This window comes from Thermobia domestica, chromosome 5 (assembly GCF_964235325.1).
Source record: "Thermobia domestica chromosome 5, izTheDome1.hap1.1, whole genome shotgun sequence".
Lineage (NCBI taxonomy): Eukaryota > Metazoa > Arthropoda > Insecta > Zygentoma > Lepismatidae > Thermobia > Thermobia domestica.
This window is the reverse complement of record NC_137458.1, coordinates 42,608,169-42,752,347: the sequence shown is the minus strand read 5'-3', so window position 1 is coordinate 42,752,347 and position 144,179 is coordinate 42,608,169. Positions and strand designations below refer to the sequence as shown.

General features: G+C 35.9%; 2 protein-coding genes across 7 annotated transcripts in view; both read left to right on the top strand.

Moving 5' to 3' along the window:
* LOC145685892 (nuclear exosome regulator NRDE2) overlaps nt 1–7,888 on the top strand; it is a 72,728-nt gene extending 64,840 nt beyond the window's left edge. The window contains exons 9-10 of the mRNA XM_081758632.1: nt 1,527–1,720; nt 7,292–7,888. Of these exons, the coding sequence (XP_081614758.1) occupies nt 1,527–1,720; nt 7,292–7,468 (371 nt within the window). The 3' untranslated portion in view covers nt 7,469–7,888. The remainder of the gene's footprint in view (nt 1–1,526; nt 1,721–7,291) is intronic.
* Nucleotides 7,889–32,663: 24,775 nt separating this feature from the next.
* Nucleotides 32,664–118,282, top strand: LOC145684641 (uncharacterized). Of its 6 annotated transcripts, none has more exons than XM_081757031.1 (5): nt 32,664–33,079; nt 83,516–83,714; nt 93,016–93,170; nt 104,664–104,741; nt 118,130–118,282. In XM_081757031.1, the coding sequence occupies exons 2-5, from the start codon at nt 83,522–83,524 to the stop codon at nt 118,181–118,183; spliced, it is 480 nt and encodes a 159-aa protein (XP_081613157.1). In that variant the 5' UTR covers nt 32,664–33,079; nt 83,516–83,521; the 3' UTR covers nt 118,184–118,282. The 6 variants fall into 6 exon arrangements, with proteins under 6 accessions (XP_081613157.1, XP_081613163.1, XP_081613160.1 ...); XM_081757037.1 differs by having other exon boundaries at nt 93,016–93,175; nt 118,130–118,263; XM_081757034.1 differs by lacking the exon at nt 32,664–33,079 and adding an exon at nt 45,872–46,294.
* The last annotated feature ends 25,897 nt before the right edge of the window (nt 118,283–144,179 follow it).

The window sequence follows — 144,179 nt, the reverse complement described above, 5'->3', positions numbered from 1 at the left end:
GTGCGAATACTTTATGGAATCATCAGCTTATTAGTCGTATATATGCATACATGTGTGCAAAAGTAAAACACAGTTAAACCTTGATTTCCGAACCAGTGAGGCTACCCATGTCGTATCACTTATTTTCTATTGTTATGAGTTTGCACATGAACAGGACGCGAACTCTGAACCAATTGTTATCAACTGTTTCTTTAGGGACTATTCTAGGAGCCAGTACCCAGTGGAGACGGTAGGTAGCGAACGTTTTGAAACTGAACTCTGTTGTTCGAAATTGAACTGAAACTTATAGAGAAAGTATAAGCACATCAGAGCAGTTTTAGATGAAAGGTGTAAGTGCTGGATTATTTTTTTCAAATTAAACCAGTTGTGAGTACAAATGCAGGGTTCGAATCAATAAAGAAATGAGGAGGATTTCTCCGCTCTCGTCAAGTAACTTCCACGGCTCGTCAAAGAAGAATTTCTTCTTTGCCAAGTAAATTTTTTCCTCATTTCATCATCACTGTGTAAAAGAAAAGTTAAACATTTTTTATATAACTGCTAGAAACACAATAACTCGATTTAATATGATTGTACCAAATAAATAAGTAAAGTTGTTTGTTAAAATACAAAGAATACCAGTACCTTTCGCAGAGTGTGGAAAAGGTTTTAGTATAACGAATAACACCTTTACTAAACTTCGAAATCGAATGCAAACAAGAGTACCAGCGTTTGTGATGTTTTTGTGGTTATTAATGGACAATATTTAAAAGACTCTCCTGCCAAACATTTTTCAGCTAAGTGGACAAAGACTCGAATCACTCTGCAACAGACACCCCTCGCAGGGAAGAGTACAGAAGATTCGTCACATTACCCTATACTCTTCATGTTAATTTGTTAGCATGTTAGCATGTTAGCATTATTTTTACATCTGTTAATAGGATAGTTTTACATTGTTGCTAGCGAGCAAACGTATTTGAACTTTTATATCTTTTCCATATGTTGCATGAAATTAAATATGTCATCAGTATAATGTACCTGAACACACACACACGTATATATATATCTACAGTGTGTTTCAAAACAACACCGACAATGTTTTGAAGGTGATTCCTTACACCAAGATAAAACAAAAAATATAGACCAATCTGGGTGCCCAAATGCGTTGTTTCGGAGTTATAGGCTACCGAAGACATGAAAAAATGAACTTTAAAGGTCCATAGCTCCAAATCTATGGGACTATGGGACCTGCCGTAGTCGGATCAAGACTTCACTTAGGAACTAGTATGAGCACCTCCCAAACGTTGTCAGTGTTGTTTTGAAACACCCTATATATATATATATATATATATATATATATATATATATATATATATATATATATATATATGTGTGTGTGTGTGTGTGTGTGGATATATATCCATATCTCTCGTAAGAAAGCCTGATTGAAACCCTGACACGAATATTCACTTGACTAGATGATTTGTGAAATTTATGCAGTATAATAATATATGTATTTCTCTTAACATTGGTTGTCCTATTTTTCACAGCTGGTCCAGTTATACAAAGTCAGGCACCGTTAAATCAGCTATATGGTGTATTCAAAAGATCTATACAGAATAAATATTCAAGGCAGTGCCCTTTGATTTGGAGATTGTACATGCATTGCGTTCATGAGCAACATGATATGAAGAAATGTCACAGGGTTTTCTATTGGTCTCTGGAACAGTGTCCATGGGTAAAGGTTAGTCAGTGCTTTCTCTATACTAAAAGCACGAACGAGCTGTAAAATCTGGAACTAATATTACAGTCTTTTTATTCGGAAATAGTACGCAAATGATTGGTTGACATGTCTTCTAGATGCTAGATTGGGAGGAGTTCTGTGAATTAAGCACCACGATCATTTGGCCTTGTCCCCATAGACCAGTGCTTCTCAACCTAATCCCTATCACGACCCCCATTGTATCATATCCTCTTGCCAGCGATCCCCTTATAATTTCTGGTTTGTAATAAGCTTGTGCGGGATTTTTAATATACCTATTGCGGATATCTCACGATATCCATCTATTTCTATAGTAGTGGAATCCATTTCTTGTATATAGTTGATACAGTAACTTCCCTAAAAGCGAATGGATTAAAACCAAATTTGATCATTTCATTCACATTACAAATATCGAATCCGATCAGTCGTACTGTTTTCAAAATGGAGGCCGTTTGAAAATTGTAAAACTTTATAACTCCCTTAATTTTGAGTTATATGATAAAAAATAAAGTAATTTCTAATTTTGTTTTAAAAAACTTAGACAGTTGTTAAAAAAAAATATTGAGTATTTTAAATGACTTGATAATGTGCGTCATGGAGATTGAACCGGACATTGCCGCACTAGTGAAATCACACCATGCTCAGATATCTTATTAGCTTTCAATTTTAATTGTATTTCAATATGCAGGTTTTGTTTCATTTTTATTTTTCTGGTATTATATGCAGTTCTCATTAGTTTCATATCGTACCTCTTTCATTTAAATTGATTTTTAAACAACTCAGCACCTGTTGAAAATGTTTAGTAGATCTACTTTTTATTGTTCTTTAACAGTATTTACAAAAATTAAATGTGCCTATCAGCTCAAAATTCAAAATAATATTTAAAAATATTTCCCAGTATTAGATTCTAAGTATGTTTATCTCTTCCACATATCTTCGCGACCCCCAGGTTGAGAAACCCAGCCATAGACTTTGCCAAGTTAGGAATTTTGATTTCTACTGTTATATGTTCACCAATACTGAAGAAAGAAAAGTAAAATACGTACCCTTTGAAAGAATAAAACTTGTTGTAGGTGGTTGTGGAACTTTTAATAAACTCAGAGTTGTTTAATTTGCACCCCAAATGTCCAGACGGTACTCCAAGTCGTACCAAACCTTCTGCAGCATGTTTCGATTGAAGTTGTGGATAGATTTTTTGATCCGTCTTGGTGATTTCGGCAGTGTCTGTAGAATTGAAATGATTTAAAGATTGCCCTTTACGAACAACGAGAGTGTATCTGTCATCAAGGAAAATGTCGCGAGAAGGCCAAATGTTTCCGAAGAGATGGTTGAAACAAGAAACAAGATACGTAGGACACATACTCGGAGCTAAAAGTCTGTTCGGAAAGCCAGTCGGGAATTGTTACTAGACAAATTGTAAATGGTACAAAAAATAACGCTTGATGATCTCACTAAGCGCCTGACGTTCTAAGATAACTTCCTGATTAATTTTGAAGATGACAAAGGTTGGTGGGGACGGATTATCTCGCGTAGTCTTTCGCTTGATGATAAGATAGATTCATCTTCCTCGTTCATAAAGGACAATATGTACTTATCTTTCACTACCGGAATTACGAAGGCAGATCAAAACCGTCATCCACAATCTCACTCAAGATATACTGCAGAACGTTTGTCCAGAATGGATGTATCGAGAGGACATCTGTAGGGTAATACATATAGCACGCATTGAATACCTTTGAGTTCGTTATACACTTTACAAACATCAAATACAAACTCCATCTTTTCAAAGGATGTGTATTTTATCTGTTCATCTTCATTGTTGATGCAGATATAATTTTAAATCGATCAATAATTTATACGCATCCTGTATTTGGAAAGATCTTAAATACGGATATTTCCCTTGAAAATACCTACAGTAACAGCTACTTTGAATCTTTATTTATTGAACACAATTCAAAGCAACATGGTGAAACGTGGACGAAGTCCTTTTGAGAATGGTGTCAGACATGTGAACCATCTTTCGAATCAAGATAATTATTTGTTCGTCATTTTTCACATTGGTTCCGGAGTTTATAGCCACTCGATAGTATTGTATATACGTAGTTTGTATTAGTACTTTTAATCCAAAAATTGTAGTAGTTAGAATTCGAAGTTTCAGATATATATATATATATATATATATATATATATAGTGAATATTTGTTACTCTATTCAGTATTTGTTACTCTCAAATATTGAAAATGTATTCAAGTATGCATCTGGCGCATTACAGATCTAACGAAAAAATATTAATATTCACAACAATTGTTTATTTTGATCATGATTTTCAATTCCTTCTGTGGTTTTCAGCAGGTGCAAAGTAACACAAAACTAGTATTGTATTTCACCTTACATGTTATTTGAAAAGAAGTTCGTGTCCATTTTTTAAATTATTATCTTATTTCAGTTAATAAATTTCAATGTAGCATTGGAATTGTATTTATATTGGAACTCGCTGATTAAAATAAGGTTGTAATTACGGGGGCTCTCCAGAAAGTAACAGAGTTTTGAAATAAAAAGTAACAGAATAAACAAACCAAATTGTATTATATACATTTGAAAGGTACATTCTTAAGATATTTTCCCACATAATCGCCATCAATGTTGAATTCAGGCATTTTCACCCCCCGGGGAGGGGGGGGGGGAGAGTTTTTCTGTATTTTTTTGCAGGAAAGCAGCATATTTCACAATTCCATTCATATGTACATATTACCTAATATTGAGATTAATTGCGGATAAATATTCAACGTAAGATTGTAATTAAAAAAAAAAACAACCGTTTAATTTTATCTAAAACATTAAATAATTATAAAGACTGGCAAAAAGACTAAACTTCAGTTGCTTTTTACAGTAGTTATTTTTGTTACTATTTTCTATTTACAGTAGTTACTGTTTGTTATTAGTGTAGAAGTTTGGTAAAAGAAGACAAAATAACTCAAATATTTTAATTTTCCTAAAACAAACATACATAGAAATATTTTAACAAAAAATTATCATTCTTTCTCACACTTCTGATTCTAAATCAGTCATATTTACCTTGGCTTCTTCGCTGCATACACATCGGTAAATCTTCAGTAGGACCTTCGTCACCTTGAATAGCAATCTTTCACTGATATACTACTATTCTATTGATAATTCTATATAAATCTCAAACTCAGGGGTGGGGACAACTGTTCCTCCCTGATCGCTCTAAATTACGCCTTCTGAATCTTACCCTCTAACTGACTTCAGTTTAGTTCAAGAAAGGTGTGTTTACTTTAATAAACGTAAAACACACGTCTGTTACTTCCGATGCAAAAAAACGGATTTAGGTCGCTCCTCTATTTCAAATAATGCAAGAACTGTTAACTTTCAAGTCTGCTGACGTCAGAGATCATAATGATCGAAGGATCTTCCCTATCTTTCCTTTCCTATCTCAAGCTGTGTTAATGCTACCTACTAATCAGGGCTAAAAGTGGATCTGAAAAGGTGGGGGGACGGTAGGTAGTGGCATGACGCCACGCCGTTTCCCCTGCCCATCTTTGCCCATTGTGATGTTTTTAGGAACTGGGGGGATGGCGTACATATTGTTTCGAGGTGGGGGAACGGCGTCCCCCGCGTTCTCCCGCACTTTTACCCCTGCTACTAATACATAATATAGGACAAAAGTATACTACCTACTAAAATACAAACCTGTCATCAACAGTTGGCAATTTTGCCAAACTCGCTCATAGTGTTAAGAAATACGAGTTCTATTGAATATTTGGTATTCTATCTTATATGTTACATGCTTAATATTTATATAGAATTGGTCTACGTCATTTATATGTATATCGAGAGATCGGATTTCGTCTGCACGTGGACGGAAAGAAAAACAGGTAATTGGGTGAAGGAATTTCTACCTTTTGTGAGTGAAATTTTGAGAGTTTCTCCGGGGGAAATGAATTTTCTTCGCAGGAGAGATTTTCTCCTGTGCTACCCCCTGAATTCATCCCTGATCGCCATGCAAATTAAAGCACTTATCATAACGTGGCACAAGCTTTTCAATACCGCCACGGTAGAAATATGCCGCCTGCGATTTCAACCAGTGGCATGCAATTCGGCGTTAGTATCAAAGCGTTGTGTAGCGAGCCATGTCTTCATCGCTGGGAAGAGGTGATAGTCGTTCGGCACCAAATCCGGGCCTCCCATCACCTCCCATCCAAAAGAAGCATTCAAGAGCTTTGGGTACGCTTGGCCGTATGTGGACGTGCGTACCTTGCTCGTCCTTCACTCATTATTCCATGTCCATATGCTTCATACAGTTTGCGATGGATTCCAATTGGCTTTTTTTTTTTTTTTTTTTCAACAAACACCTAATCTCAAAATGCACCTCACAAGAGACACGATTTTCTGTTGCAGTGCACATTGTAACACGTCACAGAAAGCACAGTAAGAGCGTCATTTTTCCCACGCTACCACAGCTCGATGCGTACTAAGTCTGGCAACGTTCTGACTCCAAGATGGCGACTCTAGCCCCGCCCACTGTGGCGATAGGCCAAAACGTCTGGTATTTTCTGACAGCCTACTTTAAAGCAGGAGATAGAACAGAAGAGCAGGAGATAAACCAGAAGACATAAAATGACAAGAGATTAAAATCAGAGGCAAGATAAACAATCACAACAACGTACTTCGTCTTTCAGTTAGAAAAATAGGAAATATGATGTTTTTCATGAAAAATGATTAATTAATTCACCACTGTGGCATGATTGTTTGTCTTGCCTCTATAAAATTGGAAGAGAAATATTTACACCAAAATTAAGCTCGAAAATCTGATTCCGTATTTAGTATATTGATTTAAAAGAAACTTCCAGAAATTTCAATTCAGTGATAAAAAATAAATAATGAAAATATAAATGAAATGTAAACGAAAGCATAAATATGCTGCAGTGTGATAAATAAATAATTTAACGGGTAACGGTGACTTATGTCCATTCTTTACTCCACACAAAAACTCTTGAACGAAAGCAGATTTTTGAATTCAGGTTCGTACAATAGATAGCTAGAGTCATTACCTTGGACGAATTCGTTCATGGAGTCAGTCCTGTAACATTTCACTTCCAACAGTGACTTTAACGGTGCCTATCCATATCCCATTTTGTACTATTGAAACGAAGGTGTATAATTCTAGCATGCAAGAAGTTACATATCTCACCGTTAGATGGCAGCATTCTTCAACGGTTGACATCTAGCGGACCAAATCGAAATTTCTAGAAATACGTCACGGTTGATCCTCTTTATTGTCTTTTAGCAGAGTTTATTTTTCTTTCTTCCTATTTCTTCCCCGACATAAATATGACTAATTAAAACATCTGATGCAAGATTTAGCGAAAGTTCTTTTAGTGTAACTTTTTTTTTTTGTCATGTTAATTATTTTTTTGATAACTAAATCAGTTTCTATGTTGATTCGAGGATTCTTTACTTCAACTATTTATTTGTTAATCTTCTACACCGGACTTTATTCCATTATATGATCATAATGTATTTCTTTTTCAGTCCTTATACTTCGATGGAGCATGCTTGTTGCCTAAAGAATTGGAACAAATCCAGGATCTTCTGATTGAGAAAGATCTACGTATTCATGTGACATTGGAAGAGTTAGAAATTCTTCGCGGAGATGAGGAGACGAATGAAAATAATCAGCAGATTGAAATAAACGAAGAAAATCAGTGAGATTGTTTAAAATGTTGAGAAGTAATTGTAGGAGTTGTGATAGTTTTGTGCTTAATTTTCGTAAATGAAGCAAAAATGGTGTTGATGCTACACAAAGTCATTGTAAATAATAGTACAGTATTAAATGCAACAGAACACTTGTAACTTGAAAAAAAAAAAAAAATAAAATAGTATTGATTTCACAACTTCGAAAGACTAAATGTTGAAAAAATAAGGGACTCAGGAGTCACTTGTATTTTATTCGAATGAAAACGAATGTATTTAAGTTATTGTACGATTTAATTACTGACTGAATTGCAATTGTACAGTGTTTGTATCATACTTTTTTGTAAATAATAACAGAAATAATAATTTAATTGTTAGTAAATATACACTCCTGAACGTTAAAAATGCATCATAAAGAAATAGAAGTAGCAGTCTGCTATGTGGCAGACAAATAGCGTGAAGTACGAATATAAAATAATTACATTTGCAGTTTAGTACAATGTGTGCGCGAGAGCCTAGAGGAAAATCGAAAAAACTAGAAAGTCCAGAAAGCCTAGGAGAAAGTCCACAAAATTCGATAAAAGTGGCTAGATCAACCATGGACGTTCAAAACGGCTGCGACACGATGAGGCATAGGGAAGATAAAGCCGTTGATGTCCTTCTGCGGTTTGGCAAGCCATTCGTCTGCAGCACGTTGCCAGATCTTATCAACTGTAGCTGGGAGAGGTCTCCTATGTGCGAGATACTTTTCAATCATGAACCAAATGTGTTCAGTTGGCGAGAAATGAGGTAAATACGCCAAGAAAGCAATGGACCGTTGTTTACATCCAGGAAGTGTAGGACTTCGGATTCCACATGCAGTTGGAAACTGTTCTTTTGGAAAATGAAGCCATGCAGAACCTGCAGTAAAAACACCACAACAGGGTCCAACAGCTAATGGATATGCTGTTGGCTGACCAAAGACCTGTCATTGCTTATTAAACGCGATTGAGCGTGGAATCCAATGATACTTCATACCATAACACTCTATGCTGATACAGAATGCAGGCGTCGCTCAGCCTTGCCACGGTGTAGTCATCGTGATGGTGCATGGAAACACAAGCATGCTTCGTCTGAAAAGAAAATTTCGTACAACTTGATTCTTCATACCTGCGTTTGCGGCACCCATTGTAGTCGCAAGCGCCTATCTATGCACTGAAAGTGAGTCTTAGCAAGTGTACGATACATATATATCCCTTCCCACCAGATGACGTATAAGTGGTCGTTGAGACATAGGTCGCTGCGCAACAATCCCGAATTCATGCACCAGGATTCGGTATATGTGTATCCTGTCTTCCATAGATATGCACAAAAAGTCCTTGGTATAATATGGCTGTTGGTATCCTACAGGCCATTGTGTGTGTGTGTGGCCTGCTTGGAGCCATCAGTTCCATATTCATATCACTACGGCTGCATTTTGTGTAACATGGATATCAGTGTTTCGGAAGAATATTCCTCTGTCGTGATATGCCACAACTCTTTAGAGAACAAAGGTGGAAACCTGATGGAATTGGTGCCACCTTCGAGAACGAGACATTCATACAAGAGCATTCACACACACCAACACTTGACCACTACTTAACTTTGGCTCTGGCTTTTCTCCCAGTTTCGTTTCTGTGGGTTGTGGCCGGCGCATATGATACATCGCGGAGCTACAGAGATATTGTACTGCCTTTGCACATTCTGTAAATGTGGGATGGATCCGATGCTTCATTCTTGGTTTTGCGTGTTTAATGTCCAGCATTGTATTTGAGTTATTTTATTTTCATTGGTTATAAACATACAGAAACCTGATTGCTTGTACCGGCAAAGAATCTAAGTCCAGCTTTTTTCTTACCAGTAATATTTGTTACGTCTTATCAAACAGGCAGAGATGAATGATTACCAGTTCTTGTCTTGTATGCAGAAGTTCGAGGTTTGAAGGCCGTAATCGACCACTCTGACAGGTTTTTCTCAGTTTTACCTTCAGTCTCGTCAGGTGAATGTTGGTAATTTTTGATAGTTTGAAGTTTTATTTTCCTTTCAGCACTGAGGCTATGCAGTGCATGGGATTTGAATCACATAAGCTCTCATCGAGAATTGAACCTGAGTCTGCTACGCGAGAGGCCCAGATGCTGACCATATTAGTCACTAAGGAGCTCTGGTCAGTGTTAAGTTGGTATCTTTAGTTATATGATGGTAACGTTATACAATAGGGATGGTCAACATTTTGAGGTTTGAGGGTTACTTTTCCTTCCAGCCACCACAGGTGGGCTACTTATATGTTCACTATGCGCTAGAAAGAATCATAAAACAATGAGAGTGATCGGTACAGACAGTAGGATGCAAACTACTACTGGCTGCAGCCCTCACGGCTTGCTTGTCGACGTGTTAGCCACCCCTTTATACAGTATATACGGTTCTGGTGGACATCTTTCCAACTTTCTTCTCATTTTTAAGTCGTAATGTTTGCATTTAAAAGTAGTATTAGTAACTTACATGCGGAATATCTAATTCTTCAATATGATCAGTATTTAGCGGGAAAATATTGTGTTCCCCTAAAACATGTTTCGACAGGAAAAAGAATCCTTAGAAGATGATTCAAGGCCTGGATGGAGTGTGGATATTATTACCGACTGGCTGAAATACCCATTCTTCGCATGGGCGCTGTATTTGGAAGTCGACTCCTGTGGGAGAATCACCATTGATCTCAGGGACCGCGAAAACTATGGATTTGACACTAATATCGATCATTTTGGATTATTTTTAGATGTCTCGATACCCCCCCCCCACAAGTGGCCCCCGGCCCGCAGCCTATTGGGATGAATTTGAAAGTTAATGCGATCGGAGCTTCACCATTGATCTCAGCGACCGCGGAAACTATGAATTTGATACTAATATTGGTCATTCTCTACTACTTTTACATGTCCCGGTAAACGCGCCTCCCTGAGGTCCCCTGGTTCGAATTTAGAAAAAAAAAAAGCCGTGTCTTTGTCTGGGATCTGAACCAAGGTACCCATGACCGAAATTTGATAACTTGACCCACTCGTCTGGTCCCCAGGCCGCACAGACACACTCTTTATTTTATTTATATTAGATTAGATGATGTATGTACAAAAGTAGAGCAATATGTAATAACATAAGAACTTTTTATTGTCACAACTTACCCTACAAAGGTCACCACCATAGGGCAAGCGTGACGACACTTTCATATTTTCTATACCTACTGTCCCTGCAGTGTAAAATAATTTTAAATCATACGAGCTGAACTGCGCTCTCTACACAGCGCATCACTCTCATATGAGAATAAATCTTGTCATTCCTCACATTTGTACACGTCCCTTTACTGACACAAGTGAAGGACGTCTTGATAAAAATCGGCAAGGGGTATTATAAAGGGGAGGTATTTTCGATTTTTTTCAATATCTCGCACTGTTTGCAATATTTGATCCTACTTCCGGTTGGAGTTTCTCATTCATGTATGATCAGTGTTTTCTTTCTTCTTGCATGCAGTATGTAATAAGCAAATACATTATATACACAATAAATTATGTCAGTTATATATGGTGTTCTTGGTCAAAACACAGTAAACAATCAAGATCAACTTAGACTGGAGAAATGGTTCTTTCTAGTTTTTTCATTATAATTTGCCCATGAAACAAATGCCTGAGAGATATACAACTCCTGTATACGAGGGCTATCCAGAAAGTAGATTACGTTTTGGAATAAAAAATCAACAAAGTATAGGAAACAAATTTTATTATATACAGATGAAAGCCACACACAAATACTACTTTTCGACATAGTCACCATTCAAATTAAGGCATTTATCGTAGCGATGTACGAGCTTGGAAATTCCTTCGTCGAAAAATTCGGCCGCCTGCGACTTCAACCACTTCGTTACCTCTTCTTGCAGCTGTTCGTCGTCATCAAAACGCTGCATAGCCAGCCACTTCTTCATTGCTGGGAATAGGTGGAAGTCGCTCGGTGCCAGGTCGGGACTGTACGGCGGATGAGGAAACAACTCCCACTGAAAAGATTCAAGAACTTCACGCGTGACATTTGCCGTGTGGGGCCGGGCGTTGTCGTGAATCAACAAGATCTTAGAGCTCAACATTCCTCTGCGCTTGTTTTGAATTGCTCTTCTGAGGTTTTGCAGAGTTTGGCAATACCTTTGAGCGTTTATTGTAGTGCCTCTTTCCAGGAAGTCCACCAAAATCACACCTTTTCTGTCCCAAAAAACAGTCGCCATCATCTTCCTTGCCGACATTGTTTGCATGCATTTCTTGGGTTTTTGGGGAGAACCTGTGTGCCCCCACTGCATTGATTGCAATTTCGTTTCACAGTTCACGTGTTTCACCCATGTTTCGTCACCAGTAACGATGCGATCGAGTAAAGAGTCACCATCCTTATTGTAGGCGTCCAAAAAGTGCAACGCTGCAGCCATTCGCTGATTTTTGTGGTCCTCTGTCAAGATTTTTGGAATCCATCTTGCACAAAACTTGTGGTAACCAAGCTTTTCGCTGATGATTTCGTGCAACAAACTTCGCGAAATTTGTGGAAAACTCAAAGAAGTTCCGTTATTGTGAACTTTCGATTTTCACGGACTTTAACATCGACTTTTTCGACAAGTTCGGCAGTCACTTTGCTGGGTCTCCCACTTCGATCTTCGTCGTGAACATTGGTTCGGCCATTTTTAAATCTTATGACCCACTGTCGCACTCCACCTTCAGTGATAATGTTGTCCCCATACACTTCACACAGCTGCCGATAGATTTCTATCGGTTTACAGTTTTTTGCTGTCAGAAACCTTATTACTGCACGCACCTCGCAGCTCGCGGGATTTTCAATTAACGCAGACATTTCAAACCGTCACAGTATCTTAACGGAACACAGCACGAACCTCTCACTAGCACGGCTAGATGCCGACTGAGCTGCGCAACGCTCTGACCCCAAGATGGCCGCGCTAGCACCGCCCCTAGCGGACACAGACGAAAACGTAATCTACTTTCTGGATAGCCCTCGTACAACTATGTAGTGTTGGAATGTATAACTAATGATATGGTGCTTTACTTTTTTTTTTTAATTTCAACATTTCCAGTGTACCCTTAAAAATGTAATAAGGAAATAACGGCCATGTTTTTAAATATTCAATTAGAACTGTACAATCTACACAAAATTTGGAATTGACCAGTGAAAACGGTACGTTTCTAGCACTTGTGGTTTTCAAGGTTTTATTGTCAAAAGGATTGGAGAAGAGACAAACATATAAACCTAACATTTTAATATATAGACTAGCTTAACCAGCGCTCTCTACACAGCTCTTCATTCACATATGAGCATGAATCTCCTTGTTATTCCTCACATCTGTACATGTCCCTTTACAGACACAAATGAAAGACGTCTTGATAAAAAATCGGCAAGGAGTACCATAAAGAAGAGGTTTTTCGATCTGCAAGATTAAGCCTATTTCTGATTGGGGTTTCTAATTAGTGTTGTAAAAAAACGTTTTTTTTTTCTGTTTTTTTTTTTCAATAAAAAAACCGTTCTTTTTCATGTTCTTTTTCAAATGTCTGTTTTTTTTTTCTGGCAACTATTATCTGTTGATTTATATTGCAGATTATTGAAATAATCAACAGAACTTGAGTTGAAGCCCTCGTAACTTACAGATCGTTTGTTTCTTTGTACCTATACGAGCAAAATTGTGTGATTATTCCTTTCGGACCCAGGTCATTTTTGGCGTTTTCCTACATTTTCAGTTTGTGACGTATTGCTCAAAAACCATTTATTCGATTGATATGGTTAAGGCCTTGTTTCCTAGAAAATGGATGTGGCTATTTTTTGGTGTAAATCATATTGCATTGTTGCTAACGAATGGGAAATTACTAAGGGAAATGTAGGGGTGAAAATTTACAAAAAAAAAAAAAAAAAATCCCTAACCGAATTTCAAAATTTTTTGTATCTAGCACCACTGCTGCCATATGGTTCAACTCACCTAAAAAAAATCTTTGGTGTGTTGACAACGTAAAGTGAAATCCTGAAGTGGCTGGCTTCCATTCAAAGAGGGAAAGAAATAATTCTCTGTCATCATATAGATGAAATTTCGACACTTTTTACGCCTCAGAAGTAAAAATCAACAGATGCCAAGGCTACAGCTTCTCTAATTATCCTATTGAAACTTTTTATGGTGTGTTCTGTAGGCCAAAAAGGAAGCTTTCCGGTAGTGGTACTTTTGTTTCAATGTAGCCAGCAAGAGGGAAATAATAGAGGGGAAAAGGGAAATTTTCCGAATTTTTCTCCTAAAATTGGGAATTAATTGATTTGGCTGAAAACAGTCATTAGACAGACGAAAAATATCTAAAAATAAATCTTGGTACCCCAAAAATATATCCTACAAGTATCATGGCGATATCTAACAAAGTAAGCATGAAATTTTTAAAAAATATCTCATTCTACCTCAGAAATTCACAATTTTCTCACCATTTACAGAACATGGTTTATCATAAACCTCAACTGTACTTCCCCTAATTATTCTAGTGCGCTGTGTAGGCTAAGGACGAGGCTTTTAGACACTGGTACGTTTGTTCGAGTGTAGCCAACAAGAGGGAAATAATAGAGACAAAAAAGGGAATTTTTCGAAAATTTTCCCTAAAATCTGAAATTAAAATTTTCTGTAGCCGGCAACACTGTTATCAGACACACACACACAAACTAGAGGGATCTTTGGTATCCCTCTAATATATCCTACAATACAATATTAGATACACAATATTAGAATCACAATACAATATTAGATATAAGTATTGTGACGATATCTAATAAAATAAACATGTCAATAAAAAATATCTCATTCTACCTAAAAAAAAAAAAAAATCATAGTTATCTTTCCACTTAAAGAACAAGTCTGCTGTAAACCTAAACTGTACTTCCTCTAATTATCCTATTGAAACTTTCTATAGTACGTTGTGTAGGGCAAAGACGAGGCTTTCAGATACTGGTACGTTTGTTCCGATGTAGCCAACAAGAGGGAAATAATAGAGACAAAACATAATTTTCCCAAAATTTCCCCCTAAAATCTGGAATTAAAATTTTCTTTAGCTGGCATCACTGCTATTAGACAGACTCAAAGTATCTTAAATTAAAAATTGGAACACCACTAATATATCCTACAAGTATCATGGCGATATTTAAGGAACAAAGCTTCTAATTACCTAAAATATATTACGGTAAACAGGAAGGTAAGGAAAAACTAGAAAAATCAAGGGTCAGAACCTAAATACGAATTTTTCGTGCGCTCTCTAATTACTCCATTGTAACGATCTGTACCCGTGTTTGTTCAGTAAGGACAAACGTTCGACTGGCGTAAGTTGACTTGCACTCGGACGTATAGGTACGGATATATAAACAAAAATTTCGAATTTTTGCCCAAATTTAGGAACATTTTAATTTCCCTTATTGGCAACACTGCGCGCAGGCCCGTCCAATTGATGTCAACAATTATGTATCCATCCGAGGTATCTACCGGGCAAGTATTAAGGAGGTCTCCCTTCAACGAAAGAAGCTACAGAGAAAAAGAAGTAAAGGAAATTCGAAAATTCTCGACTTTTTGACTGGGGTGAAATTTGAGAAGGAAATTCGATACTCAGAAGAGAAAGAAATTAATACCGTATTATAAACTATGGTCCAACCATATTTGGCAAAAATAATGTCCCGATAGCTTAATTAGTGTCCACACAGGAGCGGATTAAAAAAGTGACGCTTCCGTGTGTGTCACTTTGTCCACCTGCGTCCGAAAGTGTTACGAGTGTACATTTGATTACATTTTCTTACTACTAACTCGTGTTGTTGTAGTAGTTATAGTCTCGACTAATAATAATATCGTTGTTGTAAACAATAACTTTATAAAGAAAATTTTATCCCCTTTTTACATCTTAGTTCCAATACTGTTGGTGAGAAATGCAGGGTGTTTCAAAATGAATATCGAGGTTTTAGTCTTGGTAGTACTTATTACATGTAACGTACAATTATAAACAATACACCAATTACAAGAACGCCTCAAACAGTTCTTCCTACAAGTGTTCGATGTGAGCTTCATTCGTCACACGGCACACATCTAGTCGATAGGCGAGAAAGGTCCATAAATTTTCCGCCATATGGCACAAAGCAGGTTCAATTTAGGGGAGTCTGGTTTCACCTGTACCATCTCCTGAGGATTTGCTGACGGCCAGATGCAAACATTATGAGTGTTCATATTAGCTATTAGGTGAAATGTAGATTTATCACTGAAGACGACACAATCCAGAAAATCTTCATTTGCGAAATTGACATGCAAGCCGTAGTCTGTAGGCTTTAGACCTGTAGCAACTGCAAACGATAAGGACATAGTTGCAAGCGTCTCCTTAATATTCTTCACACAGACGGTTGCATTGTAACTACAGATTCAGTCTTTATTAAAACACAAAAAGCTTTCTGTTCTCTAGTCTCCGTCTTTGCTACTACTAACTCTTTCTAACAGCAGACAGAGGAAACAATGCATGTGCATGTGTGCGTACAGAACTGTTTGAGTTGCTCTTTCATTTGATATTTATAATTGTAAGTTAATTGTAATAGATACTCCGAAGTTTCAAAACCGTAATATTCATTTTGAAACACCCTGCATTGCTTCAAATTTTGTCATCCTATATTCATGTCTTGTATGTACATATCAGGGCTGGCACTAGGGCATTTGCCGCCCAGTGCAATAGCATCATTTGCGGCCTTCCCCTTTCTCCAGAAAGAACAATTCTCAAAACTCACGATTTTAAGTATGCTATTCCAGCAAGAACAACAAAGGGAGGAAGAAAAATACACTCGCACTCAAAAAGGCTTAAATACTACAAATACAAATCTCGTTGTGTGTTTTTTTCTTTAAATAATAATCTATTGTTAGTGAAGATAAAGCAAACACACCTAAAAAAATGGTAACCCTTTTTTATAGAATTTAATATCGAGCTTCAATCTCAATATATCACTTTGCAATTAAATGCAAGTAGCTTTTTTATCTATATTTCTTGATTTTACTTCTACATCTGTTATTTTTTTTTTAAAAAAAAAAACTTGATCCTGCCTTCAGTGATAAGGAACTTGTTTGTGACAAAGAAAAGACTAGCTATCATATCAGAACTGTGATAACTAACTAAATGGAAGAGGTGTTCGAGATTGAGTTCTTGAATTTGGCAACAATCAAGCAATTTGTGCTGGGATTTATTTAACCATTTGCTTTAGCATTGTCCATGTGACCTTAAACTAATGCGACCAAACATAAATTTATGAATGTAGTATTCAAATAGAAGATCAGCTTAGTATGTGTAACTACCATCACCATGAAGTCTGTTTCCAACAAGAAATATTTAATTTAAATAATATACTTATGACATATTTTGTTCAACCCTCCAAACTTGCCGCTCCATGCAAATGCACGTGTTGCACATATGGTAGAGCCGGCTCTGCATGTCATACATATATAGTCGACAAATTATTTATATATGATATTTAGAAAAATACTAGTAGGGAAATTAGTATTAGTTTTTACATTTAGACAAGGTATTTGAATTTTATACTGTTCGTGACATTATTTTCGTACTTATTAAAGGCTTGCTTTCACGAAAAAAACAAAATTTCATTTTAACTTTTATTTCTTAGTTGATATTGATGAAAACTGCTGAAACCCGAACTGTTAATAGGTATGCTACTCATATAAATTGTAGGGGGCCGCGGTGGCTCAGTGGTAGAGCGTTCACCTCTGGTGCTTGGGGTCCCGGGTTCGATCCCAGCCCCCGCCAAGTGAACCTTGTGGTGGACAAACACTGTGTGCGTGGGTTTTCTCGGGGTTCTCCCACTTTCTTCATTCTACCATTTCATTCTTTACTCATCATCACCGTCTCCTTTAGCCTAACCGGCATAACCGTGGGACGTAAAACTCAAAGATTTCATTTCATTTTTTTCATATAAATTGTAAAATATTTGTAGCGTATCAGTATCTAGCGTTTAATTTATGTTGCATTTTACGGTAATTATACCTACATAAAAATATTTTATATTTAAATAGACGTAAGATGCGTTACAAATGATTATTTGAAAAAAAAAAACGAAATTTAGAAAAACAACGAGAGGCAATGATTTTTTTCTAAAAGAAACGTATATTTCTGAAAAAATACGAACGTTTTTTTTCTCTATTTACAACACTATTTGTAATTCATGTATGATCAGTGTTTTCTTTCTTCTTGCGTGCAGTATGTAATAAGCAAATACATTACACACACAATTAATTATAATGTCAGTGATATATGGTGTGCATTGGGCAAAACACTCCAAACAATAAAGTTTCATCGTAGCCTGGAGTCCTTCGTTTTTCATTATCATTTGCCCATGAAACAAACTCCTGAGAGATATACAGCCCATATATACAACTATGTTGTTTGGAATGTATAACTCATAAGAGATGCCTGCGATGTCCGTCAACCCGCCATAAGTAACTTTTCTCCTGGTTGCCTAATACCGTAATTTCGGTTTGCAACAATGTTAATCTTATGAGTTAAAATGGCCCCTAAAATGTTGAATAGAACAATAACGACACGGTTTTTGAAAATTTGAATGAGAACCGAACAATTACACAAAATTTGGAATCGACCAGTGAAAACGGCACGTTTCTAGCAAGTGTGGTTTTCGAGATCTCATTGTCAAAAGGATTGGAGACAAACATATATACCTAGCATTTTAATATATAGACTAGCTGAACCTGAGCTCTCTACACAGTGCATCATTCGCATATGAGCATAAATATCCTTGTCATTCCACACAACATCTGTACATGTCCCTTTACAGACACAAGTGAAAGACATCTTGATAAAAAAAATCGGCAAGGCGTATCATAAAAGGGAGATTTTATCGATTATTTTTTCTCAATAACTTGCAACGTTTGCAAGATTTGAGCCTACTTCCGGTTAGAGCTTCTAATTCATGCATGACCAATGTTTTCTTCTTGCATGCAGTATGTAATAAGCAAATAAATTACATACACAATCAATTATAATGGCAGTTATATATGGTGTTCGTTGGGCAAAACACTCCAAAAATAAACATTCATCTTACACTGGAGAAATGGTTATCCTTCCTTTTTCATTATTATTTGGCCATGAAACAAACGCTTGAGACATATGCAATCCCTATATACAACAATGTGGTGTTGGACTGTATGATGCGTAGGATATGATGCTTTATTTTTTTTTTAATTTCAACGCTTCCAGTGTACCCTTAAAAATGTGTAATATAGAAATAATGGCCATGTTTTTTTTTTAAATATTCAATTAGAAGTGGACAATCTACGCCAAATTTCCTATCAATCAGTGAAAACGTCATCTTTCTAGAGCCTGTAGATTCCCCTATCTCATTGTCGATTGGATTGACCACAAACATATAAACATCCACAACATATAGTTTAAAAGAACTCGGAAGATGGAAGCACAATTCACTTGCATTAATTTTAGAGAAGACATTAAAATACAAAGGTTTTGAACAATAATTAAAAACAAACTTTATGAAAAAAGATCTAGTTAACTAATTTATTTAAAGTAAATATACTCAAAATGTTTGTCTCTGTTAAACGTGAAATCACACATAACCGTAAATGAAAAATTTGAAAGCCGCATTTTAATAGATAGATATCTAAATTAGTAAAGATACTATTAAAACAAACAAAAGGAATCTAAATTTAATATAAAATAAAAGTATACGGAAAAAATATTTTGCTGATTTTGTCATAACTAACCCTGGTCTTATCTGCCTATTCTTAAAACGATAGATTTCAAATCAGTATCTCTTTATCGTTTTTGTTCGACATAGGTCAAAATTGAAACCGCAAGTGGTAGCGGATTTTTATTACTTCCTTTTTAAATAGATTTAAGATGAAGTGTGATCATCTTAAATCTATTAAGGTAATCAACGTTAAAACCGGAAATGGTTTATTTTTTAGCACTTCCGGTTTAAATATAACCTCCATGAACGGGCTCGTTTCCTAACTTTTGATCCTCTAGATACTATCTAAAATTAATGGTGATTCATCAATTAATTCTTGAGTTGTTTCCCCAGCGGGCGAACAGACTGAAGATATTGAGTAAATATATAAAGAAATTGTATTTGCGCAATGTACTATCTTCGGTATTTTCATTATTATTTCTGTTCTAATGTAATTACAAAAAAAAAAAAAAATCATTTGTTGTGCAAACAGAAGGGACCTTAAAATATGTTATGAAATTTTGAACGTCATAAGTCACAAAATAATCATGCATGTTGTTGTGTACGGTTGCGAAATATGGTTTTGTAACCGTCAGGGTGTCAAGTCGCTGTTCGGGCGGCTTTTTATTTGTAACCACTCCGTATAATCTGGTCGCTGTCCGTGGCTCGTGGTACTACCAATAAGTATACTCCTGATACTTTAACTTACCTGGACAGGACGATGAAGGACCTCTCCGAGAAAAGGTTACAAACTGTTTCCAAATCGCTCGTCGGTCTCCATAATGAGATGAGCATTAGGCGCCGAGAGGTTCGGGTGTCTCGTCTCGAAAACCTCACGGACGATCAGACGGTCATCCGGACCATACCGCACACAAACATCACTCATACAAACAACGAAAACACACTAGATTAAATGACACTATACTTATTTATTAGAGCACTATTATATAAAAAAAATAACGAAAAGAAATGAACACAACACTGGACACTAATAAATTTTGTCGCTGAAATTACGCTTTGCCCTTTTCGGACAATATAGCCCTTTATATATATATATATGATTATGATTCAGATATCACTACAAATGCTTCTCACACACCATTGACACACTTGGGGGGTTAGCACTGGGGAAAAGTTGTCTGGATCGTCCCACGATGAATCCAATTGATGTGCCGACAATCCTGCGGCGTAAAGATTAATCTTCAGCAAATAAACAAAAAGAAGGTCTCCGCAGTGAAATACTGATATTGGAGGGCGCGTATATAACTTTTTAGCGCACTAGGTTTATGAACTTGGGACTTCACTAGTTGGGGCTAGCCGTAAGAAATCGTCCTTCACCGGCTAAATAGCTTGTGCCCCTTTACAATAAGTCGTATCTGAAGCTCGACACGACATGCGTGGTTACGGCTTCCAGACCTGGAGTCGAACTCCCTGAGCATCCAACCTCAAGGAACGGGTTGCAATGGTTAACTGAAAGTGTTGGCAGTTCATTTCAAAAATCACTCCGTTAACTCACCTGTATGCACATACAAACAGAATACGGAAAATAATATATGTTAATTTTGGTCAACTGCCTATAATGCACTAGACACGGCGATAACTTTGGCGTGAGAAAGTACAGATAACGGACTGCAGAACAACGCAGTTGGTGCCACTTTGGTTGCTGGAACATCTGGTCAGCCCGTATTTCTCTAATCTATTATGTTTCCATAAGCGATTAAAGAAAGCACTTAATTCAGTTCCCAATAACTATAGAATATACACTGTGCATATAATAAGTCAGGGAGAAACACTGAAATGGTTAGTCACTAGCTGAAATGTTCTCAGCAAAAGCAATGTTTTAAATATATATATGAAAAAATGATTAAAGACTTCTTTGTCCAATTGTGTGGGAAAGAAGCAATTCCCACCGAAGAAAGAACTTATGTGCGTTGCAGAATAAAGTATAAATCGAAAATAATGATCACAGTCTTTACGAAATATACAGAGTGTCCACAAAAAATCCTTCTATAACCTGGTAGCGGTTATATATGGCGTCTGAAACGTGGAACGATCTGTCAAGTGCACACGTAGACAGGTTGAGAACCCTTGGCCGTATGATGAAGTATGAACAAAATTAGGTTTTTCACCAAAAATTTAAAATAAGTTAGTTGGCAACACTGTGATATGGTGTGAGACTTACGTGCATAAACGATGAATGGTTTTTCACCTGAAAAAGGGCTATTTAAAATAGTTAAAGAACTAGTTCACTCACTACAACATGATGAAGTTCCTGCATGAGCAATGTCCAATCCAAGTGTTCCATAAGGTAATAAGATCCTCTTGAACAATTGGTGCAGTTGGGTTTCCTTATCTTCCGTTTCTTCACATGTTGAAACCATGTTGTCTTCCTGTGTGAGTATCCTCCAATCCTCCATGATTCTCCAACGATGAGTTGATGAGGGGAGAAGGGGAGATTTTTTTTAACACTGGTGTGAGAAACGAGGTATGGTTGAAGCACCTGTATGATAACTTTTTTTTTTTTTTTAAGTTCGCAGAAAGCGTTTATAGGGCTATTAAAATTCTTACTTAAAAAAAATACTTTTCGTAAAATGTTTGAGTGTTCCGTTTCGATCACTTTATTTTGTATAATATGAAATAAATATACACACTCAATAACTATTCATGAAAACATCGACTTAAAGAATTATCAAATATCTCAATAAAAATTAGTAAATATACTGATATCTGTATTTAAAATATCAAAATATGAATGAATATGCAAATAGCAAACGTGTTAAAGGTACTAAAATATTAAAATTATTGTTAAAGTTTCGATATCACTATAATATATTTGAAAGATATGAAAATCATTGAAAAAGTAAAATGAATGGAGATGTAAACACATGATAAACTGACAATATGTAAACAAAATAAGATTTTCACCTGTATGTTCTTTTTTTTTAACTGTGCCTCGTGTTGTTTGGCAGAAAGAACGAAAAATCGTTTTTCCAAAATAAAAAATAAACTTAAGTGTCAAAATTGATGTTCATAGTAATTCCAAGAAATAAGCATGATTCTGTATATCAAAGAAAAGATCGTGATTTCGCTGACATGTATGAAGAAAATTCGGCACGCCATAAGATCAAATGCCATCTGCTCGTCGTGAAAATCGAGACTTTAATTCAATAATGCTCAATACAACAAATGGTTTCGTTCTGAAACAGTCATTATTAGCTTAGGCCTAGAATAATGGTCGCTGTTCACTTCCAAAAAGGTAAACATTGTAGGGTTACCAGAACATGTGGGTATTATCTGCAAGAAATTTATTAATAAAGCGTTGAAAACTATACAATATTGATCCAAGTTTTTCAAAGGTCTGAATCAAGGAAGTTGACTCACTAGTCCAAACATTCCTGAAAATAAATGGTCATTACACCATGAATTGACCAAAACCATAGGTGGGAAAAATGTGTAATACTACACGTACTTACACACACAATATGCCATCGACACCTGCGAGGCAAAACTAGAAACGAGGAAAGGCCTGCAACCATAGGCACTTACAAAATGTTTCTATACATAACTGAAATATCAACACTAATATTCAGTAAAATACACGTATGTTCCCTGGAACATAACGTACATCATCCACCTGGAAAAGTTGTGTAAACACACAAAATACAAATGCTCTCGTAGCACCGTAAAGATATGTCTCTATAAGACAAAATGCATGAGACCTGTTAAAAGAAAAACATGAGATACAAACAAGAATATAGTCAACGACATTACAACTCTCTGGTCGGTCTGAAACATCAAGATAGAATTCCCTACAAAACAGCTGTAACAAGCTTCCTTAGGCATCTTCGCTACAAATATTCAAAATGGTCTTATTAACGCATTAAAATTCAGTCATCGAGCATACGAAATAATCGACAAAGTAATTTTCATAAAACATTATGGCTTCATGCTGTTGGAAAGAAAGAAAATAAGTTTATTTTTCGGGATCTATATCCAATTGGAATAGTTTCTAGGACATACTGGAACTAAAATACAATTTTCTCAAAATTAACATGAAAAATAAACATTACAACACATTAGCATACAAGTACACAATATAGTTACGATTCATAAACGTTAAAATATTCACTGAAATGTTACTAGACAATGACATACACTAAAAAAAATCTAACCTAAGAATACACATGGTTAGTTACGGGTACCATAAAGAAGAAGAGAAATGAAAAACTATATTTTGCGATTGATGGCGAAAATACAGTTAGCTATGGAATATCCAATGGATTAGCCACATCCATTTTTGCAACGGATTTGCAATTCCAGGAAATATTGCCTCCCTGAAAAAATATTTATCCCCATAAAATATCCTACCCGAAGAAGTTTCCCTACGGTCGTTCAGTGGTCTAGAGAAGACAAAAAAAATGTTAATTAGAAATTACAAGAAAATATAGAAGTTAAACATATTTCCGCATACATATCAATATGGGAGAAGAACGACCGTTTACCATCACATTATCTGTTCATATAGTTCCTTCTTGAATAAAAAGATTACTACTTTCGTTCGGAGAATATACTATTCACATGACATTCCTACACACACTATTAGCTAACAAGGAAATGCCTGTTTTCACTTGTTTAAGGCTTAGCCTACTTTCCGTTCTAAACTTTTCTCTTCGAACAAAATATATCATGTCACATCCTGGAAATTCAAATAAGTCAAAATCGGGTAAATGACGTAAATGAGGTTCAATAAAATTACAGTAAACACTTCAAAATGAAAACGAAAATCTAAGATTTACACTGAAAAAGAAATTTAATATTGATTATAAGTGTAAAGTTTCATATTCTATGCATGAGATTACATACTAAGTTTCATTTACAAATACAGAAATATATACATAACTAACAACTAAAAATTTTCTCATCTATATATTCTACTTTTCTTAAAAGGAAATCAAACTAATTGTGAGTCATACGTATGATAACATGTTTAAGAGTTTGGAAAGTGGGAAGGGATCCTAAAAGAATCTTTTGAAATTTAAAACATTTAATAAAAATATAAGGCCAAACATCTTCCCACTGGCTGAGATACGGAACTGCGCTACTAGTTCAAATTGCTTTTGGATAATGCAATTTCTCTACGTATGTGATACGTTAATTATTTACTAAAAAATCTAAATTCAAACATCTGAAATGAAAACAAGAAAAAATTAATGACATTAAACTAATAGTAAGTCAGTGATAAGGTTTGCAACACAAATGCACAGCTGACTGAGGTATGAAGTGCTACACGGAGCAAAGACAAAAAGAGGAAAAGAATTAATCAGCTGTGTATCACCCGTTATTCGTAACCATAAAGACAGGTGGTCGAAAATGCAGTGACTATCTTATCAAAATAAAGAAAGAAAAACGTGTTATCTGCTCTTTGCTGAACAGTTAAAAGCTAGAAGCAAAAATGAGTTTAAAAGAAATGCGTAGTTCTTCTTGTCGTATCCAGGTATTATGATCAAAAGCTGAAAGCAAAAAGGAAGAAAAAATGAATGAATGTTTATCACCTAACAGTTAAAAGAAAGATTAAAAGAAATGCGTTGCTTTCCTGAAAGAAAAATTTGTATCAACATACAGAATCTTGGTTGCCTTTTTTTTCTTTTCCTATGATTACTATTTCTACTTTGATAATTACGGTTTGTTCGTCTATTCCTACAGCGGTTACCTCTATGTACAAATCTATGCTTAATGTCACACAAATTGCGGTTCCTGTCTAGTTTGTGATAATTCAGGTTACGTGGCCGTGATTTACGACTCTTTCTGTTTCTGTTACTGCCTTTTCGAGTGCGGTCTTGGTCCTGATTCCCTTTAAATTTCGTATTGTTTACGCTCCGGTTTGCGTATCTTTGCCTATTGCTACAACTGTAACCTCGTTTGTGCTTTTTTACTCTGTGGTTTGTGACAGCTGTTGTTGTGCGCTTACGACCTCTGTCGTCTACAATCATATGTTCGTGATTTTCACTACTACTGTTACTACAAGTGGTGTTGCTAGATTCTGAATGAATAAAATCATTATCGGATTTGTTACGAGGTTGGTTGAGAATACCTGTCTCTGGTTGGAATTCAGATTTCTGCGTTTCCTTTTCATTAGGAGTGTTAGTTTCTAGCTCAGGTTCCAATTCCAATGTTTTATTTACACTAGGAATTTCAGTCACTAACTAAGGCTCAAATTCCGGTGTTTCGTTTCCAGTAGGAACATCTGACTGTAACTGGGGTTCACATTCCGGTATTTTGTTTTCGGCATTTACTATTTCCTGGTCGTTTTCACAACATTCTTTCGGTACGGTGTCTAAACTCTGACCTGATTCATTATTAGGCTCGACAAAATTCTCTTTATTTTCATTCCTAACTTCTATCAACTGATTATGGTTCTTTCTCCCTTCTTCTACTAATTTATTAATATCCTCATTAGTTAAACCCATTTTTTGTAAGAGTAAATATAGTTTCTCATTAAATAAAGCTAGTTCTTCTTGTGTGCATGGCATCTTGAACAAGAATAAACTTAAAACGTACCGTAAAATATACTATCACTAAAGAATATGATTAAAATCACCTGAAAGAGATTTTTTTAAAATTACTGGTTCTAGGCTGAAAAAGAAACGATATATTAAAATATTTATCTTATGAGTATTCGAGCACCAACGGTCTCGATTCGGGTCGGTAGTTCGGGCGTCATTTATTTGTAACCGCCAGGTGTTCGTGGTCCCTGTTCGGGCGCCATTTATTTGTAACCGTCAGGGTGTCAAGTCGCTGTTCGGGCGGCTTTTTATTTGTAACCACTCCGTATAATCTGGTCGCTGTCCGTGGCTCGTGGTACTACCAATAAGTATACTCCTGATACTTTAACTTACCTGGACAGGACGATGAAGGACCTCTCCAAGAAAAGGTTACAAACTGTTTCCAAATCGCTCGTTGGTCTCCATAATGAGATGAGCATTAGGCGTCGAGAGGTTCGGGTGTCTCGTCTCGAAAACCTCACGGACGATCAGACGGTCATCCGGACCATACCGCACACAAACATCACTCATACAAACAACGAAAACACACTAGATTAAATGACACTATACTTATTTATTAGAGCACTATTATATAAAAAAATAACGAAAAGAAATGAACACAACACTGGACACTAATAAATTTTGTCGCTGAAATTACGCTTTGCCCTTTTCGGACAATATAGCCCTTTATATATATATATGATTATGATTCAGATATCACTACAAATGCTTCTCACACACCATTGACACACTTGGGGGGTTAGCACTGGGGAAAAGTTGTCTGGATCGTCCCACGATGAATCCAATTGATGTGCCGACAATCCTGCGGCGTAAAGATTAATCTTCAGCAAATAAACAAAAAGAAGGTCTCCGCAGTGAAATACTGATATTGGAGGGCGCGTATATAACTTTTTAGCGCACTAGGTTTATGAACCTGGGACTTCACTAGTTGGGGCTAGCCGTAAGAAATCTTCCTTCACCCTCTAAATAGCTTGTGCCCCTTCACAATAAGTCGTATCTGAAGCTCGACACGACATGCGTGGTTACGGCTTCCAGACCTGGAGTCGAACTCCCTGAGCATCCAACCTCAAGGAACGGGTTGCAATGGTTAACTGAAAGTGTTGGCAGTTCATTTCAAAAATCACTCCGTTAACTCACCTGTATGCACATACAAACAGAATACGGAAAATAATATATGTTAATTTTGGTCAACTGCCTATAATGCACTAGACACGGCGATAACTTTGGCGTGAGAAAGTACAGATAACGGACTGCAGAACAACGCAGTTGGTGCCACTTTGGTTGCTGGAACATCTGGTCAGCCCGTATTTCTCTAATCTATTATGTTTCCATAAGTGATTAAAGAAAGCACTTAATTCAGTTCCCAATAACTATAGAATATACACTGTGCATATAATAAGTCAGGGAGAAACACTGAAATGGTTAGTCACTAGCTGAAATGTTCTCAGCAAAAGCAATGTTTTAAATATATATATGAAAAAATGATTAAAGACTTCTTTGTCCAATTGTGTGGGAAAGAAGCAATTCTCACCGAAGAAAGAACTTATGTGCGTTGCAGAATAAAGTATAAATCGAAAATAATGATCACAGTCTTTACGAAATATACAGAGTGTCCACAAAAAATCCTTCTATAACCTGGTAGCGGTTATAGTTTCTTACTCTGGGAGAAGAACGTACACTGAAAGTATTTTGAGAACAAGATCCTGAGACGAATATTCGGACCCAAGAGGAACGGGAATGGGGAATAGCGGAAAGTTCATAACGAGGAGCTACATAATTCATACGGTTTACCATTGTTAGGGTCATCAAGTCTAGGAGGCTTAGGTGGGCAGAGGTCATGTAGCTAGAATGGAAGAAAGTAGAAACGCTATCAAAGTCTTGACTGGAAGACCAATCGGAAAACGACCATTAGGAAGATCTAGGTGCAGATGGCAGGACAATATTAAGATGGATCTCGCAGAAATAGGAATACAAAATAGAAACTGGATCCAGTTGATTAAGGATAGAAGTCAGTGGAAAGTTTTTTTTTTTTTTTTTTTGAACGCGGCATTGAACCTTCTGGTTCCGTAGGCCTTAGAATTAGTTAGTTTTAGTGTTTCATATATACTTTTAGATTCTTAAGAAATCCATCGATCTATGAAATATATAATTTAATTTAAGAACATTACCTTCGTCAAGCGCATCAGGAAACTGGGTTTTTTAAATCAGACTTTCCTTATGTAGGGGCGGCTTCGAAGATGACCATATTTAAAATCTGAACTCCAGCTTTCAATTGATTCATTTATTTAGTTGAGTTTTACATTCCAGAGCTACGTCTCACACGCAGAAGATGATGTTTTAGTCTGCATGGGTTTTCTAGGGTTCTCCCGTTTCCTCCCACTTTTTTCATTCCGCCATTTCCTTCGTTTCTTATTATCACCGACTCCTTGAGTCTAGCCGGCAATATTGTCTGACGTAAAACTTACAGAATCCATTTCATTTCATTTTTTCATATATATACATATATTTCCTAGTAAAATTATCTTGGAAGTTGAAAAGAAAGTGCGAAAGAATTTTAGATTATATATATATGATGAGTTGTATTGGGCCAAAAATATCATTAACAGGTACTGAAAACATGGTGTTCAAGGAGTTCATAAATCAGGATGAAGCAGGGTTGTGTGGCCGGAGTGATTGTAATGTGCAGGAAGAGCTTGAATGCCTTCTCTTTAAATGAAATATATACACATTAAATCTTATTTACGACGACTGCTCAATATCGATGTTTTTAGAAGAATGGTTTTCTTAAAGAAGGTTAAGTGACTTCCAAATTAGACAGACAACTCAAATAAGGGAGGGGGAGCTGTAACTTAAGTATAGGGTAGATAGTAACGTTAACAGTTGTTATTGGTCCTTCCCGCTGGTGTAGTGGCTAGTGCATGTGCCTTTAGTTCTATTTCCGGTGGGACAGCATTAAAAAAGTGGACACGTTATGGTAGTTCGGCTTCCGCCTTAAATTGTAGGCCATCTCTCAAGCTCGGCATTTCACACACTCCATCACAAGCAGAAAAATTAAAGGAAGAAAAACGTTGAAAAAGAATTGGACCTGCTTCTATTTACAGGATGATGTCAAAATTTCACGAGAACTCTCTACGTGATATTTGTTCATTTCAGACATCAGCATCTTGCGCACACCTTTCACAACACCAGCTTTCATGCAGAATTTTTTACTTGACCGATCCTTATATCCATTCCGTAACGCTCAGACATCAATTTTTCATTAGCTAAAAATCACGTTAAAAGGAAGTTTTTGTTTAAAATTGTTACCAATACTTAAAAACACATTTCTAAGGTCTTCTCCATTGTAAAAAGCTACATTTGCATCATTTTCGTAATTATTGTTCAAGTAGAACTTAATATGTTTTACATTACTTTCTTTACAAACGTCATCCACTCGTTCCTTGGAGTGAAAAGACTCGATTCACTTTTCTCAGGATTTGGAATTAGAAAACGGTTCTGTACACACAATACAAATAACTATCAGAATCTTCGTGTTCCCTACTATCGAGTTTGAGTGTTTGTATTTAAATACTTTGCGTTCTTATACAACATCGACATAGGCGGAGTTACGGGGGAACATTGCCTCCAACTGTTTGGAAAAAAATATAGAAGTTCCACCCATAAGATAATAAAAATAAAAGTGTTACGGTTGTTTTGAGCGTTTTCCCCCTCCTCCCCCAGCAGCCAATTTCTAACTCTGCTTACGAACACCGAAGTATGAAAGACATGACCTACCACAAATTTAATCTGTGAACCACTACCGGGGGGCTTGAATCTGGTCCAATGTTGGTGGCAGCACATATCACTATGCAGAGCCAATGTTTACAGTATAGGCCGTGGGGCCGCGCTCGCTCAGTCGTAAAGCATTCACCTCTGGTACATGGGGTCCTTGGTCCGATCCTAGTTCGCTCTAAGTGAACTTTGTGATGGTCAAACATCGTGTGAGGGAGTTTTCTCGGAATTTTCCTGTTTCCTCCCACTTTCTTCATTCCACCATTTTAATTATTTCTTATCACGCCGTCTCCTTTAGTCAGCATATTCGTGCGACGTAAAAAATTAAAGATTTCATTTCAGTATAGGCTGTTCCCTACCACCTAAAGGATAAAGGGCGTTAAGCCGAAGGTGTTTAGGGCTATTGCTGTTTTCTAGACAATGGAGAAAAGGCTTGTTTTGTATAAACGCGGACTGCAGTTGAATAAAATATTATTAGGCCTAACACTAGGTATATTTAACAACTAATATTCTTCTGGGCTTTTAAATCTGTAATTCCTGATTTGTCTGATTGGCCTCCATTTCTGAGAGAGGAGGGACTTTATTATCGTGAGACATGTTAGTGCGGATGTTACTTCATTTTGGTTCCTAGGGTTTGTTGGTGTTGAATGTGCTTCAACTGATGGCGACCCGAATCTTTTAGCATATTGGAATAATTCCGTTTAGATAAAGAAGGGTGTGGTTTTACCGAAGTACCTCCTGTAGTAACTCGCTTGATATGATCATGATCAATAGCAGAAATTATTTTATAAAAATGTATCTGAGAGCTCCTTCGTGAGTAAACGCTTAGCATACGTGCCTTTTGCGTGGGGGACCTGAGTTCGATTCCCGGCGGAGCTCATGTAGTTCGGATTCCACGTTAATAAACAGATCCACGTCTCATATGGCCTCGATATTGAACGGGACGTTAAACTCAAAATCAACTCAACTCCAAAAAGTATCTGATAAAGGGATAAATTCAATTCAATCCTACAAGCCTTCACAAAAATTGCGGAGCGTCACGCAATACAAAAACCAATTATATCTGCTATGCCTATTATTAATGATGTCAGCCGGCTCGGCTCAGCTTGAGCTTCGGTTCGATTTAACTGAACTAACAGCTTGAGCCGGCTCGATTGGAATGAGCCGCCGGCTCGGTTCGGCTCAGCTCAAGTGCGCTATCGGCTCGAGCCGGCTTGGTTTCGATGAGCCACCGATTCGGTCCAGGTGAGCCTTCGGCTCAAGCTCGGTTCGGCTCAGTTCAGGTGAGAAAATGAAATGAAATCTTTGAGTTTTTACGTCCCACGGTTATGCTGGTTAGGCTAAAGGAGACTGTGATGATGAGTAATGAATGAAATGGTGGAATGAAGAAAGTGGGAGGAAACGGGAGAACCCCGAGAAAACCCACGCACACGGTGTTTGTCCACAACAAAGTTCACTTGGCGGGGGCTGGGATCGAACTCGGGACCCCAAGCATTAGAGGTGAACGGTCTACCACTGAGCCACCGCGGACCCTGGCTCAGGTGAGCTATCGGCTCGAGCCAGCTCAATTGGGGTGAGTCAGCGGCTCCGGCCCAGCTGAGCCGAGGGCTCGAGTTGGGTGAGCTGTGGATTCTGCTCATTCTCGGGTCGGCTCTGAGGTGACTGAGCCGGAGCCGAGCTGCTCGAGCCGTTTCTTATCTGTATTTATATATATGTAAAATGTATGTATGTATGTGTGTTTCAGCATGAGTCTGAAACACTTGGAGGAATTTTAACCAAATGTCTTACACATATTACTTACAGTTTGGAAAAGAGTACTGTTGGCAAAAGTCCTCTTAGCTGGTGATGTCGAAAGGCTTGGTTCGATTGGTGTGAACTATTGGCTCGGCTCAGATGAACCATCGATTCGAGCCGGATCGATTGGAATGAGCCATCGATTCGAGCCGGCTCGATTGGGATGAGCCACCGGCTCGGTTCGGCTCAGCTCAAGTGAGCCATCGATTCGAGCAGGCTCGAGTGTGATGAGCCACCGGCTCGGTTCGGCTCAGCTCAAGTGAGCCAACGGCTCGAGCCGGCTCGGTTGCGATGAGCCACCGGCTCGGCTCAGGTGAGTCATTGGCTCGACTCACGTGAGCCATCGTCTCGAGCCGGCTCGGTTGAAATGAGCTGTTGGCTCGGTGGTGACTGAGCCATGAGCCAAGCCATTGACAATACTATTATAATAAAGTAAGATATGGAATTTGCTTTGCGTTGACACAAACCGTTACTTAATGTGGAGTTATGTTGTCACCTGTAGATTCGAAATAGGGACTGCTTTTACATTTGACATTCTTTCTGGAGTTATGTGATCTTTCATTTCGTCGTTTCGACCAATTTTCAGCAGACAAGCTCCGAAGTAACCTGAAGCTCGGCACCTTATGCACCCATGTTGTTTCATCTTTTCGTATGAGGTTTGATTCCTCAGTTTTTGGAGTTGTTTCCTTACACCTTGTATATTTAGAAACTTGCGGATACATTCCGTAACGGTTTTTGTCAACGCATGCAAAAATTGGTATTTAGTTTGCGATGTTCTGCATAGCAGTTATCATGGTGTCTTGTATTTTTTGCGTTGCGTTGTTGTACGCAGAATTTTGCGAAAACGGGTACGGAATGAATCCTGTGTAGTGCACATCTACGCATTTACGAATGTATTTACAAAACATATTTATGAGTTTTCAAGTTGCAATTGATAGTTGCTTGGATCCCCAGAACAGAATGTTTCCCCCATTTTGGTAAAAACCTGGACCTTAGGTCCCGAAAAATGAAGGCTTGTCTAGGTAACAGAGAACGTTTGGTAATTCTATATTCACACATAACTGTGAAAGTTTGCTATACGTGAGCGTAAATGTTAATCATTATTGTTCTTCTCTTGCAAGGTAATCAATGCTGTAATAGCTCAATATATTGATATTCTGAACATAATATGAAGAGGCTGGTAGCCTTTGACAACTATCTCATACGTGGGAGTTACAATGCTGGTATAGAACGCCTGCGCAGAGTCCGGGGTAAACAATAAATAGCTTTCAGTGTGAAATGTATAACAACGCTAACTCATGTTTACGCGGTTACACCTCAGATTAGGAAAACAGAAAAGTAGAACTTTTTACAGTACGATAACACCTTAGTAATAAACTACAAAATATATTATTCAAATCGTTCATTATGTTTCTCGGCACCTTTTCCTTATAGCTATGTCTGTGTGAAAAGTTCGTTGAAGAAAAACATTATGACAGGTTGTAAATGAGAAGTCTATACAAAATGAGCGAATGTATTTGAAACATGCATCGACCCGTTACAGAGAAAACACTCGAGAACGCAATCGAACGAAACGAAGCACAACAGGTAGGTGCGCGACACAAGCGACGCCTGCGTCTTTTCTCGACATACCAAACAGCAGAAGAACATGAGTGAATAACGTTTTTGAACTAAGTGACAAAACGACCTTAAACAGAGGTCATAGCAGGTTAGTGGCATTTGTATTATTTTAAATAGAATTTAAACTGTATTTACTATACCAGTTCCACTAGTTCTTTGTTAATAGATGATACGTCATTGTTGTCTTCGGGTGTACATCCCATTGTTAACTTTCTACAGGGTATTCACAAAAGAATGACAATAGTTTTTGATAGCAAAATAGAAAATGCCATATAATTTGTATTACATGTGAAAAAACATGTAATTATTAGATATTATTATTTGCTAAATTGTACGGTCTTTTCGCTTGGTACATGTTTTACTATATTCGCAAAATATTTTATTAAGTATATAATAATATATTAGAAATTCAAAGAAAGCAAGAAGAATTTATCTTATATTCGTTTTCACACCATTGCTAAAGAGATAGCAAAGAGATTATAAGACCTGCCATACACAATAGATCCTAGGAAATCTCTTACGATTTGTCCTAGAGTCAAAATCTCAACGTGTATGGCATCAGATCGCATGTCATTTCCTGTGTTCTGAACGATTCTATAAGGTTTCTCTTGTTTAGAGCACGCTCTATTTCGGAAAGAGAATTCGTAAGAATTCGATTTAAGTGACATCAGGTGAGAGAAAGTGAAAACGAATTTGTTTTCTCCCCGCCAGCCGTATATGAGAGAAAGAGTAAAAATACTTGGCAAAATGAAGAGTGGGGGCACGGACTGATGAGATATGTTTTGCTAATTTATCTTCTGATTTTATACTTTTTTTTTTTTTTTTTTTTTTTTTTTTTAGAAGTGTGCAATTTAACAATATAGCGTCCGGTGCCATTATCAGTAGGATGTGCAGTGTAGTTACATATATGTAAGAGTAGGATTTCCTACGAGATATGTCTAACATTTTTCCTCAGATAAATCCTAAAAAAAAATTCCTAGGACTTATCTCATAATGTCTAACTGGCCTAATTATCTTCATAGATTTTAAAGTATTATTATTATTATTATTATTATTATTATTATTATTATTATTATTATTATTATTATTATTATTATTATTAGTTTTGCAATATTGACCAAAAAAGACAGAGAAAATTAAAATAATAATAATCAAACCTCTTAATATTTTAGAATAATTTGAGTGAAAACTGAAAACGACTCAACTATGTTTTTTGTGTAAACTCAATTTATATAAATACTTTTGACCTATATTAGAAATACAAAATAATGGCATCAAATTCCAAGTGATTTGAAATAAGTGTACAAAATCACTCTCAGTTGTGAATATGAATTATGTATTGTTGTATAATGTTATATCGCTGAATCCTTGATATGCCGTATACCTAAGGAGACTATAAGTTATATTGATAAACAATTATTCAACGTATAAGCATCCACCTATAAAATCAAACATGCGGTCATATGCACTAAGTTCTTGTCAATGTCATGAAATTGTTATTTCAATATTACTTTTATAAGCACATGTTAAAAATTTCCAACGGATGCTTGAGCCTCAGAGGCAAGGCCATACCCATGTAGTCGGCACCTATGGTGTACGGAATTAACGATGTTCAATACTACATTTCTCTTTAGTTTTGGAAGAACACCACTAATATGCTTTGAAATGAAATGAAGTATCTAGTTTAACGTCCCACGATTATTACACCGAGACTAAGGGAGACGGTGATGATGAGAAATGGTGGAATGAAGAAAGTACGAGGAAACGGGAAAACCACGCACAGGGTGTTTGTCCACCAAAAAAGCTCACATAGCGCAAGCTGCGATCGAACCAGGGACCCCATGTCCTAGAGGTGAATGCTCTGCCACTGAGCCATCGTGGACATAACATATTCTAGTTTACTTTTGCTTATCCGCTTCTTATGGACACAAATATTCTTCGAATAATTTCCCAAAATCCAATCATTGGCAGTTGTAAATGATCAAATGATGACCAAAGGAAATCAGACACTGAAGTTCTCAGACCTTGTAACAATTCATAGAATTATGCTGTCGGTTGTCTCGTGAACAACCGATTCAAAGAACTGCATACTGTAGCTATATGTTACAGGGGCAGATCGACTCACATTTATTGCATAAACTACTGCAAACACATTCACTCCAGCGGTATTTTTACTGGAGTCAAGAAGTTCACGTGAAAGATGTAATGATTTTCCCCCTTCCTGTTTACATTCTATGAAAAATCAGGTAGTGCCATACTTGTGGAAGACTTGCGCAAGAGTCTTGGTCTTGGTCTTGGTCTTACATTGGGATTCCTGGTCTATGTTTTTCTATGCTTTTTATGCTTTTGGGTTGCCCTACTTATGTCCAAGAATATCACCGCACCGGAATCAGTGGAAGATTTACGGAGTTTGGGACTTTCATGCTGAAGCCCACCCAAATTACATGATTTCTTTTTTTAAAATCTAATGTTAGTCATTCCTATGCATATAACCTGCAAGCCTCACCTAAAGTAGTGATTTCTAAAAAACGAAGCCTTTGTGAGTGAATCCTATCTCAAACTACTTTTCTGTATCCGCCACTGTTCATAATTTATATTCCAACAAGAAATTCATTCTGGCATCTACCTAAATAGAAAATTTACCCAAAATTACAAGAAAGGATATCCCGATAGTAATAATTTCCTATCTAAGGGGCATTTTGAACCTGTGCAAAAATAAGCTCGAGTTAGGCTGAAACCGCCATCTCCTAGTTTTACTTTTTTTATGACTAAAAGTTTCACATTTCAATTTCAACTATTGCATCAAAGTCCCATTGTACAAAGTAGTATTCCACAAGACTAACTGAACTTTGACGGAAATTCTTGTAGGTGATATTTTTTTTTAAAATTTTGATATCCTTTACAGTGACTGCTTTCCATACCATTACAACAACGAACCTTCCCGGTAATTAGAACTGATGTTAACCGCCAACATTATAGCCAAAATACAGTTAGATGTTCTATCTTACAGTGGTAGTTAAAACTTCCTCTTTACTGTTCATGGTTTTGCTGACAGAGGACTGTGAAACTCTGTCCATATTTTGTGCAAAGGAACCCCGGATGTTCAAAGTAACCCCATCTTACGGTATCTTAAGTATGACTCAAAAGAGGCCCAACCTGCAGCAGTTTGCTACGTTCACAAAACAATGTTAGACAAAGTTGATCGGAAAACAAGTAGCACAAAAGTTTGTTTCTAACTAACAAAAAAAAGGAAGGAAGTTTCTGCCCTATGAAGGTGGAGTAAACTGATTTTGTTTAAATAGCGAGCAGCAAGTTTAATTTAGCTAAAGAAAAAAATAATTTTCAACTAATTGTTAACTAGTAGGCCTATACATTGTTGAGCCTGTGGCCCCGTGTAGCGTAGTCGCTAACGTTCCCGCCTTCGGTGCGAGCGGTCCCGGGTTCGATTCCCGGTGGGGTCACTCGGACGAAAAAGTGTAACACGCTTTTTCAGGTCAGCCACCCTAAATGAGGTTTTCCTGGGTTTTCCTCATTCAAACCAGGCAAATGCCGGGGTGGTACCTAACTTATAGGTCCCAGGCCGTTTCCTTCCTTCCCCAATCCTTTCTTCCTACTCTTTTCCCAAATTGTGTGCTCGTTATCCCTCAAATCGTGAAGGGCTAAATGGCCTTAGATGCCGAAAGCCCAGAAATCTAAATCCTAAAATCACTACATTGTTGAGCCTCATATTTACATTAGTTGTAGTCTTGTAGGCCTAAAACTTGTTTTCAAAACTTAGAGTATTCACTTCCTTTTATTTATCATAATACCACAGGGAATATTCATATATACACCAATTACGTTTAGGATAGAATTATTGCTTATACAGTACATTTTTTATCAGAAAACTATAATCTTAAATTTGTTCGAATACGTTTAGATAAAATTTCAGCTTTTATACACTTTATTATGCTTGATATTGAACCATATGACATTTTACTATTAACTTAAACAAAAATATAGTTTGAAGGGTATTTATGAACTTACTGTCCATGACTATATTCTATAGATTAAGAGAGAGACGAATGAGTAATGCAAGTGATCGTTGACGAAAGAAATGTAGGAAAGAGAAGGAAATTAATCTTTCATGGAAAACTATATTGACGCGATGTTATACAACACAAAATATTTTACCTATGATCAGGGGCGCCGGAACCGGGGGGGCAAGGGGGGCAGTTGCCCCTCCTGAAATTTTCAAAGGGGGCAAGATACCCTTTTTGCCCCCTCACTTTCAGACTGTAGAAACATCACACAACACTGATTATATGAACTAAAGTTTGCTTTTTATAGTAATGTGAAAAAAAATCTCTATTCCAGATTCATCTTTCTCTTTGAAACAAGAGACCGGGCGCTTTTTCTGCCCCCATGTTAGACAGAAAGAGTTAGGAAAAAGAATTGAATATTCTCTTTATTTCCATTGGTATACAATCTCAAAACACTGTAAATTCTTTTTAAAATGTTGTTTAAGTAATCGTAAGTCTGCAATATTAAACGAGTCGTCGAGCGAGATTTTAAAGTTTCAAAAATATAACAGTTTAAATGAGCAACAGGACATTTAGGAACTAAATACATTTTCCATAAAGTTAATGTTCTTACAAACAATATGCAGAGTGCAATAAGTTTTATAGTGAGGAGGAAAATGTATAAGGTAGGATTAATAATTCAGAGCATATGAAAAATGCGAACTCTATTGTCGTTCCGTTCGTTTAATCCTTTCACTACATTTTTTTCGGTGTAAGAAACATTAATATATGGCTATTTTAAGTTGTTTTCAAACGTATAAATATATATAAAAAAACATTTTCCACCGTTTCGTTTTTCGATTTGGGAAGGGTGGGACATTATGTATTTCTCTGATATTTTTACGTGGAACCTATATGTCCCAGTGGTATTGACATGAATGATCATCTTGTATTTTCAACTATGAAATGGATATTGTCAGAAAAACAATTGGGTCGTATTTATGATTACATATATTTTACATTTCGGAATCCTTCATAGCAATAAAATGTGGTAAATTACCAGGGTTATCTGAGAATGTATCGTGGGACACATATATCCCAGTGGTAGTGAAAGGGTTAAGATATGAGTGCAGAAACAGAACATCTATTTCAGCTTTCCTTTCAGACCAAGTTTGTAAAGAATAAGGAAGACAGTCACTGCTTATAATAACTAGTAGTGTTAGATATTTAGCTCGCTGTGGTCAAGCAATTAGTGGACATTTGCATAGTACGGGTAATTTGATGTCACTTCTGGCTGGATGAAAGAAAACTGGGTGTGCCTGTTCTCAACCAATGGATTAATCGACAGGATAACTGGCTTAGTGGTGATTGAAAAAATGAAATTTTAAAGATTATGGGACATGCAATATAGAGAGACTTGGTAGCAGAAGTTAGTTTCTCCATTTTATGCAATCATAGCCGACTCCACGACTGATATTTCACAGAAAGAACAGTTGTCTCTGTATGCGCTGTATTGACTCTGATTCATCAAACCCAACAAAATATTTATGGAAATGATCACCCCACATGGCACAAAATCGGAAACAGAATTCACGATCAAAGATATTCTAACGAAACCTAACCTGAATGCAGAAAATATACACGAACAGTGTCATGATTGTGCAGCTATCATGTCAGGACGAGTGAATGATGTGCAGAAGGAACTTCGACTCAGCATCCGAAAGCTGTATACATTCATTGCAGTAATCATGCATTAGATCTTCCATTGCAGGAAGTAGCACGAAAATACGAATCTGTGTGAGGTGCGGGCCATAGTGAAAGACGTTTGAAACATCAACCTGGATTCTGCAAAACGATAGACAATATACGCACGCCGACATTGTTCTTGAACCCTGTAAAACTATCAACGAAAGTAATCCTAAACATTTGTTGCATGTTTGTCCTACTCGCTGGTGTGTTAGGCGAAAATCTCTAATCAGATTTCAGTCTACTACAAACGAATTCAAATCACGTTCGAAAAGAATCATCAATAATACAAGTGGTCCAAACGATAATCAAAAAGTAATTCTAAAAGGGCATTTGAAAAGAATGAACAAATTCGGAATGACATTTTTTCTGATAGGCAGTATACGTGCTTTTGTACCTTGCGGACAACTGGCGAAAGTGCTTCAAAATTCTGAAGCTTCTGCTTCTGGAGCTAAAAGAGCAGCAACACACTGAGAAACCTACGGACGGACAGTGCATTTGAAAACATCTATAAGGAAGCAAAGGAAAATGCAGACATACTACACTTAAAATTGCCCACTTCATGAAGATTAAAGAGAACACCAATAGGTTGGAGGAGACTGATAATCCTTCTATAGCAGCTACCCTAGAACCTGTATCAGATCTTCGAAAAATGTACTTCGAAATCATTGACTATTTGTTGAATGAAGTGCAACGTCGTTTCAATCAGCCAGGCCTCAAGCAACTCATAAAACTCTAGAAGATACTTTCTGAAGGAGTTATATGTGCTGGTGGGCCTCTCTCAAGAGAATATTTGAATCAGAAATTGGGAGTTCACTCGTCGGATTTTAACCTGGATAGATTATGAGCTCAGCTCAGGCTGCTTCCACCTACTTTGATGACCACTAAGTCGCTGACGACCATCAGAATATTAAAAACTATTAGTGCTGAAACTCCAACTGTTCGCAGTCTTCTCGACCAAATTGTTTGTCTAGGGACTTTCGTTCTCACTATACCAGCTTCTTGAGCATTTGCGAAAGATCATTCAGCAATTTGAGTTAGTCTAAAGACATATTTGAGGACGTCCATTGTATTGCTCCCTTTTGTTCACGCAACAGTTGTAATTGAATTTGTAATGCCACGCTATCGATAGTGATCATTATGACCGGCGATAGGTGACACTTATTAAAGCCCTTGAGTCGCCACTAGAAACATTATTCTAGAAAGATATACTTCAACGCATCCAGATTCGTTGAACGAGTTGACCTTACCCCAGAGAGTCGACGTAACCTAAGATTTTCCAGACCTTTGCATATGAAGGTAATGGATTTAAAATTGTAGTATAAGAAAACATCTATTTCTGCACAAACACTACTTAAACATGTAAACAACAACTGGATTCTAATTTTTATGGTTTATATTTTGTTCAAAATAGAAGTGTCAAATAATCAATAACAACAAACAAATTATTCTTTGCGTTAACGAAGATTTTACATGTGATCGTATACTTAATTGCATTATCATAATCGATCTTCAATTTGCTAAGATGCTGGTCTTGACAATAGTTTATTTTATTTTATTGGACTTCTCTCGTTAATTACGACTGTTTAGGTAGTAACATACTCCAGGAGAATCCGGCTGTATTATACAGTGGATGGCTTTAAGACCATAATATATATATTGTAGGAATCATATAATAGAAACAGTGGATTATTCAGCTAGTCTTTGTAATTAATTATGAATTATAATTGCGCTGGTTAGATTGTAGCCTAATATATATTATTTAGATTATTTATTTACTCACTTCTATGATTCTCTTATTTATGTATTCATTTCTTCATACGTAGCTCCATTATTTATTTATTTATTTATTCCATATCAAATATTTATTATTTTATTTTATACTTATTCAAAAACCGTCGCCTTTCATACCTCATTTATGGCTATAAAATCGCACCAAGCAATTAAACTCATCCTCATTTCTTCAAAAAATTCATTAAAATCCACATTAAAGTCGTACCATCGATCCACAATATTGGCTGTTGATTCTCCTGTTATCAATTACCTTAACGATCATTACACATAAACTATGAGTAACGCCGGACACAAACATCTACGTATTTAATGAAGTAATCATCGAAATTTTAATATTTGGATTACTAAAACACAATTAAAAGTTCCAGATTTGATAACTGATTTTACACAAGAATTTAGACTTGGCTTCAACATGATTTAACACATTATGCAGAACATTTGGGAGAATTTAGCTGTGGCAGGATAATCCTGCCGGAGATGCTTAGTTACTCATGCATCATTATCACTTCTATTTATATCAACAAATACTAAAGTAATTTTACTTTAATTATTCACAGTTTTGTTCGTTTTCTGTCTGCAAGAAACTTCTCAAAATCCAGGAAATTTGATTGAAAATTGAGTTGTTAAATTTCTTTTCTTGTCGGAGATTTCACATATATTATCGTAATAATTACAATTTCTTCTTCTTTTAGCAAATGTACATTGGCACCAAAATTATTTCACATTGCCATCACTATCATTGACAGAGCCCATAAACAAAATTTCCAGTAATGTACAGATCAACAAAAGTAATACGATAAGTAAGATGTTTCTCAGTAATTCTTATTTTACTAGTGGTGGTATTAAATTTATAGGTAAATAGATATATGTCGCTAGTCTGAAACAATTCTAACTGAGCTGTTTAGTTTCGATTGTAATGGTATATTTAAAAATTGGTTGTTGACAGTTTGTAATGCTCATCTTGTAATTATTAGGGAATAGTGCTGATTAGTATGTCGCTTAGTTAACATTATTGCTTATACATTATATTTGCTTTCATATACTTTTATCATTATTCCCATTGTTTCATTATTGTATATCTATATAATTATTATTTATTATTATCATACAACATTCATTACTTTTTTTTAACAATCTTCGTAACATAAATATTTTTCATGTTTCTCGATTCTTTTTTTTTTTTTACACATAAACAAACATACCTCAAGCTTCACCTCAATCAATTATAAGACAGCTTCAACACAAGATTCCCAAGATGGCACTACATAAGAAACCTGTGTATCTTCTAGCCGACTTCACATCTTCACCACCATTATTAATCTTATCAGCAACATCTTACGTAGAAAAGTTGGTGAGACTTGCAATACCATCTGCTAATTTTGAGACAGATAATGGGTCATCATTTACTTAAATTTAGATAAAGTACCAACCAGAATTTAGATCATATTACAAGACATCTGATTTTATTAGTGAGAACCCGGAGTGGGTTCAACTATTAGCACCTCATTTTTACAATTTCCATCTCACTTAGATAAGATTACAAATAAACTTTAGGTATAATTTGAGGTAATTTTACGTTTCACTTCAAATCGCAACCAAACTTTTCCTTCCTTTTCTTTTTACGAACAAAAATTTAGAGGTGCAGAAATTGTACCATTTAGCCACCATATGCTTTGCGTTGAGATGCAAAATAAAATTAATGACAAAATATTGAATAATTAATTGAATGAATAAAAACAACAAAATCATAATACTGAATAAATAAACGATCAGAGTTTGGAATGCCATCACATAACGTGTGGGGCATTACAATTTGCCAGTGGTGGCTAAAAAATTTTATCATGAGATAAAATTTTTAAACAACAAATATTTGTACCCTATGTGTAACATAATTTCTTCAGATTTTCATAATTATATAGAGCCCTAATTTCAAATGCTTTCGTATAAATATAATAAAGACATTGAACAATTAAACTAAAATTATTAAACTCCAACATCAACAGAAAGATAATAATGATCAAATACAAACATAGAATTAAGTCAAAAGATGTTTCCAATTCTTTATCCTGTGTCCCTAAAATATTCCTTCTTGATTAGCTTTTTCTTTTTGTTTTTCCTGCTTCTGACCAACTTGATATAAAGACATTTCATTGATCCCATGATCATCCAGTCCTGTTTTCTTCTTTTAGATTTCCGATGATCTCGATATTTCTTTAAAAAGTCTATCCTAACTCGACATTTCACTCGTTTCGGAAGGTTCATATGCTCGTTCATATGTTTCTTCTTCACTTCTTTCCAATACTGATAAAGTCGTCTCATCTTAGGTGTCGATCGTCTTATCCTGATGGAACATTTTTCATTGGACAGTTCCACATTATATTTCTTTTTCCTTCTATTCCAACCAAACCAAATCTTAACATTTCTCGTTAGTTTGAGCTTGGGAAAGACATCTGTACATTTCATTTCTGCAGTTCCAGTGTCGCGATCTCTCTGTTCCAGTTCATTATTTGACGTATTATTTTCTTGACCTGTTTCTTCCATTTTACATTCCTTTTCCTTCACGTGACATCTTTCCTTCATTACCAATTTAGTTTCAGTCACAGATGTGGTATCATTGCAATCTTCTGGTTCGTCTTCTTTGCCACATTCTTCGATTTCCACTTCTTTGGCTTCTAGTTCACTTTTATATTTTTTACTACGATCTTCGATGTCTTCTTTGACTTTCAGTTCTTTCATTCCAGTTTGGATTTCTTCTTCTTTATTTACTTTCCCGATGTCAAACTCATCATATTTCAGAACAACTATTTCTTGTTTTTCTGGACATTCTTTAGGAATTTTTCCCTCTAACCTTGCGATCGATTGGCTAGTAATTTCTCTAAATTCTTTTAGAGTCTCGGCATTTTCTCTTTTAAAATCTTGTGCAAAATTCTGAACGTCACCTCTCAATTGGAACAGTTCTCTCAAAATTAAGTCAAATTTATCTTCTATTTTTAAATTCGGTTTTGTATTTTTCGTCACCGACATTTCTCCATCTTCTTCATTCGAATTTCTCACAAATAGATTCTTTTTATACTGACATTGTTCAACATCGCTATCACTAACAGAGTCCTTTCTCTTATTCACTATAAGCGGCATTATTTTATTTCATCAACTACCCCATTTGGGTTCCCACTAACAATAAGATCCGATGACTCAAGGTTAAAATATAACTTGCTATCTTGCAGAACACTGATTATTATTTAATTTTCAATTTATCTATCCTATCAACGTCAATTCCCCAGTCTAGGACTCTCCGCATTCTGATATTGAATCCTTCCTTCTTTAGGTAGTATCTTCCAAACATTTAAAACTTCAGCTGTTACGAGATCGCTTGTAAATATTCACTATTTGCGCGCCGAATGGAGAATATCCAAGTCTAATTATCAGTACCATCATCACCAGGTGTTGAGTTACACTTCCTAAAATTATGGTACTAAGTTGGTAGTCTTCACGGAAATCATCTGGATTCAACTTCTTTCTTGAAGGCTGGATTCAACTTCATATCCTGGATTTGGGTCGACAAACTTAGTACCATAATTTTAGGAAGTGTAACTCAACACCTGGTGATGATGGTACTGATAATTAGACTTGGATATTCTCCATTCGGCGCGCAAATAGTGAATATTTACAAGCGATCTCGTAACAGCTGAAGTTTTAAATGTTTGGAAGATACTACCTAAAGAAGGAAGGATTCAATATCAGAATGCGGAGAGTCCTAGACTGGGGAATTGACGTTGATAGGATAGATAAATTGAAAATTAAATAATAATCAGTGTTCTGCAAGATAGCAAGTTATATTTTAACCTTGAGTCATCGGATCTTATTGTTAGTGGGAACCCAAATGGGGTAGTTGATGAAATAAAATAATGCCGCTTATAGTGAATAAGAGAAAGGACTCTGTTAGTGATAGCGATGTTGAACAATGTCAGTATAAAAAGAATCTATTTGTGAGAAATTCGAATGAAGAAGATGGAGAAATGTCGGTGACGAAAAATACAAAACCGAATTTAAAAATAGAAGATAAATTTGACTTAATTTTGAGAGAACTGTTCCAATTGAGAGGTGACGTTCAGAATTTTGCACAAGATTTTAAAAGAGAAAATGCCGAGACTCTAAAAGAATTTAGAGAAATTACTAGCCAATCGATCGCAAGGTTAGAGGGAAAAATTCCTAAAGAATGTCCAGAAAAACAAGAAATAGTTGTTCTGAAATATGATGAGTTTGACATCGGGAAAGTAAATAAAGAAGAAGAAATCCAAACTGGAATGAAAGAACTGAAAGTCAAAGAAGACATCGAAGATCGTAGTAAAAAATATAAAAGTGAACTAGAAGCCAAAGAAGTGGAAATCGAAGAATGTGGCAAAGAAGACGAACCAGAAGATTGCAATGATACCACATCTGTGACTGAAACTAAATTGGTAATGAAGGAAAGATGTCACGTGAAGGAAAAGGAATGTAAAATGGAAGAAACAGGTCAAGAAAATAATACGTCAAATAATGAACTGGAACAGAGAGATCGCGACACTGGAACTGCAGAAATGAAATGTACAGATGTCTTTCCCAAGCTCAAACTAACGAGAAATGTTAAGATTTGGTTTGGTTGGAATAGAAGGAAAAAGAAATATAATGTGGAACTGTCCAATGAAAAATGTTCCATCAGGATAAGACGATCGACACCTAAGATGAGACGACTTTATCAGTATTGGAAAGAAGTGAAGAAGAAACATATGAACGAGCATATGAACCTTCCGAAACGAGTGAAATGTCGAGTTAGGATAGACTTTTTAAAGAAATATCGAGATCATCGGAAATCTAAAAGAAGAAAACAGGACTGGATGATCATGGGATCAATGAAATGTCTTTATATCAAGTTGGTCAGAAGCAGGAAAAACAAAAAGAAAAAGCTAATCAAGAAGGAATATTTTAGGGACACAGGATAAAGAATTGGAAACATCTTTTGACTTAATTCTATGTTTGTATTTGATCATTATTATCTTTCTGTTGATGTTGGAGTTTAATAATTTTAGTTTAATTGTTCAATGTCTTTATTATATTTATACGAAAGCATTTGAAATTAGGGCTCTATATAATTATGAAAATCTGAAGAAATTATGTTACACATAGGGTACAAATATTTGTTGTTTAAAAATTTTATCTCATGATAAAATTTTTTAGCCACCACTGGCAAATTGTAATGCCCCACACGTTATGTGATGGCATTCCAAACTCTGATCGTTTATTTATTCAGTATTATGATTTTGTTGTTTTTATTCATTCAATTAATTATTCAATATTTTGTCATTAATTTTATTTTGCATCTCAACGCAAAGCATATGGTGGCTAAATGGTACAATTTCTGCACCTCTAAATTTTTGTTCGTAAAAAGAAAAGGAAGTTATCTGATATATTAAAAAATTGGTTGCTAAGTGAGAAGATAAGTTTAAAAAAATGGAAGTTAAATGGTATTTTTTAGAGTGTTAATTATGAGAAATATGGAATTTAAAACTATGCATTTCTAATTAGTAAACCTACTCCGGGTTCTCACACGCAATTCCCGATGACCATCTTTATGTACTAAAACTGTAGAAGCCTCATCAAAATTCTCAGTGAAAATAACATGTTATCTGTTCTTTTGGTATCTGATGGCTGTTATACGTTTGGGATTATTCGGACTGCTGATGTTATGGACGTTCATAAGCATTTTACCAGGATATGCTACGTAGGTAAGTCTGCTGCTGATAACAACATTTCAGAGATTGATATCCGTTGAATGCGTTGATTTATAAGATTGATTACAATATGTTACTAGGCGTAATTCAGGTATGTTCTACATATGAAGAATCAGGAAAACGTCGAGAAAATGAATAAATGAAAAGATAATAAGAAATAAGTGTGAAAAATGTAACTATTATTGATAAAATAGTAAAAGGTATATGACATTTTATTAAAGATAAAATATGAAATACAAGTATAAAAAAATAAGTTTATAAAACAAAGGAAGATTGAAATACGCCTAAGAAATAATACTGCTTATAAACTAACAGCTATTATGAAATACCCTTAAGCATAGTCAACGAAACTAATAACTTATAAACAAATCTATTAACTACAGAATATACAAAGAATGATATATAGAAAATCTAACCTAACTACTAAATGATGCTAGCATATACCTAGATTTGATTGATTGAAAATATCTACAAGCATAATACCTATAATTACAATCTGTATTGGTAAGTGATGCAGACTATCGTCCTAGTTTCATGATGAATTGGATGAATCACTGCAAAACAGCCACAACCAGGAGAAAGAAATAATTTCTATATGTAAACCCAGATAATATGTGTCTTGATAATATCTTTGCATGTGATTTTCTGTATGTATTATTTATATGAATGTTCTGTACTCATTTGTTTTGTTTCAGATTATTGTTTTGTAATAATAATTTGAATTGTGAGCTGTTTGCTGGTCATTGCAATATTATTATTGTATCAAGATCTTTTTCAGCCTATTCTGATTACTCCTTGTTCGATTCCTTGGGTACAGACTCTCCCCATTCCGCATCTGGAAGCGTCTGTTTGTGTTTTCTTGCTTGGGATGTCATCCTAAGCTGGCGACTCGGGCCGTTCACATCGCCTTCGTGAATGCTTAAACGTTCACGCAGTGTGACGTGTTCTATTTCTTCCGTTGCGTATTACATACTTACCCTACTCTTCGTCTTCTGCTGCTTTGAACAAAGTCCACTGATAATGATTATAGAAGATGCATCGAAAGAAGATCACGTGACTACATAGCAGTGGTGGTGACGAAGGAGAGGAGCGTGTCACCATGACGCAAGAAAGATTGGCTCATCTGCTGTTGTTGTATATGTGTAGCGACCAGACTTAAACACCATTGCAAGAGAATTCATATCAAAGACAAGCGAAAGAAAAGATACTGTTGGTCAGTTTTGAATAGAAATAAATGTAGAATTACGTAAGTGAAAATATTATGCGTATTGTAACCAATTATTTAAATTACAAAATAGCACTTAAAATTCAATTTAAACTTGAATTATTTCTTATTAACTGTGTCGTGCTTTATTAGTGTGAAGTGAAGTGAATATAGTGAGATTAGGAAGAGAGGTGAATGTAATAACAAACTGGATATACTGAAGTAAGTGTAGTAAAAAATACAAATAACTCTGGATAATTAGTGCAATTGAATTTTCTATATAAATTTTATGAAGTCTTTAGTGAAAATTCCATTTTTCCATTTCTGGTACGAAGTCAAGTAGGTAGAAAAAAATATTTTTTTTCTTATTTTTTACTTAATTATGTAGCCTGTTTTATAATGTACATGTTACTTTCTACTACAAAGTGCTACAAAGTTTGTAGTTCTAAATAGCAATTTCTAATATTACAGTGTACTGCAACACCAGAACTGGATTTTTAAAAATATTAATTTCCTCATGTTCAAGTGATTTAAGTAGCTATAAGATTCTTTAATAGTGTCCGTGTGACCATGTCCAATACAGTTAAAAATATGTACCAGTATATAAAATGGTAAAATTTGTACTTACAAACAGTAATTGTGAGCAGTACAAAATTTACAATTTTATAAGTTTTTAATTCTGATTTCAGTGGTTGAAAATTTCTGCACCAGACGAAAATCCAGCACAAAACTGATACGGGATTAATTAATCTAAAGATGTAAACTAAGATGCCTTTAATAGATGGAAATTTCACTCTCACGAAACTGTTTACAGCTTCATTATATTATTATTATTATTATTATTATTATTATTATTATTATTATTATTATTATTATTATTATTATTATTATTATTATTATTATTATTATTGTTATTAACCAATCAAATCAAATTATTGTTACATTACAAATATATATCCGTATTATCTTACCTATGTTACATTCCCGTGTCTATTTTCTAGACAGCAGTTTGCCCCCCAGCTGAAAAATACTTCCGACGCCTCTGCCTATGATATTGAATTAAGGACCTTGTTCACTAAAACTAACCGATCATACCATTATTTTATTGTTGTTAGTATCTATCAACTTAAGCAATTAAAATTGATTAAACAGACACAACATACTTTTGGACAAAGATATTGATACATTTTTTAAGTATGGATATTGCTGTTATTATGTTTTAATGGTATACACACTAACTACGACATGATGATGCAGCTTTAAGTTTTTTTCTGAAATGAATTTTTACATGATTGGATTGAAACAAGGAGTTGAGTTCTTACCATTATTATTGAACCTTGTTTGGAATATACTATAAGGAAAATTAAAAACAATAACCAGAGTTTAGAGCTGAAGGGTATTTATGAAGTTATGATGTATACTGTCCTTCTAAATACATTACGTGATGATAAGAATATAATAGATACATTCGCAGAGAACATTAATTGCTGCACGAACGTAGGTCTAGAAGTAAATGCAGTGAAAACTAAATATATAGAAGTCCGTTGGGATTGAAATACTGTAAATTATGATAATGCATTAAAATATCAAATAATACTTTCGAGAAAGGGATAGTTCAAATATCATTTGCCAATATTAACAGACCAAAAAGCATATTCGTGCGGAAATTAAATGTAGACTAAAACTACGGAATTTGTGATACTATTCATTTCAGAATATGTTGTTGTGAATTTTCAAGAGGAATTTTGAAGCTTAAAATATATGTATCGATAATCATTATTATTGTCTTGTATGCTTGGGAAACAAAGGCACTTACTTTGAGGAATGAACATAGACTGAAAGTATTTAAGAACAAGATCTTAAGACGAATATTTGAATGCAAGACGAATGGGAAATGAGGAAGGATGGAAATTTCATAATGATGAACTGCAGAATTTACATCGTTTACCGAAACAGCGTTAGGATTACCAAACTAGGAAACTCAGATGGTCAGATCATGTATTCAGAGTGCAAGAAAGATGAACGCTTTTCAAAGTTCTAACTGAAAATTTAATTGGAAAAACGACCATTAGGAAGACCAGGGAGCAGGTGGGAGGACTACATTAAGATGGATCCCATAGAAATAGGAAAACAAAGTATAAAATGAATTTATATGGCTCTGGCTCTGGAATTTATATGGCTCTGGCACACAAAATGACAGAGAGACAGAGAGTTTTTTTTTGTGCGTGTGAACACGGCACTGAACCTTGGGGTTTTTACACACCATAGACTTAGTTAGTTAATACGGTAAACTACTATAAACTAAACACTATTCAGATACAATTAGAAATACACTTTGTTAGTGTTGACACAACGATTAGAACTTATAGGAAAGAAAGTCTGAACTTTATGAAACGATGAAGACAATATTTTATATATCTAAGCAACATGGAACGTTTTTTATGTAGACGCGTCAGAGATGAAGAGTAACGTATACTTGTTGTAGGGAGAAGCATCTAAAGAATAGAGTACATATGAAAATATTTTATATATATTGTAATGGGATGTTTGAAATTAATTTAACATTATTCAGAGAATTCAACAGAAAGCAAAAACATTGATTTTAAGGGTGCTAGATTTGTAGTATATGATGACTGCATTAAACCATGTAATACTAGGTTATCCATTTTCTGACAATTGTTTATGTTTCGTTGCTTATACTGATGATACTGATGTCATTATATCATACACTATTTCTTTGGTCTGTACCATCCATTTCTTTGATTTGCTAGAGGCATGCAGATTATTTATCAACACTGGTGCTAGATCTGTATCATTTAGTCGCAGGCTAGTAGCAGAAGATTTCATAATTTATCCATCACCATCAAAAAACATAAGTTTACCAGCATTACTTAGAGCATATTATTATAAAGTTATGAAATCAAATACTTTTTTTTTAATATGCACAATTCTAAGAGTTAATGCGCTAATATTTGACTGCATGAATTCAATAAACACGATCAGCAGGCTAAGTTTAATGTCTAAGGACATTTACATTAGTCAAATATTTCTCTTAATACATTGCATTGTATTTTGGATTATTCTTTATCATTTGTACATATTATTGATTTCACTTAAGAACCTTAGGCATTTATTCCAAAGTTGGGCGTCCGCTTTCGCCACGTTTTTTCGCTGTTATCTCCTTTCGACACTTTCTGCAATTTGTTATGAGGTTCATTAATCCGTGCTCTTCACAATCTTTTAAAAGATTTTGCTCGTAATCAACGTATTCCTTCACAAATGTTAAAACTAGTAGTTCATTGCCCTTGTACATTCGCCATGTTGATAACATAAATGCTCGTTTCTTTCCCACAATGCATCTGTTCAGTTACCTTGCGCCAAGTAGTTCCCTCCGCTCGCCGTATAGTCTCATGTTTGTAACCGCTTATATATAACAAATAAACATATTTTTTGAGACTCTTATATATTATCAAGCACACAAACGATCAAATTATCCATATTTTTCCTGTAAATTTTAAAAATTTTGCTGGAAACGGACGCCCAACTTTGGAATTTAACCCGAACCTTATACTACTAACAGATTAAAATTTGGAAAAACACTGACCAAAGGAAATACCTATTTATAATTAATGAACGAAATGTAATAATAATGTTGTTTTCACTTTGTTGTAGAGATCAATCCCGATCAACCTAGATTCTTCTGAATATTTGACACTATCTATTATTCGTGAACAGATCCTGTAACGTTACACCATGATTCATAGATTAAGGCTCATCAGATGATACTTTTGAACTCTAATTTCGTGTCGAATTTAGAGAGAACACAGAGTATCATCTGATGAACCTTAATCTATGAATCATGGTGTAACGTTACAATAATGATATAAAGATAGATTAATAATATAGATTAAAATACAAAAACACGATTAGAACAGCAAACAGAATGTACTGCCGTAGCACATAAAGCACAATTTGATGAATTCATTTTTCTTTCTATATGAGAAGATCTAAAAGCAATAGTAAGAGTGGTAATAATCATAAATGTCTAATAAACTAGTTGTTGGCATCATTTTATCAAATTTATTCAAATGTTACAAAACAATTAAACATTTGTCACTATATTGATCAGATAGGGTCAACAGATGTAGCATAAAACATATCTTGTAGAAAAATAAAACAAATCATCATAAAGAAAAACAGTTCTGAGCAATTGTTAATGCTAATATACTCTCAAAACTGTCATGTAAAGTGCGGTTATAGTCTTCTAATAATTGCTTAATTCTTTGTACTTGTTGAAACCATAAACAAATTCTACATTGTGTTGATACTTTTAATTAAAATACGTTTATCAAAATGTTTATAAAAATAATTAAAACATTCACCCATTCACGAACATTGTCTTGGTAGGTTTTCAAACCTTCAGACCAAGTAATACTGTAAATATCCATAATATATATTATAACTAAATCAGCATGTAATTCGTCAGTACTGAAAATATTCTATAGTTTTTTGTCTGTAATCAATCTGAAATAAAATGCTTAATGTCTTATAGCGTAATCGTTGATCCCTAGTTCAAATAAGTGAGTTACACACGTATTAAATTAATACAAAAACTGCGAATGTGGCTTATTCGAATGTATTTATTGTATAGTTATATCTAGGCTGTTTACAGCTATCTTACCACAATATATTATGGATATCCACAATATATTATGGATATATATTATATTATTACTATAGATACACAATCAACATTCTAAGATACAAAACATTTTTTTATATTTAAAGTATATATCTTCTTCTTCTTCTGACCTATATAAAATAATTAAATAGATGGCTAGTTTATAACACCTTTGATTAAATGGTGCAGGTTAAGAATAATACATGCTGTCGAATAATACACGCTGTCGTTCTATCTTTAATGGCTCCCGACAGGACTTCTTGAAGTGATTTAGCACTTCTAGAAAGAATCCTGGATTGCATGAGAACTTTACAAAGTATACATTAATTATTGAAGAGCCCTCGTATATACAAAATTCACAATATATATAAATACATATTTTATATTCCTTTTTATTTATTCTTTATATCAATAATATTCTTTTATAATTAATTATACTTCAAATTCTTTACAACACTGTAGAGGAGGATCTATTCCAAAAAATATGAACAATTAAAAGTTTTTTTTTGAAAGTAAAATGGTCGAGGCTCTTTGATTATTTAAACTCATTATAAATAGGAATGTTACAGCATATATTTCCTGCATTTGATAATTATGTGTCACATATATTCATTACATAGGCAAAATACAACATAGATAATATAGAATTCAGAAGAAGAAAAATAAGATGAACTTTTGATTAAAAAAAAGAAAAATAAGATGAAATTATGATAGGAAAAATCAACAAAATCGATGTTAATTAAATTATAAGATAACGTGGTTTAATATTGGATCACAACAGATTAAAATGAAATATCAGTTAACATACAAATATTAAATTAACATATAAGGATAACATAAACATTAACAAAATTTTAAGTACAATCTAAAATATCAAATCGATAGCTTCTATCATAATAGGTCGACCGCCAAGAATAAAATTCCTCTGTTATGTGTTTCTTATATTAACTTTTGCTATAATCTCAGGAGGAATTAAAGCTTTAACTAAGTCCATCCATCGTTTTTTAGTATTTTCCGTTGGTTGCCAAAGTTTTAGTTCCTCAACATTTCGTAATCCTAAGATTTTCTCCGTTTTTATATCCATTAACTCAAATACTTTCCTGTTTATTTGTTTCATACACAAATAAGGACCGGCGTATATGTCACAGAATTTATAGATCCGTTTTAATGAGGCGTCACTTTGAGGATGTAGTCTTACAAATACTAAATCATTGGATTTAATTTTCACTTTACCTACTTGTTGCTCTTCAATTTTCTTATTACGATATTTGAATTTCTGCGTTCTCCGAAGGTGTATCATACTTATGAGATGGGAAAAATCTATTTCGCCATTGTCGTCAACTTGAATTCCAAAATGTTCTTTAATTGGAGAAACAAAATCAGTCCCGTTATGAATATTAGCAGGTGCCACTCCCAAAGTATCAGACACTGAATAATTCAGAAAATATGTAATCTTCGTAACATATTTGATCCAATCGGTGTGTTTATTACGACAATAATGTCGAAACAACATCCCAAGATTTCGGTGGACATTCTCAACTATCGAGCTACTGGGTTGATAAGGTGTTACAAAGTGTACCTTAATGTTGGCATTATTCTTGGCACTAAGAAAAACGTCACTCCGGAATTGACCTCCATTATCACACATGATATGCTTGACAGGTCCACAGTGAGGTATGTATACATTTAAAATGCGATGAACGATTGCCGACGAAGTAGCTTTACGTAGGGGATAAGCTACTATATATCTCGTAAAACTGTCCAAAACAGTGAAAAGAAAAGTTTCACCAGAAGACGCTCTCGGAAGAGGCCCATACAAGTCAATAGAAATGAAAGAATGAGAACGATCGGGTATTACAGAAAACATTGGTTTATATATAGATCGATAATTATGTTTGATTTTCATACACTCCTCACAATGCTTGACATAGTTCTTAACTTGAGATCTTAGCGATTTCCAATAAAAGGATTTACTAATTAGAGAATATACTTTTGAATAACCGAAGTGTCCAAAATTATCATGATATGCTTTCAGTATTTGAGGACCAGTCGAGGTGGTATACAAATCTTGTTCCGATGTTCATACTTGAAGTCTTTAATTACTAATACATTATTGGACATTTTATACAGAGTGTTCCACGAACGAGGACAATCACATCCTTTCCCACACAAAGTTAAATGTTCTATGATCCTTGCATAAGGCTCGTAGTTCCTTTGAGATTTTTGTAACTCATCCAAAGAAATGTTAGAAATATCTTCCTGTAAGACCTGAAAAACATTTATCGATAATACAGGATGATTTTCACTGGGAAATAGTCTAAACAAGATATCCACCGGTACATTTTCAATCCCTTTGATATGTTTGACTTCAAAATCGAAGGATTGTAATTCTAACGACCATCTTAATAACCGACTATTGTAGCCTTGTATTTTCTTTAGGTGAGACAATGAGCTATGATCAGTAATAATTGTAAAGTGACATCCACATACTGAGATAAGGTGCAAATTTTTGTAATGAAAAACGCACTGCAAGTAGTTCAATTTCTGTAATAGTATACCCTTTTTCAGCATTCCTGAAGGTCCGACTGACACAGTGAATTACCAAGGGTTCGTTAGAATCAACATCCGGTTGCCAAAGTATTCCTGAAATTCCAGAGAGTGCCCCATCACATTGCACGAAGAACGGACGATCGTAATTCGGATGATTCAAGCGTATGTTCTTCATAATACACCTCTTCAAACATTGAAAACTTTGCTCTTGTGATTCTTCCCATTGCCATAAAGTTCCTTTCCTTGTTATAGAAAATAAAGGTTCGGCTATTTCGGCGAATTTTGGTATTGATCTTCTAAACCAGTTGAAAAGACCGAGTACTTGTCTAGTTTCCTTAAGATTAGTGGGAACTGGTAAATCTCGAATAGCTTGAACTTTTGAGTCTCTGTAACACATACCATTTGCGTCAATAGAATATCCCAAGAATTCAATTGATTTTTTGAAAAATTTGGGTTTTTCAATATTTACTGTAAGACCTGAATTTTCTAAACGTTCAAGAACAATGTCTAAATTTCTCAAGTAATCCTCAGGAGTTTTTCCCATTATTAAAATGTCGTCAGCATAATAAATTACATTGTTACGTAAATCTTGACCCAATACTTGATTCAAACATGTAGCTAAGGCGGCACTACCATTAATTAACCCAAAAACTACTCGATTGTATTCGTACAATTGTTCTTCAAATAAGAAGGCGGTGAAAGGTTTGGAGTTTTCGTCCAACATTACTTGGTTGTACGCCATTATTAAATCTAGATTCCCAAATATCGTATTACCTTGTAATGTTCCAAGAATTTCATCTATAGGGGAATAACGTACTTGTTGTAATTTGATATGCGAGTTTAACTTTCTGAGATCCATTACCACACGTAGATGTTTGCCGTCTTTCTTGGGAACTACATGCAATGGATTTAAGTGAATACTTTGTGAAGGTCGAATAATCCCATGAGTTAACATATCGGCTATTTGTTTACATACGTTTTCTCGGAATCGATAAGGAATAATGTACGGTTTAGTCACTATCGGATCTTTGGTATCTACTTCAATGGTATATACAAAATCTTTACAACATCCGGGTGTGGATGAAAAAACCTTTTTATATCTATACATTATATCCTTAAATGATAATTTCACCTCTGTATCCATAAAATCCAATGAATCTATGATAGGATCTACGTGTTTAGACAATGAAAATTCCTCATCTATAGTGAAAATAGATTTCTCTCTCATTTCGACATCTTGTATGTTTTTAGATTTGGAAGGGTCAATTTCTGACACATTGTTCACGAAAGGTTGACATTGACTAGCTATATCATCTTTCGCTGGAATTAATTTTTGAACTATTACGTCATCAAGGGTCTTTATAGTAAACGTTTTATTTTCAAAGTCTAGAATAGTACGCAACTGTGTTAGGAAATCCAAACCAATTAATACTTTTTCATTCAGTTCATTTATGATCAAAATAGGAATGTTAATTTTGTAACCCTGTATATCAATTTCAACTTGAGTCTTGCCCATTACTCTCTTTTTATGCTTGCCGGTATAATCAATTAGTATTAAATTTGCAACCTGGGATTGGAATAATTCTTGGTAATTTCACGCCAAAAAGCGTAAGATAAAAGTGAGACTATAGCTCCTGTATCAATTAATGCATGCACAGGTATTTCATTAATTTTTAACATAATCCGCGCTGTGGAAAAGGTTTTTAGAAAAACAAAATCATTTTCAGTGGAATCTATATCTAATTCTATATCATCATAGAATCTCCAAAAGCAATTGACGATCGGTAGGTATTGATACATTGCATTAGTGTGCACAACTTTTAATTTAGTTTCATCCTCAATTGATTGATTAGATACACTTAACGCTGATGTGGTTTCAATCCAAGCCACATCAGCACCATCTGGTTTAAATTAAAAGGATTAGTAGACTCTAATAAAGTACATTGTATTCCGCACTCTTGAGTATGTTCCGATCGATTACATAAAGATCCCGAATTTGAGTTTCTGTTACTGCAAACTTGTCCATCTAGGAATCTATTTTGTGACAAAGTACACTGATTCGTATTGCGATTTCTACTAGGATTCCTATTATAATTCCGGTAACTTCTGTTACCGTTACCATATCTATAATTAGGTTGAGTTGAATTACCGGTACTATTTTGATTATTTGTTCTAGTACCAAAATAATGGACACTATTTCCTGGAGAATTAACACTATCTTTATTTTGAATACTTAAATTTCGAATGTGCGCATAATTAATATTATTACGACTAGAAGTAACCTGACTTTTATCTGGATTTCTGCTATTTCTTTGTGCTAGAAATTGGCTTTCGTAACTCTGAATTAACATAATCAAATGGTTAAAATTGACACATTGAGCGGTCATCAACATTTGTTGTAATCTAAATGGTAATAAAATAGGACAGAAGCTATTATACGTGATTCTGGTTGGTTTGGGTTAAGTGCTCTTAATTCATTATATGTGGCCACTACAAATTCGGTAACATTTTTATGTATCTTAGGGTTAAATGATTTCGTTCTTAGTAATGCGTCCCTATTTGCTAACATGAAATCGTTCTCATAGTTTGCCAATAACGCCTCTTTAAAATCAGAATACCCTTTAATGTTATCTCGGATTGCTTTGAACCAAGTCAAACATGGGGGTAATAAGACATGAGGAAGAAGTTTCATGAATTTTGACTCTTTAATTCCCATTAATGCACACTTGTCCTCGAATTTTTCTATAAATACCCTAGCTGGGATGTCCTCAGGCACACCGCTGAATTTTGTTAAGGATTTTATTTCACTGAATCGCAAAGGCGTATCAGTACTATAAGGTTTAGAACACTTACAGTTACCGTGAGAGTTCTTACTCTTCCGTGTAGGATGCTTCGTTCTTCTTCCTGATTCGGTGCTCTCTTCACTACCATCCGATGATCCGCTATCTTCAAAAATTGCTTGGGAATGAGGTGTTGGATCTGTCCCATTATCAGGAGGTCGATTGATATTCCTAGGTCCATCATCGCGCTCCATCTCCTTAGCAAAAATATACTTTTCCTTGAAAGTATGAAACTCCTCTTGAAGTCCTTTAATTCTATTAGAATGTTCGTTTACAACTGATTCTGTAACTTCGACGGCATTTTGTACTCCGGTATAGGTTTCAGCTACCTGTTCCATTTTTTGTTCGCATTTCTCAAATCTGGCATTAATTTGTACATTCATTTGGTTTTGCTGCTGATGTAACTGTTCCCATTTATGATCGTTTCTTTGCTGTAACTGTTCCAGCCGTTGATATATATTATCTTCTAGTTTGCGTTGGAATCGGTTCATTTTGTCATCAAATTGTTCTTTCATTTTATGTTGCAGATCATTCAGTTTGTCATTAAATTGCTGTTATGATACATCCATTCTATGTTGCAAATTGTTCATTTTATCCTCAAATTGCTCTTCAATTTTATGCTGCAAAGCATCCATTTTGTCATCCAACTGCTGTTGAGACTTGTTCATTTTATCCTCAAATTGCTCTTCAATTTTATGCTGCAAAGCATTCATTTTGTCATCCAACTGTTGCTGAGACACATCAATTTTTCGTTGCAAGTCGTTCATTTGACGAGATATTTGTTTGAGTACATCTGCCAAATTCTCAGATGCACCAGTTTCACTTTGATTAGTCCTAATGTCGTTAACTTCGCTATCTGATAAATCCATCTTAGTGTTTCTATATATTAACTTTCCACTCCTCAAGATGGTATAATTATTAATCGACTCAATGATGTATGTATTTAACTATACTTTCAAACAGTACACAATGAATAAAACAACTTCGTAGCACTCACTTGTGTTCTCTGCTAAACTTGGTTTACTAAACTTCTTACCAGTATTTAGCTATTCCCGGGTTTTGGTCAACATTATATAACGTAATCGTTGATCCCTAGTTCAAATAAGTGAGTTACACACGTATTAAATTAATACAAAAACTGCGAATGTGGCTTATTCGAATGTATTTATTGTATAGTTATATCTAGGCTATTTACAGCTATCTTACCACAATATATTATATTATTACTATAGATAAACAATCAACATTCTAAGATACAAAACATTTTTTATATTTAAAGTATATATCTTCTTCTTCTTCTGACCTATATAAAATAATTAAATAGTTGGCCAGTTTATAACACCTTTGATTAAATGGTGCAGGTAAAGAATAATACATGCTGTCGAATAATACATGCTGTCGTTCTAGTCTCTATTAAACAAAATACATAAAGAATCTTCATAAGTAAAAGTATCAAGATATTTATCATCTATCGTATTCTCCTGATATATCTCCACATCATAAACTCTAGTCTGATCAATATAGTATTAACAGTTAGTTGTAAGTAATCCTTATGATTCATGAAACTTCCTGTATTTGAAAAAATCTTCTGTCTATAAAAATATATTGTTCTTCAGTACAAGAAAATTAGTGTATATTCCTAAAAGTTATTCTTAATGTTATGCTTACTGATATAAAAATATAATATTCACAGTGTGTTTGTTCAACTCATCACCATCAACTCATGAATCAAACCAGTACTTATTCAATATGTAAGCTACAAATATATAATTTCAATTTAGCTTCATTTATACAATTATATTTACATTATCAGATTTCTTTAACAAGAAAAATGTTTATAATAACAAGCTGATATGAACAATAAAATAAATGAAAGTTAAAGTTATGTAAAATAAACATACAATGGATTAACACGGTTATCGTTTGTCATTTTACGCTTGACGTGTGGTTCCTTTAGAGTTCTACTACTTGTGATAATACCAGTGGTAATCCTCGGCTTTTTTGGGCCTTGTTTCATTTTTTTTTTACAGAGTCCCGCGGAGCTCCGCGCGCGGAGTCCCGAGTGGCAAGATTGTTCTATTGTTTCTTATGGGTGCATACATAGTCACGCAGAGGCATCTGCGCGCGGAGCAGCCTCCGCGTGGCCCTATCTGCGCTCCGTCCTCCGCGAGGCGGATACGGCCATTGAGCAAATGTGTGCTTACATAGTCAAGCGGAACTCCGCGCGCGGATCAGCCGCTTCCCTTTAAAATGTAAAGAGCGAGGTGCATACTAGCAAAATCAAAATGGAGATTGATTCAGAAAGAATTATTACAGAAGTTGAATTAAGACCATGGTTATGGGATCCCGCTTGCGTAGAATACAAAAATCGTGAGATTCGCAATTTTTTCAATTAATTCATCGAACGACCGGACTGACATGCAAAAATAATTGAAGAACTTTTTCTCATCTTCTCGCAACCTACATACAGACTCACAAAAACTCTCTTCAAACTACTTTGAGTAACTAAGGGGTGACTTTGGAATCGCCTATTTTTCTGTTCTTCGTTTTCTCTTCTTACAGAGATAATAAGAAGCCACTATTGTCATTTCGATATTACTCATGTTAACTCGCAACACTGACTGAGGAGAATTGTGTATGTAATCACGTGACACGTAGCTACGGATGACTGTGTAAGCACACACGCGTAGAGCGAAGGGCTGAAGACGGAGCGCGGAGCTCCGCTTGACTGTGTAACGGACCTTAAGGGAATGAAGATTCAAACATCAATTTAAACTTTGAAATTAATGTATTATACTTTTCATCAACTGCATAAATGCTAGATTCAGTAAAAGACCAATCTTCTTCACACAACAATTGAAGAAAATTATTTAAATTGTTTTCACTGAAGTCTCGTTTGTTGATTAAAATGTACGATCTCTTAGAAGGTTTGTTGCGTTTTCCAATCTCTTCCCTATCAATGTGGAGGAATACCGCGTCATGATCTGAATAACCGAGGCTTGAAACTTGGGTGGAATATTTCCAATTTTCTACAGTAATAATAAACTAGTCTAAAGCTGTTTTATCTTGCCGAGTGGGAGTATTTATGATCGCAGTCAGGTTGAAAGTGTTTAAAATCAATTCAAGCTCAGTTTTCTCTTTTGAAGTTCTTAGCCAGTCTACATTCAAATCACTGCATAGTATGATGTTATACGTTTTCTTTAGAAAAGTAAGTAATGCATCTAACTGGGTGTAAAAAATGTTTATATCTTCAGATGTGGATCTATATAACCCAACTACACAAATTCTAAATACATGTAAAAATACTGCTACCGCTTCTAAGTGTATTTCCGATACAAACTTTGTTATGTTTATTTCCTTAACCTGGACATCTTTGCGTGTTAGTATGCACACACCGCCACACTTTGCAAATGACCGCGAAAAATTACTCACTATACTAAAGTCTTTCACGTTGACAGAATTTATGCCATTATTGTCTAACAAGTGCTCAGTTAGACAAAGTAGTTGAACCGACTGCAATTCTCCAAGCAAAAGAACTCTAAGGAAATCTATTTTATTTCCTAAACCTTGTACGTTATGATACAGTATAGTTAATTTGTTATCGTTGCTTACATTTCTAGTGGCTCTTTGGGAAGTATCAAATAACAAATGAAGTGATAAAATGAGTGAGTTAGTTAAGTTGAAGCCAATGACAGAAATTTGTATCTTTCGTAATTCTCTTTTTTTTTCTGCCAGCTAGCCGACGCTAGCTACTACCCGAAGAGGGTTACGCCCTCTGTAGGGGAAGAGATTTTTAAATAGATTGTGCTGTTCAGGAAGCCGTGGTTGGGATATGGGTTGATATGTAATTCTCTAATAGATCAAAATATATAAATAAGAAATCCTATAAACTGAATGTGTGTTAGTAGTAAATAAATACTATTTTATGTGCATATTCAAATAAAAACGAGTTACGTGCATTAGGGTGGAACGAAAAAACAAGTTTTGATTTTTAATTTGTAATAGCGCGCAAAAGCTGCCTTTTCGTGTAGATAAGATAAAAATAAAATATGAAAAATATTGGTGCACGTCTTGAGGTGCCGCAAGGACGATAAAGTTTCATAAAATTGCAATTTTCACTACATTTTAAAATTTTTTAAAGAAATTGTCAAATATTTTTTATTTAAAATACTGTCAAATAAGCAATTTTGTCAAAAAGACACACACACACACACACACACACACACACACATATATATATATATATATATATATATATATATATATATATATATATATATATATATATATATATATATATATATATATATATATATATATAATTATCTTTCTGGATTAAGTCTTGAGGTGACGCAAGAGCGATAAAATTTTTGTAAAAATAATAAATAAAAGACTTTAGGAGCTAAATTTAGCGACATTTTCCCAATTAGAGTGGACAACAGCGTTTTCGTGTGGTGACAAGCTCAGATCAGGTGTCAGTCTCTTTGCCGAGTTCAGTTGAGTTGGCGTCTATTATGTAACAGAGAGCAACGTAATATTTTGTTAGTTTGTGTGCTACTCTATTGTTCTGAGTTAAAATGGCTCGGTCTAAATCTGTGAATACAAATGTCGGAATGTCCTATTTTTGGAAGATTTAGTAAATTGTATGAAGTTGTACTGCCTATTTACGAAGAGATAATGAAGTGCTACTGTTTTATTAGACAACCTGTAAGTGAGATATGTGAAACTTTAGTTCCTAAAATAGAAAAATTTGGTCAAGAGCTTCTATTCCTACTGTTTTAACCTTAGAATTTCACAAATGATAAAAAAATTATCATGCTAAATATGGAATTTAAGGGTCAGATAAGTTCGACTCGAATCTCGCAAAATTCAGAGAAGCTAAACTTTTATCTTATGTTGCTGCCTGCAAGTGTCAAAACTTTGATACTTGTAGTTGTATAAAAGAAAGAAAAGCAGCCATTTTAGAACAAGAGTTTTTAAAAGATCAATGCTCTACCAGGAAAATGGTTATGAGTAATGTTGGTAGAGCTACCACAAGCGCTTTGAAGAAGAAAGAAGCAAGAAAAAGTAAAGAACTACAGAGAAAAGTTAAGTTTAATCAAGAACGGACACAAAGTACTTGTGTAACAGAAACGGTTACTGGCGACATTGATAGCACTGAAGAGCAAATAGAAGATCAAAAAGCGACTTTTGAAAAACAGCTACCAGTCTCTTTAAAACTGAAAAAAAGAGAAAAAGATAAGCAATCAAATTCGTATGAAATTGCCAGGTGTAGCTTCCATTTGTGACCGTCCCGGAATATCAGATAGAGCTGCTGCAGCTATAGCTAGTCCTGCTTTACACGACATGGGTTTGGTTTTGCCTAATTAAACCCAAGGTAATAAACAGCATGAAAATTAGACGAGCAAGATCAAAAAATCGAGAAAGTGTCATTAGTGATAGTCTTTGTTATCAGATAATCGAAGCTAGAGGATTTTTTTTTTTGATGGACGAAAAGAGAAAACAATTGTTCAAGAAAAGAAAGGAATTAAGGTACACAAAGAAGTTATTTTGGAAAAGCACGTTTCACTAAATAGAGGAACCAAACTCAAAGATTTTAGGCAACGTAACACCTAAATCTGGCACTGGAAAGGACATAGCCGACAGTATACTGCAGTTTTTTGAAGATAGAGAACACAACGAACAACTTTTGAACTTTACTGCTATTGGGTTGGATGGAACCGTTGTAAATACTGGACATAATAATGGTGTGATTTCTTCGATGGAAAATAAAATACGAAGACCTTTACAATGGTTAATTTGTTTGTTCCATGGAAATGGGCTATCTTTGCGACATCTTTTTTTTATCATTTAGATGGTATAACGAAGGGACCCAATGAATTTAAAGGCGAAATTGTTTAGCAGCTGGAAAACTATACTAATCTTTCTGTGGTCACTTTCTTGCCAATTTAAATTACCTTCCTCTTTTGGAGAACATAAATAATTTAAGTACAGATCAGAGTGTATCGCTGTATCAAGTACGAAGCACTTTTTCATATTTGTTTAAGCTTTCTCACTATATTTCCGTAATTATAAAGTATTTCTTAATTTCTATCATCTTCTTTTCTTCTTCTTTTATATTCTTCTGTATTAACCATAGACTATCCAACATACCATCTCTGCAGCGTTCCCTTCTGGTCTCTCCCGACATCCAACATAATATCTTTCTTTAGGAACCTTTCCAACTCTCTTTCTTCCCTCTATGCTTCTTCTTCTCCTTCTCCCTCTTCTACCTCTGTAACCATATGGTTTAGCTAACCAAATATTAATGAAGAAAAATTTAACTTCTTAAGTGAACCTCGTATAAAAGCACTCTTAATTATTTTTCTTTCAGCAAACAAAGGAATATGCATATATATATATGTGTGTGTGCGTCGCGTCTGCGACAGAAATCTTGGTGATCCTCTCGTCTCTCCAAATAAGGTGCTAAAATTCGTTGCAGGGAGCAAACTTCGTCTCCAAAAATTCCTGCATATGGGTTGTCATAGTTATTTTTAGCTTGGACATCACCAGGCTGCATTGAGAGCCTGTCCGCTGCGTAGAAACGCGAGGAGACGGAGAGAAAAATTAAGTTAGTCTGACAATTGTTCCTGGTGTGACAACAGCATGTTACCAAGGAGTCAGTTCTGGAAGAGCAGACGAACAACACTGCGCGTATTATGATACATTTGTTATGCAGTTAAGTACAGTGCTTAACACATTAAAAGTGCGTTGACGATAATCAAAATGTTGCCTTAGAAAGAAAAATTGAAATCTTAAAACATTTGTTCGTGATAGTTATTTTTTAAAATCGTCTTAACGACAAGAAGCAGCACCGCAATGCAAAAATTTCAACACCACTCGAAAGAAGATAAACGGAAAGTAAGGGACTTCACCCCAACCTGAAGGACATCCCCCTGGAGCCGCTAGAAATAATTTTCCTCCGGCATTAAAGTGAATGAAAAGTGACGGTGCAAAATAATAACAAACACACGGTAAAATGTAACCGGTAACCCGCGACTCTCGCGTTTTCCGCGCTCATAGTGAAGATAATTGGGCCAAAGTGCCAAAATGTAATGTAATATGTGTTTGTGCAGTTTCAGTGTTCTTTATTAAAGTAAAAAGTGAAATTTTGCATATCCTTTACCAAAATAATTATCATGGTATAAATTTATATTTTCTAGTTTAAGAGATAACCCAATTTACTTTCCTTTCCAGCATAAATAACTAATATCTAATGCCTATGCAACATAAAAACTTTCACGTTATTAAATTGTAACAGCATTGCGAATACGATTAGAATCAGCTTTTATGTCAGTTTCCCAGAATGTTCTGACCCAAACTCTGAACCGTGTTGTCCAGTGGTTATATGATCGGCTTTGGTAGAAAGTCCAAACTGCTATTAAAGTCTAAAGGAGACGTCCAAAACATGGAAGATCGAATCCCGGACTGTCGTAAATGTCAAAGCTCTCCTAGGGAACTGCAGGACACGAATCACATACTGTAATACCTCGCTCTGGACTTCACATATCTCTTTCTCACTCTTTCCTACTCTTAAATAAAACTGAAAGGAAGTCGTGACTGTTCGTTGTCGCCATAGGCACGGTCAATCAATTCAATTAGATCTCTCTTCGGAAGTTCGATATTAAATGACTAATAATGAAACAGACATAGAACAGGAAAAACGAAAATTATTTTAGTTTATTTATTGAATTAACAAATCAAAGTTCAAGTTATCGACAACTCGAAGGGTCTTCCCCAATCACGGCGTTTCACAGTTTTATTCACATCTATTTCAGCAAAAATGAATGTGATTTTTTTTTAATGCATCCTCTTGCATTGTTTATTTATTATATGGCCAAATTTGTCTTGAGGATGTGAACTGTTGTACCTTTTACGTACTGCGCCACTTAGCATGTTAGAGATGAATTGTACCGTAAATTTTCCATAGTTCTCAAACCTGTATCCACGGTTTTATAAATTCCTTGCTTACACTTTGGTTTTCCACAAATTCACTTTTCTTCTTCTGCAAGCAAGCGAGTTTTCATAAAATTGTGCTGTAAATGTTCAATAGTTTCTAACGCTGTACCCACAATTTCATATAAATTCGGCATTGGAAAAAGCACGTAAACTTTTATTTCTGTCAAAACGTAATCTGAATTCGGTACGTGTTTGTTTCGAAACGTGTTTATGTATATTTTATCATCTCTTTGTGAGTCATTTGTTGATTGTCAACTTATTTCTGATATATATTTACAGTAAACCCCGTTTAACCCCGTTCAGCATATACTTATTTGAGCGATATAACTTTGTGTGTTCATAATAAAGATACTTCTAGTGAAATTTAAAACTCATATTTTTGGGAACATAACATTCTCATAGAGGTCTGTTATGGCGATGAATTGTATATTTTAATGAAGTCTCCCACCAGAGATATCTACTTGTGAAATGTGTATCTTTATTTATTTATTTATTTCTGAATTTTCACAGAATCTTTCAAAACAAAAGAGGACGCTAAGGGACTGAAATTTGGTTCATTAGTACATCTACGTAAGAGGTCTTAATGCGGAAAAGCTCAGCTTCCGATCATTTTCCTTACTGCAAAAATTGTCTTCTAAAATCGGATCATTTTCGTCACTAATGTATTTTTTCAAAGCTCAATTTCGTCCTTTTTATACTTATTGGATAACAATGGCTAATCTTGTAGCTTACAGTTTTCTTAACATTGTTTTCTTACAACTTCGATCGGATAATTAGAGCTTGAGAAACTTCAGCTTCGGTAACCTTTTCCGACACTACAAAATGGCACAATTTCGAAAATAAATATGACTGTGACTCGAAACTTAAGTCACTACAATGATTGTTTTGAATTAACAACATAGTAAAGCATCTTCACAGAAAATAATACAGTAAAACCTGTCTTAAGCGGAATCGAGCGGGACGCAAAAATTTCCGTTAAAGTCAGGTTTCCGCTTAATGGAGGTAAACGTTGCCTTTTAAAAAATACATGCTTATAATGGACATACTGAGAAAATATTGTACGTACGTTGAACGTACCTTTTTTTAATTACAGTACCTCTTTCTTCTACGAATTAATACACAAAAAGTTTAAAATTAATACAAAATATGCTATGCATATGCTTTCTTTATTTTTCCCAGTAGTCAAGCAGAGTTTTCTTTATACATTGCTGCTTGGCTGCTCGACTTTCCGCACACACTTTAGCCTGAGAAACTACACTAAGTAAATCAGAGTAATTTTTTTCGTAAGGCAAATTGTTGCAGTTGCTTTCAACTTCTGAGAGCATCTTGATACGTCTTTATTCTACACTCTTTTTCGAATTCGGTACCGTATTCGTCGTCTTCTTTCATCTCGTCTTCTCCTTTCCGACTTTCCGTATGATTCTTGATAAAGGTGAGAAGATTAAGGACAAATTGTCGGGGGTGAATATGAATAGTGTTTGGGAAAGGTCAACGATGCCCAAAAAGATTTAACAAAAGAACGAAGAATTTATCGCAGACATGTAATGTAGGTATATATTTACCCTCTTATAGAATGTAATGTATATATTTACCCTCTTACAAAGTTCTAAAGGCTGCAGTCTGGAACTCAGAATTTTCCGTTAAAGGTTTATTTTGCTTTCCGTTCTCCGCATAACACAGTTTCCGCTTAATGAAGGGACTTTTACGTTATCTTTGACGTTTTGCACTCCAAAATTCATGGGGCCATGAAATATTTCCGTTTAAGACAGTTTTCCGTTTAATAAAGGGTCCGTTGAAGGCAGGTTTTACTGTATATGTTTTTAAATGAAATTATCGAGAAACATGATTACACTACTTGACATGCACTTACGCAGCTAGATTTGCATTCTCCTAATTACAATTTGCATTAATCTTTCGCAAGATTCCATGAATAATTTCAGATATTAGGCAGATTGAAAACCGATAATTCGGTTTTAAAGTTCTACTATATAGTAATTTTAACAGGGTTACAATACGTATTTTGCAATGATACACAAGCACTTTGCGTCATAATATTCCTCTTCTTGGCACCCCTAGCAACAGCTGGTTTGCTTCTTTACGTGCTGAAGAGAATGGAAAAGAAATGTGGTGGTAGATTCAAGGAAAAGTATGGACAATTTAGGACATTCAAGTACGATTTGTATATACAAATTGTCCCATTGCTTCCCGATGTTATAGGCCACTCTGTACGTGTTAGTCAAAATTAGGAACTCGTTAATAATTCTTCATAGTTATGAGGGTAATCTATTACCGGTATGATTTTGAAAGACATTTTATCTATAAACGTAATGGAAGTATATTGATTGATGGGAAGCAGTTAGCTTGTGACTCATCCTACTTGTAATGAGTCATACGTAGTACGGAGAATTACTCTGGGTGTGTGAGCATGTGTGTGTCTGACAAGTAAACCTTACGATTGGGTGAATCGAGTTGCTGACTGAGACACATATGAGAAAGTAGTACTAATTGTGGTCAGTATTTCAGTGAAGTTATAGGTGCGAAGCTCCAGAGGTTTAGGAGATATAGCTACCAGAACATCACATGGAAGTACAGAATAGTCTTCATACAGTTGGAGGTAAAAGCTCTGTAAGACCTCTTGTAATGACAAAAGATGAATAAAAAATATATGGGTACATATTAGGACTAGGGAGAAGTCATATAGTAAGTGTATACCTGACGGCGGCCATCTTGAAATCCGCCATTTTGAATTAAGTTTAAGTTTTTAAAATAGGAATAGGGTCATGTGATACATGATTTAAGACGCAAATTTAATCAGAAGAACAACGGTGACGTTAATTTTGATTTACGTGCAATTGGTAAAAAGTTACAGGGAAATTAAATACTGTTGGAGCATATGTATTAGTCCTTTACCCCACCTTGTAAATTTTGTGTTAATGATAATAATTAAATAAAAAGCAGGTGGATAAATATTAGGTCTATGGTAAGAGTTGCCTTGATGGCGGCCATGTTCAAATCCGCCATTTTGAATCAGACAAAAGTTTTAAACAAAACGCATAACAGTGACACCTTATTAGTAGCAAATTTTACCATAAATCCAACGGTATAACAATTTTTGCTTTATCATTAACCAGCATTTGTTATCGCATAAACAAGTTGCTAATTTAAGGAAAAATGACCAAAGTGGAATTGAGTGATAATTGAACTTGGGTCTTTCTTCCAGAAAAATCCTCAATTAGTACAATTAATATGTAGTTCAGAAAAGAGTGCATGACTTGCACAATTGCTCTGCTCACAGTGAGCACACCTGACAAAGGCAATCGAGTTACACTTGACACATTTGTCGTTAACATTTCCGTCAAAGCAGTAGTCGTAAGTAGCGATCCATTTAATTTTGTGCTGGTTAATGATAAAGCAAAAATGGTTATACCGTTGGAGTTATGGTAAAAATTGCTATTAATAAGGTGTCACTGTTATGCGTTTTGTTTAAAACTTTTGTCTGATTCAAAATGGCGGATTTGAACACGGCCGCCATCAAGGCAACTCTTACCATAGACCTAATATTTGTCCACCTGCTTTTTATTTAATTATTATCATTAACACAAAATTTACAAAATGGGGTAAAGGACTAATACATATGCAGCAACAATATTTAACTTCCCTGTAACTTTTTACCAATTGCGCGTAAATCAAAATTAATGTCTCTATTGTTCTTCTGATTAAATTTGCGCCTTAAATCATGTATCACATGACCCTATTCCTATTTTAAAAACTTAACCTTAATTCAAAATGGCGGATTTCAAGATGGCTGCCGTCAAGTATACCCTTACTATATGACTTCCCCTAGTCCTAATATGTACCCATATATTTTTATTCACCTTTTGTTGTTACAAGAGGTCTTACAGAGCTTTTACCTCCAACTGTATGAAGACTATTCTGTACTTCCATGTGATGTTCTGGTAGCTGTATCTCCTAAACCCCTGGAGCTTCGCACCTATAACTTTACTCAAATACTGACCACATTTAGTACTACTTTCGCATATGTGTCTCAGTCAGCAACTCGATTCACCCAAACGTAAGGTTTACTTGTGAGTATTTCACAGAGAAATGCACGATCAATATATCATTGAAGCGTTATCTTTGATCATAATTGACATTAGTAACTGACATTCATAGTGTTAAATATGCGTAGAAAACGATAAATAATAACGCATAATAATGTGGAAATAAACACACACGATAACATTCTTTTTTCTTCCTGATTGCACCAGTTTACTATAGGGGGACAAAACAATAAAGCCTTCGCCTAATGGCCTAGTGGTACCCGGTGGATGTAATCGAGCGGTCTAATAGTGAGCTGTTAGGCTTGTAATCTTGAACCAAGAGTCATTGAGATCCAATTGCTTAAGTGGGTTTGAACTGTGCGTCCCTTTTCAGCAGTGAGGCTATATGGGACGTGGACTTACAGCTTAACGTGAGATTCGAATCACATGAACTCCCACCGGGAATCGATTCTGGATCTACACTTATGATATGCCATTGATGATTCGAGTCCCTCTGTAGTAGCATGGGTGGAATTCTAACTGTCCTCGATGTTTCTGTCTAAGAAACCAAACGAATGTTCACCAATGGTTGATTTTTTTGGTAGAATGACTATTTCTGAATGGTTGCTAATATGTTGATGATGCCCGCTTTGGCGCAATAGTTTTCAACCAATTAATTTTTAACCAAATTGACGACCACTTTTCAACATAAACTTGGTCATATGATGGATATTGGTTTGTTGAGCGCAACGAAATTAGCAACCATAAAATGTAGTTGAATTAAATGAGAAAATTTGTTGATTGAAATCAACAGTTTTGATTACCAAAAAATGCTTGCGTCCCAAAAATTAACTCAACCGTAAAACAACATTGGGCCGACCATTTTGGTTACTTGGGTATGGTTAATTCCAGTAGAGTCCTGAACAATTTAAAAAAATAAACTGAAAATAAGCCAGGAAATTTTTTTAAACTACTGAGGTTCCACGTAGAGAGTACAGCCTACTGATGTTCCATAAATGTTAATTTTTTTGCGCGTCTAGCAACGCTGTCGATACGAATTTTGCTATTCTGTTGTCTTGAATATTTTGTTTTACTTCTGCCACAAGCTGTAGCATCTGAAGTAGTCAGATGGCTGTGTTATAAGAGTAATGAAAGATCACTCCGAATAACATGGAGAATGTTCCAGAAAGATCAAAAGAGAAAATTTATTTCAAGACTACTTATAAACAATTGGTTTTAACAATTCCTCTTGTGCATGTTCCGTTTATTAATTTTAATTCTAGGTGATTATTTTCTTTTCAATTTGCGTTTCGTGTAATTTACGGTAGAATTTCTGCTAATGTCAAAACCTTTTTATATCGGACTTTAATTCACTAGGGAAATGTTCTGTTTCAATTGTATATCCAAATGATATCGAAGCAAGTACAACTTGATATAAATGAAATTGACAAATTTCATTAAGTGTTAATGATTTAATGTTAAGAATTTAATATTATTAAACAATTTATTATAATTTTATATAAAATTAGCACCACACTGCGATATTTTCTGTGTGACAAATTTGTAAGTTTTGGATCAAAAACAACTTGCATATTTAGGATACATATTTTGCTGTACTCACTCTCTGGAACAATATTCTGTCGTATTCACTCTCTTTTCAAATTTATCTTTGTGGTGATCTTTCAATAGAAAGGAATTTCGAACTATCAAGATTCTTATTGGTGTCTGCAATTCCGACACCCGTTTATATTGAGACATGACTGGAAAATTTAGCATGGAAGACCCGGGTTCAATTCCCGGCGGGAGCTCATGTGGTTCGGATTCCATGTTAATCAGTAGGTTCCGTCTCATATAGCCCCGCTGCTGAAAGGACTTTCAACTCAAAATCAACTCAACATGACTAAAAAATGTCAAATCTGTTAATGAAGGAAGATAGTAGAGGGGGTCTGCAACTTGAAGGGTACATAGTGATCATAGTCCTCATCTTAAATAGAAGTTCAAAATATGAAACGGTAAAGTGGGCATGTTGCATGCCATGTAACACCAGTTTAAGCTCAGAAATCCAAGGAAGTAGTGATTTCTTTCATATCTTGTATGGTTTACACGTTAAGAATACACGCAGGTTATTTAAAATGCCTCTAACAAATAGAAGATATAAAATCATCCTAATATCCAAGGAACGCAGTTCAAGAGATATTACCGAGGACAACAACAGACGGACTCATATAGACACCCAGTATCACACAGCATAGTCGCTTACGCTATTGCCGAATTCTGATAAACTGGCACGTAGCGGAAGATAGGCTACGTAATGGACGATCGAAAACTGCTACCAATGAGGAGGCGGCGACGACAATTCTAGCATATTTTGTGAAAAGCTCCAAATATAGAACTGTAAATTGGTATTAGGAAATCCTCCATTGTCCTGATATTGCATACCAATCGCTGGCATCCTTATAAGCTGCACATGCAACATAAATTGAATAAGGATAACCAAGATCGGCAGATAGAGTTCTGCACATGGGTTGCGAACACACGAGCTAAAAATGAAATGAATGTTGTGTAGGCTATACGAAACAATAATGATGAAAATGGGTGAAATTGTGACAGGAAACAGTGAGAAGAAAGAGATTACTCCGAGAAAACCTCCACACGGTGTGTTTGCCCTATACAAAGATCACTTGGCGCCAGCTGGGATCGAACTAAGGACTTTACTCTCAGAAGTGAATACTCTGCCACTGAGCCTCTCTCAAAACAAACTATGTCCGTGGAACATTGTTCAGAGGTAAGGCCTATTTCTGTTTGGATGGAGAAGTCAATCGGGATTATATGGTAATTGGTTTAATAGTTATCCGAACTGGGTTGATTCAGGCAAGGAACATAATTCTGTAATGGTACGGCGTGGCATATGATGCATCTGCACCGTTGATCTAGTTTTCATGAACACTACTTGAACTGTGCCACAGTACCTGACGCTCCCACAGAAACTGTGTTTCGTTCTCTTCTAAACCTAGATGGCAAATTGAAAATTAACTTTTTACTTTTAATACCACGAAGCACCTTCTCACTACAGCATTCGTGTGCGTCTCCATAACTCCCAGGGAAGTGGATTTGGCCGTAATCCTGTGGAGTGGCCGCCTTGATCACCTGACTTCATACCTCTTGATTTCTATGATGAAATCTGAAGTAGTTGAAGTATCTTGAGAAACCTCATAATATCAGGTACGCATTCAGTTCTCGTGTGACCACATTTCAGCGGATGTTCTGCAGGTGCAGTCGGAATATCGCTTTACCTGGTATATGCGATAACATGCTATCCTTCTATCGGATGTCATCCATAAGAACAGTAATGATTGTGCTTTCTGTTAAATAGAAATAAATATAACACATAATGGTAGAGAAACAGAACTTCCTTCATTAAAATATTTATATCAGATGTCCTGTTAAAGGCATATACCTGTTACGTACAGTATTTTTCTTGTAAAGGCTCAGGGGTAGATAAACCTCTACATTCATTCATATTCACCGGGCTGGAGACCCTTATATTCTTTTATGCTTTTATGTTCGTCATTTCGTGTGTATAGTTCTCTAAATTTCATAAAATATATAAAAAAAAACAAGTTTTTAAAGAAATCTTGGGCCTGATGATGATAAGTGGCAAGAAGTTCCGGGTTCATTTCTGGTTGAGAGAACATTGAAATTTTAATGCAGAACGGTGGGCCAGATTCCACCTTAAACTGTAGGTCCACCCATGTTAAACTGGTCATCCATGTTAAACTCAATCCGAGATGTGATCCGGGTGAAATTTCGTAGCTCGGGAAAGGAGGGGAATTCTCCCAATGACAATCCTGAAATCAACCACTGGGGATCAGGTTCAATTTCCTCCTGATTCTTGTAACATATATCCCCCATCCACTCCTGCCTGTGTCATATCTATGATCGTGCTTAATATGGGTTAGTAATATTTTTGCAGTATTACTTTGAACCCCCTCCCATTTATTGAAACCCCTTCGGAATATAAGGGGCGCGGTGGCTTGGGGTCTCTCGTTCGATTCCAGCTCGCGTCGTGTGGGCTTTGTGGTGGACAAACACCGTGCTCGTGGGTTTTCTCGGGGTTCTCCTGTTTCCTCCCACTTTCTTCATTCCACAATTTCATTCATTCACTCATAACCACCGTCTCCTGTAGCCTAACCGGCATAACCGTGGGACGTAAAACTTAAAGATTTCATTGCATTTTTTCCCCTTCGGAATATAAATAGAGAATCTACCTGGTCTCTACAATGTTACCATAAAATTTAAAAATAAAGCCATAAAATTTAACTTACTTCTCGTCTCGTCTCGTCTCGTGTGCAACATTACATTTTATAGATAGATATTAGAGTACATGCGTTCTTGCCATCTTGGTTTTCTAAAACTAATTTAAGTTTTATGTTCAAAATGCTGAGAACTACAACAGTGTCTTTTCTCATGAGTTTCACTTATTCTGATGTAACGGCCATCATTAGGCGCAAGGGAACCAACTTTGTTTCTCCGTGGTATACAAGCGAGACAAATTTAAGCTCGCTATAACTTGTAGATTCATGTTTCATATTATAGCTTCTGCTCTGACAAGGGATGTTAAATGCCAAACACTAGAACAATTTGCGAATTCCAAACTATTCTATACATAAGTATAGAAGAACCTATAGTAGCCTATTCCATCTGTTCATTCATCGATGGGTATCGGTGCTAAAACGATAAAAGATAACGAGAAAAGTTTATTTGATATTGCGTTCGAATTTGTTCTACATCTGTCTTTATCCTTCTCTTGAAACCGGAAATGGTAGAAAATGTCCGCATCTGACTTCAATATTGATCCTATAGAGCAAAAATGGACCAAAAAGCGATAGAAGTTAAAGATTTTTTTAAAAAAAATATGTGTATTCAACGTCCCAAGAGTAGATTCCGTCCTCATTCTTTTATTGAAACCGGAAATGTTAGGTTTAACTACTTCCGGTTTCAGGATTGTCACATATAAAAAAAATGGTAAGAGATAACAAGAATTTTTTTTAAAAAAAATGAATTCTAATCCTGCCATATCTCTATTTAAACCGGAAGTGAAATATTTTATTATATCCGGTTCCAATGTTGGATTCATAAAGGTCGAAATGTTACTGTTACGAGGTCTTAGTTACACAATACAAAACAAAACTCAATGTATTTCTCCAAGAAAAAGTTTTTGCATGTGGCGTGTGCTACCTTGTGTAGTCCTCCACGCCACAGTCTTCTGTTCTTTTCTTTCGATCGTGCTACATTGCTTTCTTGATCTTAGGGGAAAAGTAAAGGGAATTTTTATCTTTCATTAGCATTGATTTGCTCACACTGAGCAGACGATAAAAAAGAAAAAGAAAGTCGATCGAAGCAAACGAAATCAATTGTTCAACTATTTCTTTTTTTCTTTCTTTCGAACATTTGTTTCTTTACAAGACAGCTGTTTTTCACCTGTTTCCATTCACTTGTGAAAGAAAGAGGGCAGTGTGATCGATAGTGTGAGTGACATGTTGCTTTCAGGTTACCCTCCTGCAGACACATATCGAACTGTTTAGAGCGATGCTCTTGTCATACAACTCACTAACCACACGCAAGCAAACTTTTTGTTTGGCCAATTTCTTTTTCCTGTTTTTTTTTTTTTAAATAAAATACACTATAATTTATTGATTTTAATTCTAGCTGCTAATTTACATGGTCCACCCATATGCATAAGATATATGTTGCACTGAAAAAAATTCTTATTGCAGCTCCGACAAAAAAGAGAGTGTTAACCCTTTGATGTCCAAAGTTTGTTAATCTTTATAAAAGCAAAACACCTGAGGCTGTATCATGCTAATATACAAACCTCAAAACATTTAAGAGTAACGAATTACATAAATATCTAGGCAAAAATATTTATATATTCTTAACTTTTAAACGCCTATTGACGCAACTGCTACATCAGGGCTTTACATCTCAATAGTTCAACCTCTAATAAAGCTAGAAAGATAATTTTGGTGTCAATGTGTTCCTGAAGGATCAAGCTTTCCACCGATATGCATTTTGTGTATGTATGGGGGTATTACAGAGGAAGAGGGTAAAATTTGTATTTTCTGTTTACTCACATTAGTTTTTTGTGTTGCCATACCCCCTTGGGGTGCATTCATAAAAATTGGTATGTAAAGGAATTAAGTAGACCAGGACACGACAATACCATGTATGTGTACTGGCTGCTTATATGGGTGTTGGAAGACGGGTAAAGTTGGTCAATTTTTTGACTGAGTTTTTTTTATGTAAATTAAATTTATTTTATTTCTTCTTCTTCTTCTCCGAATAGAGCGGAAATTAGGATTCCAAATGTCACCTCGTTGGAATCTGTGTTCCATGAGCTTTAGAACGATGTAGCAATCATGACTCTGTAATAGTTAGGGGAGTCACTAGGGCCGCCAACACGAAGGTCTTCAACAGCCCTTCGAAAATGATATACAGGGCGTTTTTATAGGACTTTTATTCTGAATTTTTGTCTTTGTATTGCAGCAATGACTACATTTTTTTCTATTATTGTTACAAGTGTGTTACCTTCACATTAGCGTCATTTTATCAGCGTAGGGTGACTGCAAGGATTGCTAGGGACCCTCAAATTCCATTTTTTTTACATCTTTTAGGACTTTTATGTATTTGTTTTTCTTCTTCTTTTACTAATAGGGCGGGAATTCCACAAAGGTTACCTCGTTGTAATATGTGTTCCATAAGCTTTGCAACGATGTATGAATCATGACTCTGTGATAATTAGGGGAGTCACCAGGGCCCCCTACGTGAAGGAGAACGACTTCGTACAAATCCCTGGCAGGCGTAGAAAGATGACTCTGCATACATAAACACGGCCCGTGGTTGGGAATAGAGTGAAGGATGACTCATCCGACCATATCACACGTTTCCAGTCCTCAACGGTCCAAGTTGCATGGTCGCGGCACCATTTGCGGCGTGCGAAACCGTTATGGTCCCTGATGAGCGGTTTGGCCCATGCAACGCGACCCCGTAAGTTCATGTCATGTAATTCACAGCGGACTGTGATTATCGAAACAGGGTGGGAGAGGTGCTGATTGAGTTCCTCCGTCACTTGCACCGCAGTGGCACGACGGTTCTGCGTGACAATGCGCTTTAATACCCGGCGTGACCTGTCACTCATGATTTTCTTCCGCCCACTGTTCCGCTTCCCCGATGTGGTTTTCTCGTGTTTTGTGTAGGCCGTCATCACCTTCGACACTGTCCCACGCGACACACTTAACACAGTAGCCACTGCCGTCACACTCACTCCACATAACCGCGCACCAACAATTTGCCCTCTTTGAAATTCTGAGAGGTCTCCCATTTTACACTACCTCCGTCTGCTGCAGCCACTGGACACTGCTGTTCCACTGCGCCTGACGTAGTATGGAGACCGATCTAACACACCACCACCAGCGGTCCGGCGCTGCGGGCGCCACGACACCACTGCCGACCCATACATCTGACGTGTTGCCAACTACAGGTGTTTCCATTTTTCTGATCACCATCTGTATATGTGCATGGCATATTTGGATGTCAGAAGGATAAAACAAATATTTATATAACTTAAGATTGCATGCAGTTTTGCATGAACAATAAATAGACTGGTAAACAAATGAAAATCAATAAATATCCACGTATATGGATCAACCTGAATGTGTATGAACATGCAGCTAAAAATCAGTGCATTTATACAGTCAACCAAACCAAAATGATAGTGAAGACAGACATAAAAAATAAAATAAAATAAAATAAAATAAACACACACACACACACACACACACACACACACACATATATATATATATATATATATATATATATATATATATATATATATATATATATATATATATATATATATATATATATATATATATATATATATATACGAGGTGTGGCAATTAAATAACGAGACGTGTCATAAAGGTGATGTTTGCAAAGAAAGTTACAATTTACTGTCATCTCCTTCAATATACTCCTTTCTCTATCTATACACCGCTGCATACGTGCCTTCCATTGTTTAAAGCAATGCTGTAGGTCATCAGATTTCACCCTGTTCAACAACCCTGCCGTTTTTCGTTTCACCCCTTCCACAGACTGAAAATGTGTTCAATTCAATGCACTTTTATAGATAAAAGTTACAGTGAGCCAGGTCTGGGAAATACGGAGGATGGTCGAGCACAGGAATGCGCTAGGCTGCTAAAAATTGCTTCACAGAAAGGGGCAATATGGGCAGGCGCATTGTCTTGGTGGAGGAACCATGCACCGCACTTCCACAAATCCGGTCTCTTCTTCCTTATTCTTTCCCTCAGTTTGATTAGAACTTCTTTGTAGTAGGTCTGATTCAAGGTTTGGCCCTGACGCACCTATTCAGTCATGATAATACCCATGATATCGAAAAAATCGATGAGCATTGCCTTCACTTTCGACTTGCTCATTCGTCCTATTTTCATTCTTGGCGATGTGGAAGTTTTCCAGTGCATGGATTGACACTTACTCTCGGGGTCATTAGAAAATTCATGTTTCATCACATGTGATGATACCTGTTAGCAAGTCTGGTTCTGCTTTGAGTCGTTCCATGACGTCACAACAAATGGTCTTTCGAATGTATTTTTGTTATTGAGAGAGGTTTTTCGGGACAATTTTTGCACAAACTTTTGTCATGTTTAAATTGTCATGCAAAATTTGTCTTACTGTCTCTTTGTTAATGTTCGTCATGTCTGCGATCATCCGAATGCTCAGACGTGTATCTTTCCGCACAAGTTCATTAATTTTTTGAGCATTTTCGTCCGTTCTTGAACTCAAAGGGTGGCCGGGTCGTTCATAATCTTCAACCTCTTCTCTACCTTCTGAACATCGTTTGTGCCATTCGAAAACTTGCGCACGTGACATAGCATTATCACCATACACTTTTTTTTTAACATTATACAACATTCCGTAGGTGTTTTTGTTTTAATTTCACCAGAAATTTGATGTTAATGCGCTGCTCAACTTTACTCTTCACCATGATTCCGGCACTACTACAGAACACTGTCCTCTTCATGCAAGCCTGCAAAGGAAGGAAAAGCTTTCAGAATCATGAAACAAACAGTGGCTGCTCATGAAGGTTCAAAATCAACAACACATCATTAGCTTCCTTCCCCCACGATCCTGCGTGACAGGAGGTGGGCAGTCTCGTTATTTAATTGCCACACCTCGTATATATATATATGTGATATGGGAAGAGTGGCTAGGATATGACTTTCTCTTGTGTGATATGGGAAGAGTGTCATGTGTCAAGTTCAACAGTAATCTACGAGCATTGACACATTTGATTTCCCTTTGTATCGGTGCTTCAGGATCTGAATTAACAGGTAAAACCTCTCACCATGCTTGTCAGATACTGAAGCTTCTAGGTTTTCGGCAAAAAAGAACAATACTATGTAGGAATTTTTGAGCGACATATTTCACCGCATAGTATACAGTTTTGTCAACAACTCCTCAAGATGTTGCACATAATTCGCGTTTTCGTTATTTCCTGGAAAGTTTTCTGAGACACTCTTAAAAGAATCCGGGCATTCCCCTAGCCACTTCTGTCAGTTTTTTTTTTTTTAAAAATGAAATACGACATCTTCATGAATGATGTATCTTGGGGCCAATGAACACACCTTAATTTAGTTTAACATCAGAGATATTTGGGAACTTTTCCTGGAGATACTTAAATCTTCGTCTTTCATTTATCAACCCTTTAAAAATACCTTAATAAGGTCCAACTTATACCATAAAATAGGCCTACCTATTAAATATTTTCTTTCTTTCTTTTAGAGACAATACATATTATGGCAAAACTATTGTATTAAAGCAAAATTTCGATTTCTCGTGAACATTGTCCACCAAAATATGTAATTGTGGATGGAAGTGATATACCTTTAGCTCCATGCACTACTGGATTGTCTCCTATATGACGCATGTGAAGTTGACACAAGAAATACAAGTTTTGCATCAAAATAGAACAAAATGATGCAATATATAGTATACACATATTTTTGTTGCTATCTGTTGTACACTCACTACCCAAAACATTATGACCATCCGCTCGTACTTTTTGGTTGAAGTCGTTGGTCTGACGTAAGAGGTACGGGACCGCAGAACCGCTTACCAGTCGGTGACAGAGATCTCACTTGATCAGTCAGTTTGATACTTAAGCGTAGAACGGAAAAGGCCGGCGATATATCAGAGATTGTGATAACCAGACGGTGGGAACAAGCATCTCGGAAACAGCGCGAGCTGTCGAGTGTTCCCAAGCTGTCGTTCTTAATGTCTTCCAAAGACGGTAAAAGGATGTGAAACCAGCATCAAACCGCAAGAAATAGGGTGGCCACACTTCATTAAAAATACCGGACATTGTTGAATGTCGAGATTCAAACAACAGAGTAGACCGCAAACTGTGACGCTTCTAGGATAGATATGGACCCCTGCAGCCAACATCCCGCACGTGTACCAATGTTAACTAGGACATCATCGGTTAGGGATGGAGTGGGCACGTGCTCATCGTCATTGGACCGCAGAGCAGTGGTACAGTGTTGCACGTCCGATGGTTCACGACACTGCCATCACACATCAATGGCCGGGTCAGTATTAGTGGCTTTCCTGAGGAACAGTTGCTCGAAACGTGCACAATTGGACGTCTCGAGGACAAGCCGGTGGTGTCTCCATTACGATTCGAGAAATCTTCGCATGATCATCCACGTTTAGATGGTGGCACGTTTAGAAGTCACCATCATAGCTCCTAGTTACTGGCAGGTCATTGCTGATCATGTGCATCCACTCACGGGGGCTGTATCGGGATTCAGTACAGCGCTCTCTGTCACAAGGTTAATATTGTGATGCAGTAGTTTGAGGAGCACAATGGTGAATTTCAATTGCTGCAATGGCCTCCGAACTCACAAGATATCAACCGTATGGAACATCTCTCAAATGTTATTGAACGTCACATGCGAGTTCATCGACTCCCTCCGCAGTTGTCCGCCATGCTTTTAGACACCTACCGGACTTTAATGCTTCCATTGCAAATATATTGTTGCTGTGCTGTGAGAGAAAGGTGGACATACCAAATATTAGATAGGTACTCACAATACTTTGGCAGTCAGTGTATATTAAACTAGAGTCTCGTCCCATATAGTGTCGCTTGAGGACAAAAAGACAAACCAATCAATCAATCAAACCAAAAGTCCCAGTTTTGGTAAGATTTCCTGTTAGGAATATTGAACTGCTGGCTTTTCTAAATCACAGTAAAAAAAAATGCTCATCATATATTTCAAGCTGCTATCCCAATTCTGTGACACAAGAATAAATCATAAAGCTTTACTTTAAAGAGTTTGAATCACTTCACCCTTCTTTCTGTAGCTGTTCATGAAAGAACAAATCAAATACTCGCTCCTTTTAGTCTTGGAGATTTCAAGACTTGATAGGCTTGATAAAGAAGAACCTCCCTCCCTGTGAATCTGCCACTGCCTCTATTAGAATGGGTTATGCGTTGATTACTGTGTAAATGCAGTGTGTTTTTAAAATTAAGATTTGCTAAAACTTGATGAAGGATGGTCCTTTTTCGCAACTGAAGAACTTACTAATTGATATTCTTATTTCTTTTTTGTTATTCACTTTTTAAAAAAAGCTCTAAATATTCAACTTTATAGATTTTAAAAATTTTGGACAGCTAGTAAGCACATTGTCCATTCCTCTACTACATTGCGAAATATATGGCATGCTTTTGAACAAAAACAAATCACAATTTAAGATATGTCTCTAAAGTGGAGAAGACAATTGATGAAAGCTCTGTTTGCTTCATGCATAACGGCAGGGATGCGCACGAGACGAGTCGAGACACGATTTTCCTGACAAAACTCGAGTCGAGACACGGCTCTTTCAATAGAGAAATATACATTTTTCGAGTCGAGACATCACTTTTACAGCACATTTTCGAGACGAGACAGCCACAAATCTTGTCTCGTGCGCATCCCTAAAGTTAGTTTTCTAACCGATTTCAAATTAGAGAACATGTGCTCAATTCAGTTCATTTATGTACACATACGAGGTGTGTTCAAAAAGTATTGAACCTTATTTTTTTCCCGCCTAAACGAATGAAGCGCGGGATACTTTCTACAGTGTAGATGTAGAGGGGACACTCATGCGCAGTCGTGAATTTTCCCGCCTGGAGAAAAAGCGTCAGTCACTGGCAGTCGGTCAACGGGTGAAGACGTGTGGTAAGCGGTCGTCGGATTTCATTTTTTTTTGTCTAAAATGACAGAGAAACTTAAGAAGCGATATTGTATCAAATTTTGCAAAAAGCTTGGCGATAACCAAGCGGAAACCATTAAATCGGATCGGATCGGATTCAATTTTGAACAAGAATTGTCATGAGGAAAGTGTCCGCGAAATTTGATTCAGGCTTTCATCGCCAAAAAAACATTCCTGTGTGCTGTCAGATTCTCTAGTCAACTGACATGGCTCCTTGTGACTATTGTTTATTTCCAAAGCTGAAAATGCCACTAAAAAAAGGACTCGATTTGAGTTAAGAAAATCCATCATGAGGAATGCGACGGTACGAGTGCTTACCATTCCAAAAACTGCTTTCCAGATGTGTTTCCAATAATGGTAGGAACGCTGCGAGAAGTGTGTGCATTACCAAGGAGAATACTTCGAAGGGGATTAGTGTTTTGGATCTCCAAATCAACACATGTATTTTTGCCAACAGAAGGTTCGGTACTTTTTAAACACACCTCGTTTTTTTGTGGGTGTGCTTATACATAACTTCGACATCGATGCATAAATTTTGGTGATTCTTTTTTTGTTTGAAAGAGTATACTTTCTCGGTGGCCCTATATAAATGTTTTTGGGATCTGATGACCATCTTTGGAACTAAACATTGTTCAGCGTAAGCTCTAAACTCCGATAAACAAAATATTTGTATCCTTCCGCTTGTCACAAATACGATTGGCTAGTGATGTATCACTCCCACTCCCCACGGAAAGGAGCAAATTATACACGTGCATTTTGACAATACTGCCTCGTGTTATCCAGATACTTACAGCAGCAGCAGAAAAGAGAGAAAAGAAACTCGAAAGATTAAAAAAAAAAAGTATTTGAATTTCGCTCGTAAACAATTGTTGCTTAGTGAGTAAAGGTTTACCTTGTTGGTGTTTCACCACAACACTCGCGGAACCGGGATTCATGCCAGCCATCTTTCAGAGTTTAAAAGCAGAACACCCGTCTACAGTTGAGTTGGTGCCAGAATTACTGCGCATGCTTAGTATTTATTTCTATTGTTTCATTAGCAGTATTGCTCGATTGCAGTATTATTAGATAATCCGTATTATGTTTTTGACATTTATAATAATATAGCAGTTTTATATGAAGCTTCATAGTAAAAGTAATAATGGATGTGAACATAAACTATTTCGCGGAGGAGTACAAGCGTCGGTAGGACAGCAGCAAATCAGCGAGATTTAGTTTTACGTGGATTTGTTTATCGCAGTTTAGAGCTTACGCCGAACAATGTATAGACAACAAAACCTTAAACAAATCCTGGGTTAATATGAGACAATAACATGCTTATAGGCAACCATAAATTCTTTAGCCTGAATATGGTTGCATAACAACACAAGGGTTGTACTGCAAAGTTTCAGAACACTTACATAGTTCATTGTATTGCTTCTATAACATTTTAAGTAAGTGGGTTATGTGTGAAGTCGGTTAAGACTTTTTTTGTTGAGAAAGGTGTTATAATTAGTACAGGATAACTTAACTCTTTGTTGATGGTCATACATTATTGAGAGTTGATATTTGTTCTAATTTATATTGTAGAAGGCTATGGGGTGCGGGCCATCCCGTGCCACGACCGTGGTGCAAATGGGAGAACCTGAACCAGACGATCACCAACGCCCAACAATGAGACTGACAAGTGCTGCTGTTTCCCGTGAACCTTTGCAAGGAGATGAACCTGCGGAAGAAATTCTAGGAGAATCCATGTCTTCAACGGCCACTAATGGAAACGAGCCTTTGGGTAATTCTAAGATCTCTTCATCTATTTTTATTTGCATTTTGTTAAAACAAAATAAAATAAAATGTCAATATAGTAGTACATCCATACTACTGTTAATTGCATACATAATACTGCATATATTGTCAATATAGTACTGTTAATTTTCTAATGGAGCACTAATAGTTTTCGACAGGCATAAAAATGTTAGGTATTTGGTCGTTAAGTGTACTGAACTTGTACATCTTCAAGGAGAGAAAATATATATGTACGGAAAAATCAGAAAATAAAGTTGAATATATCGCTACAAAATTCAGTCCATATAGTATAGTATTCCATTCAAAAGTTGAGTTGTGATCTCTAAAGATAATTTATAGCACAGTGTTGCCATACTTTAATTTAGTATAGAGTTCTAATCCTTTCGAACCCAGGTGGCCGAAGTGGCACACACGGGTGTGTGTCACTTTTTTAATCCGCTCATGTGTGGACACTAATTAAGATACCGGGATATATTTTGACCAAATATGGTTGGACTTTAGACTATCATATTAACTTCTTTTTTTCTGGGTGTCGAATTCCCCTCTCAAATTTCAAATCAAAGTAAAAAATTCGGGAATTTTCGAATTTTCTTTTTTTCCTTGTAGCTTCCTTCCTTGTAGCTGCTGTAGAGATATCTCCTAAAAACTTGTCAGGTAATACCTCGGATGGATACCTAATTGTTGACATCAATTGGACTGTTTCTCGGGCAGTGTTGCCAAGTAGAGAAATTAAAATTTCCCTAAATTTGGGCAAAAATTTCGATTTTTTTTTTTATAAATCCCTGCCTATACGTTCGAGCGCAAGTCAACTTACGCCAGTCAAACATTGGTCCTTACTGAACAAAAGTGGGTACAGATCGTTACAATGGGGTAATTACTAGGAGCACGTAAAATTCGTATTTAGATTCTAAACCTTGATTTTTCTAGTTTTTCCCTACTTTTCTGATTACCGTAATCTATTTTTTGTAATTAGAAGCTTTGTTTCTTAAATATAGACATAATACTTGTAGAATATATTAGTGGTATACCAATGTTTATTTTAAAATCGTTTGCGTGTGCCTGGTAACAGTGTTGCCAGCCTAAAAATTAATTCCAGATTTTAGGGGAAAATTTTTAAAATATTCCCTTTTCGTCTCTATTATTTTACTCTTGTTCGCTACATTCTACCAAAACAAACAAAAATCTTCATAAACTCATCTGGCAGCGCTGTTGTCATATCTTCAAAGTATCAAAACAATAGATGTTTCTTGTGAAGTTGGTCTAAAATATGCATTAAGTAATTCCAAAAAAATTAACAAATCATGAAACCTTATTAATTCAAAATTTGTACATTCCCTATACTTAACCTTAGGAACACCAAGAAGGGGGGCTCGGAGGCTCACAAATTATTTTTGCTACATTTCTAATTGCATAAAAAATCTAAAAAAATGATATTGTCAAGCTTGACCCCATTCACCATAAACCGTACTTGCTTAGTTTTTAATGTTTTCTCTATTTATAAATAAAGAAAGTGCTGTGGACCTCAGAGGCCGCCTCCCTTAGTAAGAGGTACTAAGGGGCTATTTATCGCATACGCTAATGCTACATTCCAATATTTTTGCTATTTATTTTATTTTCCTTTGAAACAATTTTGGTATTACAACATGAAGGTGCACCCTGAGCTATTATTTCGGTGCAGTGTTGAAAACTGCACATTATAAAAATTTAATATATACATTTTTTCTGATTACTTTTTTTGGCACCTAAATATTTTATTTTCTGTTAGTTTATTCCTTGAAACCTGCTAACACTATATATTATAATCACACACACACACACACACACACACACACACACACACACACACACACACACATATATATATATATATATATATATATATATATATATATATATATATATATATATATATATTGAAATCTTTAAGTTTTATGTCCCACAATTATGCCGGTTAGGCTAAAGAAGGCGGTGATTATGAGAAATGAATGAAATGGTGTAATGAAGAAAGTGGGGGAAATGGGAGAACTCCGAGAAAACCCACGAGCATGGTGTTTGTCCACCACAAAGTCCACACGACGCGAACTGGGATCGAACCACCAGGGACTCCAAGCACCGGAGGTGAAAGCTCTACCACTGAGCCACCGCGCCCCCATATATATATATATATATATATATATATATATATATATATATACGTAAAGAGAGCATCAATTTTCAAAATTGACTAGAAAGAACTATGCTGCTGCACTTCTGGTGTTATCGAGTATTTTTAGTCATAGAATGTAGCAGCATTAGCCTGCAACACTGACTGAAGACGTATATTTCATACGAAATTGTCAGTTGGTTATTCTGTGACAGTGACTATATGTGGGAATTTGCAGCAGGATTGAAACAATAGCAAACTGTACTCTTCGCCAAAGTTCAATTGAGAAAGAAGTTAAATAACTTTGAAATGAATCTGACATAGAAGGTAGTGAGTTCGAATACAGCAAGGTAGAAATTAGCCTGTCAGATGCAAAAGACAGTGATTTGAACATTTTATTTCATAAAGCAAATGAAACAAATGGAATCAGTGGTACGTTTCTTGCAATGAAGCCCTTGTAATATTCTTGATATTGTATTGGTGTTAGTTTACAAAACTGACAGACAGGTCGAAGCTTGTTTGCTTACGTTTTGCTTGTTCATTCCATAGGTGCAAAAACCTGACGTTGTGCTACTAGAAAAATTGTAACTTATATTGAGTTGGCAACACTGCCTCTCTGGTGACATCCCCTATAGTGTCTAATGAATATCCCTCACACTGTCTATCTTTTTGCGGAAACAAAATATGAAAGAATTTTGCTATTCCAAGGATAACCGAGATGGAATTATAAAAGATTAATCCTTAATTCATTGGAATATTGAAGTATACCCCACTCTTCCCTATTTTACCCCACTTTACTGCCCCACCACCAAAATGATTTTGGAAGCCGTCTTTGTACACATACTACACTGTACTATGCCGCTATTGATCTGTTTGACAGTTTTTCTACACAAACAAATAAAATAAATAGGACATAGTTACTGACATAATTAAAAAATCGTAACTTAAACAATTACATACATAGTTGGCAACACTGTACTTAGAAACCAATTAATAATAGAGAATAAAAATATATGACGACTTAGACATCCCAACTTCATATCAGACAAGATAAATTATTTTCCGTGAGAAATAATGACCTTTATGCTGCGGGCCTCAGAGCCCCCTTCCCCCTGTTTGTGTTCCTTGTAACCCAAAAATACCTTGGTGTTCCTAGGGTTAATGTATCTTGCGGTAAACATAGTACATAGTTTCACTCTAAAATCTGTAAAGTATAAGTTAGTATGTGCATTATTCAATATAAACCATCATTGGTCATATGTGAATAATAATAAAATTGTGTTGGACACTCATAAGTTTACAGGGTGTCCATGAAGCTACTGTATTTTGGAAAAGTTATAGCAAATCCCGTAAATGTTCCCCAGATACCTGAAGACACGTCTGAACGCCAAGCTATAGATAATCAAATATAATAGTGGTAGTGATCTATGAGAAGTTTTGGATGCAGTGAGAAATATTGATGAATGCAGTGATTTATCCAGAATTTTAAACTTAGGGGGGTGTTCAAGAAATCTGGGGGGGTGCAATCTTGCATTAAGGTCATATAGGCTACTATTATGATCTTTTAATTAGTTTTTTTTTTTTTTTTTTTTTTTTTTTTTTTTACAAACTAAAATCTGCTGATGCAACGAACGTTTGCATTTGATTTCTTTCTCAGCCAGAGACAGTTAGCGTCGACTTTCTCGTGCTTGGTGTGTCGTCGAGATGAAATCGTTGGCAATCGATTGATCAAACGTTGTTGTTGTGACTATCACAGGCATGTAAAGGTTGATTTCCATTCATTCTTGCGTTGCGTACTTTGCTTGAAAATTTATCTTGTCGAAAGCAAGTTGTTTTATTATATTGGCTCTTAAAAACAAGAATTCAAATTTTTTTAAAAACCAAAATAGCAAGATTTTTAATAATGTCTTCCCGTTCTACCTAAAGGTCTACCAGTACTTTGTAGAAAATATTTTAGATGATCTTATCTTTAGGCAGAATGGGAATTCCCGTTCTGCCTAATCTTTCGAGACAAGGAATTCTGTCCAGGGAGGGATTTCTTCTAGAGAATTTTTCTTTTGTAATAGTAACAGATTATTTAAGAAGAATAACTATTTCTTTAAGTTCTATCGTAAATTTAAGTCTTATTCTACTTGTTCTTATCGGAAAAATGACTACATACAATTCTGTTATTAACAGTGTTTCTCACATTTATTTCAGTAAAAATTAATGTGATTTAAAAAAAAAAAAGCTACCTGCGGAGAAATGGAAAATTGACTCAGTTGCAAGAAAGCCGTTTGACATTGTAACTGAAACGAACATAAAACAAACTTACTTCGGTCTAGTATAAAGTCATTTCACAACAAAATTGTATTCAGCTTTCCAGTAGTTCACCTCCAACATGCTAAAGCTCGCAGTCAGGGGCGGCTTTAGGATTTTTATTTTGGGTAGGCCCGCTCCCTCGTGTATGGATACATATGTACATTTGATTGATTAATAACAATAGGAAATTACTTTTATAGTAGTGGTTGATGCTGTTTATTAAATAATTAATTACCATTAATATAAAAAAATGGAAAATATATTTACTCTTTATTGTATCTTTTAGTGTTTATATATTTTTCAAATTTTTTGGGTAGGCCAGTGTCTACTGCTAAAACCGCCACTGCTCGCAGTACGTAAAAAATGACACAGTTCACATCCTCAAGACATGTTTGGCCATATATTAAGCAAACAATGCAAAAATATGCGTAAGACGGCCCTTGACAATATAAATATGAAAATAGAAGTATATATGATACTATTGCATATAGTATAGAATTATGTATATAAGACAAATAAGCTGATAAGGTGATGCCAAAAAGGAGTTGTGATGCAGAACACTAACATCTTTCTTAAGAGTCGCCTTATGCATCCTCTTGCATTGTTTACTTAATATATGGCCAAACATATCTTGGGGATGTGAACTGTGGCACCTTTTATGTAGTGCGATTCTTAGCATGTTAGAGATGAACTATTGAAAAAATGAATAAAATCTTGATGTGAAATAATTTGATATTATACCGAATTTAGTTTATTTTAAGTTCGTATCAGTTACTATGTCAAATGGGTTTCTTGCAACTGAGTCAATCAATTTTCCATTTGCCCACAGATATTTTGTTTTTAATTCTCTTCACATTCATCTTTACCAAAGTAACGTCATTTTCCCGAGATGAACAAGAAGAATAACATCTAAAAATTTTAATGAAACTTGAAGAAATAGTTATTCTTCTTACAGCCTCTCTTAGAATTACCAGAATTAACATTCAAGAGGATAAACTCAAAGGAAAATTCAGACGAAACGGACTAAATTCAAGCGATAGAATCGTAGGCTCAGATTAATAAAAGAATAATTATTTTTTTCTTCAGCAGTTATGCATCTAAAATATTATCTGAAATTCTTCATTCTACGGAATAACATTTTTTAAAAAATGCTGAAAACAATAAAAGACATAAGACCGTTATAGTAAACATATATTTCACTTTTCGATCCTTGCTTAAAAAAAATTTTGATCAGTATTTCAGAATTAACACTTTTAGGATTTCCACTTTTTGAGGTAAATTTTAGACTTTCACTTAAACAGCTACTGCTTCCTTACTATTTATCGTAGGACCATTGTTCATACCTAGTTTTTTTTTTTTTTTTTGTATTGAGCATACTGTCTACCGATATTACTCGGGTAAAGCCGGGAGATTTTTCGAAAAAGAATATGTTTCGAAATTTTTGCGGCCCTCTGGCCCAGGCCTGGGTTCACGTAGGGATCATGAATTTTTAAAGAGTACATTGTTATATACACAATACGTGTGCAAAATTTAAATCGTATCTTGGAAACTAAGGTCGGGAGAAATTTTTGAAAGTCTGAGGGTGACCCATGTTTTTCATCTCTCTCTCTCTCTACAATTCAAAAATGTACTGCGTCATTAATATTTGACCTAGAGTCATGGTTCAAACGTCATTTTCTTCAGTATAATAATCCCTTTCCTATGGCACCACTCATATGTCCCTATCATACATCTGAATCGGAAAAATCAGGACAACCCGGATTTTTTTCTAAAAAAATATCACCTTCTCGGAACACCTGCGTCCCTCTGGCCCTGCTCGGTTTCGCGTAGGAATCTAAAAAAAATTTAGAAATACCCAGAGGTATATACAATCCGTATGAAAAGTTTCAATCTGATATTTTGAAAACTGAAGGCGTGAAAAATTTTTGAAATTTGCCTTAAGAAAATATAAAGTCACGCTCCTCCGCCCTTACTTGGCGCCGCAAAGTTGACCATCCGATTCCGAAACGCATCTGAGATGTTCTTTGGTCCATCCTTGACTTGACCAATAAATAAAAACGTGGCTTAAATACCTGTTATAAAACCTAAATAAGCGATCAAAGACCATACTACGCCATGATAAGTGCTTGAGGTCCCGGGCTCGATCCCAGCCCCCACCAAGTGAACTTTGTGGTGGACAAACACTGTGTGCGTGGGTTTCCTCGGGGTTCTCCCGTTTCCTTCCACTTTCGTCAGTCTACCATTTCATTCAATCATTTCTCATCATCACCGTCTCCGTTTACCTAGCCGGTATAAGCGTGGAACGTAAAACTCAAAGATTTCAGTTTACGCCATGGTAACGAAAGTTACCAAAAAATCAAAAAGGGTTAAAATAAATATGTATACATTACTCAAAATAAAAGACTGCTATATGTTACCACACAAGAACGACATTTTAAAAATTAAATAGCATCAAAGTTACTTTTCGTAATTAAAATGAATGATATTACTGTAATATACTAAACGTATTTCAAATGTATTAAAGGTATAATAAATAGGAATACCCAGAACTTCTCATATGGGCATGAGTGAAAGTAATTAAAGCCAATCTGCCCTTTTATTGCAACATTTTTACGTTTTATTCAGTTTTCAGTATTTTTAAAGAAAGAAAAAGTTATTTCAGAGGAAAACACACAGATAACATTTTAGAATATATGACAGTTGAAGGGAAAAAATAATCATATAAGGTGTGCACTGGTACATCCAATATATACTCTTGTAATTTTGTGCCTTGGATTTTGTCCTCGTCAGAATTTTCCTTGCATTTTGACCGCTTGAATTTAGTTCCCACCCTCGTTACTACAGCCATTTTATACATGAGTTTCGATCTGCATACAAACACGCTAGGTGTCAAGCTTTTCGGTGCTGCATTTCTCTAAAAATTTCCTCCTCTCATAGAATTCCCTTTCTTGAAAGATTAGACAGAAGGGGAATTCATGTTCTGCCTACAGATAAGATCATTTAAAATATTTTCCACAAAGTCCTGGAGGGCCTTTAGGTAGAACGAAAATAATCCTTTTAATATTGCACCCCCCCTAGTTGGGGGATATAAGGAATTTTTCCCGAGGGTGTCAGAAAATTTTAGAGGGGTGCTGGGGTGTTAGGAGGGTGTAGATAAATCACTGGATGAATGCCCGAATAGAAAATAGGATATACTCTATTTGAACTTACGACAAAATCAAATGTAATATATTTTGCCTCATAAAATCAATTACCAAACTAACGAAATAAATACATTATCTGATGACAGTACGCAGGTAATTACTTAGTTTTGCGGTTGCTTAATTTTCTTATTTAGACAAGTCCGTTCATGTTTGTGCAACCTCAATTGTGTTTTCAAACATGAAAGATGATTGATCCAGATGTAAGGAAATGTGCTTGCCAATTCCATCTGTATTCTTTCGTTGGTAGCTTGAGCATTGTTGTATTAATTCAAATTTAGTTTTCTTGAAATAAAAAGAAGGTATTTTTTTTACTGTATTTCACTAGAGGAAACATATTCAAACCGGATAATTCAATCTGAAATTATTGGCGATAGTAAATTCAGATTTTACATTTCAGGAGGATACGAGGGTATTTTCGTTAAGTTCCTACCCTGACGCTGAAATATCACGTCACTGGTAATAAGCTGTTCATGGCATATCACGCCATCCCATGGGAGAAATACTTTATCAATTTCAACTGTCTAGCTGCGTCAGTTCGTTGGAATCAGTCATTTGAATTAGTCGCTGTGTTGTGTTCGCATTCTGCACGACAATTCTCCAGTCCACGTGGCTGTTATTGGCAGGCTACGGTCTCACTGCAGCCTTAGCAACATCAGCCGTATGGACTGGAGGATTATCATGCAGTAAGTGAGCTCAATACACAAGGAATAATTCAAAGACTGACTCCAGCGAACTGACACAGCTAGACAGTTGAAATTGGTAAAGTATTTCTTCCATGGATGGCGTGATATGCCATGAACAGCTTATTACCAGTGACGTGATATTTCACTGTCAAGCTGGAAATTTCTGGAAATACCCTCAAAAATGAATGGTTCAAGTTAGATATTCCATTCTATGAACTTTTAGGATTTCCCGCTCGGGTTTCAAACTATCAAAAACCCACAGAAAATTAGATATATTGCCTCAAATCCATTTCTACAAAAATAAATAAAATTTTCACTACATAATGGATGAATGAATGAATGAATGAAAATGCCTTTATTGAAGCGGGCGAGGTTCAGCCATGGCTGCTTTACCACCTAACCCTTGTCAAAAGAATACAATATTAAACATTACACATCAAAAGGAACGAAAAAAGTAAAATATACAAGTAAAAGAATAAATAAGAAAATAAACAAGTGACATATGCAATAAAAAGTATCGATATTGTTGTTGGATTTAGCTAAGTTGCTATATAAAACTGTACATGTCGTAAGTGCCAGAGGGCAGTCGCTGGGATTTCATCAAATGTGATTTTAATGAATTTCGAAATGAATTAAATGACTCTATTTCTATGAGAGCTTTCGGTATCGCATTCCATACTCTCGGACCTGCTCTGGAAAATGATCCTTGCACTATCTTCAGTTTAAGTCTTTGTACATTGAATTTCTCACTGCTACGCGTAATGTGAAAGTGAATTTGTGACCTGTTTGTAAATTTACAATATACATATTGTGGGGATTGAGTTTTAAGGATTTTAAAGTCTAAGATGAAGTCTCTTGGTTGATTCTTCATGATTGGCTGTTACCCTGGTCTATTCTGTACTGTATATAAATATATTGTGTGTATACAATAATTGTTCTCTTTTTAAATTTTGACAGCTCAATCACTGGCGTTTGAAGTTCCTGTGAAAGACGATAGTTTAATCAAGAAACATCCTCCTCGACGGTTGCAGAGGCTGGAAGACCAACAAATGCCTCTGACTCATCAGAAATTGGATGAAAAGCAGGCCGAGGCTGAACAACGCCGCCTGCAGGTTAGGTACCAAGCTTAATGTTGTTTTCCTCACAGCGTGTATTGTAGCTCACCACGTAGTTACATATTGTTGTTGATGTACTAGCACTAACAAATTTAGGAATAATACACGTTATTTATTTCATAAAATAGACGTTAGATAATGCAGGATATGCTGAAAAGCAAAAACAGTAACAAAACTCTTAATTCTGTGTTGAACTAGAAGTAGAGATACTAGTTCTCGATAGTTATCGCAAACTAGAGATCAGTAGCATCGTAGAGAAAGAGGATAGTAACATTTGAGTGTGAAGGCACCATTATGAGGGGTGAGAGCAAGTGAGGGTGAGGGCATAAATATTGTGAATGTGAGGGTCACAAATATCAGGATGGGCTACTTAAACCTCACGATGATAATCTGGAGGATTTTCTGAAACTAGAACAGCCTTGTAATCTAAATCATTTGTCTTTAAATAAATTTCAACTTTGGGAACAAAACAATTCTGAAAGCAATCCTTAATAACGAATACTATCTCAGGCTTTCTTGTTCGCGCACCGGAACACTAGTACATAATTTTTGTGCTTTATTTTTTTTTAAAACTCGAGGATTTAATGATGTGCAGAACATAACTGGCTTAATTGAACCATCTCCTGATGCATTAGAAGAAAACAGCTACGTGACAGCGTCTTTTCGTGCTTTAAATCCAGGTATAGATCTTTCACTTTTTGATATCTGCAACATTCCATAAAAAAATAATTTCTCGGACATGGTTTAGTTTAACTGATTTTTTTTTATTTTGTTGATTTAACCCAACATAACAATGTCCAGTCAACAGAGCAATTCTAAATATTTGGTCTAGGAATTAATTCGTGCGGTTGGTACGCACACATTGAAGCTGTAGTACAAACACAAAATACATAAATACCTTAAGAAAAATATTGTCCATCGCTAGCCACCACTTTCGCCCATCTGTCAGGCAATGTACGGATTCCGTGGCGAAAGAAGTCCTCATCCTTGGAAGCGATCCAGTCAGAGACCCATGTTTCGATATCTTCTGAAGAAGTAAACCGCTGTCCAATCAAATCGTTGTTCATGCAATCGAACAAGTAGTAGTCCGAAGGAGCAACGTCTGGTGAATACGGCGGGTGGGGTAAAACTTCCCATCCGACATTTTCTAAATAGGTTTTGACCGGTTTTGCGACATGTGGGCGAGCGTTATCATGTTGAACAATAAGTTTATCATGTCTGTTCTCCCATTCTGGTCGTGTTCTGGCCAGAGCTTGCTTCAAACGCATTAATTGTCGTCGATAACGTTCTCCATTCATAGTTTCACCCAGTTGCAGCAGCTCATAGTACACCACACCTTTCATATCCCACCATATGCACAGCATAACCTTTGCACAGTGAATATCTCGTTTTGGTTGTGATGGACCTGGTTCACCTGGCTTCACCCAGGCCTTTTTTCGTTTAGGGTTCTCGTAATGGATCCAGTTCTCATCACCCGTAATAATTCGATGCAGAAACCCCTTTCTGCTCTGTCGTTGAAGCAGCAATTCGCAAATGGTTTTTCGTCTTTCAACGTCTCTGTCTTTCAATTCATGTGGAACCCAATGTGACATCTTTTGAATCATTCCCATGGCTTTCAAGCGTTTGGAGACTGTTGTTTGATCAACGCCTAATGCTGCTGCAAGTTGTTCCTGCGTTTGACACGAATCCTGCTCGAGCAATGCTGTCAATTCTTCGTCTTGAAATTTTTTTGGCTGTCCAGCTCGCTCTTGGTCTGCCAAGCCGAAATCACCACTTCTAAACCGTGCAAACCACTTCTGACACGTTCGCTCAGCTAGAGCATGGTCACCATACACTTCCACCAAAATACGATGACTTTCAGTCGCACTTTTCTGCATGTTAAAGTAATGCAGCAGGACACCCCGCAAAAACACTTTATCAGGCACAAATTGCGCCATGTTCACTTAACTACAAACTGGTGTTGTTGACGCTTTAATCCACTGCCCTATACTACGAACGATACGCGATGACAGGGGTTTGCAACACATGTGTGGATACACGGAACTGTGGGACGCTCCGTTCGTTGCGCCATCTCTTGTCCACCCGCACGAATTAATTCCTAGACCAAATACCAATTTCTGGATTGTGTAACTAGAAGCTGGTGTGTTAGTCTACGTATTTAGGAACACCTGAACTTCACTCTGTGTTTGTTTAGACATATTGCTGGTTATAGCGTTACTGTAATCTGTGGTTTCATTTCTTTCATTTGTTGATATGTTTTAGTTAGAATAAAATAACTGGAGTGTACGTTTAAAATATATATGTATGTTGTTTTTTTTAGTTAATCAAGATTAGTTATTTTGATTTACGTTTTTAATTCGAAGTTTTCTACGACGGCTGTCCAAAAACTAACAGACGATTTGAAATTAAAAAAAAGAACAGAACAAACAAACCAAATTGTATTATATACATTTGAAAAGTACACTCTTAAGTTATTTTTTCACATAATTACCACGCTTATCATATGGTGGCTCAAGGTTTTCAATACCATTGCGGTAGAAATGTGCCGCACCAGCGATTTCAACCACTAGCTTACACCGGCATGCGATTCGGCATTAGTATCAAAGCATTGTGCAGCGAGCAATGTCTTCATCGCTGGGAGGAGGTGGTAGTTGCTCGGTGCCAAACCCGGGCTGTATGGTGGGTGATCGAACATCTCCCGTTCAAACCCATACAAGTGATCGAAAATTAGAAGGGTCATGTTTAAAATCAATGCACCACCCTAACAGCACAAGATGTGCTAGGTATGTGCCATTTAGGTGTCCCAGATACTTTTTAGGTACCCGACATTTGGCATATATGATATTCATGTGCTAAGTATGTACTTCAGCTACCTACAGTTTTAGGTACCTGTTGCACCTAATTGATATTTGCATTCTATGTACCACAAATATAGCAGTTTCGCACTCAAACAGTCATTTGTTTTTATGTCATCACTTGAGACATATATCTGTCATGTTCTAGGTATGTCCTTTAGGTACATACTGTTTCAGATACCCTAACAGCACAAGATGTGCTAGGCATGTGCCATTTAGTGTTCTAAATTCATCTCCTACATTTGATGCATTTGTTGCTTCTTTTTCTAAGCGATTCTGTACTAGAAGTAACAAATGCATTAACTTTATTAGATGGCAACTGTTGCCAAGCATTTGAAAATGAATATGGAAGAACCATGAAATAAAGTAAATAGACACTCGTCATTTTGTTATAAAATTACATAGCGAGTCGATTTTATCGGATCCTAAACAGTTATCGTCTCATACTCCGTTAAAGGAGAACTCTGATTAGTCAAATTCAAAAGAATCAACAATGTATCCCTCTACAACCGAAGTTCTCTTCATCGCCTCCGTGGCCAAGTCGGAAGAGCACGCGGCTAGTAATCGAAAGGTTGGTGGTTTGCGCCCGCCCTGGGGTACATTGTTTTTACTTGTTTAAAGTGTTTTTTTAGACTCACCTTAATGTAGACACATTACGCATATAGGCAATTTAACATATTTTGGGGGAATAATTTTGTGATTCTATGACGCTTACGGCATGGGAAACATACCTGGAACGTACTAGGCACGTTCCCCAGGTATGTGTCAGGCATATTCATAGGTGGACATAGACTGTGACCATCGCTTGCCATCCATGTGATTTAGTTCTCAGAGGTACATAAGGCATATACTGGACACATTCCCATGTACCTGAGGGAACATGATAGGCATATGTCTGCTATGTGAGGGTATTGCCTCACTCAGCCTTCACTCATTACTCCATGTCTGTACACTTCACACAGTTGACGATGGATTCCAATTGGCTTGTGCTTTTTTGCTAACAAAAACCTAATAATAGAACCCGGGATTTTCTATTGCAGTGCACATTGTAACACGTCACAGAAAGCACAGCAAGAGCGTTACTGTTCTCACGCTACCACAGCTGGATCCGTACTAAGTGTGGCAACGTTCTGACATCAAGATGGCGACTCAAGCCCCGTCCACTGTGGCGATAGGCCAAAACGTCTGTTACTTTCTGCACAGTCTACGTAGTTTTTAATAACATGTATCATTTGCACTTTGTGCTAATGGTTTGTTTATTACGCTATTGAATATGAATGCTACAGACACATATTTCCTAACTGAACCGAGTCTTTGTTTACGAGCCCATTGATGTATATGTAGAAGAACTCTTTACTTTTGTTTGAAGTAAATTGGAAATCTAATGGTATTGTTTTAATAGTTTCTTCTTCACATGTATCTAAATGTCCCTTTGTTTATGAAAATTTAATTTTGTAACATGTAATATAAATAAATATATGATTTATGAGCAGGGACGTAGCCAGAGTTCTGAGAGTTTGGGGGGCCATATTTGCAAATGGAATAACTATATATATATTGTGTACTCCCGATAATTTACGGACTTTCCCGCTCAGCCACATTGTTGGCAGCATAGAGAAGGGTCTGAATAGCCAGAATCGTTGTTGAACATAATAAAAATAAGATTAAGAAAGTAAATCTACATTCAATACCTTCTCGTAAAACAATTAAAACAAAGTATTATGTTGCAAAACCCAGCAATGGGGGAACATCATTCTAGCCTCTGAGTCGAATCGACCTTTCAGTTTTGTCTTGGTTACAAAAAGTGTATTCGCATAGATTTTTAGCCCTTAGTACCTTAAGGTGACTATAAGGCTCTAATCATTCTAAAGGTCGAAAGAACCTCGCAAAATTAACAAAGATGACGCCCGACCCGCAAAGTTACTGATCTTATATTCTTATTACTGTTCATTTAGTGTTTAAGGAATAGCCTGTAAATGAATTTTAAAAAATAACATTTTCTTAGAGGTATGAATAATTTCAGTTTACTGTGGATAATTTTTCCATTTATTGTCGGATAAAAAGCATTTGTAACATATAATTTTATATAAATATTTGAGAAGGCCAAGTCAAAATTTGGGGAGGCCGGTGCCCCCGTGCTCCCTACCCCCGTAGCTACGTCCCTGTTTATGGGTCAAATTTTATTCTATTAATATCACACCAAAAACACAAATGTGAAAGAAAACGGAGCCAGGGTTTCACACATTTATCAATTCATTCGACGAGAATAAGAATGGAGATCTGAAATAATTCCAAGTTGTAACGTAATTCACAAAAAAGAGGTTATTTTCAAATTTCTTAAGATTTGTGCAAGGACATTGTTAGTATGAAATGATTTAATGTAGGTGACAGAATTGCGTTGTCATCTGAGAAACATAAGTTTGAGGTGCTGCCATCTGTAGGAACTGACGTAAATTATTGTAACATTTGCGACTGTGTATTCGAGTTCAGGTAATTACCTGAAATCCTTATAAAATTTGTGTATCTACCAAAAATGTTGCAACAAGAATATGATTCTGAAGTGAAATTCGTAAAAGTGACTTGAAGTAGGCTATGGGTTCGTAATATAAGCCATCTGAGCGTATATAGCAAAATTTGTAGTGTAATTTTCATATTATTTTGTACACTCCGCATCAAAAAAATTGCGACAGCTAACGCCGTGCAGCTAGGCCACCCAATGTACACCTTTTTATCCCATAATCGTGTCTGGTAAAGAGACTCCCTGTTTCTCCTCCTTTCTTCTCTCCCATACTAAAATTAGCTAACAACATGAACGCAATTCTAATTTCAAACTACACTTGTATTAGTATCGATAAAATGAAATAACAAAACCGAGACGAAACAAGATTCATAAGTTAATTTAGGGAGAAACTGAAACACACACAATGAAAAATTGAAACAAATGGATGTCTATTACACAGAGGTTCAGAAATGAGGCAGAGAGAGAGAGAAGGTGAGAGAACAAGAAAAAGAAAAGAAAAAGGAGAACAGATAAAAATGTGGAATTTTAAACGTAGTAAGAAAAGATCCTAACATTATAAAGTTCCATTACCAGAAATCCAACAGTAATATAGAAATAACGTTTGTTTTTATATAGGGTACAGCGGGGTAATTTGAATAATTTCAGACATTTTCTCATATATCTCGGAAACTGTAATTGGTATTCAAATATAAAATTGTGAAAAAAACCTTTGAACCTTACTATAACTTAACAATTTTTCTTAAGATAGTATCTGAGATACATCATTGTGAAATTTGGGTATTCAATTTCCCCGCCGAAATTTGGAAAAACGTAAAAGTGAGGGGCAATTTGAATAACGAGTGGGGTAATATGAATAACCAACAAAATAAACAAGTCTTATAGAAATAATGTGTAAACTATTTAATAGTTAGATTGCAATTTCTACGGTAGTTGAAATATGCTAGTTTTGAATGAAAAGAAGTAAGCCTACATAAATTGTAAATATGCGTCACCTATAGCTATCTTTTTGAATGTAGGCCTACACTAAAAAAAAAAAAATGTTCAGAACACTGTCTAAGGCAAAGAGCCGTAATTGGTTAATTCATCTTCCATCGTTCGTATTTAACGACAACGACAACAGATAAACTGTTTTCGACCTTCTGCACCGACACAGACTTCGTAGAACTATGTCTTACAACGCTGGCAACGAATCCAGTCTCCCTTTCTAGCAGAACGTTCTGAATAGTAATTAAGAAGGCAAAAACAACAATTCCTTGTTTGACTTTCATTGCCTGCAGCCATCTTTAGACTTAGGCCTACATTTTTGTCACTGGAAGGGGTAGAGGATATCAGTTTCTTTCGAGCATTCATTTGTTTTTTTCTTGGCAGGTTCTGTATTAGCACTCTGTTTTCTTGTAGTGTCATTGGATTTTGTTGCACCCGATGCTTGCGTCTTTCCTCTGAGGTGTTTTATTCTCATTGCCCGAATATTTTCAGAAGTTGAGTGGCATGATTTTCCTGCGACACGACGTCTCTTCTGCACACAAACTTTTTCTGGGCTGGGAAGTACTTGTTGTATGGATTGGTCTAATTTCACTGCTATTCAAATTGCCCCGTTTTGAATTATCCAAATTGCCCCGCAGTCGACGAATACTCCATTCAGAACGTGGTATGAAAACTGCTGATTAGTTGACGCCAGTATACAGTATATCAATGCCCCACATGCTACTGATACTATTATAATCCAGAGCGGTTTCATTTTATCCAGTTAATAAGAAGGAAAGCTTAAGGAAACAACGTTGAAAATTATAACGACCTAAAAATACACACATTCGTACTTACCTTGCAGCAAACAAAAAATCGTATAAGCCTTCAGAACCGAAGGAATAGTTTGTATTTCTGAGAGCGACTTCTACAAACCACCACCTACAAATCCACCGCAGATTCACTAACATGGCGAGCCGCTTTTCCACTCCAGCTGGCAAAATGCTTAACATTATTCAAATTCCCCGCCTATTCGAATTACCCCGCTGTACCCTATTTTTCAGGACTATTTGAATATATAGAGGATGCTTGAAACATTCATTAAGTCACTTTCATAGATAGCATACTCAATTTCCAGTAGAACTGTAGATCTTACAAACACATCTAAGATAATGTCAACAGTTTAACATACTTTGTTTTCGTGTGGTTCGATTGTAAATTCGGTAGTGTTCAATGGACGTACTGATGCAAACTACATTCTAATAAACCCAGTAGTTAGCGTCCGTCATATCTTCCATTCCAGACTACTAATGCAAAGTTAACAAAAAAAGAAAAAAACGAATAGAAAAAGGAAGGAAGAAAGAAAGATAAAATTGAATGAGTGCTATTTTACTGGTAATTTTTTTTTATCAGAAATATCCTATAATAAAAGTCTAAACCGTATCATAATGAAAAGTTACAAATGTTCAAATGGAAAATTGGATGTTCCTTATAGATGTAGGAGACCTTGCATGTTTCAAATTTCAACGTGAATAAATCACATTGAATTATAAGATGGAAACAAATTTGTGTCGAACTAGTATAAATAAAATTTTGTTTTCAAATAACCAAAGAGGTTTTCATTTTCTAATCTTTTCCGAAGCTTTATCTGTACCGAACATCCAACATCATTTTCATCTTGCGAATATAACGTTGTAATTTGCACAGAGAGAATCAACACGCTGGAGCTCAAACGGATTATAATGTCAGTCGGATGATGTTGGTTAGCTTATGGACCACCACTGGGTCGAGTATTCAAACCCGTAGTGACCCGGTAATTCGACTGAGACTCGGTAACCCAGATAATAAAAAAGATATTCCCTTGCGTTTAAACAGTATTTCTTTCAGAGATGACAAGGACTAGAGATGTTATGTCCAGAGCACGAAAAACTCGACGCTGAAATTGCCATTTAATTACATTATCCAGACGAGGTCTATCGGTCTCTTGCTCCGTTTTAACTTTGGAACACGCACACGCACATGAAGTGCGTGTGTACGTGAGAGAAAGGGGAGAAGTGAAAGATAAAACGATAGGATAGGGAAACGTCAAGAGAAAGATATATATATATATATATATATATATATATATATATATATATATATATATAGAGAGAGAGAGAGAGAGAGAGAGACGAATATAAATATGAAACATACTTATCATTACAGCGTATGATGAAGAACGCACACACTGTTTATTCTAATTCTCTCTCTCTCTGCCTCATTTCTTAACCTATGTGTAATAGACATCCATTGGTTTCAATTTTACATTGTGTGTGTTTCAGTTTCTCCCTAAATTAACTTATGAATCTTGTTTCGTCTCGGTTTTGTCATTTCATTTTATCGATACTAATACATGTGTTGTTTGAAATTAGAATTGTTGTTAGCTAATTTTAGTATGGGAGAGAAGAAAGGAGGAGAGGGAGGGAGTCTCTCTACCAGGCACGATTATGGGAAAAGAAGGTGTATATTTGGGTGCCTACCTGCACGGCGTTAACTGTCGCAATTTTTTTGATGCGGAGTGTACAATTTGTTCCGTTAGACATGGTTTTCTATTTCCATTTAACATACGATCAGGCACCTACTGCCCAATAGTCTTTAATAATATGGTTAGTTTCTTGAATATATGTGTATATTATTATGTGTGATTGGATTGGAGATTTAATCTCGAAAATATTTATATCTTTTGGCGATATTTAATTCAAAGACGTTTTTGGAACAAAATTAAACTGTTTAACCGCGAGATATACAAATTTGAAAATTCCATTTCGGAACGTAGTAAACTACAAAATTGGTTAATGTTCCTATTCTTGTGGTGTTCATTATGGATATTCTCTAGTGCTTTCAGCACTAAAGAAGGGACTAATGTAAGTATGTTACAAAGTTCTACTAAAATCCTAAAATCAGATTTCCAACTTTATCGCAGAGAACAATTTTCCAGTCAAAAGCTTTACAAGGTAATACTGTATGTAGATCTTAACTTCTCAGCATTAAACTTGCAAAATTTAATTTTTGATTCTTCGGATTTCAATACAAGTTGACGTCGTTTTTCCAAACTCCAAGTTTCGCCCGTCCATGGGAGTAAAATTATGAATGCTAAAGGAAAAATCACATTTTTATTTACACTTTCGTCTCAATCATGTCAAAATCCTTTTTTTCTTTGTTATTTAGAAATTAAGTTCGAAATTCCCAGTAGCTTCAAACCTTCCTCTGTATTATCTTTGACACAATTAAAGGCTCGGCCTTTAATAAAATGAAGTGTCAATAAAATGAATCCATACAAGTCTTATTAGGATCACGCAATTGAGACTCTCAATACGTAATATTGTCATGTTAGTACGTCTGTCTGTACGTATGCACGTATGTACGTTACTTCACACAAGAAGTATTGAACGAAAGCAATTTTTTCAGTTCTGTTTTTCAAAGTAGATGTCTTGAGCGATTGTCTTTTTCGAATTCTTTAGTGGAGTCAATTCGTTAAAATCTACACCGATAACGGTGACTTTATGAGTAGGTATCGATATCCAATTTCTCTAATATTGAATCAAAGATAGTAGAAGTTACATATCACGCTGTTAGATGGCAGCAGTAAACATTCTCCAGTAATTGACTCTACCGGAGGAAACGGAAAATTGCAGTGCGTGATCCTTTTTACCATTCGAGTTAATTAGAGTCTATTTAATTAGAGATATGTTTATTAGAGTTAATTATTTTAAAGAAAAAATAAAATATAATAAAACAGAATACTTTTCCATATAAATCAATGGACTGTCAAATTAATATTACTCTATAACGCTGAGCAGCTTTAAACGCAGTTAAATTACAAACACTTAATTGGAAGCACTTTTCTAGAACTGCATTGAGCTATTTTAAAAAAAATGTATCCATTATCAGTAGGACTAAACTGAATCTTTCTTGTTTTCTTAATCTCTTCTCGCAAGAATTATTTTGAAGTGGACTGCATACTGCATCATAAAACCAATTGAGAATGCTCCGAGAGCATTGGCAGAACGAACTTGAAATTTTTTTTTTCGAAATTTATATAAAACCGTATATTAAATTTATTTCATTAAATTCAATAAATAATACATTTACATATTTGGAACCTGCGTATTAGGGGACCTATTGAATTAGCTATATTGAGTTGTCACTTTTTATCGGTGTATATATACTGAAAATGCAGATATAACCAGTGACCATCGGTTACTATTTGGTACCAAAATGTTCACTATCCTCTTAGGTATTGATCAACACCAATATCATCTCTCTATGACTTACGGTTTTGGAGTTAGGACTCCTTAAATGTCCCGAAATCGGAACTTTCTTGGGCCAATATCTTACGAACGGTGTGTGACGCAAAAAATACCATCACTTCTTTCAAATAGTTTTTGACGCTCTATCACAGTGGTTCTCAACCTAATTCCTATCACGACCCCCATTTTATCACATCCTCTTGCCTACGACCCCCATATAATTTCTGGTTTGATTTTTCAACAAATCTGCACCTATTTAAAATGTTTAGTAGACCTATTTTTTTGTTGTTCTTAACAGTATGTATAAAAATAAAAATATACCTATCAGAATATAATTCAAAATAATATTTGAGAATAAATAGTTTTCGATGTTAGATTCAAATTATATTAGACTTATCTTTGCGACCCCCCATGAAACCCTCTCACGACCCCCAGGTTGAGAAACGCTGCTTTATCGAATGGAGGGCTCAAAATTGAAAAATTCGTAAACAACACACATATTCACTCACAGAGAAGAGTAACGAACTTTTACAGAAGTTCGTTGAACACTGAGTCACACACACACACAAAAAAAAAAAAAAAAAAAGGAAAGACACCAAACCAGTATGATTTTCTGGAAGTCAAAGTGTCAGTTTTTGCACCTAATGCTGTTTTCATGCAACGGAAGTTGTTTTTCATTCTAGATACAGCGAATGTTCTGAGCCAAAGATTATCTGACATAACTTGATGCCCTTATATGTGTATAGGTTAAAAACCAATATTGTGTTCCTTGAAATACAATTTTTATGTAACCAAAAATTATAAACTTCCATATTGTTTGACAATAATGATAAAAAAAATAAATACACGCTTTCTTTTCCAGATTCTTACTCAGAGAATACAATCAGCGAAGGCACGAACTGCGCGGAGACGTCTTATTGACTCCGATTCAATAAGTCAGGTCAGTTGCTATTTGTTTACCAGGTAACGAATGGGAGAATGGGATGAACACAATGTAATTTTCTTCGATGTGTTCACCGCTATTCTTAACACAAAGGCTCTTAACACAGAGCCTTAAGCCCGCAGAACGAGTTTGTAATGACCATGTAGTTAAAGTAAGTGTCCTTTCTCTGTATTGATAACTTTTAAAGAAAATTTCTTATTCGGACACCCCCGCATCGTACGTTATAATATAGCAGACAACATCAAAGAACACATCTAATAAACTAAACACTATACTACTTAAGTTACTTTAAATTTTCAGTAGCGGCTCGTAGTCTGTACAAGCACCGGTTGCAATGTTGCAATGTCAAAGGTATGTAGGTACGCGCAAGTGTTCCCCTCCCCCAGCATTCTTGAGTCTTATCCAAAAAAATATTCGGGAAATATGAAAAGGAAAGTCCTTGAAGCTCTATTTGTATATTATTGATTACATTATTTCTCTAATATTGATTTAATATATAAGCATTTCCTTTTTTTTCAAACAACTACTATCAATGTACGTTTATACATTATTTATATACAAAACCTCTACATTCATGTTATTGAACACGAGATAAATCGAATATATAGTATGTGCTGTAAGCCATGAATGATGGCGTTGATCCGGAAAGAAGAAAAAAAGCAAGAAAATTGCATGCACGCAGTTAAACAAAATTATTTAATTGTATAAACTATGCATTATTTTAGAATGGAAGGTCTTTCCTCGATCTTTTGGGCTTCAAATTTTTCTATGACTTTATTGAAATCTGAAATGCTCCTCGCCAAGTTTCTCTAAATAGAAAGCATCGCTACCGCAAATATTTTCCGCTTTATTTTCTTTAGGGTCCAGAAACACCTCTCTCCTCCGATAATATGCATTTTGTTAGTATTTCCTTGTATAAATATACGGTACAAAAAGTCCATTTTCAAAAACCACGTCTGTAAAGAAGCATGAAATCTAAGATGTTTTCCTTCGAAAATGAAAAAAAAAAAAAAAAAAATAGTTTAACATTCCAGCAAATTAGGCTAAAGAAGACAGATGAGTATTGGAAGTGAATGATTTGATATTAATTTATGCTCTCCGCCGGAAATCGAACACGGAATCATGTGCACGAAAGATACAGAGCTAGGAATTAGACCAGTAGTAAAACACTTTCTTCTTCGAGACTCGATCGACCCCCCCAGAATAGGATTTTTTAAAAAAATAAAACTTATCCCAAGAATTTTCACCTTTGTATTATAAATGTTAAATAAAATCTATTGACTTTGAACGGCTGCCCCCCCAATCTTTCAGCCTAGATCCGTCCTTCTACCACCAGACTTATATTTGTTCTTGGCGAGTTTATGTTTTGTGAATAGCTTCTTTCTTCCAAGCGTCTGTATTTCCCTCACGTTCGCTGCCACTGGAGATGTAAATCTCTCTCTTTCTTTCCGTTTTTTAATTGACTTTTTTCAGAAATGCATCAATACTGTTTTGCGCTCAAGAGCAAAGGTTTATTTTTTACTGATACACTTCTTTAATACTTAAAAATATTTTAGTATTAAAAAAATATCCGGTTGCACAATCATGCAACATATAGTACCAGCCGCCGCTGTAAATTTTAGGTGGGTATAGTCCACCGACTTCAGATTCCAGTGAAATTATGACTCTTGTTACCATGACGTGGAATATTATCCTTTTATGCCCAATACTTTGTGAGCTCCCTCGTGGCTAAGCGGTTAGCATACGCGCCTTTGGCGTGGGAGACCTGGGTTCGATTCCCGGCGGGAGCTCATTTGGTTCGGATTCCACGTCCACGTCTCATATAGCCTTCCTACTGAAAGGAACGCTAAACTAAAATCAACTCAACCCCAATATTTCGTTTATAAACGCCTTCACTGAATCTATGAAATTAACGGAATGATTCATTGCACGGTTGAGGAATCCTACCTTATTCATCCTACCATAAGACTTCCAGCAGCCACTATGAATGGTTATTCCAAGTTTAACCAATTGCTGAAGAACTGAAGCTATCACGTCAGCTGAATGATGCTGCATCACACTCATGAATATTTTCCTTGATCCTATCTCAATGCCCTCAAAATTTCACATGCCTTTGGCCATCCTCCCGCAGGGTATGTCCATGGTAACTCACGTTACGTAATGACGTATATTTTGAAGAATACTAACCACAAATAAACTTAAAAGCTCTGCTTTTTCTTTAAAAAAAGAAAGCTGTCATATTTATACAGATAATTACCAAATATCGTAATTTTATATGATACAGCAAGCCTAGGAGAAAAGAAAATACTATAGTAACTCACGTTACAATTTTTTTCCCTACATTCGCAACATACATTTATAATAACTCGAAATAAGTACAGTTGGATTAAGTTGAACATTGAACATTACTTTAAGAAAAGGTTTCATCAGTTATATGAAATTTTGCTTGGGATACCGACAGAAAAAAATAAGACCTATGTAATAATAAATAAAGCTTGTATAACATAATCAACATTAAAACTTGGTAGATGAAAGGCAACCTACGGAAAAAATAAGAAAATGGTAATTCCCTGAAAAAAAATTAATGATGCCAACTACATACAACTATATTTCTATCGAAAGAACAACTTGACTAAAAATTATAACTATATTTCTTTCATAAATTTTTGTCCCTGTTTCCGTGGACATGCTCGGCAGTGTTTTTTCAATTAGGTTCATTTATTTGAATTATCATACTTTGTCTGGACCTTCTTGCTGAGTAGGGGAATCTAAGCAGCAGGAAAAGCAAACTACACGGCAGAAGTTAATCAAATCAACAGAAGATATTGTGAATATACTAAGATTCCAGCAAGCATTATTGATGGTTGGGCGACTGTTCAAACAGTAACAAAGTCACTAGCCGTGTTACTACAAAGTAATTGACCTTTGCTCTACCGAAAAGAAAGTACAATTGAAAATGGAAGAGGGAAACTCACAGTTTTTGCTCCCTGAATTTCCAATAGTTTAGGAATTAGGATTTAGATTTCTTATCTTTCAACACTTATGGTCATGTTAGCCCGTCACACACATATGAGGGATGACATTCCTCGGTGATCATACTGCCTATGGAATTGGAAATGAAGAAACGAGTGGGAAAGGAACGAAGTGGCCTGGGACTATTATGTTAGGTACCATCCCGGCATTTGCCTGGTGTGAATGAGGAAAACCCAGGAAAAACCTTACTCAGGATGGCTGGACTGAAAAAGCTGTTACCCCTTTCCGCACAGGAGTAGAAATTCTTAGATTATTTTCAAGAAACCGGTTTTTCCATACTACATGAAACATGTATAAAACATTTTTATTATTTATAAAAAAATGCGTGGGTCCATCGTATGTTCTGAGAAAGTGGACCCGCACAATTGTGCGTGTTTTAAAGCCGTAGTGAAAGTGAAAAAAAAAAGAAAAATTCTCGCGTGTGTAATACAGAAAAGCTACTCGCACAATTGTGCGGGCTAGGGCGGAAAGGGTTACACCTTTTCCACTGAGTCTCTCCACCAGCAATCGAACCCGAATTTCCAATGGTATTATCTTCTGGCAACGAAACCCATTCTTTTTCTTTCAGAAAACTATTTCCTTAAAGTTCCTTCCACAATTTGCCTAATTTCCCTATTGGAAGCACTCAATTATCCTATAGTCATTTTAGAGTTGTTTCCACCATTCTGTCCGATGTTATTTCTACGATTTTATGTTCAATCAACTCGCTGCCTCCGATAACTTCTAAATGCTTAATTATTCCATCTGCCAGTTTCACATATACTGTATTTGTTTTGTTACTATGAAAACCACACTACTTTCTGTACATAAATAGTACTTTGCGAATATTATACTATCATTAACATACTTTTTTTTTTAAAAAAAATATATATTCCTAAGCTCATTCAGTGGCCACACACACATACAAAGTCACTTCAACAAATTAGTGCAATTACACTTTAAAAATATTTTTATTGAAGCTAAATTATCACAGTGCACAACGTAACATTTTATCATCATCATAGGTATTCTGCTCTTACTGGCAGGTCACTTGCAGCAGCTGAGAAGCTTCCATGCTCCACGGTCCTCGCTAACCTCTTCGTCTTCATGTGTGATCTTTCTGTTATTATATCATCCATTAATTGTAGTCTCCTTCGCCTTCTGCCTCTCTTTCTCGCCACCGTACCCTCTATGATGTCCCTCATAATACAATTTCTTCTTAGGCAATGTCCCAACCAGTTTCTCTTCCTCATCTTAACATATCTAAGTGTTCTTTTCTCCCCTACCATTTTTAACACCCACTCATTCGTTTTCCGCTCGACCTAACTAATTTTCACATTTAGAATGCTTCCAGTCGTTTTTCATCACTTTTACGTAATGTCCACGTTTCCACCCCATACAGTACAACACTCCACACAAAGCATTTTATGAGTCTTTTTCTCAACTCTCTATTCAAGGTCCCACAAAACAGACCTCTTTGTGGTTTCCCCCTACTCTCATATAAGTCTTCCACGTAACATTTAACATTTAAAAATTCAACGAAAAGCAATTAATAAGTTATATTATCCTTTATATTTCAACGAACTACTTACCAGTTTAAATGTTCCGCCATACATTAAAACTTCTAACTATAGCTATATCTTCCGCAAGATGCACACGCATACCACTAAAATGTAAACAATCAACATGGGGACCATCCGTCAAATTGTCTTGCGGAAAATTTCGAATATTATTTAAATAAAATTTGCAATTCCTTATATTTAAGCTAATACTTTCGTTACCGGACACAGTTGATAAGTTAATTGAAGGAAAATAAAACAAGCAATGCACCTCTACCTACTCTGGGAGAATCACACCAGGCCCATATCATAGGATGTATTTATAACTTATAGGTTGGGCGAGCAAAGTAAACATTCTATATAGTAAATAATAATAATAATAATTCTGCTGCTTAAAATGTGAGCCAACGTATCTTTATATTGTTTTATTTCATTACAGTTACAAGAGCCATATCTAATTTTCTGTAACTGTTTTTCACACTGTGGCCTTGTGTAGCGTAGTCGGTAACACTTTTGGCTTTGATGTGAGCTGTCTCGGGATCGATTTCCGTTGGGAACACTCGATCGAGAAAGTTAAAAAGTTTTTTCAGGGCAGTCATCCTGAATGAGGCTTTTCTTTGTTTTTCTCATTCACACCAGGTAAATGCTGGGATAGTGCTTCACATAATGGTCTCAGGTGCTTCCTTCCCCACTCTTGCCTTCCTCCCCAATTTCTTGGGTAGTGTGATTTCTTAGCGATGTCATCCCTCATATTTGACTGGCTAACATGGTTATAGATGCCAAAGGCCTAGAAATGTAGTTCCTAACCCTAATTATAATGCTTATCACATTAGGATTTCTTTCTTACCACATAACCTCATTAATTACGAGTATATCTGGGAATCAATTCTTACACAACTTTAATAAGTTACGCAATGTCCTAACCAATAAATACAAAATTCTGACTTGTAACCAAGGATGTTATAAATAGAGGATCTGCCCATATGTATCTTCATCCTATTAAATCGATGAAGCGAAAAAAAAAGAAAAAAAAAAGAACAGCCGCGCATCGGCACATCTGATTGGCTACTCTCGTTTCTGCCATCGTCTGATTGGCTACTTTTGTTTCCTCCATGATTGTTAGCTCAAAACTTTGTGATCCTATTGGGCGGAGTGGGCAGAGTAGGGGTGGCGAAACTGTGACGTATGGCTTCAAGATTTTGTTGTAAGGGCAGATCCTCTATTTTATAAGATCCTTGCTCGTAACCTATACAACTATTTTTAGTACGTATGTTTTATCTTCTTCTTCATGCTGGTTCAAACATTTTTATTACTCATTTCAAACCTAATTATTTTATGTCCCTACAATATTCTTCTCTCTTTTTCTTCTCATGATCACATATCACTCTTCTTCATGCGGAAAGAATCCTTTTTTTCTTTCCCTTTTCTTTTGTCATGACCTTACACCTGTTCCTCCAGTAGTCCTACCGTAATCATTGTTTCACGAAACCTCACCCATAGTCGTGTCCAAAGATTCGTCCTGTACGAATTTGTCTCTCTCCTTCATGTGGAAGTTGTCTTCTTTCGTTCTTCTTCAAAATGCAATAAAATGAAATATTTCAGTTTAACGTCCCGCCATTATGCTGTTTAGGCGAAGAGAAATAATGATTAAGGCAAGTAAATGATGATGGATGAATTGGTGGAATGAGAAGGCGGGATGAAACGGGAGCAACCTGAGAATAAACATGGACACGATGTTATCCACCACCAACTTACTTGGCTGGGAATCGAACAACGTACTCCACACACCAGAAGTAAGCGCTCTAGCACTGAGCCACTGTTCCTCCCTCGTTCTTCTTTAAGTTTACCTGATAACTCAATAACACATTGAAGGTATAGTCACCTTCCCTCTTCTTCTTTCTAAACTCTAGTTGCTTAACTCTTAATTTTCATTCGTTCAACTTTTTCTTCCAGCGTTTTATGTGACTTTTCAATCATCTTACTTGATATTTGCATCCCTTCTTACTTTGTTTCTTGTTCTGTTACTCGGTTATAGTCCAGAAGATATAACGTCGTTGGCTTCCCGCGCTTGGACCTGCTCGTCACTAAGGGTGGGGTAAGAGAGTAGCCAATCACCACCAACCGTCTACTGCGCTCAGCGAGCCACGAGTAACCAAGCTGGCCACTCCCCATAAACGTCACTATAACTTTTCGCGGGAAGACAACGACGTTATAACCTTCGTACTATAGTTTTCTTTACTTATTGTACGGACCAAATCAATTTGCTCTCTTTCCTGTTTCTCTTTGTGATTACTACAGCCCGGATTTATATGCAAAATGCATGTTTATAGTAACATGCAGAAATGTATGGATTTTTTTTTCTTTCCGACGAACTTGTAAGGATTCCTTTGAGATGCATGTGATAGCGCATATAAGTGCATATTTTGAGTGAATTTCGATGTGCATGCATATTTTCGGAAACTGTGCAGGATATTGCATATTTCCGAATTTTATTGCTGCACACTAGCATATTTCAGAGTATATCAGAAGAAAGTAAGCTTTATTTCAAGTGAACTAAATCACTTTGTAAACACAGTTGCAGGATAAAATGTTGTATAGAATAATAGAATAAAGTGTTGTATCCTAAACTAGTCCACCTGACATGTCTTGCACATCGTCTTCATCGCGTAGCAGAAACAATCAGATGCGTCAGATTCGTCAGTAGAGAAACTTGTATAAAATGTAAAGAAAACATTTGTGAAAGTTCCGTCGCGTGTACCTATCTTTTGCGAAATTGCGAAAAATGTTCCGGTACCTTCGTAACCTGTTTTAACCGTGGCTACAAGCTGTGTTCTATTATGCAGATTATAACTTAAATCAAGTGAAGACAGTTGTAAACGAAAAAAAAATTTAAAAACATGCATTAAAATCCCGATACAGCCGCTATTTATGTGTCACAAAAATATTTCTCTACAAGTGGCATTAAGAACAAAATTAAGTACATACACAACCATTTCTCGAGAATACCTGAAATTATCAGACAGTTGGAATCCCGTAAGATTGCTTTGCTGCATTCACTCTCCTTGTTGGGCGAATTTATCACTGATTTTGTCCAGTTAAACTCACGGTGTTACGAAAATAGCGTCGGATAAACTTTGCCAAGTACTAGGCAAAATTTCTGGGTACAAAACGATCTGTGACTTTGTAAATGCACTTCATGGTGAAAATATGGAATTGGAAAAGGACCAACACAAAAAGACATTTGATGTTTTTCAAATGCATCAGTGACTTCTGCTGATGTAGAAAGGAACTTTTTGATCTACAAAACTTTTTTACTAATAAACGCAGAGAGTTTCAGAAGAAAATCTAAGGAAAACGTTTATGGTTCTTTGCAACAGAGGTCATTAAGATAAGATATTTTTGAAAGAAATTGATATTTTATTCTTGTAGTGTATATTTCCGTATATTAACATTTTTAATGCATATTCTAATTTTTTTCGTGCATATTTGCATGCATATTTCGGGGTTTGTTTATGCATGGAAATCCGGGCTCTAGTGATTACACTTCTTTCTATCTTATTTGTTAGACAGAACGAGTCAAGATTAGATAAAAAATGTGATACTAACAATGTACGGTATCCAGGTGTAACACACCGATTGTGATAAGATTACACAGGCATAAAGAACACTGAAAAAGAAGCGACTCGTATATATATCGGCCAACAAGCACATTGAAAGGGTCAAATAGGGGCATAAAAATGGGGTCAAAATGAGATTATGTGGAATATAGCGAGAACGAGAAGAGATATCGGAAAAGGTTAAATGTACGAAATATTACCCATAGTCGACGCAATTCAATGAGGTAGAACGCACCCATGAGAAGAGAACAGAACATCCGGAAATGGACCAATCGCGTGTATAACATTGTCACAATGTGTTGCGGAAATGAGCGGAAAGGTGATAAGGAACAGGAAGAAAGAAGAAACGAAAACAGAAAATACGTGATTTTACTTTGGGTGTATATGTTGTCCGTATGCGAAAGAGGCGCAGATTTATCTCAATTCCCGAAGATGGGATAACATGCAGGAAGGATGCAACGCCGTTCACATAGACAACCAGCGAGACAGTACTGTACTTTGGGTTGCATATATCGCGCATTGAGAACAATTATGAGATGGATGTTGGAAACGAAAATGTTTGTAGGCAGTAGTAACACAAAAACAAAATTGTTACTATTACTGTTATAGTGTACGCGCATTTTCGTAGTGATATAATGTTGATATTCATGTGTGGTACTGATATTAATGTTGCTGTTTATTTTACGTATGTGGACCACCTGCTATTATATTCTACTGTACTATGAATTTTTAACATTACCCGATATATGCAATCCACTGCGCAGTACTGTCTCACTGGCTGCCTATACGAACGGCGTTTGCATCCTTCCTGCGTGCTATTCCATCTTCGGGCATTGAGATAAACGTGCGCTTTTTTCGCATATGGGTGATGTATGCACCCAAAGCAAAAACACGTATTTCTGTTTCTTCCTGCTTCTTATCACCTTTTCGCTCATTTCCGTAACACGTTGTGACAATGTTGTACACGTGATTGGTCCATTTCCGGATGTTCTGCTCTCTTCTCATGGGTGCGTTCTACCTCATTGAATTGCGTCGACTATGGATAGTATTTCGTACATTTAACCTTTTCCGATATCTCTTCTCGTTCTCGCTATATTCCACATAATCTCATTTTGACCCCATTTTTATGCCCCTATTTGACCCTTTCAATGTGCTTGTTGGCCAATATAAAACAAATACGTGTTGCTTCCTTTTTCAATGTTCTTTATGTCTGTGTAATCTTATCACAATCGGTGTGTTACACCTGGGTACCCTGCCTTGTAAGTACAGGAAGCTCATTAGGCAGAACGAGAAGGAACTCTTCCGCTGAAAGTTTTCTTCGATCCCAGGCAAGGAGCTTCCCAACCGAAAGTGGCAAGATGATTTTGCATTGCTGCTGCCCAGTATGGCAGAAACGAAAGAAAAAGGGGCTTCAAAACAAAATAACTTTTAGAAAAATTGAGCTGGGAATTTAAAAATTAGAACACCCGCTAGACGCATCCACAGAATCAATGGTTTGGTCGGCCAAGTCAATTTGATCATATTGAAAGGTTGAAGAAAAAAACGCATTGTGAAAAATAATGAAAATTGACTTTTATTTTAAAACGAACATTTCTGATATTATAAAGCTTCCAATGTACCAAAATTGAAAAATTGCTTTCTTAGCAAAACTATTTTCGAGAAAAATCATTCATATGACAGAATACGTGTTAATTGGCATAATTATATTAGAAAAACAAATACACATCTATTTAAAAGAAATTAGAATGATGAAATTTGGCATAATTGTAGCCTTCCAGGACTAACCGACAGGAAAATTGCCAAAAGTAAATATTTATATTTTTCTAGGGAACCAAAGGAGGATGAAGAAATTCCCATGCTATTTAAATGGGCGTTTTCTTGGGACACAAAATATTATCTTTTAGATAGTTGAAATAGGAAAAGAAACGATAGAATTGTGGGTTCAAGAGGTGCGAGGCCGTAGGGCGACCAAAGACAGTGTGTGGAGGCAAAGCCCCCGGATGGGCAGATTCAGGAAATAGGAAGAGCAAGTTCACGAAATTCACTGTTGATGCATAGGCCGATAGATAAGAAATGCGAGGCAGTAGGCCGAGCAGACTCGGGGGTCTGGGGTCGGAGCCCCCAGCTAGCCAAAGAGTCTATATTATAAAATTGAAAGTGACTATGTTTGTGACTCTTAATCCTTGGACCAAACGACCAATCTCCATCATTTTTTAAAATCATAGATGAAGTTCAAGCCTGGAATGTTCTTTATTATTTCACTTTCACGGAGCAGCATAGGGAAGGAGGAGAAGGGGCAGATATACACACATCAATGTAAATGAAACTAAAAGTCTGACTTCATAACGCTTAATAACGGTTTGTGACTTAATAACTCTTTAACCACCCAACCCATCTCAATCAAATATTCAACAGAGATGAGGTTCGGAACTAAAAAAGTCTTTTATAATTTCACTTTGAAGGTAGAACCAAGGGGAGGGGAAAGGGAGGGGCAGATATTTATAAAAATAAATTAAATTTAGTAACTCATGAACCATCCAACCGATCTGGATAAAATTTTCCACATAGACGAGTTTCGGGCTTGAGACGATTTTTATCATTTTACTTTGACGGTGCAACTTAGACAGGGAGGTAGAGAAACATTTACAAATGACCGAAAATGACCGATATTAGTTTCGAATCTATAGTTTTCGGGATCGTTGAGATGAACAGTAACAGTTTCGATGCTGTTTAAATCAAAATTCGGCCCCGCAACTTTGGGGAGGAGAGGGAGAAATATATTAAAATGATCGAAAATGGTAAATATTAGTGTCGAATCCATAGTTTTCGGGGTCGCTAAGCTGAACACTAACACTTCAGATCTCATTTAAATCGAAATTCAGCCTCGCAAATACGGAGAGGGTGAGGAAGGAGATATATAAAAATGATGGAAAATGACCATTATGAGTTTCGAATTCATGGTTTTCGATGTCACTCAGATGAACAGTGACACTTCCGATACTGTGCCTCGCAACATCGGGGAGGGAGATAAATATATAAAGTCATCGAAAATGACCGATAGTAGTGCCGCAGCTATAGTTTCTGGGGTCGCTGTTATAAACAATGATACTTTTGATGCCGTTTAAATCTAAATTCAGCAACGCAACATGGGGGAGGAGGAGGGGGAGAAATATTAAATCATTGAAAATGACTGACGTCAGAGATCGCTTTAGTAATAGTAAAAAGTGACTGAGTAACGGAACATATTATTATTTTTTCTTAATTTAACACAGCGAAGCAGGTAATTAATTGATATATTATATTATGAAACCCAAATGATGTTATCAAAGCTATTAATTAAAAAACATGGAGATATCTACTGAAATATTTAGTACCAATCAACCTCCATGGGATCAAACACAACTTTGCTCACTTCTTCGACATCGAATATCAAATCTTCGGTGTCATCATCATCATTTTCAACTGATGCATTATTATCCAATATTTATTTCGAAAAAGCATTCCTATGCATTATTTGTCGTGTCTACAGGAAGAACGATGCATAGTAATGCATTCATACCTCCACTTGACTATTTACATATCGAGAACTCGCAAACGAACCACATCATCTTTGGAACATATTTTTGGCTTTGGTTCCATAACATGGAAATTTGTACACGTAATCAGAATAGAAGTTCTTTATGCACAGATCTAGGGAATATTTAATCTTGGAATAAACAAAACACAATAAGTAAAATAATAATAATAATAATAATAATAAAAGTAAAATAAAATAAAGCAAAATAGAAAATCTGCAGAATGAGTACAAATTCTGTAAATCATAAACTCGGCATTTTTCAGTTCTCATTTTTTATTTTTTGTTTTAAATGTTTTGAAAAAAAAAATTGTACTTGCAATATTATACGTTGATCAGACAAAATCATTCTGTTCCATACATCAATTAAGAAAAATATTTAATTGTTTTTACATGAAACTAGTGTATTTTTAAGATTTTTCCTACAGTTTTTCATACTGGAACGATTCCCCACGATGTCTCCGGTGATAACCAACACATATTGACCGCTAATTAGCTCATAAAAAAAATTAAAATTCGAATTCTCGTAATGAGAGCCATCTGTTTCCTGCTTTCCAGTATATTGATATGAATTAAACATAGATAACACATTTTTGATTGGGAACAATTTTGTTCACCTTGTGCGTTTCACTTGAAACCCGTTTTGTATTTTTTTTTTTTAAAAAAAGTTGCTACTTTCGTAAAACTAGTGCGAACTGACCATTATCAAAATTTTTCTAATTGTACTTATCATAAAATCATAACGAGTAACAGGTAATAGCGCTAATACTTATTTCTACTTTTCTAGTGTGTATGCCTCCTAAATTGTTTTTACAACTTTGCATAATAATAATAATAATAAATGTTTAAAAATTAAATTAGTATAAAAAACTCGTTTGTGGAACTAGTAAGTGCTGAGAAGTGCATTTTTTTGTATCATTTCTCTATACGTCACCATCCACGAAGTTCAGTTGCGTATATTACTCCTATGTTCGTATTGTTTAAGTACTGCATGTCCTCACTGTGTATAAATAACAAATTCTTTTAGGCTAATGGAGATTTAAAGTTATGGCTGGGGACGAGCGTGTTCGTTTTCATTGTGTGGAAATTTGTTTTCCGTACTCAAAGCCGTAAATGAATCGATAATGTTGTCGTTAATTGCCATTGGAAACAATGTAAAGAATGACGCAATCGATTTTCCAAGGTTGTCCGTACATTGACTGAACGAGGAAAATGTATTAAAGAAAATAGGTCATATTGGAAAGAGTCTTCGAAGAGTCTAACAAACAGGTTAAAAACAATTATAGTCAACTCCAAGAAACATGAACAAGTCTTAAGACAACAAAGCTTATGGCGGGACTAACGTGGAATCAAACCCAATGTTTCGGAAAGTCTTCTTCTACTAACTTCTTAACGATTCAAATACTTTTCTGTACATATTACGTGTTTCTCAGAATTCTAGCTCTAAAATATGTTTAGTAAGCATATTAGTGGCTTGAAAGTATTTTTCCCTGTTAAGTGTCGTCTAGTTTGTCGCCAAAATTTATGATGTATAATTTATTTCTTAACCTTGTACATCAACATATTTTAAAGAGTTAATTTTTAAAGTTTGAATTAAATCAATTTCTTTCTTTTTAATTTCAGAATGAAGACACAATTGAAACGATGCATTATAAAGAAGAGCCTGCCGTATTGTGATATATCTACTATGCAATTTTTTTTTGTCTACACTTGAATATGTTATAATTGTACATAGTGTTCTATCTCTGTTACATTTTGCTAATAAAGATAAATGAAGTGAAATTGAACATGTATTTATTTGTTTAGAAGTAAGGCTTTATACATAGGGTTGCGATATTCTGAAATGCCAAAATGGACTCACTTCCATCTTTTATATTCGTTAAATCTATAAACACTGACTTTCTACAAGAATGAGAAGATTTATTTTGCTTTTACTTTTAAGTTTGCTTTTAGTACGTTATGAAAAATATATTGAAATGTAGCGAATATAAATAAACAAGAATAATTACACAGTATCATCTTTAGATATGATGTTTTGAAAGATTTTTTTTCTTTGAATCCAAATAGCCAAACACATCTTTACGTAAATTTGATTTAAACTACAGGGTGTTTGAAAAAGAACTCCCTAGTTTTAAGTATAAATTTAATTGGGAAATGAATGAAAACTTACATCAATGAGTACATATCATAAAAAAAATCCTTCAAGTTTTGTTTAATGTTGATAGACTTCAACATGGGATCCATTTGTGGCCCTGCACACGTCGAGACGATACTGCACTTGAAAGACTTCTTTCCTTGAAAGACTTTAACCAATGACTGATAGTTTTTGCTGTAGGTGGTTCACCACCATACTGACGTCTAAAATTACATTGCACTGTTATAACTGACTCAATTTTCACAAGCCAAATAACGTACTGTGCGGAGTACACATTGTTGCTGAGTTGCTCTGCACTGCACGCCTGCCTACACTGAACTGAGGAAACAGAGGAAAAAAAAAAAAAAAACAGCACTGGTGCCGTCTCAAGGTCAAGCAGACCTGTCAACTGCAGGGGAGCCAAACTTGGAGAGTTGGTGAATCAAACACCACAAACTAGAATAGTGTATATCATTTTGTACAGATTCTAGGACACATTAAAACTAGGGAGTTCTTTTTCAAACACACTGTACTCGCTGAGCAAAACAATACGGTTATTGTAGAAAAATTACTAACGTGTAACAGTTTCGCTGACTATCCACTTTGGCTTCATCAGACACTATGAATACACAGGTAGTGACAGACTTAATATAAGATATAATGAAAGAAATCCTTGATTCCTGATTGGTTATCATAGTCTACTGCGGATAATCCTCTTTTCATGACAAACCAAAATATAAAACTGAAACAAAAATCGCTAATTCCCTTTCCCACGCTATCTGTTATATTAAATCTGTCCCTACCTGTGTATTCACAATGTCTGATGAAGCTAAAGTGGATAGTTGACGAAACTCTTACACATTAATAACTTTTACAATAAACGTTTTGTTTTGCTTACCGAGTAGTTTAAATCAAATTTAAGTGTATTAAAAACAAAGCTTGGCCAATAGAAAAAATAATACCTTTACGTGTGAAATGTCTGGAATTGGATTAACAATGCACTTGAGCTTATAAAATGTGGACAAATAAGGGAAATTCGGAAAAATGTATGCGCACGAAAATTTTTTACTCTCAAAATGCTGAGATATTGTAACCCTATGTATTTATATACGATAAAAGAAATAACATCAACTCTTATGTCATGGGAACGAGATGTAGACTAGGTGACTATCCTTTAAAAATGTATACCGACATCAAACGCAAACAATAGTGGCATACCACCTGGAGTAGGACGGATGTCAATTTTGCGAAGAAGTAAGAGATGTTGACGGAATATCAGTAAGAAAGATTTTGCTTCAAATATAATGTATTTAAGAAATAGTGCAATTTCACAATTTTAGAGCCTTTGTCAACCATAATTTTTGCTGTCAATAATTTCCGTAAGATTGTGCCTAATTTCATTACGGTATAATACTTAAATCAGCAACAAAGTATGTATTAGTTGACCATCAGAATCACCCGTGAAGACGAAAACACACTTGTAATTGTCTATGAATAGTTATTTCCAAATAACCGATTACGACGCTGGAGAATGACCCTACTCCAGACCAGCAACACTGAGAGGTAGATAGAATCCAGGTAAGAAGGGGTGACGTAGGAGAAAGATGTAGAGAAGTATTGCCAGTGTTGAGAGTAATCATTTATCCTCAAGTAGTGTATCTGAAGGAAGAAAAAACAATCGACTTCGCTATCGATATTCAAGTTTGCCTTTCAACACTGCTTTGTCAACATTAAGTTGCTTGTTTGGTTTACTGAGAAAGAAAGAAGTAAGTGGTGATGTTATTTTATAAAGGGATATAATAAGTACTGTATAAACCAGTTCAAAGCAAGATAGTTAACTTGCATGGAGGGAGTGTTTTGAATTAGAAAGATAGATTGGAGAGATAATGGGGACGTCAGCGTCGAAACTGTTGTTATTACAATAAAGACCTACACACTAAACTTATTTCTTGATAAAGGACTGCGACGGGGAAAACAAACATTAAAAATTAAAGTATAAATTACTGATAAATAGGAGACACGATAAAAGAGAGTCAAAAATAAAATACAGTTGACGGCCTAGTTATTAGGATGACCACCTGCATTTACCTGGGTCAAAGAGGGCACGCTCACTATATGGCCACGAAGACGTTCTTAAACCTTTAAGTAGGTTGTTATTGAAATACAGCTAGTTGGCAGTTGGATCGACCTGCATTTTTGTCATTACACTTTGATTGGAATGCGTATGATTAAGAAGACGGTTTTAGTTTTGCTTTTAAATAAAAGATACGTAGCTACTACACAGTTTGAAATGAATTTTTGAACATATTTAGTATTTGGGTAGAGCTCCGTTTTCATTTCGTTTCGACATAAATAGAAATCCTAAGAGGGGAAAGAGACTCAAATATATCATTTGTCCCCTTCCGAAGAACGCTTATTTCAGCTAGTATCACGTAACATCGATGAGAATTGTGTATTTCAGAAACTTGCAGACAGGATTTTTTTTACTTATTTCGATTCATTTTTGCATTATAACAATGTAAAAAATTATTTTTAAATTGTATTATTACAAATTCTTGCCTATCTTTACTTACCTTCGAAGCAAAATAACGTCAGAAGGAAAAGCCAAGGCGGAAACTGTAATCCGCATACACCAGACAAAGACTGCCTTCAACAAGAAACACACCACATTCACTTCCAAGTACATTGGTCTGCACCTTAGGAAGAATCTTACTTAGACCTTTGTAGTGTATACTCTATAGCAGTGAGCCTTGGACATTCAGAAAAGAAGACAAGTGAAGGATAGTGGCATTCGAGCACTGGTCTTACCGACGTATGTTGAAAATTTCCTGGGTTGACAAAGTGACTCACGAACTGGTGTTGAAGAGGACTGGGAGGGGGGAAGCCATGCTTGTGTAAAATATTAAAGAAAAAAGAACCCACATGTATAGCTCTCCTTCTAAGACACGATGGACTTATTAATACCATTATCGTGGGTACAGTTGAGGATTTGGAATGCCAGAGACCGACTACGCCTAGAGTTCATCAAGCAAGTAATGGAGGACATTGCCTGGCCCACTATTTGACCATAAAAAGACTAGCAAAAAGGTTTGGAAAGCTGTTGCAAAACAATCTTCGGGTTGACAACTCAAAAAGAAAACACATTCTTATGTTTAATCTCGACAGTGAATTTAGTCTGTCCATTCTTAACATCAATCAGCAGCACTATAACCGCTTTCCGGGATCTGTCCTCCGTTGTCCAGCCAATGCGTATTTTCAGGAGACCTGGACTTACTTGGATAAGGCGTTGAAGGACATCTCCAAACAGGGATTACAGAATCGTTCCCAAATTGCCCGCTGGTCTCAATAACGAGATAAACATTAGGCACCGAGAGGTTCGGATGTCTCGTCTCGAAAACCTCACGGACGATCAGATGGTCATTCAGATCACAACTCACACAAACATTATTCATACATACAACAAAAGCACACTGGATTAAACGACAGTATGCTTATTTATTAAAATACTATTTTTTTTAAATAACGTATTAGAAAAACAACACTCAACACAACACTGAATATATATAATAATTTCCACTAATAAAATCACGATTTGCTTTTTGACTACACTATAGCCCTTTATCACTTATATATATATATATATATATATATATATATATATATATATATATATATATATATATATATATATATATATATATATATATATATATTGGGATTCCACTATAGATACTTTTCTCACACCGTTAATGCACATGGGGAATTAGCACTGTGGGAGTAACATCGGGATGATTCCACGAAGTAGTATTGTTGCTGCTCCAGAAAATCCTTAGAGGTAGACGTTAGTCTTCAGCATGAGTATATAGACAGTCATCAAAAATGGAATGAGAATGTTGGAGGGCGTGTATGTCAGGGAAACATTCCTCTTAGCCAACCCTAATTCAACTCCACAAGTTTCAAGTTATAATGACATGGAGCCTACTATTTAAAGTGCAATCCGAACTATTTTTATCCGAGACTTGACTACACCAAGAGTCGAACTCGGAAGCATGTGCACATGTTTTATTGATTTGATTTTAGCGCCCCTTTCAGCATCGAGGCTATATGATACCTTGACGTATAACTTAACGTGAGATCCGAAGAACATGAGCTCCCGCCAATAAATCGAACCAGGCCTCCCACACCATACGAGGCCTGTCTAAAAAGTATCCGACCTTAATTTTTTCCACGCAAAGTAGTGATTCTCAGGCGGCGCCACCGTGCACGGTGGAAGAAGGAACCTTAATGCGCATGCTTGGATTTTTTCACCGCGTTCGCGTGTGCCAGTCGTGAGCTGGTGGTCGCGAAGTGAGGTGCTGTTGGTAGTGTTCGTCGGATTTAGTGTTTCTCGCAAGATGACTGAACAAATTGAGCAAAGATACTGCATCAAATTCTGTCAAAGGCTGGGTGATTCTCAAAGCCAAACAATTCGTAAGATTCAGCAGGTGTTTGGAGAAGATGCGATGGGTGTAACACAAATTAAACAATGGTTCAACCGATTCAAAGATGGCCGCACATCAGTCGAGAGTGAGCAGCGTAGCGGCAGGCCCCAAACTGCTCGGAATGCAGCTGTTGTTGAGCGGGTGCGAAATTTGGTGATGGCAGATCGCCGTTTGACAGTGCGGGAGATTGCAGAAGATGTTGGAGTGAGTAAAGATTCTGCACATGCAATTTTGCGTGACGATTTGAACATGAAACGAGTGGCTGCTAAATTTGTACCCAAGTTGTTGTCTTAGGAACAAAAAGACACCCGTTTTGACGTTGCACAGGACCTTGTGGACACCACCAACACTGATCCTGGGTATCTGAATACCGTGATAACTGGAGATGAGTCATGGGTGTACGGGTACGACCCAGAAACAAAACAACAATCGTCTCAATGGAAGCATCCCGATTCTCCAAGGCCGAAGAAAGCGCGGCAGGTGCGAAGCAAAATCAAGGTGTTGCTAACTATTTTCTTCGATGCCCGTGGAATTGTACATCACGAGTACGCACCGGAAGGGCAAACAGTTATAAAGGAGTACTATCAAGATGTTCTTAGGCGACTCCGTGACGCAGTCCGGCGCAAAAGACCAGACATGTGGACAGCGAAGAACTGGCACGTCCATCATGACAACGCCCCAGCACATTCATCCCAATTGATCCACACGTTCTTAGCAAAACATGGAATTACAACCGTTCGCCAACCTCCCTACTCTCCAGACCTGGCTCCTTGTGACTTCTGGTTGTTTCCAAAATTGAAGACGCCTCTGAAGGGATCCCGTTTTGAGAGTAGAGAAGACATAATGCGGAACACGACGACGGAGCTGAACAACATTCCAAAAGAAGACTTCCAGCGGTGTTTCCAGCAGTGGAAGGATCGGTGGGCTAAGTGTGTGGAAGCACAAGGGGCCTACTTTGAAGGGGATTAGGGTCCCAAATCTGTCAGGTATTCGCAACTATTTTTCTGGCCAAAGGTCGGATACTTTTTAGACAGCCCTCGTAAACGTGTACACTAACCGCTTTGCCAAGAGGGGGCTCAAGCATGTGCACAGAAAGTACAGACGTTAACTTACTACTTGATCACGAAAAGGCACGTAAAGATTCAAATGCTTGTTTGATGACAACTCAAATCCACATACAACATAAAAGCAATCTGCAGTCGATCTCGATGACACAAAACTATTCGTCTACGTAATAAGTTACTGAATGATACAAATTAACATTGCGTAATATACAATTTTGAAAACGAATTGAAACTAAAATTTCAAATGGTTAAAAACAAATACTTATATAATCTTTCGTAATATCATTTAACACAATGAAATGAACTATTAAAATTATTAATAAATAATGTTTATTGTTTTTCTAAATAATCCACTTGAAATTGTACAGGATTTATATATACACAGTAAAATATCTTGTAATTATTAAAATTAATGTAATTAAGATGAATAGAGCTAGGATGTTTATGACTTAAATATACTGAAATGAAATAAACATTTATGATGCTCTGAAATGATAAATTGATGAAATGATAAAAGTTCAAAAATATGAACCCTAAATATGACCTAAAAATTAACTTTCCTCTGTCTTTAATGATTAGACAATAGAGTTCGAATACAACACCAAAATCATCAAAGAGAAGCTTAGCTCGGAGTTTCAGGAATCTTATATTCAAATTATTGGTTTGGAAATTTTGAGTAGTTATAAACAATAACACTTCATAGATAATGTGTGAGATAGTCGATAAATAAACGCATTACATTTTAAAAAAATAGCTGTATCATGAACTTTTACGACCTACGACGACAATCTAGAAAAATAGGCAAAATATATGCCACTTTTTGACACAAGCAAGTGAATTTTGCTCGATATTATTGAATTATGTTAGGCTTCCAAACCATGCGAGCACAAAGGTGATAAATTTATAGGCGGATATAGGCAATAGGCAGAATCTACTATTGTGATGCTGGTTCTATATCAAAACAACAAGTTCTCGCTATCTCTTACATGCGAGACAAGAATCAGAGCCAGAATGCTAAGAGATAGTGAGACAGGAATCAGAGCTAAAATGGTAAGAGATAGTAAGACAAAAATCAGAGCTAAAATGATAAGAGATAGTGAGACAGAAATGAGCAAAAATGGTGACAGATAGTGAGACAGGAATCAGCTAAAATGGTAAGAGATAGTGAGTCAGAAATCAGAATTAAAACGATAAGAGAGTACGAAGAATAAGTACTCTAATTGCACCTATTTTTGGGAAGCTGTATTCATATGAGGAGACCGTTACTTACTATCTCTTACCACTATCTCTTACCATTTTTGCTCTGATTCCTGTCTCACTATCTTTAGCCATTTTGGTTAATTCCTGTTTCACTGTCCCACAGTTATTGGTGTATGAGAATCAAGTATTAAGACTGAGAGAGACAGACTTGTTCAACTTCTGGTTTTAATAGAGGTTATTAAAGCCGAGGTTGAACGTATTGTTGGGACACCAAATTCATATCGGATAGAAAGACGAAACATTTCTCGATATTTATTATCGTTTTCACTTTATGGAGGGATCAATATTGAGAGCGAAAGTGGAAGTGGACTTCAACCAGTTTCGGTTTTAGTACAACGATAAAGGAAATCAAGGAACATATTTCTTAGATGCTGAATCTATATTTCAAAGAAACTGTTCCTTGATATCTTCAACCATTGATGATTTATTGTGATTAACATTGAAACCGAAAATGGTAGATTTCTACTACATCTGATTTGAATAAAATGAATAAGGACTGAAATAGTACCTATTTTTGGGAAGCTATATTCATATGAGGAAACCGTTACTTACTAATTCTTACCATTTTTTGCACTGATTCCTGTGTCACTATCTCTTACCATTTTGGCTAATTCCTGTCTCACTGTCTGCTACAGTTTTAGCTCTGATTTTGACTCACAATCTCTTATCATTTTTGCTCTGTTTCCTGTCTCACAATCTCTAACCATTTTGGCTCTGATTCCTGTCTCACAATATCTTACCATTTATGGCTCTGATTCCTGTCTCACAATCTCTTACCATTTATGTCTCTGATTCTTGTCTCACAATCTCTTACCATTTACGGCTCTGATTCTTGTCTCACAATCTATTACTATTTTGGCTCTGATTCCTGTCTCACAATCTCTTACCATTTATGGATCTGATTCTTGTCTCACAATCTCTTACCATTTACGGCTCTGATTCTTGTCTCACAATCTCTTACCGTTTTGGCTCTGATTTCTGTCTCACAATCTCTTACCATTTTGGCTCTGATTCCTGTCTCACTATGATCTGATTCCACTCTCAGTATTTCTTACCATTTTAGCTGCTCTAATTCCTGTTCATTATCTAGTATTATTTTGTCTCGGATTCCTGTTGACATGACCGACGGACACGGTTATTCTATAAGACTTCAATATTTGTGCATAGCATAGTTTGGAAGTCAAAAAGGCATGTAATTGAAGCCATATTTGACTAAAACAATTACATTTTAAGTCTGAAAGTAAAAGAAGATAAAGGAAAGATTTAATATCATAAACATTTGAGCTGTAATGATAAATTTGAAACATTTTGTCCACTTTTTTTTACAAATATTTATAAAATCATGAAACACAGAAGTTCGACTTGAAGAACAGTGGTTTAATATGTACTGTATCTCTATCCTGGAGCTGGATTTATCCGAACTGAAACTCCTTTGAGCTCCTTGTAATAATTGTAAACGATAACAAGGCAGGGTACAATTATTGCTGAAATAAAAAACAAAATTTATGAATAATTTGTAAACAGTACATACAACTTCAAAAAACATATACTAAAAGACATTTAACATTAAGATTTAAGAGTCAAGGATTTTATTAACTATTGTAAATACTGTCATCTTCCTGGTATCACAATGACAGGCAGTACCGTGCAGTGGAGAGGGCGTTGGCTCCGGGCGCGAAAGGAAGAGGCGCAAAATTCGGGTTGAAAAGATATATACCATATATATAATGGAAGAAAAAAGTAATAAAAAATGCTTAAAACGAAGGAAAAGCAGGGCTTATTTCTGGAAGTTTTCTTACGCTTCGCGTCAACCATAATGCGCTTCGGGACTGGTCTCTCGATCTTTTATATCTACGGGGGCATCATCATATACTTTCTTCCCGGGCGCTGATTTTCCACGGCACGGCACTAATGACATTTTTGAAGAAGGGCATGTTTTAGTATCATTTACACTTCATTCTGCTTTAATAGGTGACGTATTTTTTTTTAGCTTGCTTTTGTTGGTCACAAATGACAAAATTTTAGCTCTATAAACAATTGTTTTTTGTTAATTTTTTTCGAAAAACGCACATGAGAATTTGCCTTCAAGCATGTCACTATGTCCATTGCGATAGCATCTATGGACTGATCGATATCAAGTAGGAGACGCGTTCGGAAAGTAACCTCCGATTGCTTAAAAAAAAGTAACACCAAAGTAAATAAGCACTGAAAACTACATCTTTGCTCTATTTTTTAAACCCAGTTTCCATAAATATTCAAGCACTTATCATATCTTTGCACTAGCTTAGAAATTCCGTCAACATACAAATCTCCCGTCTGTATCTTCAACCAGCCTGTGACCGCATATTTCAGCTCTTCATCATCACCAAAGCACTGAGATCCAAGCCACTTCTTCATATACATATAACACAGTCCCGGAAGTTTGTGCAAAGTCATCGGAAAGGTCCGAGATTGTGAAACTTTGATTTTCACAAAATTTTCCATAAATTTATTGAAGTGTTTATCAATAACTACCTACCACTCCTCTCTTCGTCATGAATGTTTTGTTCGTCCACTTTTAAATAAACGAACCCATTAACAAACAACTTCTTCACTCATCACACTTGATCTATTATCGGCGCAACAAGAGCTAGCTTCTGACAATTGGGTAAGGCACGGAGAGTGTTGGTGGCGGTGTTGTCAAAGGCTGCGCAACAGACACAGCAGCTCCGGCGACAAATTAGCACATTTAACAAGTCATAATTTTATAATCGTAAAAATATTACAGAAGCGTATGGTTTCCGAATAACAACAACAATAGTACTTGGAATATTGATCTGGCAGACGCCAGCTCTTGCTGCACGGATAGTATACACGGTACAAATTTCCGATGAACAGTTGCTTGGCGGGGGGTTCTATTCCAGGACACATTTTGAGACGCTACAAAAGTGGAACTAGTGATCAGACAATCTTCACTCTACCTCTGCTGGATGCAGACTCATCTATCGTGTACGTCTGTGCAAAGATGGGAGCGCTGCCCCCACTACTTCACACACAGTGACCAATCGGAGGTTACTTTTCGAACAGGCCTCGTATGTCTTATGTTTGAACTTTTTTTTCCTTTTTTCATTATACGCTGGTAATAGTGTTAGAAACTAGTAATTAACTCTTATGTGAAGGGTTCCTGGTTCGATCCCAGACAAAGTGAGTTTTGTGATGGACAACTTCTTATCTGTTGGTTCTTCTGTTTCCTCCCTCATTCTCATTCCAGGAATTCTTTCATAATTATTCATTTTTATTAATTTTCTCTGTCACATTTAGCCAAAAATTTATAATCGTGGGACCTACTATTTGAACTTTCATTTTAATAATTTAATAAAAGTGCATATGAGATTCAAAGAAACTGACAAACATACTGTATGGCTATTTTTAGAACTACCATTTTAACCTGTATTTCTGAGCTGTGATTGGCTCAAATCTTCACGTGATTGAAGGATAATGTCTGGTACACTTTCCCTAGAAGGGGAACAAGAATCCAAGGTATTGAAAAAGCCAGATATTAAAGAAAAAACAAGATTATTATTATTATTATTAATAATAATAATAATAATAATAATAATAATAATAATAATAATAATAATAATAATAATAATAATAATAATAATAAAAACCGTTGCTGACATCTGCTTAATTTTCTATACGCCTATATCTGTGGAAGAAACAATTCACTAACATTATTTTCATTGTACTCTAAATTTGTATTGATGTTGACCGATCTTCTGGAAAACCAACAAGTTTTACCTTAATAAGGTTCTAGCATCACTGTCTTGCTGTTGACACTGTTGGAGATAATAATTCCAAAAACTATACATAATTGGTACAATTTAAGCGGGCCCACAACCAGAGGAAAGCTACAGTGAGAAAAAAAAATATAGGTAGTGTACTTAAAAAGATAGGTTACATGCGTAATTCCTGTAGTTTTTGGACAACGTACAGAAGACGTATAACATAAAATGCATGTTTTATAATACTTTCTGTATAAGTGTTCCATCTATACGTACTTTCCGTATGAAATAATATAGGCGGTCAGGATCTCACATACAAATGGACGTATATAACATATAGCTGAGAAATGTAACATAAATATATGCATGTGATATACGGAAAAAATGTTAGATGTCAAACATCCTGCAACGGCATGATGTAACATCCATGGACAGTGCGTATGTAGCACATGAATAACGTATGCTTCGTACTGATTTCTGTAGTAAGCAAGAGGATTCCGTATATTTGTACAATATACCGATGTTCGGAGACGGATTTTTCTCAGTGGAGGGGAAGCTTGCCCCCTAAACCTTTTGTGACCCCTCCAGACCTCAATACAAAAGCACAATTTAGATATTTATAAGAGTCTTTTAATGACTTGGCCCCACAAAACCTCTGTGGCTGGTTTCGGGCCTGAGTTTAAGTATGTCATATATCTGCATTGTCTAGCAGACAATTATTCAAATCAATTACTCTTCGTCTGTTGGCAATGAATAGACAAATCATTGGACTCGAAAGGGACGATAATAATGACAAATCTCGCTTATTTGCCACATTTCATAATCTTACACTATGAGTAATTGAAGCAAATGAAATTTCTTTTGGTCAATTCATAACACATAATTTGAACAAATTCTTTCATGTGCTTTTGCTATGATTGTTGAATAGATTTCTTTTATTTAATGATTTCATATTTTTAAAATTGCTTTCGACCAGTACATCCTGCATTATGTTTCACATAACAATGCTGCAACCAGGAAATATTTCTATTTTGCAGTGAAGTGACACAATGTTACTCTAAATCAATGATATTTATATTTTTAATGTGAAAGACAGCGCTGGTTAATCTTAACTATATATAAAACTACATGAACTGACATAAATTAAAGGGGTACCGGTACTTCCGGTTGACGTGGAAAGTTGAAATTTGGCATGATTGTAACTTTCAGAGCCTAAACGACCGGAATATTACCAAAGGTGAATATTTTTAAATTTTAGGGGTTCTAAAGGAGGGATGAATAATTTCCCCATGATATTTAAATTTTTTTTTTTTGACTTATAATCTCATGTTTTAGGTATTTGGAATTGGAATAAAAACATGAAATTCGGTATGCTTGAATGTTTATTTATTAGCGTTAACTAAGTAAATAAGTAAAAATAAAAACTTCCAACTTTAGAGTGGTTTTATGGGGAACTGAAAAATCTTTACCATGTTATTTATATGGGATATCTTCTACACCCCCAAAATGTTTAGGCACTTCCGGCAGATTTACAATGATGAAATTTCGCATGATTATAGCCTTCCAGCAAACCTACAGGAAAATTGCCAAAACTGAACATTTTTAGTTTTTAAGGGGGGATGAAGAAATTCCAATATTATTTAAATGGACGTATTCTTGGGATACAAAATATTATCTTTTAGATAGTTGAAATAAGAAAAGAAACTTGAAATTTGGTAGAATTGTGGATTTAAGAGGTGCGAGGCCGTAGGCCGAGTAAACGTGAGGGTTATTGGGCAAAGCCCCCAGCTGGGACAAATCCAGAAAATATGAGGAGCAAATGCAAAAAATTCACTCTTGATACAAAGGCTGATACCTAAGATATGCGAGGCCGTAGGCCGAACAAACGCGGGGGTCTGGGGGCGGAGCTCCCAGCTAGCCAAAGGGTAGTCTATATTCTAAAATTGAAAGTGACTCTTTTTGTGACTGTTAATCTCTTGAACCACCAGACCGATCTCGACCAAACTTTCAACATATATGAGGTTCGGGCCTGGGAGTGTTTTTGTCTATCCACTTTGATGTTGTAACTTAGGGGAGATGAAGGAGAGGAGATATAAAAAGTAAATAAAACCTAATAACTCTTGAAGCAAACGGTCAATCTCGATCAAATTTTCAACATAAATGAGGTTTGTGTCTGGATTTTTTTTTTATTTTTTGATTTAAATGGAACAACGTAGGGCAACGTAGGGAGGAGAACGAGGGACACATATATGGAAATCAATCTATATAAAACTAAAAGTGACTATGTTCGTGAGTTAATAACTCTTGAACCACCGACCGAACTCAATCAAATTTTAAACACAGATGTGATTCGAACCTGGAAAGTTTTTATTGTTTCACTTTGACGGTAGAACATAGGAAAGGGGGAAGCGAGGAGGGGAAATATATAAAAATGAATAAAACTTAATGAATCTTAAACCACCCGACCGATCTCCATCAAACATGAGGTTCGGACTTGGCGTGGTTTTTATTATATTACTTTGACGGTGGAACTTAGGGTCGGGGAGGGGAAAGATACATAAAAATGATAAAAATGATCAATATTAGTGTCGAATTCATAGTTTTTGGGGTAGCTGAGATGAACAGGGATACTTCCAATGCCGTGCTCCGCAATATGGGGGGGGGGGGAGAATTAGTGCTGAATCCGTAGCTTTTGGAGTCGCAGATGAACAATGACACTTCTTATGCCGTTTACATCCAAATTCAGCCACGCAACATAGGGGAGGAGGAGGAGGGTGAGAAATATAAAAATGATCGAAAATTACCGATATCAGAGAGTGCTTTTGAAATAGTAAAAAATGACTGCCTATTACTATTTTTGAAATTTGATCCAGCGAAGCGTGTAATTGATGCTAGTGGTTGATATTTATCTTTATTTTCAGAACGAATGTATTAATTTACTTGAATATATTTAACCTTCATAAGAAAATTACGTAAAATATTAATAGTTCATACCTATAACTATGAATAATACAAGAAAGATTGCAGTCCCCCATTCCGGATTATCTCTTTCGAACGCCTCTATTCCTAGTAAAGTATAATGAACCACTTCCACTATAGCTGCGACTGCATGCCAAACTATCCACAGCAGAAGCCAGCACTGTCTGTTCTGGAACAGAAAACACAAACATCTTAATTCAAAACAATATTAAATCTTCATTCGTTTATTCGCAAGCATGCATGATATTATTAAATTTTTACAATTATAAGAACATATAAACGAAAACTGGAACATAAGTGAAAGTTATTGCTATGCATTAATAAATTTGTATACGTTTTTATTCCTTCTCAATATTTTTGCGACGTCTGGATTAAAATATCAAACATCAATAATGATAAAATATCGAGACAATCGATATATCAAAATAAGGAAGTAATATTTTAATATTTGGAAACATCGATCGCACCATCTTTCGATGAATGAATCGAAATATCGCATAGCCTTATCTCCAAGCAGTACCTAATCTGGACTTACTACTCTTCATCTCATAAGAAGCGGCTGTTGTGTTTTTTGTTCCAAAGTTATTGTGAGGTTCCTTAACCCAAGCGTATAAGTAAAGTTATTGCAGCAGACAAGAAGACGAAGAAAAGTAATAATAATAATAATAATAATAATAATAATAATAATAATAATAATAATAATAATAATAATAATAATAATAATAATAATAATAATAATATCTAAGTCATAACTTTAAAACGTGTTTTGAATATACAGAACCTGTCTTTTTCTTTCTCCATGTTCATATAGAGCCGGCACTCTCATCTTTGATTCTTCCATGCTCTTCTGTCTATTCTCCATTTTCCCTCACTCAAATCATGTCGTATCTTGTTCTTTTCTCATCTTTGGTCTTCTCCTCTTTCTTTCTCCTCATACTTCCAACTTTTTAATTTTCTTTTCCACATACAGGGTGCGTTCACGAAGTTTCAAGACTGGTCTCAGACTAACAAATGTATTACGCATATTTGTACAGCGAACTAAAAGTCCTGGAAATATGACCCTTGGGTAGCAACGCACCGTTGCCAGCGTGTTTTCCATTGTTCACAGGTTCTTCGCGCAAGGCTGTGAAGGGACATCGTCGAAGTCGCTTGGACCGCTGGAATTGTGCCCAGAAATGAGGATCATCTTGGAAACGTTCAAGCATTTCTTCGCAAACAGCCAGCCTTCCGTTCATCCGTCAAAACTTTGGGAACAAGTTTGGCACACACCTTTTTCATCTTCAAATCTTCTGTCACTAACTTGAACATCGTAGTCGGACCCAATCCCAGTTCATCGGCAATAATGTAATTCTAAGACGACGATCAGTGTTTAATACTTTGGACGCCATATGTACCACCGGTGGTACACGAGGCTTCCACTTTGGACGCCAATCTATTCATAGTGATTTTCACCATTCTATTTCATTCAATCAGTGTCCACTGGTGGAACACGAGGCGTCAAACAGTTGCTACTGTGTGTACCACGGGTGGTACACGTGGCGTGACATACAGGAGCCTCGTGTACCACAGGTGTTACATATGGCGTTGAAAGTGAAATCACTAGGAATAGCTTGGCGTCCAAAGTGTTAAGAATTCATGCACTTTCATCAGATTTTCCTCAGTTTGGCTTGTTTCAGATCTCACGGAGCGGTCCTAGTCTTCATAGTCCTCGTGGCCCTCTTTGAACCTCTTGTGCCACTTGAAAACCATTGCAGGTGACATGCCGTCTTCTATGTCGGCCTCTTGAATCATATTAAAAGTCTATAACTGTTTTGTTCAGTTTCGCACAGAACTTCACGGCATAACGCTGCTCCAAATGCAGCTGCATTTTCCACTCACTCAGGTTTCGACGGGGGTCACCGACACACACTCACGCCACTAGCTATCTACTAACTCCCGCGTTTTGAAGGCAACTGACGTTCGTGTGGACGGTTAGCTGATATCACCAACTACCGCACCATGTCAGCAGAACGGGTCTGTGGGAGAACCCCTACTGAGGTAACACACAGTCTTGAAACTTTGTGAACGCACCTGTAGTCGTTATTTTTCGTTTTATATGTTTAAGTCATCTTTGTCTTCATTGTTAAAACTCTTTACTCAAGGGTCCCACCTCAGTAGTGCCCCTTATAGGTATTACTTGTTCTATCTTCTCTCTCAAATCACACCTCCATCTTAACATTCTCATCTCTACAACTTTCATTTTCTTTTCCTAGGCCCTTGTGGTTAACCAGGTTTCACTACTGTACATCATTGTTGGTCTTATTACCATTTCACTTATGTATGACCTTTTAATCTGCAACTTACTTTCTTGTCACACAGTATCCCACTCATCTTTTTCCAGTTTAGCCATCGAGATTGTTTTCTTGTTGGGATTCTATATGTAATCCTTCACCTTGGCTGAGGTACGGTCCATGATACTTAAATTTTTATGTAGGTAGTGATCTCTATATTTCTAGCCGCAGTAATCTCTTGTTTTCTTTGTTGAATGCCATATCTTCAGCCGTCTCAATTCCTCCAGTTTCTTTCTTGCCTTATCTTTGGATGTGTCACATATAACATCACCCGCGAACAGCATACTCCATGCTGTTTTACTTTTTTACTTCCCTCGACAACACATCTATTATCGAATTGAGCAAAGATAAGCTGAGAGCCGATGCCTGATGTAGGCCAACTTCCGAAGTAAATTCTGAATGCAAAAATCATGTGGTATCTAAAAGGCGTAGGGGAAGGGGGTACTTAACATAAATGGCTATGTAAGGTTAATAAAAATTACAAGAGAATACTGAAAATGAAGTTAATTTATTATTTCAAGTTTTTGGTACAAAAAGCCCCTGTAGTCGGTTAATGTGTGTCAAATCTGAGGACGCACACGTGATTATCTAAAGCAATGTTTTTTTTCGCATGCACGTGAATACACGGGGTACAATGGGGTACACTGAATTACGGCTGGCAATACTTACAAACGTAAACTACTTTGTCGTCGTTACTATCTACACCTGCACACCCATTATATAACCACACTTTACACAGCATGGACGCAATCCATCCCTCGTTGGATTGGGAATATCATTCAGCACAGTAAAGTCCTCTAATGAACTAGCGCTCAATTTCTTCTTCCTTGTTGCTGCTGTCAGCTCTCCTGCATACTCAGGTGTGTCATCTGTCCCTTTCGCCAGCTTCTCCTTGCTCTGTTGCTTCCTCTTCTTTCTTCCACCTTTTGCTTCCTCTTCCTTGGCTCTTGTTTCCAATAGGATGATGATGTCAATATTGCTGTTTTTCCTCGTCTTCTGTTCAGTCTCCTGCCACCAATCTTAACTCTGGAGAAAGGTAAAATATCCTTCGGCGACATGTGTAAAAATGTTGTCACGTCCGGAATGCCTGTTCGTGTAGTTGCCATCGAAGGTCTTGGAATGGATTGCTCAAGAGGTCTACTTTCTGACGCCATGGTCATATCTGGAAGATCTGGTTCTGTGGATGACGTCGAAGGTACTGGTTTCGGTGCTGCAACGAAACAACTTCCTGGAACAGTTTATGGACTTTCCTCACCGGTCTGGGTTTATTCTATTGGTTGGAATGTGATATCAGTAGGCCATTCCGTCCCTACCCCGTTCCGCCTCGATACACATGTTGGTGCTTTATATGATGTGAACGGTAACTGCGCTTTAAAGATTACATACTATAGTCATTAAAACAAATAACAATTATGATACTCTGAAACTATAATTACGACTTCAGCATTTTGTGCATTCTTATTTGACTTATCTTGAGCTTTGTTTCTGTTGCTGTTGCAACAGGCGTCGAAAACCAGAGCGACAACACTAAAACGATTTGCACGTGCCACACGCCTTCTCCAACACCGACAGTGCTTGCTCCACGCACCGGTAGGGAATCAACGTTTAGTTTCTTGCTGCTTCCGCAAGGCTGCAGTACCATAACTGGGAAATGGGAAAGGTACCCCATTTCATCCCGCTACCCCGTTACGCTCGGTCTTCCCCTATATTTTACTTTCTGAGTTGTATACTGACTTCCCTGAAATTTCAAAATCAGCGCCTGGAGAAACCGAATTTTATCACATAGTTTATACTTGGCAAGCTTCGACTTTACTCCATCTGTTTTAAAGCTCGCTAACCCATGACAATTGAACGGCAGAGCATATCCATCTGTAGGTGGGTGAGGGGACGATACTCGATAATTAACTTTTTATTATCCCCGCTTCGTATTTCACATGGCTTATCCCTGGTGGCTTAGCAGAGGTTGAAAGAAATATCCCACGTACAATCACTGAATCTATGGTTTTTAATGTTTGATGTACACGTTCCAATTGCTGAGGGTAAACAGATGCATTGCCTGTCTAGCCAGGTGGAAGCAGTTTACGATGTACGATATCCCAAGCAATCGAGAAGACATAGAGCATAACCTTTTCTTGATAAAATGGTAATTTTACTTCTTTGGGTGTCACCTGGAATATTGTAAAGGACCCACTTCTCATCGCATGTGAGCACTCTGTCCAGAAATTAATTCTTATGAACTGACGTCAGATCTGTCGCCCTATTTTATGCCATTTCTCAACTTGCTGGGTCTTTATGCGACTACTCTTGTCCCACCCTTCAAGACTACCTTTTTCTGTACATAAAATAATTGCGCTCTTAATTTTTCTGCCCCTCGCGTGCTCCTCTCTCAATAAAGTAAAGTTGGTGTCGTATACTGGACATTAGTTTTGATAAGACTGAAGTTCCCTTTCAGCAACGTAGATGAGACGTAGACCTACAGATTAACAGCGGGATCCGAACCACATGAGCTCCCATGGGAATCGCTCCAGGTTTCTGGCACTGTGTACGAAGTGAACCAATAGGATGAAATTGTCTCTTCACTTCAGTTTCGTTTCTTGAACACCAATTTAGGTGATTTATTTCCAACATCACAAACAAAAAGCAAAATTGTACACACAAAAGTGAAAATAATATTCTAATATAGGTAGTTAGTTACCTGTAAGTTGGCAACAAGTATGAAGATGCAAAGGAAGCAACCGATTACTCCAATAACTGTTCTTCTTATTAAAAATACTGTTTCCGCTAAAATAAATAAATAAATAAATAAATTTAAGAGTAATTAATTCTATTTTTATATACTTTTTCTTTAAAAAAACTAATTAATGTTTAACTCCCAAACTTTAAGACACTACAACTACAGAAATGTTGTAATTTGTTATAATGTCTATTGACGGATATTTTGAATTTTATTTATCTAGCATAGTTAAACTAGTTAGTTATTCAAGTCAAGAATTCAGGGAAGGATAGCCAGCTTATTTACCCCTTACAACGATATTGTATATCTGACATCTGTGAATTACTTCTATTTCTAATTGTAGCTATTTTGGACAACGATGCTTAAAAGTGCACAATCTCTTGTGAAGAAGAAGAAGAAAAATGTAGAATATGTGTTGAGATAGATTGATGTTCATGTAGTGGTAGTTGCTGTAACTAGAGATAGTTATTTGTTTCGTGTTGCTATGACAACAGAAAGATTATTCATGAAGTTTTGAAAATGAAAAGTTAGTTGTGCTATGCATTTGATGGGCCTAATTTTCAAGGTATGCAGTTATTAGAATTTCAAATTACATATAAAAATTAAAGTGTTGAATCGTGTTGACTTATCTAGTGATTCGAATTGTTGGCAATATATGTAACATAAAGATAACAAAAAGTATATAAATAACGTTACACCCTTTGGGTCAAAATCTTACATTGATTAATGGATATTGATTAAAAAAAAAGCAGACGAGACGTTAGAGTTAGAGATTCTATATATACAAGAACTGAATAGCGTGGCTTGACTATCTGAGATATTAATTTCTATTGTGCACGTCAATTAATATATCTCTTTATAAAAAAAAAAGACCTTGAGCTGTAATGGCTCTTTTGTTGTCAGAAATGTTTAACTGGTTGGACATTGGACATAATTCATTCTAAGTTCATATTGCATAATCATCTAATAAAGAAGTTGAATAAAGGGTAGTCAAATTACACAAACAGTGAAATTATGTTAAGACGGTAAGGAAGAACACGTTAGAAGTTTAAATTTCGGCCGGTAGATGTCATATGACGGTTGATTACTGCCATCTAACGGCGCGATCTGCAACTTCTAACATTCTACAATTATGCACGATAGAAATATGAATAGCCACCGTTAAAGTCGCCGTTACCTGTGAAGATCTTAACGGATTCAACTCACAATCAGTCGAGATAATTGCTTTAGCTGTCTACTGCATAAACCAGAATTCGTTTTCGTTTGGAAAGTTATCTCTGGAGTAAGGAACGGCAGTTAAAGTTACAGTTAACCGTTAAGATGTTAACGGATTGACTTTATTAACGAACTTCAAGAGTTGTCCATGGACAAACGGACGGAAATTAAAGTCAGCGTTATCCGCTAAGATATGAACGAATTGACTTTGTTAAGGAACTTCAAGAGATATTTGTGTAGTAACGGACGGGAGTTAAAGTTAGCTTTACCCATTAAGATGTTAACGGATTGACTTCATTAACGAAGTTCAGGAGTTATCTATGGACTAACGGATGGAAGTTAAAGTTAGGTTACCCTTTAAGACGTTAACAGATTGACTTCATTAGCGAAGTTCAAGAGTTACCTATGAACTAACGGATGGAAGTCAAAATCTTCGTTACCCTAGAAGATATTAACGAATTCAATCCATTAGCGATCTCAGCCGACATAATTGCTCTATCTATTATTGCAAAAAAAAAAAATCGCTTCTATTCAAGACATATCGTGTGGTGTAATGTACGTAAATATATACTAACATTACAGTCTCCTAAGGCGCACGGACTGTGATCCTAATAACGTTAGAGTCACTTACATTTTCGTAAGTGACTTAGTGGGTTTTGATCTGCTTAGTGAGAACGAAAATGTTATCTGAGAATCGTGGCACATAAGAATATCTCAGTTTCTTATCAGCAAATAACATGCCTATAGCTAGAATAGCTATTATTTGATGATGCGTCAAGAATACACAATGCTACATTTAGGAAATCAGACTGATTTATTTACTGCAAAGTTGGTTTTGATGACACGAAAGTTTTTCCATGGTGGAGAACCATGTGTGTGGCCTTGGGAATACATACGCACACATTTCGATTTTGGCCAGTCGTCAGTGTGCGATGGAACGAAATGAAACGAAACAATGGAACGAAGAGTATATATTAAGTTTTGTGCACGCTTGACGAAAAACTGCAACGAAAATATTTGAGATATTGAAAAAAGGTTTCTGGGGACAATTGCTTTTCTCGTTTCCGTGTTTTCAAATGGCATAAGAGATTCAATGCTGGCAAGGAGTTTGTGGAAAATGACGAACGGTTCTATCACAGCACTTGAAATGTTTGACAAAATTCGAGATGTTATTTTGAATATCTGAAATTCAAGTCTCATAGTAATATCAGAATTCAAAAGGGGAATAAGGAGACTGTTTGTCTAATAATAACGGAAGATTTAAAAGAAACGGAAGGTATGTGGAGCTAAAGGAGGATAAGAAACTGGAAAGAATGCATCATTGCCACGAACTGACAGCATATATTGAAAAGGGAGTTAAATTTTATCCAGAACTCATTGCAGAGGATGAAACTTGGGTTTTCCTGTATACTTCGGAAACCAAGAGGCAAACTGCTTGCGAAAGGATCCTAATTTACCTTAACCCCCGACAATTAGAAAATCAAAATAAAGAACACTCCTGATTTTTTTACGACACCAAAGCAATTATTCACTGCTAATTTGTAGCCAACGGCCAAACTTCCACTGGGATTTTTTTTTATATGTAGGCCTATCTTTTCAAATGTATGTTGTGAAGAATCACACGTGTGAGACTCGGGTATCGGAGTTGGAGCCATTAAAATTTGTTGCATGACAATGCCCCGGCTCATAACGTAGTGTGTTCCTGAGTTTTTGGTCCAAAAAATGATTGTATATAGCCATACCCACCACATTCTGTGAATCTCTGTCTTTGTGACTACTTTCTCTTTCCCAAATTTCCCACTTTACTGATGATATTTCCATCATACAGAGTACCCTTCAACACTATTATAGTCCAGAACTTCCAGAAGTTATTCCATAACTTACTGTTGTGTAGTGTATGGACAAAGGCGATTTCTACTTTGAACAAACCTAGGTAACTTGATTCCACTTACTTTTATTTTTTGGAGACGCAGACCCACTTCTTAATTGCCGCACTATACAGGTTTTTCATTACACAAGGTTGTACCCCGAGTAATTATTGACTAAAAGCAAAAGAAACGGTAATCTGAATTACGGAAAGTGTTTCAAAATTCAATTTATCCCTTGTGTGTGTTTTTCTGTGTATTTTTCCGAAAGATAGATTCTAGTCTATTTACCTAACGCTAGGTGAAACTTCAAAGTAATAGAACAGGAATAGTTTGGCTAATTCTCTTCCTGTATGGTTCTAAGCAAATTGGAAATTAAGAAACTAAAGTGAAGGAATCAATGAGCTTTACGATTAGGAATATAACTTAGGTATACTTACTCTATCATCATCATCATCATCATCATTGCTGGCAGGTCACTTGCAGCAAACAAAGAAGTTTTCATGTACCACGGTCTTTAATTAACTTATTCGTCTTGACATAACGATTTTCTGTTTCAATACTGTCCAGTAACTGCAGTCTCTTTTGCTGCTCCTTCTTTGTCCTGCCACCACACTTTCTAACACGAACCTCATTATACAGTGTCTTTGCCAATGTCCCAATCACTTTCCTTTATTCTTTTCGAAAACCTTTAAAATTGTTCTATTCTCTTACAATTTGTAACATTTTCTGATTCTTTTCCAGTCGATTCAAGTAATGCTCTCCATACTTCTCCACACTCACATTTAGAAGCGTTCATGTTTTTTTTTCATTGCTTTTGTGTGATGTCCATGATTGTGCTCTGTATATTATAATACTACACACGAAATCTTTTATAAATCTTTTCCTCAATTCTTTATTGAAGCACCAATTAGTGGCGGATCAAAGGGGGGGGCTATTGCCCCCCAGAAGAGGAAACTTTCTTTTTATTTTTTATATAAATACGAGTAAAACCTATCCCAGAGTTTGGAGCTCTAGAAAGTAGCTCTAAGTAACAGTATTGCAACCCGCCGCCCCCTTAGAAGTCCGTCCTGGATCCGCCCCTGGCATCAATACAATATATATATATACACTTTTCTTTTTGCTAAATGTGTATTTCGTCATTCCTATCCTTCACTTTATTTCACATTTACATTTCATGTTTTCATTTATAATACTACCTAGGCATGAAAAACTAGTTACTTGTTGCATTTTCTCCCCTCCTACTTCCATATTTGATACTGATCACTTCATTCCTGGCACCACTGCTTTTTATCTTTGTAACATTTACTTTCATCCTTTAGTTAGGTATAAATAAAACACGCAATTATTCATTCATTAAATACGAGTATAATAGACATTGAGTCGCACACGTCGATTAATATCACTACGTCTTAAGGTACTCTTTCTTCCTGTGGTGCCAAAACATACAAAATCATTGACAAAGGTTTCCGATGGAATGTACTCTGTTAAAAATGCTTTCCTAAATGTGAGAAACTGTTTCTTATCTGCACACCGAGACAATCTTATCCTAGAAACGAAATTTAGTAATTAACATTCATAAGCAACACAAGCGTTTAGTTTCTTGTATCACTTGATACAAACTCTCAGCAATATTTCCTACTATCTTTGCTAAGATAAACTGTTCTCCATACACAGGTTTCCAAATTTGTAAGAAAGTTTTTAAACAGTGTAAACTTAGGACTTTGGAGGAGGAAATCACCCCACAATTTCTTCTTTCAACAGTATAGGGTTCTCACTAATACATTTACGTTTTATTATGACCATGTATCATCCAAGAAGAACGAATGGAAGCAAAGCAGTAGACGAGGCTACTAGATATGGATACCTCTCATAAAGTATTACAAAGTCTTAAATCTTAGTTCGAAAGATTTTATGGAAACTATTATAGATCAAAGAAGTTAGGAAGGAAGACATTAACATGCTATAAATATTCACAGTTTATAATGCATAAAAATCTTCTCTATATGAAAATATACAAAACGAAAAACCTTACAAAATTAATTTACACAATCAATATAGTTCGTGCTGTTGGCGTAATCTGTGGACAGTGTTTCGTTTCTAATAAACTCATAACTTTGTTGCACGAAAACAAACAAACAAACGAAAAAGCGTATCAATCGATGCTCTTGCAGCGCTCAGTAATCGTTTGTTTCTTCCGCATATACGAATCACGCACTCGGGTTTCGAATTAACTCAATGAAATGAAATATTTAAGTTAACGTCGCGCGCTTACCTCCTATAAATTGAGAGTTGTCATATCCTGAAGTTCCCTCCTAACGTCCTTGTCTTGACATAGGATTTTATATGCTGTGCCGTTGTAAGAGGGATACTGATAAGTTTTTAGATTTCCAATAGGTAAAAATAAAAAATAAAATAAAAGCATGTAACACAGCATATATTACCATGAGAAATCCTTTGGACATCTCACAAGTCCCAAGCACCTCTTCCTGACACATTGAGACTCACAGTAGGAACTTTAAGAATAATGAAAATATCTACGAATTTCCCTTGGATTTCAATGCGCTGTGGTTATCACAAGGAAACTTCAAGGATAATGGAAATATATATGGAATTTCCTTTGCATTTCAATAGAATGTACCTGTCATAGTAGAAACTTTAAGGATAATGGAAATATCTGCAGGATTATCCTTGGATTTCAATAAGATGTGCGTGTCATAGTAGAAACGTTAAGGATAATGGAAATATCTGCAGGATTTTTCTTGGATTTAAATGCGATGTGCGTGTCACAGTTAAAACTTTAAAGATATTGGAAATATCTACAGGAATTTCGTTGAATTTCAATGGGATGTGCCTGTCACAGTAGAAACTTTAAAGATAAAAGAAATATCTACGAGATTTCCCTTGGTTTTCAATAGGATGTGCCTGTCATAGTAGAAACTTGAAGGATAATGGAAATATCTGCAGGATTTTCCTTGGATTTAAATGGGATATGCGTGTCACAGTTAAAACTTTAAAGATATTGGAAACATCTACAGGAATTTCGTTGAATTTCAATGGGATGTGCCTGTCACAGTAGAAACTTTAAAGATAATAGAAATATCTACGAGATTTCCCTTGGTTTTCAATAGGATGTGCCTGTCATAGTAGAAACTTGAAGGATAATGGAAATATCTACAGGATTTTCCTTGGATTTCAGTGGGATGTGCCTGTCACAGTAGACACTTTAAGAATATTGAAAACATCTACAGGATTTCCCATGGATTTCAATGGGATATGCTTGTCACGGGACAAAAGTTGGATTTTCAAAAGTTGTTATGTAATTATACCAGAAAGTATCCAGTAATATTCTACAGGAAGTCCTATTTCCAGGACATAAGCACACGTCCAGATCTTCACAGAATGTGAACTAACAAAAACGAGACTTCTCGTTCACATTTCGATAACCCGAGAGAAACATCCATTGGTTGTCCACGGAACGCTTCTGTGCTATAAGGAAGAAGGTGGAAATGCAATCAATTTTACTAGTAAGAGCTATAGGCTGTAACTACAGCAAACTTTAGGATAAGCAACAGGAGCACGCTATCTATTGCTTTCACTGGGAAAATTGATTAGTTTTCAAATCATCATCTTCTTCTTCTTTTTCTTCTTTTCCATAATCATTATATTATTAGTATTATTACTATCTGTTGTAAATCTAAAATCTACAATTGGCGAATGATACACCAGAAGAAACACCTATATTAAGATAAGGATGTTAGTAGGATATTGCAGAGGACGTCGAATGGCAATTTATAGGACAAATCGAAAGATTATAAACTAAATATCTAATTTCATTTGGTTAATT

Bases quoted from the DNA above. Each gene is read 5' to 3' on its own strand.
- LOC145684641 (XM_081757031.1), top strand. From the start codon at position 83,522: ATGGGGTGCGGGCCATCCCGTGCCACGACCGTGGTGCAAATGGGAGAA. The intron at 83,715-93,015 runs GTAATTCTAAGA...AAATTTTGACAG, and splicing joins TAATGGAAACGAGCCTTTGG to CTCAATCACTGGCGTTTGAA. The intron at 104,742-118,129 runs GTCAGTTGCTAT...TTTTAATTTCAG, and splicing joins ACTCCGATTCAATAAGTCAG to AATGAAGACACAATTGAAAC.